This window comes from Coregonus lavaretus, assembly GCF_964263955.1.
Source record: "Coregonus lavaretus genome assembly, chromosome: 29".
Taxonomy (NCBI): Eukaryota; Metazoa; Chordata; class Actinopteri; order Salmoniformes; family Salmonidae; genus Coregonus; species Coregonus lavaretus.
The window spans coordinates 25,376,478-25,505,036 of NC_140016.1; the positions used below are offsets into that span (position 1 = coordinate 25,376,478).

The window sequence follows — 128,559 nt, forward strand, 5'->3', positions numbered from 1 at the left end:
ACTACAACTATTACTACAATACTACTACTTCTACTACTACTACTACTACTGCTGCTTCTTATAATGATAAAACCTAATAATAATAATGGTGAAGATGTGAGGAACATGGTGTCTGGGTCTCCTAGTTAGCCTGTCCCAGATATCCCTTCTCACGGTTGTGTCCCCCCGGTGACACCTGGACATGCTGTAATGACGAGAGGGCCCATGTGTTAATTAAAAACCCATCTGCATGGCCATCGATGTCTTCGCACCCCGGGACATTGGGGACGGCGAGGTGCACAGAACAACAGCCTCTTCTCTCTCAACTTCTGCTCTGCTTAGTCCTCAGAGTCTTCCACGGTTAAAGATAGCAGGCATACACCAATAAAGAGTTGTTGGAAGAACTGTAGAACACAAGCTTGTTTTCAGAAGACACACATTGATCTGACAAATGATCTGCAGTGGAAATTCTATTTCTGTATTTATCCAATGTTTAGTAGTCTGATATCATATTCTGACATCTGACCTATTCCAAAAGATAAACAGCAGAATTCTAGTTCGTGTTAAATAATGGAACACAGTGAAGCCTTAGTTAAAAACATGCAGGAAAGGGACATTACTATACATCATAATGCTGGGTTCTTGAAGGAAAGCCAAATGATCCATATTACACAGACTATTTTGAGAAGTGAATATTTCCATAACCTGCCAAAAATGTGAGCCAAAGTAATTGATGTTTCTCCATAATGGATTGCTGTTCTTTGGAAGAAGGTTGTGCTCTGCTGTAAACCATTCTCACATATTTCTGGACAAGGGCCGCTACTAGCAAGACAACCTCCTATTGTACTGGAAGATCTATGGCTCCAGGCATGAGAACACATTTGGTCCAGGTTGATTGTGAAATCACATCTAATTACGTGGAATGGCGTTGGGTAAGTGCCAAGTTAGACTCAAATGGTGGGTTTCAGTTAAAACCATCATATATTTATGCTGCCCCTGTAAATCACAAGGAATGTTCCATACTAATCCATACCGCTCACAGCTGTAGGCAAATTATTTAAGGAATACATAATCGTGTTCACCGGACGTCCTCCAATTTAAAAACACTACACTTGCTCTAGGTAGTCCCGTTCACACGGGAGCGATGCCTAGAACAGACTCAGAGATCGATTAAACAATGGTTGAGCAGGTTTCTGCAGGGTCACAAAGTTTTCTGCAGAAGTCGGCAACACTTTTCAAACAACACAATAGCGAGAAATGGAAATGAACTGACCTGCTTTGGGAAAGATGGTTCACATCTTCTGTTGTTCTTGAACCATCTGTTTCCTATTACTTTCTCTCTTCTTACCTCCTCCTCTTTAAATGACTATATTAATCGTTTTTCATATGGTTTGAATTTGAAAACCTACGAAATGACTTAGTGGTTGCCATGGCGGTGCTCTCTCCAGGGGGGGTCAGGGGTTGAACCACATGTCAGGTTTGTGTCGGCCCAGATGGAGGGCTGAAATACTTCCTCCACTTCCCCTCGCTCTCCCAGGAGTTCTGTCCCACTCCCACACTAGAGAAACAGAAGGGATAGGCCCACATGGGAAACTCTATTACAAATCTTTACATTAAGGAGTGTGTGTGTGTGTGTGTGTATGTGTGTGTGTGTGTGTGTGTGTGTGTGTGTGTGTGTAGTGAGTACTTCCAAGTAATACGTTAAACTTTAGCATAACGTTAATGTTCTGCTCCACTCCTCTAAGAGAAACCCATAGATTTTGACATGGTAATCTGCAAATGATTCGATTATGAATACGTGCCTCATATAACACATCTGGAAAGGCAGCAGTAGGCTACAGGGCTGGATGCCATGTCTGTGATGGCTCACCATTTGAGAAGTAAGCAGGCCACTCTCATAGACAAAACATGGCACGAGTTGTACTAATTTAGATGTCCATCATCCTCAATGGGGAACATGTTTACATCAGCAAGCAGATTACTTTAATATTATCTTAGTCTCTTCTGGGACTTCGACGGGGTAATCGCTGCCTCCAAATAATTTGTTTTGTAGACTGCTGCATCGTTTATATGTCATGTCCATCCATACATTTATATTTGCTGCCCAATATTCCAAACAGTTAATACTGACACAATATTAAGGCTGGAATGGTGGAAAAATGTGGACAATTGTTGTAGGCCTACACGACAATCATATTTTATTTTATCGCTGTGACGAGTACTGAGGATACGAAGAGGCAGGACGCAGACGCAGGAATCAACAAGGTAAAGGTTTACTTAACACTGAGAAAGAGAATAACAAAGAGCGAGAAAACGACACGACACTAACAATCACACACAACACAACACTGAACAGTCCAGGGCTTTATAGTGGTGGTGATGAGATGATGAGCTGCAGGTGCGCTGGAGGTGATTAGGGTGCGTTGGGTATCCATTCCTGTGTTGCCGTGGTGATGCGCTCAGACCGGTGGCTCAGTAGAGCGGTGAATCAGAACGCCGGAGGGGAGCAGCGGGAGGAGACGTGACAATCGCAGTATTGGTGGTACTGACCGTATGATTAATGAAGTGCTTATGTTTGTAAACATTTTGCTAATAAGTCATTTACAAAGAAATGACTTCAATTGCCAGACAGAAAGTTACCAGAAAACTCTTCACATAACTGTGTGCTTTGTTTTGAGGTGTTTTGAAAGGAAGCAGACTGTTTAAGTTTCATCCCAACACCTGCTAACATTTTATTTGATTTATTCCATCAAGCCACTGCCATGGGAAATTGCAAACTACAGTAAATCAAAACATAAAAAATTAAACCCCAATCCCAAATATCCTATCCATACTTGAACTGAAGTTGAAGAAGAGGCTTCAGTTGGCTCTGGTTCTTCTCTATTACGTGAGTATTCAGCCTTTGAGTGAAAGATGTGGATGATAGTCTAGGGACAGAGACACCGGGTATTAAGTCATTGGGGAGAACAGTATATATGTGTATAAAGTATACCACTTACCTGTGTACACATCCCTCTGTAGTGTGATGCCAATGATGGAAAGCCTCATTACACTTCGACCCAAACGTAGGTTGAGTCAAAGCTGGGAGGATGACGTATTTAAGATGTGGGTTGACCCCCACAGACTTGGTGATAGGTCAGATTCCTGCCTCCCTGCCAATGGAACCCTCTGGATGTTTACTGCCCCCTATTCAACCTAAACAAATCAAGCCAGATCTCACCTTGATTAGATGATTAGTAGCTTTATCTCCTGAACTTTTCCTATGCATGGTTCATGGCATTCAGCTCACACCGAGAGGAGTTTCACTTGGTGCTTGTAGCTTTTTGGCAACTCTACCTCATTCACATTATGTTTGGATCATACCAAACGGGGGGAGTGGTTGAACGGAGGCGTGATGTGTCTGCCCAGGGACCTTGCCTTCACACTCTACAGCACGGTGTTTGGTCTAGAGAGGCTCAATTCTCTGCAAACAAACAAACGCCTCCCCGGCTCTCCGTGAGCATCATAAAGCGCTTCATGGTGTTTCTGGGCAGGGATTTACCGCCAGCTCCAGCCCAGGCTCCGACGCGAGCCGGTCATTTGCATACAGGCTCTCTCCTCTTCCTTGGCCCCTGCGATGTTCAATATTTCAGACGATGCGATGGGGAATCGGGCTAATTACCGCCGAACAATCCCTGCGACGGCCTGACCTGCGCTTGTAGGAAGGGTACATTTCCATGTAGCGCCACTATGCAAATGAGAGCAGTCTCTCTTTTCCTCCATCTCTCCCTCTCTCTTTTTCTCTCTCGGCTTTATAAAACAATTATGACCCCCGGCTAATTATTAGCGAGCAGGCCCCTCGCCGGGGGACGGGCCATTGTTCTTTTTGTGGTTTTCACATTAAAGATGGATGTTGAAGGCAGAGTGTAGGAGGAGAGGAGTGAGCATGATGCTGAGAGACAGAACGGGGCCCTCTCATGTCCACAGGAGGAGAGAAAAAAACACACAACCCTCTCAATGAGGGCGAGCAAGAGGATAAGACTTAGATATACCGGAGACCTGGAGTCTTTGTCTCCCATCTTGCCTTGAGTATTCACTGCATACATTAGTATTGTCCTAGGGCATCTAGGATAAGCACAGCAGCACCGCAGCATCCTTTACAAGAGCGCATGGTTTCACCAAGGCAATTCAGGACAAGTGTCTAGCTCCAGGGCACAACAACAGTGAGACCCACCAGGGAGGTATACTTGTGAACTCGTTCACCAGCCGTCCATTTCATTAATCATATCATCACATGACTATATGTGTATCACGTGCACCGCTATTGACGCCAAAACCTAAAAAGGTTCAAAATGACCATGTTTGCTGATGTTAAAGTCCATTTACATTGGGATAACAAAGAGAGTTTACCATTAGCTTACAGCTGTGGAAAATTTAATTGAATGTGCAATGCCTATAAGGGAAATTGGGAAAAGCTTTTTTGGGAAAAAAACAAAGAGTGGGGCTGGGAACAATACGTTGGGTTTTCAAGGCAAGCCAAGGCCCCATCTGTTCCCCTGTAATGACCTTTCCTCCCATACTTTAATTAAGGGCCCCTTAATTTATCATATACGCAGACAAAAGGTGTCACTCGCAGATGCCTGGTGATGTCACCTTGTTCACGCCACACTCTGAAGAAATGAGACAACCAGGTAGACATCTAGGTGGTCAGTCCAGCAGATGCATTTACATGGGAGAAAGCAAGGGAAAAATTGAGAGAAAGCGAAAGAGAGGACCAAAGGTCAAGGTCACAGAGTCTTTCACAGGTTGAGAGAAGAGGCCGCGGAGCGTGAAGTCATAACTTATGCTGATCGGATTCCGGTCGTCTCTCTCAAGGCCGGGTCATGTGCCTCAACAGGGATCCCGAAGAGCAAATACAATCAAAATAATTGAGCCTGTGACCAAGGGTCGGCATTAGCTATGGAATGCGCCTCCCAGATTATTTACATGCTCATTAATAATAAATGGGATATATTGGCATGAAATTCAAAAGGCTTTGCGAGAGCACTCTGACACTTGAGGCGTTAACTCTGTGTTGTTAAAAAAAAACATTCAGGGAGTGAAGTCTGCACTAACGCTAAGCAACCTGGTGTGATCACAATGTCAACGCTTTTCAAGCTCTGCAGTGGTGGTTGAATATACAACCATCCATTCCTCTTTATACACTTTAAAGAAGTCTACAACAATAAAAATAAATTGTCAATATTTCAGATAAATCTATTATTTTGTCAGCAATATTAATTTAATTGTAAATACATTTTATTTGGTAATGTTTTGATGTTTAGCGTGTAGGCTACCTTACCAGTGGGCAAAGCAGGCAGAACTAGTGGAAATCTGGTTCTAATGACGTCATGGCAACCAGTATTGTCCGCTTGGTTTTGTTGAAACTGTGTCTCAAAGTCAACAAAATATTCAAGCTAAATTCAATTAGTCAACTAACTGCCATTGTCAAGAATATTCACTATAATTTCTAAAATTAACATGATTATACCAATTTGGTATGATAAAATTGATTACATTAAATACAAGTGAGAGGTGCAAATGGCTTTAATTTCTGTTCCTAACCCTCATTCTAATACAGTTGGACAAACCCATAATGCAACTCAAAATGTTGCCAGGACCTCAAGCAGAGTACATACAGTATAGATTGCTTCTTGAAACACTCGCAAACCCACCTTACGTTTCCTATGTTCAATACAGAAACACATATTAAATCAGTACCATGCTCCAGTCTGTTTAATAATCACAGAACAAAATGTAGATAGATCTGGGTTTCAGCAGAGTAAAACCTTGGGTTCTTCAGTGTGGTCTCCTTGACCTAGAGAGTACTCTGACATATCAGATACCCTCAGCTCTTGGGTTTGATAGGAGGCCTTGGTGGAATAGAGACCTTGAGTGACTGATTAATGGACTGGACGGCAGAGTGGCAGTCAGGGGGCCAGATTACAGAAACACTGTCTCTCATCTTGGGACGCCTCCTTCTGGGCTGCCACGCCGTGAACAGAAACATCCAGAAGCCTCTGTGCCAATCCCCCTCTCCCGCAATTCCCCGCTCTACCCTGGAATTCCAGACGTTGGGGAAATTAATGTTCGGATCTAGCGAGGAGGAGGGTAAGGCAAAGCGCTTGCCAAGCCATCTGAGATCGTCTCTCTTTTTTCTATTTTGTTTGCACCCGTGAAATGCTGCCGATTCCCAGCCTGGAGTTTTTCGGCTCCCCGTCAAATCCCCGCAGTCTTTATGGATTCTCCAGATCTCATTACAGTCAATGAGGCTGCAAAGACTTTTAGATCAAAGTGAAAGACTTTAGCTCTGCAGGAAGCAAGGGGGGTGAAAAAAACTGCCACAGCGAGCCAACAGCAAGTGGGAACCGTCCAGGAAACACAAGTTGGGTACAGCCGATAAATAAACAGCGGTCAACAAAGTTTGCATAAACAACACCTCGCATGCATACAAAGCATTGTGTTCGTCATAAATCCAACAGGCCTCTGTTTTAACATATTCATTACTCGACAGTAGATACTGATTTCCAGGTCTGAGGCGCTTACAGGCCATAATGTGACGAGCTGAATGTATGGAGCGGCACTCATGGGCCTGACCTTGAATAAATTGACCGGGGGAAGAGAAAGGCTTTGTGAATCTGCTAGCATCAATGCGACAGATCTGTGTGTCATAATGAAAATGAGTGGTTGCTGTTGGGCTAGTTTAGTGGAGTACTGATGAACCCTTTCAGTGATCCATCAGGCAGCATGTGTGGCATTATGCTATGCTCCACTGTAGCCCCTCACTTTGTCATTCTACCGTGGGGAATGAATGGGCTGTATCTGTCACAGAGAAATGCTAAGCAGTCGCCTTAAGGCCTATCACTGATTCTGGAATGTATTGAAACTTAGAGAAACACTAAGTTCTTTCTTAGTATGATTATTAGAAAATAATTAATTTGTACAGGTTTGGAACTATTTTCCCAATCTAACTACACAGCCACAGCTCTCTGTATGCCATTTTATTTAAACGAAGGAACTCTTCCTTAGCCTAGATGGTTTGATCTCATTCTAATTCTTTCATAGTTTAATAAATCTGGTTAGTTTGAACGTATGACTATGCTGTGAAAGCTATGCAAAGCACTTTCTGATTAAGTGTTAGGAACTAAGTGCCAGACACACTGTAAGTGCATCAAAGTGAGCCTTGCCAGACAGGTTATGTGAATGTCAAATGTTAACTATTATTCCAGATAATTATTGTTAGAATTTGACACCTGAGAGTAATAGTTTAACTTTGGTGTTTTAACTTTCTTTTCTGAGTTTGAGGCAATTTGTCATCAAATTGGGAATATCGTCTCTGTGTCTTCTCATTTCAAACCTGTCACTAAAAACCTAGAAAACGTGACACGACTGAATGAGCCAATCCTACACACTTAGAAAAAAGGTGCTCTCTAGAACCTAATAGGGTTCTTCGGCTGTCCTCATAGGAGAACCCTTTGAAGTAACCTTTTTGGTTCCAGGTAGAACCCTTTTGGGTTCCATGTAGAAACGTTTCCACAGAGGGTTCTACCTGGAACCAAAAAGGGTTCTACCTGGAACCAAAAAGGGTTCTACCTGAAACAAAAAAAAGAGTTCTCCCATGGGGACAGCCGAAGAACACTTTTGGAACCCTTTTTTCTAAGAGTGTAATGCTTCATTTCCTGTAGCTGGGAACCATCGTCCATTCACACGAACGGTAATCCCCTCTGTAACAGACAGCAGTAGAATTCACATAATTATATGTCATTAATGACATCAGCAGACTGTAACAGATGGGGGTTTTATTTGTCCATGGGAGAAACAGAAAGCCAAAGGCCTACGCCCAGATCCAATCCAAACATCGGAGTGTTGTCCAAGTTCAAGTCCATTTTAGCTGAGAGCCAATACCATAGAGAATGGAATGTTTAGTATGGTAGTAAGGTTTATAGTCATGAGCCACACGTGCAAGAAAAAGCTTATTTACATGATCAGTCAGTTGAGTGGTCATACAATATCACGTTTAAAGGGTGATCCACTTTTCACAGTCAGCTGGTGAGAAGCTGGAGGAGGCTCATGTGGGAGCCATGTTAGGACCATCTGGGGTGAGTGTTGTCCTGGGGCCATACAAGTGGTTAGAACTAACTAGGTGTGTTACATGGAATTCAGCACTATATCCAGCTCACAAGTAGGTTACTCCTACACCTAGCGACACCTTCTCCTCCTCATCCTGTTATTACAAGCCTTTTGTTTTGCTTCTGTTTTGTTGGGCCCCTGGTAGGCTTCCCCTCAGGGGCCCAATAAAAAAATAGGAAAAGATGGGGGCGGGTGGAGGGGTGGGGGGACTTCTTCAACCACCAGATCCCTCTCTTCCCCCTCTCCCTTCCATCCCTCAAATCCCTCTGCTTTCTCCCTCCCTCGATCCCTCCATCCAAACCCCCATTGCACTCAGCATCTGCTTGGAGAATGAATAAATGAGAGCCTCTCCGGCTCCACTCCCCTGACTGACAGAGGCCTGTCTTAATTGTAGCTGAAAGCTGGCTTTCTCTCTGCTAATTAGCAGATTGCGCTGTTAAATGATTTAAAAAGTCGGGGCTTATACGGGCCCTGCCTATCATCACTTATTCACGTGGAGCACGGTACTTTGTGCGAACACGGCGCCCGAGGTAAATTAATTTACTCCAATTAGCAGGCCCTGTCAGCGTGCATCACTGTCTCACTTAAGACACGCTTTTAAAAAGTAATGGACTTATTTTGTCCTCTGTTTTTGTTACATCCAATGTGCACTGGAGGGGAACAGGGCGAACACAACTGGCCACAGGAAACAGGAGGCCCCCGCTCCTTTTCTCCAGGATGCAGCGAGGGAGCACATGGGGATCCTGGCCAAGCCTTGTTCCCATGTTAAGGTGGGCGGAAGAATCTCCTCTCTCCTCTCCTCTCTTGTTGTTGTTGTCTCCACAGGAAGTCCTAGAAGAGTTCCTAACAAAGGGTGGTCCGGAAACAATGAGCAATGCATGACACTTTATGGACCCCATAAACATTCATACACGCTTGGGTTGGTATGTCACATTACGGTCTATGACTACTTGTACTTTTAGATACAAGGATACACCAACAGTGATGAACTTTGAGCATGAGCATTGTTCTTATCAATCTTCTTTAAGAATGTGTTTGATATGGCACCTCTTTGGCAGCTTACGCCTCAAACTGGGTGGGAATTCAATCCATTTAAGTGTTATGATTTTAGCTGTGTCTGCTAATGACATCTGACAGGTAAAGCCAAGTTGCACTGTGTCATTCAATCTGTATCATGAGAAAGGATGTGCTCAACCGTCCACTGGCGCTAACAGGGAAGCCAAAGCTCTGTACGACAACGAGTACCAAGTACCAGCTGACATTGTGATTCAGGAGGATTTAGACAAAGGCAGTAACACAGGACAGGTTTGCTGAATTCAGTCTAAATGATGATGTAAGACTTCCGCTCTAGCAAATTCACAAAGCTTTCCTGCAGTTTGGAGTTGTTTACGATTCCGACCCAATCTTTTTCAGGAATATTGTTTATAGGGCCTCTGGGCATTCCTTGCATGCACTGTGGCATGCTTGTCATGGGTGGAATTGTTGCTTGTTCTATTACTATCTGACAGTATTAGCATAGCATTAGGACTAGTAGTAAGAGGCCTATTCATATCAGACAGTACTATTGCCATCAGTGTCAGTATTATTTGTGCTGTTGTTAGATGTAGTAATAGTAATAATGGTCTTACATGCTACCCAGACCGCACGTCCGCGCAAGTTGATTTTGTCCCCCCACACTAGACGCGACCAGGACACACAGGTTGAAATATCAAAACAAACTCTGAACCAATTATATTAATTTCGGGACAGGTCGAAAAGCATTAAACATTTATGGCAATTTAGCTAGCTAGCTTGCTGTTGCTAGCTAATTTGTCCTGGGATATAAACATTGGGTTGTTATTTTACCTGAAATGCACAAGGTCCTCTACTCCGACAATTCATCCACAGATAAAACTGTAAAAGTTTGTTTTCTAGTAATCTCTCCTCCTTCAGGCTTCTTCTTCTTCTTTGGACTTTATATGGCAGTTGGCAACCAACTTTATGGTGCATTACCACAACCAACTGGACTGGAGCGTAGACCTCAGTTCATCTTTTAATCACCCACATGGGTAGATGCTAGTAAAAACCAATGAGGAGATGGGAGAGGCAGGACTTGCAGCGCGTTGAGCGTCACAAATAGAACTGAGTTCTATTTTAGCGCTTGGCCACGCAGACGCTCGTTGATGTGCGCAAGCAGTGTGGGTGCAATGATTGAATAACATGTATGTGTACATTTATTTTGCAACGCTCGCGCAAGCGACGCGTGCGGTGTGGTCAGCATGTAAGTGGTGGTACTTTAGCATTAGTTGCATTGATACCATTATACACTGAGTGTATAAAACATTAGGAAGACCTTCCTAATATTGAGTAGCTTGAGTAGTACCCCCTTTAACCCTCAGAACAGCCTCAATTAATTGGGGCATGGACTACAAGGTGTCGAATGCGTTCCACAAGGATCCTGGCCCATATTGACTCCAATGCTTCCCACAGTTGTGTCAAGTTGGCTGGATGTCCTTTGGGTGGTGGACCATTCTTGATACACACGAGAAACTGTTGATCATGAAAAACCAAGCAGCGTTGCAGTTCTTCACATACTCAAACCGGTGCACCTGGCACCTAATACCATACCCTGTTCAAAGGCACTTAATTATTTTGTCTTGCCCATTCACCCTCTGAATGGCACACATACACAGTCCATGTCTCAATTGTCTCAAGGCTTAAAAATCATTTTTTAACCTGACTCTTCCCCTTCATCTACTCCAGCTTTCACCTGGATTCTCCTAGTCAGTCTATGTCATGGAAAGAGCATGTCTCTAATGTTTTGTACACTCAGTGTACATCATCAATACTTTAATAATTCTCAGCGGAAAAATAAACATGTGTCTTGTACTTCACATAAAAGTGAATGACTGCCACATTTTGTAGCCATGGCTCAAATCTCACCACATAACTTTTGCAACCCTTTAGGTCCTCATAACTGTAGGTTGACCATGGTCCACCCACGGACCTCTTACAGCATCCAGCCTTGGCTTGCAGATGGGAGCGCTCTGGCTGAGGAAGGAAGCATATTTCAGTTGAGGTAAGCAGAAAAGCGTGTCAGTCTGATCTGTGATCAGGAATCAGATAGAGTACTGAGTAAATTACATCATAAGTGGCTGCAGCTGGAGGATGGCTTCAGTTACAGACAACAGAGAATTCATATATCAATAACCACGTACTCTCAGCAATGTGGGATAATGTGGAAAACAGCTTGAGTGGAGGTCAGCATCAGATATTATTTTATTGTCATTTAATCCATAATGATCTACGAGGACCCATGACACTTTTCCTGGTATTCTACCTCCATGAGAATTCCATAGGCTTATTTAGTATTCAAATGAATATCTGGATTATATTAATTTATAGTATGTTGAAATATAGTTTGTATTATCATATGAATGTCACTTAACTAGGAATTTCCTTCCTTTTTTAGCGGCTTCACAATCACCACATTAAATATCCAAGCAGTTGTCCTTATTTAACGAGATTACAAAGGGTAATAGTGTATATCAAAGGCAATCTTATCACTTCCAACATCTGCTATTTTCAGAGCTCTCCAAGGTTCTGAAAAACATGTACTCTTACCTGCAAGATCTAGGAAACTGTGACATTTTCCCACTTCTGGAAGATAAGTCCTAAAGTCTCCTCACACTGCCAAGACAATACAATAATTGATGATTTGCCATTTCTATGACAATTCCAGTTTCTAATTGGCACCTAAAAGTAGATGAGGATTGAAGAGCATGAAGAAGACTTGCTCGTGACCTAACGCCAGATGCTCAACCCTCTTTCACAAGCTCAGTCTTGGAGACTCCTTGTGACATGTGTCTTTAAGATAGTTATTATCAGCATTTTATTATCAGTTATTAACACGCTCTTATATTCATCATAGCTCCCTGTCGTAATTCTCAATCCTTTACTTGAAACGTATCGCTTGTACATGTATACTACAGGTATAAGTACATGACCTGAAAAAGATCCAGCTGGTAGAGCACGGCGCTTGTAACGCCAAGGTAGTGGGTTCGATCCCCGGGACCACCCATACACAAAAAAAAAGTATGCACGCATGACTGTAAGTCGCTTTGGATAAAAACGTCTGCTAAATGGCATATTATTATTATTATTATCAAAACATTACAACTTTTTAAAGGTGCTACAAGGAGCATTAGTGTGTGGGTATTTTAATTTCTCAAGTTTGAAATAAAAGGTCTCTCTACAAGACAGAAATAAGAGACCATAAAATGTTGCACTCTCACAAGAAAAAGTTATCTGCAAAGACTACCAAGTAAGTGGTTTGCCCATTACAATAAGTCTAAGTATCAGTCATATACTCCCCAAATGTTCAAATGTATGTTTCCAAATCGCCTTCTCTGTAAACTAGTCAGTTCTAATTACCCACGTCCCCCTGCAAAGTAGAGCATGTTGAGAGTCCCACCGTAAACCGCGTATGGTAATGTGATTTCAACACGGGTGTGCTTTATAAATTGTGTGTGGGGAGGGAAGGTTTGCGGTCGCCTCCCAGACCTTTGTGGAGGGTGCTGCTGCGGTCGAATGTAAGTTTACAGATAGGGGAGGTGGGAAGTGGGTCTTAAAGAGGTGCCCTTAGAAAACTGGTTTCCCAGCCTGGGTTAAGTGTAGGAAATGACACAAGCCGCCTCGCTTTTCCAGCAGCTCTGCCACATATGGCACCAATATGGCCTAGGAGCATTGTACTGCTGGGCACGGGTCCGAACACCAACGCCTCTGCCACCTCGCCGGTAGTCCCTGATATGGAACAGCTGAGCTGCTCTAGTTTAATAGATTCTAGATTAATGCAGCGAACGTGGGAAGCGTTAAGAATCACTGCAGACCACGCCAACCCCTAGGAGGATTCTAATGAATGCAATATGAACAGAAGACGTTATATAGCTAAATTCATTTGGACATCCGGTTCTACTCCACTCTAGCCGTGGGAGGCAGTTTGAAGTGTTCAGAAAATGAGTTTTGTCATGTGGGTCTGTTCCGGTGTGGTTACTTACCTTTTACGACTTTACATAATGTTTATTGCTTCGTTCACACTAAACCTCTGAACACAAAACTATCACAAGATCATCATTGTCAAACTGTAACATTTCATATTATTTTTGAGAATATGTTATGACAAGAGACTGCCTTGGATTACACTACTTGTCTGAGAATAGTTCCTGTACTGAGAACCAAACCATACAGACAAGATACTTGAGTCTCTCTGACCAATTATAAATGAGATGGCTCCAATATACTGATGATAAATAGCATTAAACCAGACATCCAATAGCATCTCTATGGCTGAATATTTATAAGCACCTGCCTTTCCTGGGGAACAACGTTGGGTTTAAAAATGTGAGAAAGTTGCTTCAAAGTGATGGGAAGAGGATACGATGGCATGCCAGTGTGTGTGTGTGTGTGTGTGTGGGGGGGGGGGGGGGGGGTAGGAGTAACAGGTTGTAAGAAACCTAAACTCCCCCATGCAGAACTAGAAAGCCAAGTTTTGTTTGGAGGCAATACAATGCACTTGGAAGTTCTTAGTTCAAAGCCTCCCCACAGTAATCATCAAGACGTCCTTCACCAGCCATCAATGGGACTTGTAGGGACAAGTGCAACCTATCTCTAGTTCTGGGATGATATGACTTCTGTCGAGAGGCCCATATATCAAAATGAAACATATGCGGCTCATTACCGAGTGTACAGTACATCCCAGCAAGGACAATTTTGCTTCCTCAAAACGTGTGGGAGTTTTTAATATTGTGGAGTGGAGAATGTGTCATCGTGGGACCATTTTGGCTTTTCATCAATCTGCCATTTTCCCCACACCCCCACCCTCAGTAAATGGAGATGTAAGAAGTAACATAACAAAACTCATTAGACTTTTTTTAGTTTTCAGATCAGTTCTCGTTTCATGAGGAAATCCCACTTGACAGAGGAGAACGTTTTTTCATTGCGCTGTATTATGAAAGCTTTGTGATTGTTATAAAAATCTCTTACAAGTTATTCTTATCTCAAATGTTATATCAAAGTAAGCATTTGTTCAGTTGGCAGTTACCCAGTCCAGAGCCAATTGTTTTTCGGATAGTTTTTCTGATGTTTTCACAAATCAAGTTTTTTTTAAACACTGACACACATTTTTCTACCATGATAATCAATTAATATAATATATATTATGTCAAAATAGGTCACAATATTGTAAAAATGTGAATTGATGTGGAACAAAATTTCCTAAAATGTTCCAAACATCATTCTCCCTTGGTCCATTTGAGGTTAGAGTTAGGGTCCAAGGTGGGCCTTGGAAACTTAAGGATACATTCTAATACAATTCTAATCGCGTTCTCACGTAGAAGTCCCCAGGTCACTACTTCAGTGTCAGCATAAATGTCAAAAATCCTCACCATTAACCTGACAACAATACAGGGGCATTGAGTAACGACAACAGGAAGGGATAGCTTCCCATTGACAGAACCAGGACGTAACATCAAACTTTATTCCTCTTCATATCATAAGTTTCCTATCACAATGCGGTGGAAAATAGGCCTGGAAAGAGAAGGATTATGGAGCCTTATAAAAAATGACTCCCATCTTGACAAAGGAAGATTGAGAGGGCGGGGGCTACCGAGGAGGGGCTGGGGATTTCTTCTCCCAAAAAACATCTGGAGAAGCAATCTGGTGTAAATAAGCAGGTAGCGACTCACTGCCCACCCAATAAATAACAAAGGGAAAGAATCACACACAATCTGCATTTTTTAAGGTCACTTCTACAAGATCCTGAATTAGAGCAAGAAACAACGGCTTTTTGAGACAATTGTGGTTGGCTCAACACTCTCCAGGATGTGTCCACAAATGTGGGTGCATTTTGGAATGCATTTGAATCTTATCACGCATCAGTATGTGTGTGTGTGTGTACATGTCTATAGTTGTGTGTGTGTGCGCATGTGGTTATCAAGTCAGAATTTATTTAATGTGCATTTTACATGGGTCACAACACACTTGACATCATTAAAAAACACGTCTACATAGGGGTGTGTGTATGTATGTGTAGTCTCTGTGTGTGTGTGTGTGTGTGTATGTGTAGTCTGTCTGTGTGTGTGTATGTTCCCATTTACAACAGTGTCTCCGCGTTGCACTCTCACGTCACCCCCCAATGGGTCTCCTCTCTTGGCTTGCTCACCCATGTTTCCTCTTGTCCACACCACAAAGTGGCCCATCTCCCTGGGAGGCTACAGCTGCCAACACATCTGAAAAGAGAAGGGTGCACTGGTATTGTGATAAAACAAGCCGGCTCGCTGTCACCCTCTCCAGGGACACTCAAATTCCTCTCTGAACCAGAAATATCTACTTGTGTGTGTGTTGTTTTTCCGTGCAGATAGGGGTTTAGGTAAACAGCATATTGCCTGCTTAGGTTGGCACCAACATGGTTTGTTAATTATAATTTCCATGCCAAGCATACAATCATGCAGTAATTAGAGTTGGAGCAGAGAATTGTGATATGGCGGTGAATATAACATAATTCTGGTTATCATTATTACCAATATTATCTTAATAATAATATATTACTATATTATTATTATTAGTAGAAGTAGTGGTAATATTAGTAGTTGTAATGTAGTTATAAATCGCGTAGGCCAACATACAGGAAAAATACAGATTTTCACAGGCAACGCCGTGGCACTCTTTAACCACTATTCTCAGCCCCTCCATCTTACTCACATCCAAGTTGAGCAATAATTCCCTGCTCCAGTCTTTCAGCTATACCTCAGCATCACCTCTCGTCACCTCCTCTCCCCAGCTGTGGTGAGTGTCACCAGTCACCAGGCCCCAACGGTGGAGGGGAGAGTTGGCAGATGGCACGGGCCTGGGGGGAATTCGGACAGGGCACCTCTGTGAGGTAAGGGGTTCCCAGGTGGAGCCGGCAGGGGCGTGAGGGGGGAGACCTGGCGAGCAGCGGGCTCCCCTCTACATCTATCAGGGCAGAGTGTTAATGAGAGAGGGGAAGGGAGAGAACCCAGGGAGGGGGAGGAAAGAGAACGAGACAGGGGAGGGAGGGAGGGAGGTGGCGCACATCACTAACATTGACAAATGACCGAGTTAAGTGAAGCACAGGTGAAAGAGAGAGCTGAAGAGGTGGGAGGGGAAGAGAAAAGAAGAAAGGAGGTGACCGTAGGAACGGTGATAAATAACAAACAACAGGAGAGGGGAAGTGCAAGCGGAAAGTGGTGGAGCACCAAAAATGGGTTCCTCAGGGTGCAACATAAAGGAATATGGAGATTCGGGGAGCATGTGGTTTGCGGTAAGGGAAAGTGCTCAAACTAAATTAGAAAAAAAATGGCATATGATTAGAAATTAGTGCTAAATACCGTATTCTAAGCAGGTCTTTCCCCAGGAGTGACTATACTGCCCATTTCTCCCATCATCCTTCACTCTTCCTGCCGATCTGTCTCAGTCTGGGCTCCGACCTCCCTCCGCAGAACATTAAAAATGCATAATGGGATCTCAGGGAGGTGGCCGAGGGACAGGGGACTCGCTTCATGAATAGTTGACAAAACATGCGAGGGACCTAACAGAGGTCGCCAGGAGATAGGGAAGGCCATCAATATTGTATCAGACATCCACATGTATTGTACATAGAGGGACCGTCGAAGGAGTTTGCATCCTCTTTTTTCTTCCAAATTTAGGGAAGTTGGAAAAAAGTTTGAAGTCAGTGTTTTCCTCTTTTTTGCTCATTTCCCAACTTCAACACTATTCAAAGCAGTAGTTGTACGTTATGGTCAGGAAGGATTTGAATTATGAGGGTTCCCACTAAAACAAATCAAGGCCCCAATAAGAGGAAAACACATTTAGGCTGGGTTTCTGTACAGCACTTCGATATTAGCTGATGTAAGAAGGGCTATATAAAATAAAATTGATTGATTGATTTACAACATGTAAACAATCATGGTAGAGTAGACGGTTTCTTCCATGCACTGTGTTCCATTGTTTTAAATGATTCTGTATGTAAACAGGGTAATGTAGTACTGTAGTTAGGTATGAGACTGGTTGCAAAAGCATAGTAGGTTTATTCTCAAGGGGTTATACACCCCCACTGTGCATCAAGCTATGAATAGAATATTACACTGCAAGACAGGTTTTCATATCTTAATATTGTATGCCTTTAAGGGTCTTTGTAATAGTCATTGGCACAGTAACTAAAAACACAATTAAATATTGAAAAACATGTTGATAAATGATAAAGATAAAAATAAAATAAATATGGCTTTTGTACATATAATGCATTATAAAGAATATATGTAATATGCACAGTGCCTTGAGCTAGCACAAAGAAAAATAATAATCCACTGCACTAACAAATGAGGCACATAGAGTTAAGTAAGATTAAAATCCAAACGCAATCACCTTTGGAAAGATTATTAGAGCTATTTGCATTTGTGTCTTTCCAACGGTTCTTGCATTTGGATCTTTTCTTATTCGGAAACAAATCTTTATTCCAAACTAATTTGTGCAACCAGTTAAATTATACTTTTCTCTCTATGAATCAATTTAACAGTTATTATTTGTCGCTGTGTATCATCATACAGTTGTCCTATAGTCCAAGTACTGTTCAATTATTATGATAGAAAAGGTGTGATACTCAGTAATTACAGTGGGGGAAAAAAGTATTTAGTCAGCCACCAATTGTGCAAGTTCTCCCACTTAAAAATATGAGAGAGGCCTGTAATTTTCATCAACTATGACAGACAAAATGAGAATTTTTTTTCCAGAAAATCACATTGTATTTTGCAAATTATGGTGGAAAATAAGTATTTGGTCAATAACAAAAGTTTCTCAATACTTTGTTATATACCCTTTGTTGGTAATGACACAGGTCAAACATTTTCTGTAAGTCTTCACAAGGTTTTCACACACTGTTGCTGGTATTTTGGCCCATTCCTCCATGCAGATCTCCTCTAGAGCAGTGATGTTTTGGGGCTGTCGCTGGGCAACATGGACTTTCAACTCCCTCCAAATATTTTCTATGGGGTTGAGATCTGGAGACTGGCTAGGCCACTCCAGGACCTTGAAATGCTTCTTACGAAGCCACTCCTTCGTTGCCCAGGCGGTGTGTTTGGGATCATTGTCATGCTGAAAGACCCAGCCACGTTTCATCTTCAATGCTCTTGCTGATGGAAGGAGGTTTTCACTCAAAATCTCACGATACATGGCTCCATTCATTCTTTCCTTTACACGGATCAGTCGTCCTGGTCCCTTTGCAGAAAAACAGCCCCAAAGCATGATGTTTCCACCCCCATGCTTCACAGTAGGTATGGTGTTCTTTGGATGCAACTCAGCATTCTTTGTCCTCCAAACACGACGAGTTGAGTTTTTACCAAAAAGTTCTATTTTGGTTTCATCTGACCATATGACATTCTCCCAATCCTCTTCTGGATCATCCAAATGCACTCTAGCAAACCTCAGACGGGCCTGGACATGTACTGGCTTAAGCAGGGGGACACGTATGGCACTGCAGGATTTGAGTCCCTGGCGGCGTTGTGTGTTACTGATGGTAGGCTATGTTACTTTGGTCCCAGCTCTCTGCAGGTCATTCACTAGGTCCCCCTGTGTGGTTCTGGGATTTTTGCTCACCATTCTTGTGATCATTATGACCCCACGGGGTGAGATCTTGCGTGGAGCCCCAGATCGAGGGAGATTATCAGTGGTCTTGTATGTCTTCCATTTCCTAATAATTGCTCCCACAGTTGATTTCTTCAAACCAAGCTGCTTACCTATTGCAGATTCAGTCTTCCCAGCCTGGTGCAGGTCTACAATTTTGTTTCTGGTGTCCTTTGACAGCTCTTTGGTCCTGGCCATAGTGGAGTTTGGAGTGTGACTGTTTGAGGTTGTGGACAGGTGTATTTTATACTGATAACAAGTTCAAACAGGTGCCATTAATACAGGTAACGAGTGGAGGACAGAGGAGCCTGTTAAAGAAGAAGTTACAGGTCTGTGAGAGCCAGAAATCTTGCTTGTTTGTAGGTGACCAAATACTTATTTCCACCATAATTTGCAAATAAATTCATTAAAATTCCTACAATGTGATTTTCTGGATTTTTTTTTCTCAATTTGTCTGTCATGGTTGACGTGTACCTATGATGAAAATGACAGGCCTCTCTCATCTTTTTAAGTGGGAGAACTTGCACAATTGGTGGCTGACTAAATACTTTTTTTCCCCACTGTATTTTCTCTGTTTTCTGTTTTTCATACTTTAGGCTTCAGCGTAACAATTGTACACATACACTTTATGCTGGGCTGTACAGGAATACAAGTTTTACCTGTTTCAGTTATGGGTGTAGTATTGCAGTCAATTCCCTGTCATGTTCTGCGACTTAAACTGTCCTGAAAGGAATTGAAAGACGCTCTATTTAAACCGTTCACCTGGTCCTTCTGGGTAATTGGAGTTTATTTGAGTTTCTCTCCGCTGAGAAATGGAGAGCGCTGCCAAATTGAGAGCATTTACACTAAATCCTTCCTTTCGCTGAAGGTGAAAGATACACTTGTTTCACACAAGGTGCAGTGAAACCGGAACCCTGTGGTAACATGGTCTTTACAGGGCCGCATGCGGTTGAAATCAGCACACACACACACACATACACATACACATACACATACACATACACATACACATACACATACACATACACACACACACACACACACAAATGTCCACTCATGTTCGCAGACAGACAGAGACGGACACACGTCTCTCTGGTCATTATTGTACTGACAGCAGTCGATAACCCATCTCCACTCCACTCATCCATGTTTCTCAAACGTCAATTTTATTTGTCACATGCACCGAATACAACAGTTGTAGACCTTACTGTGAAATGCTTACTTACAAGCCCTTAACCAACAATGCAGTTCTAAGAAAGAATACCAAAAGAAATTACACAAAAAATACTATATAAAATAATACTAAATAAAAGTAACAAATAATTAAAGAGCAGCAGTAAAAATAACAATAGCGAGGCTATATACAGGGGGTACCGGTACCGAGTCAATGTGCGGGGGCACCGGTTAGTCGAGGTAATTGAGGTAATATGTAGATGTAGGTAGAGTTATTAAAGTGACTATGCATAGATAATAAACAGAGAGCAGCAGCAGCATAAAAGGGGGGGCGGGGGGGGGGGGGGGGGGGGGGGTAAATAGTCTGGGTAGCCATTAGATTAGATGTTCAGGCGTCTTATGGCTTGGGGGTAGAAGCTGTTTAGAAGCCTCTTGGACCTAGACTTGGCGCTCCGGTACCGCTTGCCATGCGGTAGCAGAGAGAACAGTCTATGACTAGGGTGGCTGGAGTCTTTGACAATTTTTAGGGCCTTCCTCTGACACCGCCTGGTATAGAGGTCCTGGATGGCAGGAAGCTTGGCCCCAGTGATGTACTGGGCCATACGCACTACCCTCTGTAGTGCCTTGCGGTCGGAGGCCGAGCAGTTGCCATACCAGGCAGTGATGCAACCAGTCAGGATGCTCTCGATGGTGCAGCTGTATAACCTTTTGAGGATCTGAGGACCCATGCCAAATCTTTTCAGTCTCCTTAGGGGGAATAGGTTTTGTCGTGCCCTCTTCACGACTGTCTTGGTGTGCTTGGACCATGTTAGTGTGTTGGTGATGTGGACACCAAGGAACTTGAAGCTCGTAACCTGCTCCACTACAGCCCCGTCGATGAGAATGGGGGCGTGCTCGGTCCTCTTCTTTTTCCTGTAGTCCACAATCATCTCCTTTGTCTTGATCACGTTGAGGGAGAGGTTGTTGTCCTGGCACCACACAGCCAGGTCTCTGACCTCCTCTCTATAGGCTGTCTCGTCGTTGTTGGTGATCAGGCCTACCACTGTTGTGTCATCGGCAAACTTAATGATGGTGTTGGAGTCATGAGTGAACAGGGAGTACAGGAGGGGATTGAGCACGCACCCCTGAGGGGCCCCCGTGTTGAGGATCAGCGTGGCGGATGTGTTGTTACCTACCCTTACCACCTGGGGGCGGCCCGTCAGGAAGTCCAGGATCCAGTTGCAGAGGGAGGTGTTTAGTCCCAGGGTCCTTAGCTTAGTTTAAGCATTAACTCAGAATTCTTAAGGTTAGGCATTAACTTCGAATGGTTAAGGTAAGGGTTAATGTTTGGAATAGGCTTAAAACAAAAATATCATAAACAACTTTCTATCGCTGGATTAGAATTTGCAACCCCGCAAACCAGAGGCAGATTGCTTACCCCATCCACAATGCTCAGCGCTCACTGTTGCCCCTAGTGGCCGGTTTCCATGTAATCTCCCGACATCCTCAGACATGGATGGACGTCGAATACTGACTGGTATCACAGGTGACCTGCCTGATATTTAATCAGTGAATTCTTGAATAGTTGATTATAAACACACAGATATCAGACATAATAACAATTAATTTCCAAAATCTAAACATTTTTCCAGAAAAGTGATTCAATGGGGAAGTCAATACAAAGTCAGGAATTTGCATTGTTGAAATTGGTTGGTTAGTGGTCACACATTTGTTTTTGTCATGGTCATTTCAATCTAAAAGGCCCCATGAGCACCAACATGTGAAGTTCATAAGAGCACGTCAAATGGGTGTCAAATGAAAGCTAAGAGTGTATATTTGAGAAAAGGCATATAGTGCCTTCAGAAAGTATTCACACCCCTTTACTTTTTACACATTTTGTTGTGTACACAAAGTGGAATTAAAATGTATTTAATTGTAATTTTTGGGCAACGATCTACACAAAATACTCTGTACTGCCAAAGCGGAAGGAAAATGTTGAAAAAATATATATGAAAAATAAAACACACATATATCTTGATTAGATAAGCACTCATCCCCCTGAGACAATACATGTTAGAAACACCTTTGGCAGCGATTACAGCTGCAACTCTTTTTGGATATGTCTCTAAGAGCTTTGAACACCTGAATTGTACAACATTTGCACATTATTCTTTAAAAAATGATTCAAGATCAGTCAAGTTCGTTGTTTTTCAAGTCTTGCCATAGCTTTTCAGGCCGATTTAAGTCAAAACTGTAACTAGGCCACTCAGGAACTTTCAGTGTTGTCTTGGTAAGCAACTCCAGCATAGATTTGGCCTTGTGTTTTAGGTTATTGTCCTGCTGAAAGGAGAATTCATCTCCCAGTGTCTGTCGGAAAGAAGACTGAACCAGGATTTCCTCTAGGATTGTGCCTGTGCTTAGCTGTAATCCATTACATTTTTAAAATACTCCCTCGTCCTTTCCGATGACAAGCATACCCAGAACATGATGCAGCCACAACCATGCTTAAAAATATGAAGAGTGGTACTCAGTGATATGTTGTGTTTGATTTGCCCCAAACATCACGCTTTGTATTCAGGATTAAAAGTTAATTTCTTTGCCACATTATTTGCAGTATTACTTAAGTGCCTTGTTCCAAACAGGATGCATGTTTTAGAATATTTGTATTCTGTACAGGCTTCCTTCTTTTCACTCTGTCATTTAGGTTAGTATTGTGGAGTAACTACAATGTTCTTGATCCATCCTCAGTTTTCTCCTATCACAGCCATTAAACTCTGTAACTGTTTTAAAGTCACCATTGGCCTCATGGTGAAATCACTGGGAAGTTTCCTTCCTCTCTGGCAACTGAGTTAGGAAGGACGCCTGCATCTTTGCAGTGACTGGGTGTATTGATACACCATCCAAAGCCTAATTTATAACTTCACCATGCTCAAAGGGATATTCAAAGTCTGCTTTCTTTATTTTTACACATCTACCAATCAGTGCCCTTCTTTGCGAGGCATTGGAAAACTTCCCTGGTCTTTATTGTTGAATCTGTGCTTGAAATTCACTCCTCGATTGAGGGACCTTACAGATAATTGTATGTGAATGGTACAGAGATGGAGCAGTCATTCAAAAATAATGTTAAACACTATTACTGCACACAGAGTGAGTCCATGCAACTTATTACAGTGGCTTGCGAAAGTATTCACCCCCCTTGGCATTTTTCCTATTTTGTTGCCTTACAACCCGGAATTAAAATTGATTTTTGGGGGGTTTGTATCATTTGATTTACACAACATGCCTACCACTTTGAAAATGCAAAATATTTATTTATTGTGAAACAAACAAGAAATAAGACAAAAATAAACAGAAAACTTCAGTGTGTATAACTATTCATCCACCCAAAAGGGGGGTTTTTCATACTGGCCCCCCTTGGGAAACAAACCCACATCCCTGCCAGCCAAACCCTCCCCTACCTTTGAACGACGCTGGACCAATTGTGCGCCGAGCCTGGACTCGAACCAGGATCTCTAGGGGCACAGCAAGCACTGCGATGCAGTGCCTTAGACCACTGCGCCACTCGGGAGTCAAGTTGGATGGGTTCCGCTGGTGTACAGCAATCTTTAAGTCATACCACAGATTCTCAATTGGATTGAGGTCTGGGATTTAACTAGACATTTAAATGTTTCCCCTTAAACCACTCAAGTTGCTTTAGCAGTATGGTTAGGGTCATTGTCCTGCTGGAAGGTGAACCTCCGTCCCAGTCTCAAATCTCTGGAAGACTGAAACAGGTGATGAGAGGTGTTGGGTTTGCGCCAGACATAGTGTTTTCCTTGATGGCCAAAAAGCTCAGTTTTAGTCTCATCTGACCAGAGTACCTTCTTCCATATGTTTGGGGTGTCTCCCACATGCCTTTTAGCGAACACCAAACGTGTTTGCTTATTTTTTTCTTAAGCAATGGCTTTTTCTGGCCACTCTTCCATAAAGCTCAGCTCTGTGGAGTGTACGGCTTAAAGTGGTCCTATGGACAGATACTCCAATCTCCGCTGTGTTGCTTTGCAGCTCCTTCAGGGTTATCTTTGGTCTCTTTGTTGCATCTCTGATTAATGCCCTCCTTGCCTGGTCCGTGTGTTTTGGTGGGCGGCCCTCTCTTGGCAGATTTGTTGTGATGCCATATTCTTTCCATTTTTTAATAATGGATGTAATGGTGCTCCGTGGGATGTTCAAAGTTTCTGCATTTTTTTTTTTAAACACCACCCTGATCTGTACTTCTCCACAACTTTGTCCCTGACCTGTTTGGAGAGCTCCTTGGTCTTCATGGTGCCGCTTGCTTGGTGGTGCCCCTTGCTTAGTGGTGTTGCAGACTCTGGGGCCTTTCAGAACAATATACTGAGATCATGTGACACTTAAATAAAGTCCACCTGTGTGCAATCTAACTAATTATGTGACTTCTGAAGGTAATTGGTTGCACCAGATCTTATTTAGGGTCTTCATAGCGAAGGGGGTGAATACATATGCACGCACCACTTTTCCGTTACTTATTTTTTATAATTTTTTGAAACAAGTTATTTTTTTCATTTCACTTCACCGATTTGGACTATTCTGTGTATGTCCATTACATGAAATCCCCCAAAAAATCAATTTAAATTACAGGTTGTAATGCAACAAAATAGGAAAAATGCCAAGGGGGATGAATACTTTTGCAAGGCACTGTATGTGATTTGTTAAGCACATTTTTACTCCTGAACGTATTTAGGCGTGCAATTGCAAAGGGGTTGAATACTTATTGACTCAAGACATTTCAGATTTTAATTTTGTATTAATTTCTAAAATGTTCTACAAACAAAATTCCACTTTGACATTATGGGGTCAGTGACACAAAATCTCAATTTTAAATGTAGGCTTTGCACAACAAAATTTGGAAAAAGTAAAGGAGTGTCAATACTTGAAGACACTGTATATACATTTTACCACCATTTTCTATCCATAAAATTTAGAATAAGTAAAGGCTTTGATTTCTGATCAAACAGATGGAATAGGGGTCTTAGAAAACATCTACCAGAAAAAGTCTTAAAAGGTATTAGAAATACATAAAAACACAATAATGTTGAAGTAAAGACCCCTGCCAACTAATATCAACACTTATATTTAGTTTAGGAGAAAATGTTCTGCCTTCTGTAAGTTTAAGAAACATTGCCTTGTGCCTTGAAATTCCGTTACCAAAAACACACTTATCTTTAAGATATTTTCTCTCCCTCATGAGGAGGGAGGATAATGAAAGTTCACAGAAGTAACAATTAAAGGTAGACCTATCAATTAGTTATAATGTTTTACTGATATCAATTTTGTTTATTAATTATTAAGTGATTCAAACTCAAAATCTTTATAGTATTTTCGAAAAGTCGTTAATGGAATTGCTGCAATTGAACTGGCTAGAATGGGAAATCATTGTAGTCACAAACCACAGTTGGGTTCACAAATTTGGACAGCACAGTACAGCACAACACAGTAAAGAATAGTAAATAAAACTAGAGTTCAGTACAGCACAGTAGAGTTCAGCACAGTACACAGTAGAGCACACTAGAGTTGAGTACACTATAATGTACTGTATCACACTGTACTGTACTCTACTGTACTGTACTCTACTATTCTGTGCTTTGCTGTGCTGTGCTCTACTTTACTCTACTGAGCTCTAATGTGCAGTACTTTGATGTCCAAACTTGTGAAACATAGACATCTATGATTGGTTCAGATTTGGTCCGGTCCGGACCACCCAAATATGGTCTTGTTTGGGGGCAGAGCTCATTAAATTAATAGCCAGTGTGTAGAATAATACCCAAATATGCAAAGGAGGAAATTGCATATTTATACCTTTGTGTGCCTATTTAGGATACATCACTATGAAGAGATGACATTCATATCCATAATTATGCATTTCTATGTAGTACAGATGAGGGACCCATGATGAAATTTTGTTACCGCAATTCCGTTACCGGGTGTAAATCCACTTCACTTACTGTAGTTCAATAACCAAAATAGATTTCATAGCTGACACACCATTCTTTCTGCAGACATCTTTGAATCATAATTTGGAGCAGATATTTAACAGAGTTTTTGGAAAACATAAAGGGAGATTTTACAGAAATTCTGTTAACAAACTTTCTTCCAGTAAATGTGTTTTTGTAAAATGTTCTGTGTAAATTGTTCAAAGTAGTTATTGTGCATAGAGTTGTATGGTTTGTAAAACTTTGAAATCAATGTTTTTTGTTTGGCTCACTCAGTCTTAGTGTTCCTATGGATGTAGCAGTGGTAGGCTAATTGATAAAGCTCACTCAGTCTTAGTGTTCCTATGGATGTAACAGTGGTAGGCTATTTGATAATGCTCACTCAGTCTTAGCCTACCACTGCTACATCCATAGGAACACTAAGACTGAGTGAGTATTATCAAACAGCCTACCACTGCTACATCCATAGGAACACTAAGACTGAGTGAGCATTATCAAACAGCCTACCACTGCTACATCCATAGGAACACTAAGACTGAGTGAGCATTATCAAACAGCCTACCACTGATACATCCATAGGAACACTAAGACTGAGTGAGCATTATCAAACAGCCTACCACTGCTACATCCATAGGAACACTAAGACTGAGTGAGCATTATCAAACAGCCTACCACTGCTACATCCATAGGAACACTAAGACTGAGTGAGCATTATCAAACAGCCTACAACTGCTACATCCATAGGAACACTAAGACTGAGTGAGCATTATCAAACAGCCTACCACTGATACATCCATAGGAACACTAAGACTGAGTGAGCATTATCAAACAGCCTACCACTGCTACATCCATAGGAACACTAAGACTGAGTGAGCATTATCAAACAGCCTACCACTGCTACATCCATAGGAACACTAAGACTGAGTGAGCATTATCAAACAGCCTACCACTGCTACATCCATAGGAACACTAAGACTGAGTGAGCATTATCAAACAGCCTACCACTGATACATCCATAGGAACACTAAGACTGAGTGAGCATTATCAAACAGCCTACCACTGCTACATCCATAGGAACACTAAGACTGAGTGAGCATTATCAAACAGCCTACCACTGATACATCCATAGGAACACTAAGACTGAGTGAGCATTATCAAACAGCCTTCCACTGCTTAGATTTACAACAGCAAAACTTTTCTGCAGTGGAAAATGAAAGGAAGGAAGGTCATGTTATATTTATTTGTTAAATTTGATTATTTATCAATTTAAATAACGGTGCTACATTCAAAATAACTATTATGTTCAATCAGCCCACTTGGAGCCATAACACCGGGTGCATCCTGCCCTTTTCTGTTACACATGTACAAAACCTTGTGATCTCACGGACTGGCCTGCCTTCAGTCCGTGGTTTACATTGCCACGGTTATCCCGACAATAACACACAATGTTCCGCTATGTTTAAATACCAATGAAGTCAGGGATAAGACGCTAGACTGGTCACATAATTACATCATGGGTTTTTTTGGACACCAGGCCTATTTTTTGTTGACTAGCTTGAGAGCTGGAATAAATTTTCTTTGCGGTCTCCAGCTAGTTCCTCACTCTTCTTTGGCACTTGCGTGTGCTGAACTAAGTGTGCATGTACATTTGTGTATGTGTTTGTATGAGATAAATATGAAAATGTGTTAAAGTTGCACATTACAATAAAACATACAGTATATTTGGTCAAGTCACACAAATTCAGCAGCATTCACAATTTCTGTTATTTGATGTCTCTGGGCATGCTCTCATATCATTGCTTGAGTCCAGTGCTTCAAAGTAAAGGTAAAACAATATTACACCAGGTCTAAAAGGACACAGCAGGATGTTGGGGACGGGATCCAACTAACAGAGCTCCAAATACCTGCACGTGAGAATTCATTTTCCCAGAAGAGAGTAAGTGGGGCGGAACCTGAATGAAGTGTACACTGGAAAACCTGCAACCTGACTCATTTGAATAGCATGCATAACTTAGGGAGGACCGGAAAGTCTCTTCAAGTGTTTGCTCAAATGAACATTGTCCTAACAAAACTTCAATGCATAATGCAGAAACATCCATTTATAATTCCTTACAGGTTGACAGAGAGAAATAAAATAAAAGGAGAGCTGTGAAAGAATGTTTCATCAAGTAAGGTAAGCTTCTGCAGTACAATAGTAAGGCAGGTGTAAACAGTTGTTATCCACCAAGAAGAAATAACATAGGTTACTTCATATATGCCCATCATGTTTAAAAAAAAAAAAAAAAAATCCAATAATTATTTCCTACCTATATAATTTATCAAAACGTTAATCAATCACCTGATGACAATTATGTACAATTATTAAAATTATATTGAGATAAATTAGAGAAGACAGCTACCAAACGTTTTCTTACTTATTATGACTATAATATATTAAGTAGACAAGACAATTGAAATGTTCACAATCAACAAAAGCAAAAAAATATTATTTGGTCCCTACTTTGGCCCTCCGAATGTTCAGCTCAAAATCTGGTCACTGGCGCCATCTAGTGTGTATATCTTCCCTACCACATTTTATCCCATTTACAGAACGTCATTTTACATCAACGTCCACATGCCCTGCAATGTTAATGATACGGATGATCACAATAAACATTCCATATGGATTCCATGTAAAATGTTACAGTTAAATGACAAGTAAGACAGTAATCCTGCTTTCATTTAGCCTTTCTAGGAGCTTTTATCACCAGTTTGTGACAAATGTCCTATACTTGCTGAGCAATGCAACATTGCCTTTGATACATCTGCCATTTGTCCCAGCTCTGTTTTGATATCCCAACAAAAACATTGACAATAAATGCACACTTTATAATTTTATTAACTTAATAGGTTTTAGCAATCATTGCCATGCCAGTCCATGCATGCTCAGTCTGAGCAAGTGAAGCAATGTTCTACGTTTATCTTCTACATTCAAACTGAAAGTTATTCTGTAATACTCAACTTTGGCCACTAGATGGAAGCACTTCCCCATCAATATTTCGGACTTTAGCGTTACTCTGTTCTATTTAGTAATCACAAGCACATCAAGCAAAAGTTGGAGCAGCTTCTGCTTTTTTCTATCAAATTAAAAGCTTAATTGTATGATATGGCTGCCTCATTAGTGTAACATCATGATATTGCAAATAACTAAAAACCGTTTTAATAATATGACAATAATTGTGCAGCTTCTGCTTTTTTCTATCAAATTAAAAGCTTAATTGTATGATATAGCTGCGTCATTAGTGTAACATAATGATATTGCAAATAACTACAATCGTTTTAATAATATGACAATAATTGTGGAGCTATGGTTCAGAAAGTAGACTTGTTGGACAGACAAATTATTCAGTAGGACTGACAGACGTGGCCTACAGTTCCCTCCTTTAATAATAACTACAGCCTTGTGATGATATATTTTACATGTGTACCTTTTTAAACTGTCAAACGAGGGCTCTTATTGTGAAGCTTTTATAAATGTTCTGGACACCGAACATTTATGGGCAGCGGTCCTGTTACTTCTGCATGCGCAACGGATTGTGCTCGGGACCCTTATTATGTAAGTCTATGGGTGGACCTTCATGTGGAGTGGGGGACGTTTAAATTGTCAATATTCACCCGGAATGTCTGAAGGGACAGTTATGGCACAAGCCCTGTACTTTACCTTTGTTTTGTCGTGTTTGATATGTGGATCATATGGTCTCTTTTCATCTGGCAATGGCACAACTACAGTGAGCTCTACAACTAAACCAAATACAACCCGGAGCAATAATAGCGCCAACGCACGAGCGGTAAGGTTGACATCTACAACTACTGCAAAGGTACGGACAACTACTACTAGACCACCGAAAACGACCACCACCGCTAACTATAGTTTCAACACAGAAGACTTAAATGAGGGTATCGACAAGAAAGTGGAAAAAATAGTATGGAACAAAGAACCTGAGGATGAACCATTAGAATTAGGTGAGCAGCATTGAAATGTATTTGCTGATGTAAAATGCAGGTCAACTGCTAAGATAAATGTTAAAACAATATTATGCATTATTATTAAAGTTGTAATGTGTTATTATAGACCAAGGCTATACATTGTTGTAGATTATATATATTTATAGACATTTTTTTATTATCTCATGTGTCTTTCAAGTGTACTTTTTTTTGCAGATATCTGACATCTCACTTCTGCATCAAGTAAATGTGTAATATGTTTGGAAAAAGACACAGCCAGGGCCAGATTACAGAACGGGCACGCAGGGCACGTGCCCCAGGGTCCCGACCTTCATGGGGGTCATAAGCAACTGCAAAGTGTGTAGCATTGCTGGAAGTTTGCTTTAAAACTGCACAATTTTCTCTCATCCTCATGGCAAAATGTGAAGAATAGCATGAGATGAGCTGTAAAACAACAAATTTTTCTCTCTGTCCCATAGCAAAAAAGTGTAAAATTGCAGGAAATTAGCTTTAAAACTACAAAATTATCTCTCAGCCTCATGGCAAAATGTGTATAATAGCATTATAAAACTGCACGTTCTCTCTGCCCCATGCCAAAATGTGTTGAAATGTGGGAAGTTAGCTGTTTTCCCCCCCAAAAAAAGGTTTCCCCCAGGGCCCCAAATGCGGTAGTTCGGCCTTGGGCACAGCCTACTGGTTAATCGCTACGGGATCGGTGTCCCGTATACGGGACGGTTGAGCTAACGTGCACTAATGTGATTAGCATGACTGTTGTAAGTAACAGCAAACTTTGCAGGACATAGACATGTCTTATATGGGCAGAAAGCTTAAATTATTGTTAATCTAACTGCACTGTCCAATTTACAGTAGCTATTACAGTGAAAAAATACCATGCTATTGTTTGAGGAGAGTGCACAACAACAAAAAACGTATCACCTCTGAAGGTAAATAATGTACTTACATTCAGTAATCTTGCTCTGATTTGTCATCCTGAGGGTCCCAGAGATAAAATGTAGCATAGTTTTGTTTGATAAAATCAATTTTTATGTTCAAATGTAGGAACTGGGTTCTACAGTTTGGACCCTTGCTGTCTCTGGCTCCACACCCACCCCGCCCGGCCATCTAGATGTGTGAAAGTTAGTGTATAAGCTAATGATCCATCATGTATGACATTCCTGGGCGTGTGTAAACATACATTTTGTATTACCATATCATTTGTGTATGTTCTCTATAGTTATGTACTTGAAAATGTATCAATTGACCAATTCGGCACATTTGGGCAGACTTGATACAGAATAGTCCAGTATTGCAATGCTTCACTGGATCAATCTGAAACTTTGCACACACAGTGCTGCCATCTAGCGGCCAAAATCTAAATTGCGCCTAAACTGCAATATTATATTGTGGCCTTTCTCTTGCATTTCAAAGATGATAAAACCATTTTTTGTTTATAACGCAGATCTAATGTGTTATATTCTCCTACATTCATTTCACATTTCCACAAACTTCAAAGTGTTTCCTTTCAAATGGTATCAAGAATATGCATATCCTTGCTTCAGGTCCTGAGCTACAGGCAGGTAGATTTGGGTATGTCATTTTAGGCAAAACATTTATTTTTTAAAGGGTCCGATCCTTAAGAGGTTAAAAAGCATCTCAATTTGTATCTTTCATTTCTTACATTGAAATCATTTAGACCATGTCCATCAACAAACAACTCTGAAAACACACATTGAAAACGAATGTGATAAATAACAACTGTGGAGCGCAAGGCAGGGAAAACACGAGTAACAGGGGGTTGTTATGTCAATGCTGCATTGCTGTGGTCTTAGAAACCAAGTCCAGGGGGTTGGTTCTACATTCCCACCTCTGTATGGTGAAGTATTTAGCTTGGGGGTTATCAGGTTGTGATGGGAACCAGCTGTCTTGTAGACACAGACCATCAGAAAACCCTGGGTTAACTGGCTGAGTCAGCTATCTACATTCAGTACCAGAACACCATAGTTCTGCATAGCCTGAGAATGTGTTGTGTAGTCCTTAAGACGGACATCATACTTTCACATTTCACAATGTTCGTCTTTGTTCATGAGATGGTTTGCCTTTTGTAGCCAAGTGGTCCACCAGGAGTGTAAAGGTAGTAAAGAAGCCTAAAAAGATATGGAAGGAGGTCAAGACACCCAAAGTCCTGCCTAAGAAGCGCAAGCCCGAGGTTGTTAAAAAAAGCAAACCCAAAATCATTGGGCGCCCTTCGCTGCCAGTGAAGCCAGTGGGACGTATGTATGGGGAACCTCCCTGAGTGACATATATAGTATGAGAATGGGTGAATGCCCAATAGACAACATACTGTATAGCGCTCTTTTTCCTTACTGTGTACAACGCATGGTACATTTTCATTTCAACTTTGAAATGCATAAATGATAGACAACTGACATTGACAGCATTGCTTGTTGACACAGAGTAGCTACAGTACTAGCAGTAGCAAAACAAAACATTCCCTTGCTTAAATAGTTGTTGTGCTTTTGCAATTGTCCTCCAGCAACTGACCTAGTCTTCTGTAGTATTTCCTGCCCATCCTCTCTCTCTCTCTCTCTTGCTCTCTCTCTCTCTCTCTCTCTCTCTCTCTCTCTCTCTCTCTCTCTCTCTCTCTCTCTCTCTCTCTCTCTCTCTCTCTCTCTCTCTCTCTCTCTCTCTCTCTCTCTCTCTCTCTCTCTCTCTCTCTCTCTCTCTCTCTCTCTCTCTCTCTCTCTCTCTCTCATTACTGCTCAGTGCTCCATGGAAGCCCCTCCCTGTGGGGGAGGGGGGCTGGTGCCCCTGATCTGGTCAGAAATGTGTCGGAAAGAGAACTGGAATTACAGGGGCCAGATGGAGAAGTATAGCCTGAATAAGGAGCTGAGCTGAGTAGGAAGTGTGTGTGTTTGGGGCAGATGGACCATAAGGCCCCAAAGCAGGGGCAAGATATGAGTTTCCCCAGTTTTTCCTCAGAAAAAGGGAGTCTAATCTTTTAAATATTCATGTTGTAGGTTGGCTGATCTGCCAAACTGTTTTTCATCATGACTAATGCACTGGTGAAATGATGATGAGTAACCCCAAAGGCCACTGCATAGTTTGTTGTAATATCTCAACTGCTTTCTGAAATTTGACATTGTCTCTCTTCAAATGATGCCACTGAAGAAACTATACAAATTGTTGAGGTTGGACCTGACTTAATGCATAAAGCTTATACAATGTTTCCTATGCTCTAAATATGAGAGCTCTAAGAAATCATTGAGTCCTCACGTTTGCCAATTCTCCTAACACAAATAGTATAGGAGTAAGAACCCAATTTTCATAAAGATTACTAAAGCATTGTTGACATGAGGTTAATGTCTTTGGCATCACTTCACTAGTTCAGTAGATCAGTTGGCTACTTTACTTGGCAGACCACTGTCAACAAAGTTTTAATCGTTTTAAACCATTAGCTCTTGGAGCAGAGCAGTGCTCTCTGTCACAATGAACCAAGTGGTGAGATCCTGCAGGCCTCTAAGGCAAAAGGGTATTCGGGTTTTAAGAGAGACCACTCACAGCCCTAGCACAGGAACTAGTGTTTAGAGGGCCAGTCGACCAGGCTCAGCTCCTCAGACAATGAGCGCCTGTCTGCTCCTCACATGGAAGCGCAGGAAGTCTCTCTTTCCCTCACTCTTCCGCTCTCTTTCTTGCAAACCCTTCTGCAATCTCTCTCTTCATCGCTTTCCCTCTCGCTCTCTTTCATGCTCAAATACCTTTGAGAATTGCGCATGTATGCACCCACTGGACACTCACTGGTTGAATCAACGTTGTTTCCACGTCATTTCAATGAAATTATGTTGAACCAACTTGGAATAGACGTTGAATTGACATCTGTGCCCAGCGGGCAGTCTCTCAATCTCCCTTCGACTACCGCTCCTGTGAAGGCTTTAAATTCAACATGTCATGTTCATGGACAGCTTTCTTACACGTTAGTTCCATTCCTTCTCAATATTTGACCTGTGTGTATGTGTGACCTTGTTCTCCTCCATGTCTGTCAGAGTGCCCTCCTCTGGGGCTGGAGTCTCTGAGGTTGAAGGACACACAGCTGCGGGCCTCGTCCTACAAGCGCCGGGGACTTGGACCTCACCGTGGTCGACTCAACATCCAGGTGAGACCAAGAACTAGTCTACAGGTCTCTCACCACTGTTAGCAAACACAGCACAATCAGCACTGGCAAATGTTGCTGCCATTCTTACCATTGTATCCATGCATTATTCTGTGGTAACCACCTCTACATCTTGTGTTTAGATTTGTAAAATGCACTTTGTAAATACAATCTGTCTGCCTGGGTAGTCGGGTATTGAGGACGGGGACATCTACGATGGGGCGTGGTGTGCCCAGTATGAGGATAAGAAACAGTGGCTGGAGGTGGACGCCCGGCGACCCACACGCTTCACCGGGGTCATCCTCCAGGGACGCAGCTCAATCTGGAGGTCAGTGGAGGTCACGGTACATATTCACCAAGCCCCCATTGTGCAGTGATATAGCCATAGCAATGAATTTTATATATTGTAAATGTTGTATGGACATTGCTAAATAGTTGCCCCTGTCTTTCCTAACAGTTGGGACTTCATACTCACCTACAAGGTGCAGTTCAGTAATGATACCCTGGTCTGGCAGCCAGCTATGAATGGGACTAAAGAGGCAGTGAGTTGATTCAATACAATACATTAAAATATGATATGTAGTAACCATAATCTATTGCCTTCTTCCCATTACGTTCACTGCAAAATTCAGATATTCAATTTTGTATCTTGAATAGCTTACTATTTTATTCCTCATTACCCAATTGTCAAGTTGTGTATCATTATGTGGTCTAGTGAGGTATTAGTATCTACCATGCTCTGACATCATTGACCAATGACATTCCACTGCCTGTTGGCAAGCTGACCATGGGGCTGAAAGTTTGCCCTGGCCAAAGCTGACTCCACTGTGCCAACCTTGCTAACCCACAAGCCTTACTCTCCATGGGCACACTGTGACAGATTGCACCATCTAGTTACCAGTCTGTGGCTCTGGTTTGGCAAAAGGGTAGATTGAAAATGTGACTGGCAGAGAGACAGAAATGGCAAAATTGGAAGTTATTGTATAATATATTAAAGATGCACTCTGCAATTAGAGAAACAACAAAGAAATGTTCAGCACTTAATTGAATATGAAGTAATCTCTTCATAGAGCATGACTTACAGTGGTTTGCGAAAGTATTCACCCCCCTTGGCATTTTTCCTATTTTGTTGCCTTACAACCTGAAATTAAAATTGATTTTTTGGGGGGTTTGTATCATTTGATTTACACAACATGCCTACCACTTTGAAGATGCTAAACATTTTTTATTTCAAGTTGGATGGGTTCCGCTGGTGTACAGCAATCTTTAAGTCATACCACAGATTCTCAATTGGATTGAGGTCTGGGATTTAACTAGGCCATTCCAAGACATTTAAATGTTTCCCCTTAAACCACTCAAGTGTTGCTTTAGCAGTATGCTTAGGGTCATTGTCCTCCTGGAAGGTGAACCTCCGTCCCAGTCTCAAATCTCTGGAAGACTGAAACAGGTTTCCCTCAAGAATTTCCCTGTATTTAGCGCCATCCATCATTCCTTCAATTCTGACCAGTTTCCCAGTCCCTGCCAATGAAAAACATCCCCACAGCATGATGCTGCCACCACCATGCTTCACTGTGGGGATGGTGTTCTCTGGGTGATAAGAGGTGTTGGGTTTGCGCCAGACATAGCGTTTTCCTTGATGGCCAAATGCTCAAATTTGAGTCTCATCTGACCAGAGTACCTTCTTCCATATTTGGGGAGTCTCCCACATGCCTTTTGGCGAACACCAAATGTGTTTGCTTATTTTTTTCTTTAAGCAATGGCTTTTTTCTAGCCACTCTTCCGTAAAGCCCAGCTCTGTGGAGTGTACGGCTTAAAGTGGTCCTATGGACAGATACTCCAATCTCCGCTGTGGAGCATTGCAGCTCCTTCAGGGTTATCTTTGGTCTCTTTGTTGCCTCTCTGATTAATGCCCTCCTTGCCTGGTCCGTGAGTTTTGGTGGGCGGACCCCTCTTGGCAGGTTTGTTGTGGTGCCATATTCTTTCAATGTTTTAATAATGGATTTAATGGTGCTCCGTGGGATGTTCAAAGTTTCTGATTTTTTTTTTTATAACCCAACCCTGATCTGTACTTCTCCACAACTTGTTTGGAGAGCTCCTTGGTCTTCATGGTGCCGGTTTGCTTGGTGGTACCCCTTGCTTAGTGGTGTTGCAGACTCTGGGGCCTTTCAGAACAGGTGTATATATACTGAGATCATGTGACAGATCATGTGACACTTAGATTGCACACAGGTGGACTTTATTTAACAAATTATGTGACTTCTGAAGGTAATTGGTTGACCCAGATCTTATTTAGGGGCTTCATAGCACGCACCACTTATTTTTTTCATTTCACTTCACCAATTTGGACTATTCTGTGTATGTCCATTACATGAAATCCAAATAAAAATAAATTTCAATTACAGGTTGTAATGCAACAAAATAGGAAAAACGCCAAGGGGGAGAATACTTTTGTAAGCCACTGTCTCCACTATTGGGGTTTTCCTGTACTGTAGGTGTTTGAGGGGAACCAGGATACTGAAACTCCAGTGTTGGCCCTATTTAACGAGTCGTCAACAGTGGCACGCTACATCCGCATCAATCCACAGAGCTGGTACGAGAACGGAACTATCTGTCTGAGAGCTGAGGTTCTGGGCTGTACCCTACCAGGTTTGTCCACCACCATCATCACAACATCCTCCCAACACTAGATTAAGACACAGGAATCATAACCTCAACAATATTCAAATGTTATTGAATTTCCATTATGTTGTGTCTTTCCCCTCCTGTAGATCCCAACAACATCTATGCTTGGCAGCAGACGGAGCAAGGCACCCAAGACAAGCTGGACTTTAGACACCACAACTACAAGGAGATGAGGAAAGTAAGGCCTGATGTGGAGACTTTCAGCACTCACCCATAGGCCACTGGTGTAGTTTGAGGGTTCTTTAGAATTATGGTGGTGCAGATTTGATAATGAACTGACCACATTCACAGCCATACATCAACTCAACTACTTCCTGTTCTCTTCCAACAATTAACAAATATCTGATCAATAAGAATATAGCAGCGACTCTCAACTGGTGGTGGGGGAGGGGGGGGGGGGTCGTGGGAGGTTTCAAATGGGTTGCGGGTGTCTGAGAGAATTATCATTATAATTCCAAACAACTGATTCACCATATTTTAAACCTACACAACAGTGACTTAGAAAATAATAAAATGTCTAATTAAAAAAAATCCTAAACTGGCTAAGATTTTGTGATGTTGAGCATAGCAGCAGGGACATGGCATGCAACAGTTAGCAAGAAACTCCCTCCCTTCACTTCAATCTACTCTCTGTGGCGCGTGACTGAATCTGTCCTGGAAGCAGAGGGTTTCTGGTTAGAGCTCCCTCCCTCACTCTCACCGAAAAACAAATATTTGTAGTATTTTTTTTCTTCTTCTTCTCCTTACTACACTGCCACTACCACTCAGTAAAGAGCTTGAGGTAAGACTGACAGTTACGATGTAACATTGGGCTTGTGTCCACACACACACACACACCGCACTCTCCCCATGTACTCGCAAACTAAACCAGGACTATGTATCCAGTTAACTAAACCAGGACTATGTATCCAGTTAACTAAACCAGGACTATGTATCCAGTTAACTAAACCAGAACTATGTATCCAGTTAACTAAACCAGGACTATGTATCCAGTTAACTAAACCAGGACTATGTATCCAGTTAACTAAACCAGGACTATGTATCCAGTTAACTAAACCAGAACTATGTATCCAGTTAACTAAACCAGGACTATGTATCCAGTTAACTAAACCAGAACTATGTATCCAGTTAACTAAACCAGGACTATGTATCCAGTTAACTAAACCAGGACTATGTATCCAGTTAACTAAACCAGGACTATGTATCCAGTTAACTAAACCAGGACTATGTATCCAGTTGTACGGTAGACAAACTGTACTGTACATACTGAAGCTTCCTTCTCAGTCACACTTAACCATCATAAGGCAGTGTAACGCAATCCATTCCTGGTGGACCTCCTGGAAGCAAATACATTTGCATAACACTGGGGGTCCCACAGGAATTCAAGTCTTTTGCCGATCAGAGAACACCATAATGCTCAGTACCATTTAACTCTGTCCCTCCTCAGCTCATGAAGTCAGTGACCGAGGCCTGCCCTGACATCACACATATCTACAGCATCGGGAAGAGTCACATGGGCCTCAAGATGTACGTCATGGAGATCTCCGACAACCCTGGAAAGCATGAGCTGGGTGAGTAGATGTAGGCCTATTACAGCTTATGAAGTTTCAGCATAAGGCAATACTACATAACTTACAGCCTGGCCTCATAGACTAGACGTAACAAAGTAAATGTAAATCCGGGACACTCAAATTAGTATGATATGTTACGTTTGGTATGGTTACTTAAGGAGAAAAAAACTAAATTTAGAGTGTGCAAAGCTGTCATCAAGGCAAAGGGTGGCTATTTGAAGAATCTCAAATATAAAATATATTTGGATTTGTTTAAAACTTTTTGGGTTACGACATGATTCCATATGTGTTATTTCATAGTTTGGATGTCTTCACTATTATTCTACAATGTAGAAAATAGTCTAAATAAAGAAAAACCCTGGAATGAGTAGGTGTGTCCAAACTTTTGACTGGTACTTTATAGTGTATCATACGAATTGTAATTCGTAACATATCATACGAAATGGATGATGGACATCCACAAATGAATACATACCATACCAAACGTAACATATCATACTAATTGGAGTGTCCTGGATTTACATTTACTATGGTAAGTCCAGGTTGGAACTTATCTGCAGTACCACTGCTATAGTACTTTGTACAGTATGCTCTCAGAGACTGGACTCAACCCTTGTTCACTCTGACATGTCCAAAGTGTTTGCTTTGGGCTCACTGACCACGCTCGGCGCCCATTGAGCCGGTCTACCAGCTCTGGCAACCACTAATACCCCTTGCCGCCAGAACTCATAATGGGAGAGGGAATCCGGAATGCCATAGACAGAGAACTGGTTAGCCTGTGCACTGGAATGTAAGGAGAAACACTATCAAACAGGGGGTGACTAGTCTTCAAATGTCAATGCAAATGTTGGCCTGTTTCGTAAGAGAATAAAAAGCTTTGAATGGTTTTTGTCTGTCAACTTGACCTAATTTTGTTGTTAACCTCCAATTCCCTTGGCAGAGGTTAAGCCAGACTAGCTTAATGTTCCACTGGCAAAATCCTTGGCAGAGGTTAAGCCAGACTCTAGTTTAATGTTCCACTGGCAAAGTCCTTGGCCTTTTCATCTCATGTGCCAGTATTTACAATGTGAACTCACAGTCAGTGGGTTCATGGTGATAGAAATGTGGGGGGGATATTTTCCTATTTTATCTAACCCCAAATGTTTTGCTGTGACACAAGGCTTTAGGTATGCTGCACTGTTACTGTAAAAACTGACCATATAATCAGTTTCATGGCTGTGAAAAACACAGGCAAGATAACAGAAAGGAGAGGACAGAAATGTAAATAGTTTATGTGAGGGTGTCTGAGGTTGTTGTTGTCCAAAGGATGTCCTGTCTGTGATTTACATGCTTTGTAACGATCAGGACCTGTGCCATTCAGACTCTCTGGACAGGTGTTTTCTATCAACAATGCATTGATTCTAGGGGCCTTATTTCAACCAAAACCAGTAACCAGAATTCCAGGATTCCATATCCATTCTTGCTGTGTTATGAGAACACTGTTTTGAACCAACGTGGAATAGACGTTGAATTGACGTCTGTGCCCAATGGGAAGCATATTTTTTGTCTTACAGTATCTCAGAGATCAAGTTAGTTATGATGACTTCATAGGTCATCTAAGAACAACATTCAAATTGTTCATTATTTTCTTATTTAAAGCTATCTAACTATGCCCAGATTGCTGCTTTGAATGGGTGGTGTGTGTGTGGTGTGAATTAGAGAGGGGAGGTTAAAAACATTTCAGGAACGTTGCACTCGGAACCTACAGAAGCCCCTTGAGCATATGAACATACGTGGCTTGTGCTCCTCCAAAGCCGAGAGTAATCTTGCAGCCAAATAATTATTTGTTTGAATAAATGATTAAGTCTGGACCAGGTCGTTAAGTTAGATTCAGTCCAATCACACCAGTGTTGTGTTATGTTCGCCAAGTAAAAGCCACAGTTTTAAATGCTGTTGATTGAATTTATACTCAGCCATATCTCTTTGGCCCCGCCCCTGGAACGTTGTTACTTGACTCAAGGGACGTGGCTCAAGGGAAGTGGTCAAAAACCACAAAGCTATCAAGGGGGGATGTGCTGGATTTCAGAACCGTCTGCCAGTGGATTATATAAGGGCGGCATATTAGTAGCTTCTAACCTAATGGTCAATTTTGTACTGTATATAAACCCTGAATTGCTGATGCTATGTTTTGGCCATTGAGAGTTTTTGAAGCCGCCGGTCGGCCATATTGGCACTACCCCGTAGGAGCAGTCCTCCATAGGAATGAATGGAATTCTACAGTATTTCTAATAAAGGACAAAATTACATGTATTTAGGTATTTTTGTTGTTGTAGTGGGGACAGAAACCTTAGTAATCTCAAAAAAGTATTATGTTTAGCTCACATAATATAATTTAAAAGTATGGATTAAGGTGTCTGTAATATAATAAATGTGGCAAAAACGAATGTAGACATTAATAAATGCATTTGTATAGCTTCCAAAATATTTTTTACAACAGTAGGGGAGTGCCAAGATGGAGGCAAGGAGGCTTCAACACAGCACCCCCTATTAGTCATCTAGTGCATATACAAATCATTGGTCACAACTACTTTTGGAGGCACTGCTATGCTGTGTTTACACATGTGCTTTGTCTCCCTCTGCAGGCGAGCCAGAGTTCCGCTATGTGGCTGGAATGCATGGTAATGAAGCCCTGGGCCGGGAGCTGCTGCTCAACCTGATGCAGTATATCTGTCAGGAGTACAAACTGGGCAACCAGCGCATCGTCCGGCTGGTCAAGGAGACACGCATCCACCTGCTGCCATCCATGAACCCTGATGGTTATGAAATGGCCTTCAAGAAGGTCTCAGAAAACATGTTATAACATGTTTTGTTGTAATATAATATATTATAGTGTTATAACTGAGATTATCTTTTAATGCTCAAATTAAATGGTCAAATGTTCTTTAACCATTCAAAGAGGCCCATGTTAACCTCTGACCCTCCACTCTCCTCCCATCCCAGGGTTCCGAGTTGGCGGGGTGGGCCCTCGGTCGCTATAGCTACCAGGGCATCGACATGAACCACAACTTTGCTGACCTGAACAAGGTCATGTGGGATGCTATTGAATTTGACTACCAAAATAACGATAAGTCCAAACTCATAAACCACTACATCCCTATACCAGAGTACTACACCTCAGAGGACGCCTTTGTAAGTTGACATTTAGAATGCACATGCACAAATCAAATCACCAAATAGTATCCACACTCTGGAATTGTGTTAGAGAATTAGGGAAACCAAAAATGGGAACATTTTCTTAAATCTCCAATTATAGCGCTTGATGGTTTTTGCGACTGCACTTATAATATATAATATGCCATTTTGCAGACGCTTTTATCCAAAGCGACTTCCAGTCGTGCGTGCATACATTTTTGTGTATGGGTGGTCCCGGGGATCGAACCCACTACCTTGGCGTTACAAGCGCCGTGCTCTACCAGCTGAGCTACAGACTTGAAGAAACTTTCAAAGTTATTGAAATGTTCGGTATTGACTGACCTTCATGTCTTAAAGTAATGATGGACTGTCGTTTCTCTTTGCTTATTTGAGCTGTTCTTGCCATAATATGGACTTGATCTTTTACCAAATAGGTATACCCCCCCTCCCCCACACCTTGTCACAACACAACTGATTGGCTCAAACGCATTAAGAAGGAAAGAAATTCCACAAATTAACTTTTAAGAAGGCACACCTGTTAATTGAAATGCATTCCAGGTGACTACCTCATGAAGCTGGTTGAGAGAATGCCAAGAGTGTGCAAAGCTGTCATCAAGGCAAAGGGTGGCTATTTGAAGAATCTCAAATATAACATATATTTTGATTTGTTTAACACTTTTTTGGTTACTACATGATTCCATGTGTGTTATTTCATAGTTTTAATGTCTTCACTATTATTCTACAATGTAAAATATTGTAAAAATAAAGAAAAACCCTTGAATGAGTAGGTGTGTCCAAACTTTTGACTGGTAGTGTATATAGTACTCTAAATACGCCAATTCAAGTTTAGTTCAAAAGTTTCTGAACCCTCATTGGTTTGAATGGTATTCTTTTGAACTAAACTTGAATTGGCGTATTTAGAGTACTATATAGGTAAAGAACATTGAACAGAACAAGGCTATGTCAATAACTCAATTTTGACAAAAATGCAGATACTGTATAACCTTATAGTCCCAAGCTCTCGATTTGTCATGTAGCAATATCCTTGAGAATATATGTCAAAACTATCACACATAGAATATAAACCATTTTAATTGTTGTACTTCACTATACTGTTTGAATGCAATATTCCTGTGGCATTGACCTATTCTCATATCCTATATGCCAGGTGGCCTTAGAGACGCGTGCTGTCATTAACTGGATGCAGAACATCCCGTTCGTACTAAGTGCCAACCTCCACGGGGGTGAACTGGTGGTCACCTACCCTTTCGACAGGACGGAAGACTGGGCACCTCGCGATGACACCCCTACACCGGACAATAGTTTCTTCCGCTGGCTGGCCACCGTCTATGCCAGCACCAACCAGGTTATGTCGAATCCCGACCGCCGGCCTTGTCACAATGAAAACTTCCAACGCTACAACAACATCATCAACGGAGCAAACTGGCACACGGTCCCAGGAAGTGAGAATTCAACCGCTTTTATGGTCATGCATTTTGTGATCTTGTTTATCTCATCATTGTCTTTGTTAAAGTACCTTTTTTTAAGATTTACATTCTTGATTATTTGCCTTAAACCTCTATCTGTTTTCCAGGCATGAATGATTTCAGCTATCTACACACCAACTGCTTCGATGTGACAGTGGAGCTGTCCTGTGATAAGTTCCCCCATGCCAGTGAGCTGGCCATCGAGTGGGAGAACAACAAAGAGTCTTTACTGATCTACATGGAGCAGGTCCGTCCATCAATAGTGTCTGGTGCAGTTTAAACACAACATGATGGTGTTGTTGATCTCTATATTTTCCCTTTCTATTGAAGGTCCATAGAGGACTCAAGGGTGTGATCAGAGACAAAGACACAGAGGCTGGCATTGCAGATGCCATAATCAAAGTGGATGACATCGACCACCATATTAGATCAGGTGGGCTGTCTCCCTCCTCACATGCAAATGTTTTCACGTCAGTAAATGATACAAGAAGAAAACCTCAAAATGATACCGTCAAATTGCCCCTAGAGGGCACTGCAGGAATATGTTATCAAAGGAGTAGGCCAAAGAAGCCAACAACTAACCAGTAGCCATTTTGTGTCCTGCTTCTACTGCAGTTGCTGACGGGGACTACTGGCGCCTGCTGAACCCGGGCGAGTATGAGGTCACGGTGAGCGCCGAGGGCTACAACCCTTCCACACGTACGTGCCGTGTGATGTACGAGCATTACCCCACCATCTGTGACTTCCGCCTCACCAAGACCTCCAAACAGAGGCTGAAGGAGATCCTGGCCAAGGGAGGCAAGCTCCCCAAAGACCTGCAGCTGAGGCTGCGACAGCTGCGTCTGAGAAAACTGAGGGCCAGCACCAAGGCCATCAACGGTCGACGTGCGGCTGCTAGCAGGAAGGCACGGGGGTCGTGATGTTGATCAGGCATTCGGTGAACCAATCACAACACACTTTGTCTGGAGGGTTGTTGTATTTCATTGGCTCTTGTGAGGGAACTTCCTGGTTTAAGTCAGTTTGGAAGTCTTTACACCATGTGGGCAGTTCTGTAGGGCTAGCCTACTGAGATGCAAAAAAAATAACAATGTAAATGTAAAATGCATTGTACTTACGGTATGGTTTAGTGATTTATTTCTGAAGAAAGGGACATATCGTATTTAGATATTTGAATCAGATTGGAGAAAATAATTGCAAACATGTATAACAGGAACAATATTATTTTCACTTGAAGAACTGTTAGTTACAACAACAAATTAAGTGGCATGATGCTGTTCAAATCCACCGTTGGGTAGATATACCACTATTCAAGTAAAATTCCTGCCACAAATTACAGACCAAACTCATGAGACTAAAATGACTAATGTATCATATCATAGAGACAAGAGCTCTACTGTTACAGTCTGGGACTGATAAGAGTTCTACATGAGATATTTTAAATCTATTCAAATGAAATTATATGACTTCTAATATTTGTCTTTCTTTGGTTCATTTTTGTACTACCAAAATGAAATGCTGGCATTTGGATGTCCTTGCAAGCCAAGAGACAACGTTATAAATGGATCCCAAATAAAGCTTTACTTACAACACCAATAGTTCAAACCCATGTCTTATCTTCTATGGAGTTGCAAATCCTGTTGCCGCCGCCATCCTGCATGGCGTTTGCGACTGACAAAGCGACACCACAGGGTAGTGATCAGGGGTAGGACGACACAGGCGAGTGCCACGGAAACGCCCACCCACATCACCACCGACAGCTGCCCGCTTCTCCGCCAACGAGGCATGACAAGCACCAGACACTCACCATCTAGACAGCATGAACTCAACCAACACAGCCTAGCCCCCAAAACAACATCAGCACTCAAGCACTCAAAAGCATCAAACTCTTCAAAATAATGTGACAAATGTATCAAACACTTCAAATTAGCTTACAGTTTATCCAGGCTCTGTCGCAGCCGGCCGCGACCGGGAGACTCATGGGCGGCGCACAATTGGCCCAGCGTCGTCCAGGGTAGGGGAGGGAATGGCCGGCAGGGATGTAGCTCAGTTGATAGAGCATGGCGTTTGCAACGCCAGGGTTGTGGGTTCGATTCCCACGGGGGGCCAGTATAAAAAAAAATATGTATTCACTAACTGTAAGTCGCTCTGGATAAGAGCGTCTGCTAAATGACTAAAATGTCAATGTAAATGTTAAAAACATGAACATTTCCAAGGGGGGCAAAGGAAAGTCTCTGACACAGATACAGTATCTGGGAATATATTTTCTCCCCCTTTAGAAGTGCTACAGTGTTCTCATCACCTTTTTCTGGTGGATTCCCTTGAGTAGAGCGAATGTGCTGAGGTGGTTGCAGGAGCACACAGTGTGAGTAGAGTTTGACATCACTGAGGTGCAACCTTTCCCAGACCACACCCCCGGTCCATTCTAATCCGACCAATAAAACACAGCTGGGGTCCACATAACTTGACTGTGATACAGTGGATATGGGTTGGGGTCAATTCCATTTTCACTCAGTCAAATGTTTTCACTTCAGGACAAATATATCAACGCAAAACCTGTTTTACGGACAATCAGAGACCCTTCTAAAGAGATACCAGTGTTACCTGCAGGTGATTGAAGGTGATATTGACAGGTTGGGGCAGGTTTGTTGTGTTGGAGTTTCGAACAGACACCGTCACAGCACTGGTCATGAGCTGCTGGCTCTGATGAGAAGAGCTGTCCTTCAGAGTATCCAGATTCTTATAACTGAACAGAATGACAAACGCAAACCCTGTACACAAAACAAACAACAAAAAATACACTGCTACTACGGTGACCATTGGACTGGAGGCCCAGTTGAAGAACATCAGTGGCATTAACCAGTAACTAGAGAAGAGAGATAACCGATTACAGAGAGGAGGTGTGTGTTTGTGTGTGTGGACAACAGATATTTTAGGTTTAGGGGTTCGGCTTAGGGGTTAGGGTTAAAATAAGGGTTAGGTTTAGGTTTAAGGTTAGGTTTAGGGAAAATAGGATTTTGTGTGTGTGTCTTACTGTCAAAAGCACATCTCCAATCAATGGCTTTCCAGACGATACAGAGTTACTCAACAGCAAACAGTTGTCTCTCACCAGAGACAAGAGACTGTCAAAGGATGGTAGTCTGGAAGGGAGAGGGGGCCCTGCAGCAGGGGGGGAAATGCATTCAAAATGTAAAAAATCAAGGAAAAATACACTTTTCTACATTCTTAGTGTAATAATTCAAAACCAAAGCTTTACCTGTCCAGGCTGTGTTTCATGTTGGTCACAATTAAACTCTAAAGTAAAAGTAAAAACATGAGCACAGTTTAACTCAATACCCTTCTACAGTACAGTGTCCAGACCCGTGCATGAGAAAAGGAACCACTGGGCACTGTCGTAGTAAATATAAAATGTTATAGCTTGGTCTGACTAAAATCTTGTGCATGACCCATTTTAATGTTAGGAGCTTGTTTTCAATCAATGCTGTTCCTATGCAAGAACAATGGACAGAGGACCAATATCTTGTCAAGGACAACACCCACGCCACAGGCCACAATCTGGTTGCTCCCCACGAGTCTTTCCCATGAGACATACACATTCACACACACATCTCCATGCATACGCACACTCATTTTCATGCCTCACGAGTTCTTGCTCTGAGGACGCACACACACAAAAATGCATACGCACACACACACAACTGCACTTCTTTCTACTGGTCGGGTGCCAAGGGCAGAGGACTCTGCCGTGCACCAATGGGGCTTCTGCTCTGGACAGAGCAGACCCGCCTCCTACGCCTCGGGAACCAATCAAGGGACTAGAAGAAAGACCCTTTCTTTATGTTGCATTGTATAAAGTAATGCTGAAAACTCTGTTTTTGATCCCTTTTCAACTGTCTCCATAAGAGGCAACTGAATGGGTCCATGCATGTAGCTTGAGCAGATACCAGCTATCTCTGTGTTTAATAAACTGCCTTTTGCTTAAACATATTCCTCTCCGTCTAGCGTCGTTGGTTTTGTACTTCCTCTCCTGTATGGTTTCACCAACAAAATGGTAGCAGAGGATGGTTTAAATTCGATCTAAAAGTTGGTGCGAGAGGAAAAGGCAAATCATCGATCTAAAAACAGACGGAAGAGTGACCTGAAAATCCAGGAGACATCAACTATTCGTCTTGGCTCAGGAAACTGATCAGAGCGCGCTCTTCTAAAAAGGTAAGCAGAGCCTGTTAAAACAAAATCTTGCATATTGTATTGTAGACCAATACCAAATTATGATCAGTAGTACTGAGCGTGAGTATGAATACTTGTTAAATAATTTCCATCCTAAATGAATTAAGGCATACATGAGATATCTCGTACTGTGATTTATATTAATTAATCTATGTGAAGGCATAGTGGAAATCATAGTATAGATCTATGTGGAATTTAAATCTATGTGAAGGCATAGTGGAATCATAGTATAGATCTATGTGGAATTTGCTGTGTTTTATATTTTAACGTGTCTGTGTTATATCTTAAACGTGTAATGGATGATGGGAAGTTATAGTGAGACTTATGAGACCGAACACCAATCTGTGGAATTGAGTGAATTTGACCTAGGGTTTCAGGAACCGGGGACTGGGGAGACTGATATTGAAGTTGTGCAATGATTCTAGAACAAGCGTGAGATAACTAAAGCGTGGTGTGTGCTGTGTGTAGAAATTACTGCATTGGTATATGTGACTGGAATTCTGACTTTTATGATAATGATTGCACTACACATAATATAAAAACAATCAGCCTCTTTATATACGAGGGTGTCGTACATGAGATAAGTCTGTAATTGATACCGATAATACATCCTTGGAAATAAAACACCAGGGACGGGTTAAGTGTATAAAGATAGAGAAATGGCAGGGCCAAACCCAACCATACCCAAATTTAATGAATACTTAGAACAACGAATGACAGGGAGAGTAATGCCAGAGTCCACCAAGGGAGGGAGGTCATGTGCCCGCCCTTGATAGAAACAGATAGAAATGACTGATTATGTGAAGAAATTGACAGAATTTTCTGCAGCACTCTCTTCTCAGGTGCGGAAGGCCCAAGAGGGGGAGCTGTCGGGAAACACGCCACCACTGAAGGTAAAAGTGGGAGACTGGGTGAGGGTGAAAGTCCACAAAAGAAAGTGGCTGGAACCCAGGTGGACTGGACCGTACGAAGTGAAGGAGGTTACTTCACACTCAGTCCAGGTCAGAGGTAAATCAGGAGCACCCTGGCACCATCTAACACATTGCACTCCAGCCCCCACTCCTTCCAGACTATTGTCTGAAGTAAGAGCTGATTTGAGCAGCGAGAACCAATCCTGACAACACAATGAAGAAACCCTTATGGGAACAACAATCTCACTCAGGGTGAAGAAGAACTTTTTCCCCCTGGGAGAGATTGGGAGTGTCTGAATGTTTGTATGTATGTTTTCTGATAGGAATTGGACTCCTGCTGGGCACTCCTTATGAGGTGTTGTTGTGTGAAGCTATTTTGAATTACTTGTTAAATTGACTTGTAATATAGAAGAGGTGGCTAAGGGATTTTTAACAGTACCAACCGGGGGGCAAATCCTCACAAGAGGTCCCAGAATTTACTGGGGACGAGAAATGCTTGATGTAATTAAAATGGAATCCAGAGATAGAAGAAATCTCCATTATATAACCAGGTGGAGGGAGAGGTATGGTTTTGAGGGACGTCTGGACGCAGATAAACTCGAATCCATGCTTAAACAGATACATAAGGTGTGTAAAGGAGAAATAAGCAGTGAGAGAGAGAGAGAGTAGGAGGGGGCCAGTACCCACTGATAGCCTTACCTAATCTATTGGCGGGGAATGAAAGGGGCCCCAGCAACCTTAGATGTATACAGTAATAATAATAATATGCCATTTAGCAGACAGGCCATGAACACAGAGGACGTGGCTTTAATTGGGGATTTCAAATAGAAAACAACACACCTAGTATGATGTTAATAAAGTCTTGTTGTTTCAATTTTGGAGGGTTTTCAGCAGGTCAAGGGTTATAGGTCTTAGAGGAGCACACAGTGAATTTTATGGAGTTTTTTAGGTTTTGGCTGAGTTTGGGGTATATATGATTTCTTATGAGAATGAATGTCATGAGGACTTAATGAACACTTGGGATAACTAACATTTATGAAATATTTAGAATAATGGTAATGTTTAGTATACTATGGGATTAAACAGTTCGTTAAATGATTTCAATGGCCTCTGAACTCTGTTTTAAAATTCTGGTGTTATTTTAATCATCCACACTAGTAAATTCTAAAGGCATGAGAGGAGGACTTTAAGATAGTTTATTTTACTAAGTTGAGGGTAATTTATAGTACTGTGAAAATTGTGAAGAAGATTATAATTTGGTAATAATATATTTGATTTGAACCATAAAATAACAGAAGAGTGGTCCTTCGAGCCGGATGGCAATTGGATAATGAAATACCAATATTAACTAAAGTGATTGTTTAGGTAGGTGGTAATATTGACACATGGCCAAATCATGTGTCAAAAAGGGGGATGGTTGGATTAAATATTAAATATATACGAAGGAGAGGACAAAATACTTAAAAAAAAACAAAAAAAAAACATGTATGATAGTTTATTAACCACACCTGTATGTCAGAGGTTTTGTGCCCCACAGGTGAACTAAAGGAGAAGGTGACCCACTCTATCTAACCAGGAGACTGAATCAGGCCTGGCGGGAAGGGCCCTACCAAGTACTGCCTTTGCCAGCAGAATAGCTGAGAGATCCATCTGGGTGCATGTCACACACTGTAAAAAGGCAAAACCAGCTACACCTGACGAACAAACACAGAGTTAGGAGAAAGATCCGATTACCACTAGGGCTCGGGGGTTGGCTCCTTAACGAAGATTCCCTTACCCTGTCTGATCATCCCTGTGTGAGTTCGATAGAAGGTAAAGCAATGGGTTGGCCTCTGGCATCTGACATGTTCTCAGGGCAAATGTGGGGATTCACAGGTCTCCCGATGGTAGGTAGCTGTCTGATTGTGGGGGCCATATTCCTAACACACACGGACCCTCCTGTTTCAGCCAGAAGTGGTAGTTAACCTAACACAAGTTGAAAAGGCATAGGAGACAGCTAGACGTAGGGAAAGGGGAAATTCTAGAGTAAACCTCTCTGAGGGAGGTAGTGAGACCGGGGCTGTGGTAAAGATAGTGCAAAACTATAGACCTGGAGGAAGTAGTACAGGTGGAAACGGGGTATAGAAATCTTAACCTGTGGTTGGAATGGATTCAGTATACGGCAAAAACTATGTCTAAAGAGGACTGTTTTGCCTGTGGGACAGCCAAACCAAGGTTAACAACTACTCAGTTCCCCTTGACAGGCTTTGACTCTCTGTCAGGTTTATCCTCCATGCAAGCCACCCTGGGAATGTGGTGAAAGAGTCTTATGGTAACTTGCACTATCTGTTTCCCCCGATAACAAAGTCATCCCGACCTGGGTTGCCTCCGTTTGAAGTCTCAGGGGATTCTTATTATTGTTTTTCTAGGACTAGTAAGGATAGGATACAGGGTAGGGCATCTTAGCTCCTGCTCCCACACAGAGAATGTCACACCTAAAGAGACCATGACTAATCTCTCCTCTTTGTTGCAGCCAGAGGATTATAGGAGCCAAAACCAGGCCCGTGCTGACATCTGATGGTTGTGTGGTGATAACTGATTGTGAACTCACCTACATACGCAAACAATCAAACGTGTCAGAGACTGGTGAGTTGTCACATAGAAAGTAGGACCTCCTCCCGGGATCCTTTGATGAAAGGATATATATTGATGGGATCCACAATCAGATCACAGCTGGGTTTGAATCAAGTATTTTCTGGTGGTCAACAATTAATAAAAATGTAGATTGGATAAATTATATTTAATATAACCAGCAAAATATTTATAAACCACACTCGTGATGCAATAAAGGGATTAGCTGAGCAGACAGCGGCAACTAGCTTAATGACATGGCAGAATAGAATAGCTTTAGATATGCTTTTGGCTGAGCGGGACGGGGTTTGTGTTCTGTTTGGATATATGTGCTGTACTTTCATCTCCAACAATATAGCACCGGACGGGCCCGTGACCAAAGCGCTTGAGTGACCATCACCACGCTGGCGAACGAACTGGTTGAGAACTCTGGTATTGATAGCTCCATAAACGGTTGGTTTGATAACATATTTGGTAAATGGAAAACTATTGTTGTGACTATTCTGGGTGAAGTTATAGCTTCTATGGGTATACTTGTTCTTTGTGGATGTTGTCTTATTTCCTGGCTGAGTGACTGGTTTGGTGAGTACTCTTCTATGGTGGTTACTGGATTTCTGACCCTAGTAATTGTGTTTTTGCTGTTAATGTGTTGTGTTGCTTGCATCGTCCCCTGTCTCAGGAGGTCAGTGGTAGGAGTGGTGCAGGCGTCAGGTATGATGCTGTTGTTACCGGCCCAGGATGATGCAGGTGACTCTGCTACTGACTCTGAGACCAAGCTGGATGATCCATGTTTTGCCTAGTAAAATACATACACGCATTTATTTTCAGTTCTTGCTCATTTATTACCTTATGTTTTTACTAACCACTGTGATTGTTTATTCTTCCTGATGTGAAGGTAAAGGATTCCTGGGTGGCTGGTAGCCAACTCAGTACATGTTAGGTGTAGGGGAGGAATAGAGGGTTAAAATTATTATTTTTATTTTTTATTAACATTAAATGTTGTGATTTAATTTCCATATCCTGTTATTCTTAAGGGTGATTATACTCTGTTTAGAGTGACACCATACAATTATTGGGTTTTATTTTTAATTGGATCTGTATGTGATGAATAGCTTGGAAGGAATGCATTAAGGAGGAGCACTGTACTGATATGGATTGTTTCACATAACAGGCTGATAAGAACACTCTCTCTTTGTTGTCTGTGAAACTGTCCTTGAACATGGGTACATGGAGTACAGTGGAATGGTGTCTTTTGGGTGCTGACTGTTGTACCATTAATAAAGACGTCGATAGAATTAACTACATACATTAATGTCCAGAAATTAGAAAACTGGACTCAACAAGGTTTTGAGGCTGTTCATGGACAACTAGCTGCAACTTCATTAATGGCTTTTCAGAATAGAATTGCTGTTGATATGTTACTTGCTGAAAGAGGGGGTGTGTGTGCTATGTTCGGGGAACAATGTTGTACTTTTATTCCTAATAATACTGCTGCAGATGGAAGTTTGACAATTGCTCTGGAAGGGTTACGAACTCTTAATGGCAAAATGAAGAGCCACTCAGGGGTGGATACTTCAATGTGGGACTCTTGGATGGATGCGTTTGGTAAATATAAAACGCTTGTTTCTTCTATACTTGTATCCATCTCTGTTTTTGCTGCAATTCTAGTGCTTTGTGGATGCTGTTGCATTCCATGCATACGGACGCTGACAACCAGGATTATAACCACCGCTATTGATCCAAATCCTGCAGATAACGGTCAGATGTTTCCTTTGCTTGCTATTGACGATGCTGACCTAGGATATCTGGATGATGAATAGCATTTAAGCTTTTTGTCACGTCTCTTGTGAGACGTGAAGAGGGGGAAAGTAAAACTTTATCTTCTGATAAAGTTTTCCCTATTTTGCCAATTGCACTATTAGCTTGTGTCACGTCTCTTGTGAGACGTGAAGAGGGGGAATCCAAACTTTATCTTCTGATAAAGTTTTCCCTATTTTGCCAATTGTACTATTAGCTTGTGTCACGTCTCTTGTGAGACGTGAAGAGGGGGAATCAAAACTTTATCTTTTGATAAAGTTTTCCCTATTTTGCCAATTACACTGTTAGCTTGTGTCACGTCTCAAGTTTTCCTTCTTTACTGTTACTTGGTCACGTCTCTGGGGAGACGTGAAGAGGGGGATTTGTCGTAGTAAATATAAAATGTTATAGCTTGGTCTGACTAAAATCTTGTGCATGACCCATTTTAATGTTAGGAGCTTGTTTTCAATCAATGCTGTTCCTATGCAAGAACAATGGACAGAGGACCAATATCTTGTCAAGGACAACACCCACGCCACAGGCCACAATCTGGTTGCTCCCCACGAGTCTTTCCCATGAGACATACACATTCACACACACATCTCCATGCATACGCACACTCATTTTCATGCCTCACGAGTTCTTGCTCTGAGGACGCACACACACAAAAATGCATACGCACACACACACAACTGCACTTCTTTCTACTGGTCGGGTGCCAAGGGCAGAGGACTCTGCCGTGCACCAATGGGGCTTCTGCTCTGGACAGAGCAGACCCGCCTCCTACGCCTCGGGAACCAATCAAGGGACTAGAAGAAAGACCCTTTCTTTATGTTGCATTGTATAAAGTAATGCTGAAAACTCTGTTTTTGATCCCTTTTCAACTGTCTCCATAAGAGGCAACTGAATGGGTCCATGCATGTAGCTTGAGCAGATACCAGCTATCTCTGTGTTTAATAAACTGCCTTTTGCTTAAACATATTCCTCTCCGTCTAGCGTCGTTGGTTTTGTACTTCCTCTCCTGTATGGTTTCACCAACAGCACACACTGGTTGAATCAACGTTGTTTCCACATAATTTAAATGAAATTACGTTGAACCAACATGGAATAGACGTTGAATTGACGTCTGTTCCCAGTGGGTTCACTCGTTTGGCCAAGGATTGCACCCAAGGTCCCACTTACTAGATTTCCCCCAGGTACAATAATTGAGTATGATAACCAGCAGACATTGATCGGGAATGAGTTGCATCCCTAATATAGATTCTAGTCTAGAGGGTTTATCTCCTAGATCAGACATATGAGGAGGGAGGACACATCCAAAACACCAATATGTAGGCTATATAGCACATGAGGATGTGTGAAACGTACTCCTGACTGGTGTCCCCACTTGCGCCACCGAATATTTTTATTTAATAAAGGTTAAATAAATAAAATATCTAGCTTTTTGCGTGGCGTGACTAGCAAGACGCCTCGGGGAGGGCGGTCACGTGTGCTCGTCCCCAGGCTGTTGCGCATTTGGGAGGATGTGACTGGGAACGACGTTAGGGCCACATAAACCATCTGATTTAAAAAACGCTGATTTATGTAGAATCCATATTTTCCCATACTCTGAAACATCACTACTTCTATTTTCTCTCCCTTTCAAAATATATTTTATTGATTTTTTTTTTCTGACCTTCAGGCAAATTGGGAACTCACTGCAGCAGCATTTCCCTTCATATTCTCACTTACTCTATCATAATCGAAGAGGAAGGGGTTTGCAAGGTAAACCATTAGTGTAATCACCCAAAGACAACAATGAAAAGGGTCTCTCGGTTTTTCTTCAAGTGGTGGGACCTCTCCATAAAATCAATTATTTTCCTGATGAATGGTGTCTGGTCATTGAGCTTCATTAACACCTATTCAATAGCCAAAGTATCCTAATACATTGACGGGCAACATTATCTAGATTTGTGTTAGCTCAACAGGTAGGTCTATGAACCAATGAAAATATAAAGTTTCAAGACCTATTTGGAATGGCTTACCTTTTCTTTGCAGAGATATCACAGGGATGATAATGAGGGCAAATACATTTAGGTGTGACATAACTATTGGAAACATGTTGGAAAATTAAGAAACACACGTGAATAAATGGTGGAAGATTTTTGATTCATATCACTCATACGCACTGTTCCTTCATGATCAATTGCAGGTTTCAGGGCAGACATACATTTCTCCACCAGGTGGTGCTAATATCCTGGCCTCACTGACAGGCGTATTAACGCTTTTGCAGACGTCATATTTCCTCGACACGTTTGGCAGCTGGAGGTGAAATCATAAATTAATATTAGATTTAGCGTGCGGCATTGTAATGTACAGGTTTGGGACATAAGTTTAAATATTAGTTTCTGCAAGTGGAACGAAGGTGAGAATGTATTATTCTGTCCGAACTGCATGCGATAACTAGCAAATTGCATGTCATGGACTAGCCGATCATGACTCAGTTCCATTACACGAGAGTAATTGTTAAGAGCCCCGACTCTCGGTCCGAACATTTAACACGCAACACTTGCGTTGCTGTTTTGGAAGCATAAGGAACTTATGTTTAATATCAGCAAGAAAGCATTTTCAAAAAACGAAATATTAAATTGATACACACCTTTATAGGGTTATGGTTCCCACATGGCCATATATTGATTAAGACCGTTAAAAGTGTGTATATTATTTTGATATGAAAGTAAAGGGCTTTATGTCGCAATTGAGAATCGATTCACGTTTAGATGGAGTATTTGGCTGCCAGAGCTAGTCTTCCTCTGAAAATAACCTTGGACATAAGGAGTAATGGCTCCTTAAGAGTACATATTTATTTATTTGCAACCTTTATTTAACTAGGCAAGTCAGTTAAGAACAAATTCTTATTTACAATGAAGGCATACCCCGGCCAAACCCGGACGACGCTGGGCCAATTGTGCGCCGCCCTATGGGACTCCCAATCACGGCCGGATGTGATACAGCCTGGAATCGAACCAGGGTCTGTAGTGACGCCTTTATCACAGAGATGCAGTGCCTTAGACCACTGTGCCACTTAGTGTTAGTCACTGACTAACAACTAGTAAACATTAGCTAGCTCATGTGCAGTACTAACTCCATAATGGACTAAAAGAGGCTAACTTTACTCCTTATAGTCCAATGACCTTACATGTTCTGTTTAAAGGTGAATTGGCTCTGGAAGCCAAAACAGCCAAATACTCCATCTAAACGTAAATGGATTATCAATTCCGGTACTGTTCTACAAACATACATCCCTTTCATATCACATCCAAAATAATTTCACAAATGCAAAATACACATACTGTACACCGTTAAACAGTTGCAGCCAAAAGTATTTTTCAGTGACAACACGTTTGTGGCGTCTCTCTTCTGTTTACATACAGCAGATAGCTAATTAGCACAGGTAGTCGTCTATTTAAGCAATAAGGCACGAGGGTGTGTGGTATATGGCCAATGTACCACGGCTAAGGGCTGTTCTTAGACACGACGCATTGAGGTGCCTTATTGTTATTATAAACTGGTTACCAACATAATTTAGAGCAGTAAAAATAAATGTTTTGTCATACCGGTGGTATACAGTCTATCGTAAACCTAAATGAAAACAAAAATGCTCATTTTTGGTCTTAAGGTTAGCAGTGTGGTTAGGTTTAAAATGGTAGAAATAGGCGGCATTTCTGACTGTGGCTGTGGTAACTAGTGACAACTAGGTACGACTCAGATATAAAGTGGGTTTTCTCCGTTTTTTAAATCGTAATTATATCAGAACACTCGTAATGACCTAATCATTACGAAACAATCAAATATGCCACACGTAGCAAATAAGCCATTACATTTTTTGTTAACCAAATTCGACACTCTTATTGACCTCCATACCAAAACTCCTAGTTTGGTGAGCGATTTTTTTTTTTAAACACCACCTGCTGGAGAAGACAGATTTTGGCCGCAGTTATCCCTCTCGCTTCTTCCTGGTTAACCTAACGTAGCAGGCATAAAAATGCTGAGCGGAATTCCCACATCCGTTTTTCAGCGGAAAAGGAAGCTAGGTTGAATTAGCTGTATCCCTGAAAACCGGTTGCATCCGGTCGTTGGCAACTCCGCTAAGGGTTGTTTTCCATAAACACGCTGTAACATAGAGATATGGCCGTGTGGGAATTCACTAACCCTATAAAAGTGTGTATCAATGTAACCGTTTTTCCTTTTTTATCAAGGGCTAGTGCAGTACATTATGTACTAGCTACAAAGACAGGTTTTTAGTTGTAAGATAACCTTGCTGCTTGCTTGCAACAGCTTTCTTGAGTCGTTCCTATTCCCCTAAAGTAATGGAAAAACTTGCTGCAAAGCGAAAAAGTTCCAATGTCCATTGACCTTGTTGCCTGTGTAGCTAGATAGCTAGGTGGCGTGTATGTCTCCCTTACAGAAGGGCCAGTCATTGCTGCTAGCTAAGCTAAATCAAAATGTGCCAATGGTGATTGGTTGGTTTACATACTACTGTGCAACTTATTTTGCCCATGCCTACTTCTTTTAAATGGTCCTCTCCTCTACAGATTTGTGTCAATGCTGTGTCAGAAGATGACCGTGCACGTGAGACCTGGCTCACTGCGGACATTACATCAAATCACCTACCTGTCATCCAGACCTCCCATTCGAAGCATCTCCCACGCTCCCTTTGCCTGTGACCACCACACAACACACCGCAGCCACGTCCCTCTTCGGGTGGCCACATTACCATGCCTCCGTCCTAGTCTGCCTCTCAAATCAAATGTATGCTTTCAGCCCTGTAGACCAGCATCTACAACCAGCGGTACAGGCTGGTATGAGAGCCTAGCAGACTCTACTCCTGTCCATCTGACTGAGCAGCTACTGATATCTGTCCATCAGACCACGGGTCTACCATGGTGGGCCAGTATCGTGTGCACCACTGTGGCCCTGAGGACAGTTGTCACACTGCCACTGGGAGCTTATCAGGCGGTCATCATAGCAAAGGTCTGTGTTGCATCAAGAACCAAGCATTATATTGTACAGTGTTTTTTGTTGTTGTTGCCCACACTAGTCCCAACGGGGGCAGAGTTGAGATTGAGAAGCCCTGGGGTGCATCTCCATAGTCTAAAGTCAAGTATAATAATATATTATAATAATCCATTTAGCAGACACTTTTATCCAAAGCGACTTACAGTCATGTGTGCATACATTTTTACGTATGGGTGGTCCCGGGGATCGAACCCACTACCCTGGCGTTACAAGCGCCATGCTCTACCAATTGAGCTACAGAGGACCACATCAAGTGGCATCCTTCCTCATCATATTTCCTTCAGCTGCACAGATGTGCAAGAACTGGCAAGTTGAAAGCACATTTCCAGGAAGCGTCGACCATTGGTTTCACCTATTTTGTAAATACGGATGGGTGCAGGTGAAGGAAAAGAGATGAGAGGAGGAAGCTACGTTAGACTATTGAGATGCACCGCTGGTGTAATCTATCATTTGCTTAACAATTTGAAATGTAAATGTACAGAAACATGATTTGAAGTTCTCATCCATATTGCTGTGTGAAACAAGTGGATCATGATATAGTCACAATGGGGAGATTTTCTCTACTGCTCATTCACTATTCCACTTGAAACTTCCTCGTCTCCCATCCTTGTCTGTTACTGAAGCATCCCAGGAAGATTAAAGATGTTTACACACATTCTGGGGAACTATGACAGGCAATGTAAAGTCAGCCAATGCTTCTCTGTGACTGTGCAAACATTGCTGAGCACTTGGCCTTTATTAAGCATTCTTTCCCACTCCGTCCTCCTCAGCTGTGGGTTGTTTATTTTTCCAGTTTTTTCCCCCCAGTGTCGTCGTCTTCCTACTTTTCTTCCCCTCCCCAGTGCTGCTCTCCCACTGTGTGAGAACAAGGGTCAGCATATCGCTCCCCCTCCCACAGGCCTCACACAGACAGCCGTAGCAGCAATCTACTCAAGCCTATGAATGTCCTCCATGATGAGTCATCATGAGAAAAACTGCTTTTTGACTTTGATATTTGGCTGTAATACATCAAGGTCCCTGACTCTTAGAGGACTTTGAGAACTAGATTTTTAAAAAGGAGCAGTCGGGTTGAATGTTTTGTTGTCATAACTCAGAGAGTGCTCTTTCGTGACCAGGCTCCCTGGCTAGCCTGATTCCCTCTACGACCCATGTCCAGTTTTGGGTTACTAATGTGGGCTGTGTAATTTAGAACTTTTGGCTGCATTTCAGGGGGAGTCCATGTTGAATCAAAGTTAACCCCCATGCTCCTCTTTGCCTCCAGCTAGGTTGAAGCCCTGCAAGTGGAGATAGCGGAGCTTGCTAAGAGGCTGCGCTACGAGATCTCGGTGCGGGCCAAAGAGAAGGGCTGGACGGAAAAACACTGCCGGTGAATAAATTATCTTTGACCTGGGCTCCTGGAGGGCTGCTTCTGGGAGCTTGGCGCCAACTCTGAAACCACAGCCTATAAATATTAACCAAAACACAACACACTTCCATGCCGTTTGAGATTTTCTTCAAAGAAAAGTGCTCTCTTGCTCTTATCTGTCAATGTAATGGTGTATGACAGTTAACTTTTTAGATCTGGTTAGTTATGGAATACAATTTAACTTCTATGGGGAAGTTCCATGTTGTTTAACTGATACATGACACTGTATCAGGTTTCCAATGTCAGCTATGATGTTTTAAAAGAAGTAACTTAAAAAATTGAACTTCCTTAATTGCCTGGCATTTGGATTCCTTTGTGTCACATTAGATACCAATTCAAGAAGAACCTGAAGAGGATAGTGTCTGAGCTGTACGTGAGGGATAACTGCCACCCCTTCAAGGCAAGCCTGCTGATATGGGTGCAGCTGCCCATGTGGGTATGCCTCTCCCTGGCCCTGCGCAACCTGAGCCTGGGGGTGTCTGATGCTGCCACCGGTAAACCTCCACACTCACTCAATTAATCAATACATTCACAATCAAGTCTGTTGTATCTTCTACAAGCTACATAATCACATATTATTATTTTTTCAGCGTTGCAGACAGAGCTGGCAGTAGGGGGCACTCTATGGTTCTCCGACCTGACATTGCCTGACTCTACCTGGATCATGCCTGTCTCTCTGGGCCTCATCAACCTGCTCATCACAGAGGTGAGGCCCTGGTCGAACTAACATACCCGGCTTGAGCAACACCTCCATTAGACACACAATATGGAAACCTTTTAGATGAGAGCTTTGATCCACCTAGTATTCAGACCCTGTGGCTGCTGTTTTTACAAGAGGACACTCCTCACCTAACATGCTTTCAGATAGACCTGTGTTCAACTCACAATAGATTTCAGGTGGTGGAGTGTCAGGTTTTGGTGTAATGAAATACTCCAACGTAGGCTAGGACAGAACATACTATCGTAGATTATCTACTGGGAGACGGAAAAGATAGCGATATGAGAGTTGCTGGCTTGGTTCGGACTAGTTTTGTGATAGTCACATCTGTTTTTGATTTAAATGGATACTTCAAGATTTTGGCAATGAAGCCCTTTATCTACTTCCCGAGTGAGATGAACTCGTGGATACCATTTTTATGTCTCTGTGTGCAGTTTGAAGGAAGTTGCTAACTAGCGTTAGCGCAATGACGAAGTCTATGGTAACTGCTAGCATGCTAGTCGATACCATAGACTTCCAGTCATTGCGCTAACACTAGTTAGCATTGGCTCGCGAAACTACCTAACTTCCTTCATACTGGATGCAGAGACATAAAAATGGTCCCCATGAGTTCATCTGACTATGGGGAAGTAGACCTGTTCATTGGCAAAATCCCAAAGTATCCCTTTAAGCATTTCACTGTTAGTCTACAACTGTTGTTTACAAAGCATGTGACAAATATTTGATTTGATTTGAGTTTGGTCATTCTGCATCCCTCGCTGACCCATGAATAGATATTAAAAACCAGAATGCATTTCCCAGTAGCAATGAGAATGTCGATCTTCCCCACAAACGTTTCCCTTAAGTCTAGTTTATTTGTGTTGTCAGGTATTTGCTCTGCGGAGGATAGAAGCATCCAAGTTCCAGAAGTATGTGACCAACTTTATCAGAGGGATCTCTCTGTTGATGATCCCCATAGCTGCCACCGTGCCCTCCGTAAGTGTGTGTGTGTCTGCATGCTTGTATGTGTCAGCACACGCAACCACAAACAAGGAACCATTTATCCTTCAACAACATGTCATCACAAAAGCTGTCAAACATGCCACATCACTTTCCCCCTGTAAATTAAGACAGCTAGCACATTTCTCTAGCCATGCCTATGGCAACACACTCCCACTAGCGCTGAAACAAAAGACCTCAGCCACACGTTCGTCTCCTTCTTGCCCAGACAGGCATAACCCACATTGCCCCGTGCACCTATCCACCCATCGCATTACGTAAGGGATGGATGAGACGAACACTTTGTTTAGAAACCCACCTAAATGGTGATAGATGAAAAAACACTGAGGATGTTTTCTCCCCGACTTCGGTGATAGTTCCACCAAGTCCACAGACCCATGCACAGGATGTCTGGCTTATCTGGGACACTGTGCGAAAGATACACACACACACACACACAGTCGGAGACATACACACACATAGTATACACTTTACAGTTGGGCAGATGTTGCGACAGACAAACCCTGTTTGTACCTGAAGAGCCCCATCCGGCTTTGAAAGCCCTCTCTTGCTCCTATAGCTCCCTCTTTCCCAGGTACACTGATGCAGCCTCCCAATCTAGCCCCCCTCAATCTGATTCGATAATCTGGAGTGTAATTTTGTTGTGTCTCCATTCGAGCACCATCATAGTTGCATAAGAAGCTACCGAAGAGGAACCCAAAACACACTGTTCCATGTGAGAGTAGGCCTTGTGAAATGATGCAAGGGAGACTGAAACAATCTGAGGCTACTCACAACCTTTGGTTTAGTTAGATATATTTTAGCAGGTGACGTTTCGTATGCTTTTTCAGATATAATTATGAAGGGCTACCCGTACGCACCTAATTTTCGAAAGCTATTTAATATTACGGCTATGCATGCATGGTATTCAACTTTGCTTATTTGCTTATGCTGAATGCCGAAGATTGATACGCTCTCCATCTCCCTTCCTCTTTCTTCCCCAGTCCATGGCTCTGTACTGGCTAAGCTCCAGTTGTGTGGGACTGGGCCACAACCTGCTCCTGCGCTCACCTCGCTTCCGAAGGCTGTGCTGCATCCCCCCCACGCGCTCTGACTCGGACACGCCTTACAGGGACATCGCTTCCTCCTTCGTCTCCAAATACATCAAGTGAAATAGGTTTTCTAGCTAATAGTAGAGAAAGAGACTGTCGCACTCATTCAGTCAATCTTCACGATGAGTTGAAGAATCACGTGTGTTAGCACTGGGTTGGAACAAACACCTGCACTGTACACCCTGTATCTCTCCAGGACCAGGGTTGGTGACCACTGAACTAAGATCTAGAGTGCACCACGTTGGGGTGATGGTCCATCAGAGAGAATCAGACCTTGTGGACATGGAGTATCCAACACGTCCATATCTGACAAACCAAGTCAGTATCAAAATATCTATGTGACTGGTATATACTGTAGCATGTACAGTACCAGTCAAAGGTTTGGACACACCTACTCATTCCAGGGTTTTTCTTTATTTTTACTATTTTCCAGCTTCATGAGGTAAGCATTTAAATTAACAGGTGTGCCTTGTTAAAAGTTAATTGGTGGAATTTCTTTCCTTAATGCGTTTGAGCCAATCAGTTGTTTTGTGACAAGGTAGTGGTGGTATACAGAAGATAGCCCTATTTGGTAAAAGACCAAGTCCATATTATGGCAAGAACAGCTCAAATAAGCAAAGAGAAACGACAGTCCATCATTACTTTAAGACAGGAAGGTCAGTCAATCTGGAACATTTCAATAACTTTTAAAGTTTCTTAAAGTGCAGTCGCAAAAACCATCAAGCGCTATGATGAAACTGGCTCTCATGAGGACTGCCACAGGAAAGGAAGACCCAGAGTCACCTCGGCTGCAGAGGATAAGTTCAATAGAGTTAACTGCACCTCAGATTGCAGCCCAAATAAATGCTTCACAGTTCAAGTAACAGACACATCTCAACATCAACTGTTCAGAGGAGACTGCGTGAATCAGGCCTTCATGGTCGAATAGCTGCAAAGAAACCACTACTAAAGGGCACCAATAAGAAGAGACTTGCTTGGGCCAAGAAACACGAGCAATGGACATTAGACCGGTGGAAATCTGTCCTTTGGTCTGATGAGTCCAAATGTGAGATTTTTGGATCCAACCACCGTGTCTTTGTGAGACACAGAGTAGATGAACGGATGATCTCCGCATGTGTGGTTCCCACCGTGAAGCATGGAGGAGGAGGTGTGATGGTGCTTTGCTGGTGAAACTGCCAGTGATTTATTTAGAATTCAAGCCACACTTAACCAGCATGGCTACCACAGCATTCTGCAGTGATACGCCATCCCATCTGGTTTGCGCTTAGTGGGACTATCATTTGTTTTTCAACAGGACAATGACCCAACACACCTCCAGGCTGTGTAAGGGCTATTTGACCAAGGAGAGTGATGGAGTGCTTCATCAGATGACCTGGCCTCCACAATCACCCGACCTCAACCCAATTGAGATGGTTTGGGATTAGTTGGACCGCAGAGTGAAGGAAAAGCAGCCAACAAGTGCTCAGCATATGTGGGAACTCCTTCAAGACTGTTGGAAAAGCATTCCAGGTGAAGCTGGTTGAGAGAATGCCAAGAGTGTGCAAAGCTGTCATCAAGGCAAAGGGTGGCTACTTTGAAGAATCTGACATCTAAAATATATTTTGATTTGTTTAACACTTTTTTGGTTACTACATAATTCCATGTGTTATATCATAGTTTTGATGTCTTCACTATTATTCTACAATGTAGAAAATATTAAAAATAAAGAAAAACCCTTGAATGAGTAGGTGTCCAAACTTCTGACTGGTACTGTACATGCAGGTTTACTTTGAAAGGTAACCACTCCCTGTTCTACCCAGGATAACTTGGTGTTGTGATTGAAGACTAACTGGCAATGTAACTCTGTAACTGGCAAATGACATGCAATAAATGTATTTAAGATAATGACCACAGTCATGGATGATCAATGGATACTACATTTGTACTTTGAACTTTCAGCATAAATTGCATGAAAGGTTTGTTATTTATTTTATTTGAATCTCATTGTGATCCAGAAATTGTTGATTACATTCGATGTGCTCACAAAGTTGAAGTAATTTAGTTGAAGTTACTTAAGTAAAATAAAAAAAATATTTTGTATTAACTGGTATTTTTGGTTAATTGCAAAGTAAAGGTATAATGACCATAACTTCGATGTAGAAATGGAAATCAAAGATTTTAGGGGCGTGGTTGAGCTTCAACAAAATCGCTGATAACTGTACAGTGCTTCACACTGTGATTCGGTCACTGTAAACACATACAGAACCGCAACTGTAAACTCAGCAAGCAAGATGTTGGTGTTTTTCGCGGTGGTCTTATCGTTGTCACTTGCGTCCGCATTTGCGGACCGAGTGCCGCGCAGTTGTGGCGCTTGCGAACCCAGCCTGTGCGACCCTCTTCCAGAGGAGGGCTGCAAGTCTGGCACGATTTTCGACTCCTGCGGTTGTTGTTCACTTTGCGCGGCTGGAGAGGGGGAGCCATGCAGGGGGCGCGGAACCACAGCCAAGCGTTGCGCCTCTGGGCTGGAGTGCGTAAAGAGCGACAAGAACAAGAAGACAAAGCTCGGCGTTTGCGCCTGCAAGACCAACTACGAAATGTGTGGCTCTGATGGAGTGACCTATAAAACTGGCTGCGACTTGAAAGTTGCCAGCCTGAAATCGGTGAGCGAGGAGAAGCCAGAAATCAAAGTCCTGAATAAAGGAAAATGCGCAACAGGTGAGAATGGGGGGACGGTAGATAACAGTAAACTTATTATTATTATAAAGAGCGCAGTAGTAGGCTAGTGGAAATTGAATTCTCGCTATTTTGGAAACATTAATATTTTATATTTTGTGTATTATGCTACAATAATTCGCATCCATCATGTCAAATACATTCTGGCCTTCTAGCCAATAGTTCACCAAGGGGCCTCATATTGACTCATATTATCCCCTCTTCTTTATAAATAATTGAGTTGTTAAAATAAAAAACGTTTAAGATGTCTTGAGTAGGCTAATTAATTAACCATTACAATGTACAGTAAATTATGTTAATGTAAAATCACTGCTGGTATTTCATCTATTGTCAATGTTTGCCTTGCATGAACTGATTCTATATGGTATTGATTTGACTTTTGTCCAATGCACTATCAACTTACATTGTTATTGTACATCACTGCCACAATGCACTGATTTGTCTTGGGATAGACATGAGTGCTCTCTAGTTACTGGATAGAAGAACTGGCTGAGAAATATGGAAAATCTGGGCACTGTCCACTGGGTGTGGACAAGGTTAACATCATCCTCTACCTCTATAACCCTTCCAAAACAACCAGAGTTAACTAAAGCCAGCCACTGAACAAGCTGAAAGCCATTGTCTCCACTCTGGGGTGGCACCCTCCATAGCCCTGAACAGACATGTCTGACATTTCACCATCCAAGGGAGGGATTTTACATTTTGTAAAGGAGGATGACTGTCGATCAAAAAGCAGTGCCTCGCCTACATACACACAGACAGGCCCTGTTGGTTTACAGCAAAGCCAGTTGACTTCAGTGTTTAGTTCAGTGAACCTTCACATGATTAATTATAACTGCATGCTGGTTCTGGATTAGGCAGGCGAAAGGGTTCGGGATGTGGAAAAAAACACACTGGCTGGCAAAAAAAAGTCATGCCACGCAAAAAGCCCCAGACTAATTTGCCAGTATCCAACAGGGTGAGGTTGGAGAGCAACTTTAGATGTGCCCTGCAGGCTCTCAGAGAGGTCAAAGATAGCACAACATTTACATTTCAGGCATTTAGCAGACGCTCTTATCCAGAGCGACTTACAGTTAGTGCATACATTATTTTTTTTATCATACTGGCCCCCCGTGGGAATAGAACCCACAACCCTGGCGTTGCAAACGCCATGCTCTACCAACTGAGCTACATCCTGGGCCAATTGTGCGCCGCCCCATGGGTCTCCCGGTCGCGGCCGGCTACGACAGAGCCTGGATTCGAACCAGGATCTCTAGTGGCACAGCCACTAGTGCCTTAGACCACTGCGCCACTCGGGAACGTTAGGTTCAAGTTCAAGGCCAACATTCCTCTCTCTACTCCATGTTGTTCTTGTTTTCTCAGAGTCCATTGGCTAGGCCTAGGGTTTCAGGGGAGGATTTTGTTGACCATACTTAATTGGTAACAGTAAATTTCACCAGAACTCAAAACAACAGGGGCCTCTAACTACTGTATATGAGACAGTGTTTATTTATTATAGTCATGATCATATGATATCCATTCCTTGGGTTGGAGTATAGAGCATTGAAAATACTACCTAGTCAATCTTCCATAGCCCTGTGGCATCATAATATTTTTCTAAAGAGGCCTTTACTTTGCAACACCTGTCATCCAAAGCCTAGTCGTCATAACTAAAATAACATTTCAGAAAAGCTACATTTCTGTCGACATTGTGGACCACATACAAAGTATTATGTGCCAGAAGTGTGAAGTGATGTAAATACACACATTATTTTCTTGACCCATAAAAACAACAGAAAATTATGTTTGAGCTAAGCACATTACTAGAAGTTTTGTTTATCAGATTAAATAATAAAGTTTGAATTTGTGCAACTCCGCATGAAGCCTGTTCCAATGTTTCAAAGGTAATGACAGTAATGTTCAGTGTTCATATTGAGAAACCTAACAGAGCTACTGTTTAACTAATTCTGACTGGCATGAGAAAACTAAAGCGAGAAAGTATGCTTAATATTTCACTAAATTACTCACTAACAGAATTAATTCTAAACTCCTTGATGTTGTCCATGTTACATCAACTCCATCACTTATTGTCCTGACCTTAAAAAAAGGCACATTCATTCCTTTCTGGATGGCTAAAGGGACTAGAGATGCTATCTGTTCATTTATAACACGCTCACTCATTTATATAATACGTTTATCACATATCAATCAGAACATCTCGCTACCATATTACTGCTTTGACATTTCCGACCTGTACCAGCTAGTCCCAGTGGATTACAGCAGAGCTATCTCTGATTCCGCCCGAGTTAAAGATAAGCGTTACAGGTTGATTTGAAGGAGATAATAAATCCACTCAATCATCTCATTTTTTTTCTATGTTTTCTTCTCCTCCACAGCACCTGTCATTGTGACGGCCCCTGGTGAGGTCTACAATGTCACAGGCTCCCAGGTGTACCTGAGCTGCGAGGCCATTGGAATCCCCACCCCCGTGATCACCTGGAAGAAGGTACCAGAAGGTTCAATAGAGGTCACTAGGACTTGTTCAATTCAAATCTGTATCCACACTTTTCTGAGGTGTGGTACAAAAAAATACAAATTGCTCCATGCTTTGAGAAAGCATTTCTATATGGGTATATTTTGTTTCAGAAACACTCACATATGTAGTTTAGTATGATGGTTCAAATAACTTTACATATGGTAGGTCGTTAATGTATTTTGCTATGTCTAGTTATTCATACGTCCCCTTCCACTGATTGCTGATTTGGGCTCTATATTTGAGGACACAATGGATGAAAGAGATGTGAAAATAGAGGATATGAAGCATGCTATTGTTAACCACAATAGCACAGGACATGAGGGGTTAGAGGGGAAATCCTTAATTATTATCTGATCTTTACAGTCAAGGCTTTACTTATACCCACGGTCAGCAGCTAACATTCTTAACATTCCTCAAGAAAAAAAGTAGAGGCATGAAATTCCCATTGGTTCCACAGAGACAAAAAATACTAAAGTAAATGAGGATCATTCAGAATGAGGCTGAGAAAATAAGTAGGGAAGGGAGGGGAGACAAACGGCCATGGAAAGCCAGGATGCATGAAGTCAATGTGGAGAACACAACTCATCATTCCTGGACAGACAAGGAAGTTAACCTACTGTTTGCTTACTCTCAAAATAGAGCAAGAGACCACTCTGAATAGGATTTAATATGAAAACAGATATTTAATCAAGATGAGCATCTGGAAGTTTGGTGGGTAAACCAAAACAAGTCTCCCTGCACTGAGAGAGAGAGAGAGAGAGAGAGAGAGAGAGAGATTGAATTTATATACGTTTTGATGTTGTAAGCATTGTTTTATTGATTCGATTAGCCCAAACTTCCACACTCTCAGCTAAACAGAATGTTGCTTTGTTCGAACAGTGCCCATAGATCTGACTTATTTACACTGAACAAAAATATAAACGCAACATGTAAAGTGTTGGTCCCATGTTTCATAAGCTGAAATAAAATATCCCAGAAATGTTCCATATGTACAAAAAGCTTATGTCTGTAAAAAAATGTTTTACATCCCTGTTAGTGAGCATTTATCCTTTGCCAAGATAATCCATCCACTTGACAGGTGTGGCATATCAAGAAGCTGATTTAACAGCATGATCATTACACAGGTGCACCTTGTGCTGGGGACAATACAAGGCCACTCTAAAATGTGCAGTTTTGTCACACAACACAATGCCACAGTCTCAAGTTTTGAGGGAGCATGCAATTGGCATGCTGACTGCAGGAATGTCCACCAGAACTGTTGCCAGATAATTTAATGTTCATTTCTCTACTATAAGCCACCTCCAACGTTGTTTTAGAGAATTTGGCAGTACGTCCAACCGGCCTCACAAATGGAGTAGGAAACAGGGACACTGGACTGATGAGTGAGAGACAGAGAGAGAGAGTGAAGAGAAGAGGGTGACCAACATCTTCTACACACCAAAACAGGCCAAACTCACATGCAGCTGGTTATCACACTTCATCCAGTGAGCTAGAAGTTACAATACAACACAAGATGGATGGTTTGGACCCAATAGGTCATGTCATGTGTTTAAGGTTGCAAAGCTACCAGTAATTGACCAAAGTTACCGGAATCTTCAGTAATTTTGGTAATTAACAGAAAATCTATGGCAATCTATCGTAACTTTGGTAATTTATACTTGAATGACTTGTACAAAATGTATTTAAAAAATGTGTCCATATTGTCCATGAGTTTCTACTAGATAGACCATGTGGTTCAAGAGAAAATAGCCTAATTAATGAAAAAAGCATCTAATCAACAATTAACTCTGCAACTCTTCCAACAATTGACTTTTCTTCACAACTGCCACTAGTTTGGCGCAAAAACATTGACAAAAAATACATATTGACATAGTAAAATAAATAAAAGTCTCAAAAATATATATAAAGGATATTTCATGCTGAAACCCTCATTAAACACCAATGGTACTCACTAAATTGATGGTTTATATTTAGGAAAATGTTTTACAGCTTTGTCAATGTATTTTGTATTTTATTTTCATCTTATTTAATTAGTTAATATATTTTACATGTGATAAGGCCACACAGAGGGTCAGAGATAATTACAGACGCCTATGATAATCTGAAGTAACCAAAAGGGCCACTAGATGTCTTGTGATAGATTACATAAAATCCATGAAAGATACCAAAATTCTGGTGGTTTACTGGTAAACTTCGAAAGTTTCAAGTAATAAACCCTGCCTTTGCAACTCTACATGTGTTACATCCGTCTTTCCGTTTCAATACTTCCTTATGTCTCTCTGTTGTCTCTTTCTTATGTCCTACTGATTTCCCAGATGAGCCTTTCTTTTCTTTGCTTATATCATGTGTTTTTATAGCTGTAGATGTCGGTGTCTGAGCTTAGGTCATATAAAGAGAACGTGATCTTAGATTACATGAAATAACATTTGATTTAGCCGGTTGTCTCTTGAGCTGAAGCGTTGAATGTTTTCAGTTTCACAGTTGCACAGTTGCACACCCACACACCATGCTTTTAATTCGATTAGTTAGTTATTAAGTGAATGGTTGTTTTCCCAGGTCACCAGTGGAAAACAGAGAATGGAGCTGCTTCCAGGAGACAGAGACAACCTGGCCATTCAGACCCGTGGAGGACCTGAGAAACATGAGGTCACTGGCTGGGTCCTGGTGAGTCCAACCAGTCCACACACACACACACATTAACACACATACTGTTATTATTATAATTATTATAATTATTATTATTTTTTGGGGGGGGGTAGATCAGCTTTAATATTGCAGCTAGATTGTGGCTTCTGTCAGTGTAATTGTCTGCATCATTTCCAATCCCCCATATGTATATATATTTGTTTTTGTAACCCTGCCACCCCTCCCCTAATTGGAGTAAACTAATGGAAAACAATACTTAGGCTTCCACTTCCAGCTTATCCATACTAAATACATTTCACGGACAGTATATTTTACATTAGTTATCTTTTGTTTGGTTTTAGTCCCAGCCTTCAGCTACCCTCAACCCCTCCCATCTATCTCTGAAGACCATCCAGTTTTTATTTCTAGCTGCCATATCTTTTTCTACTGTGCTGTGATGTTCCACAAAAGTTCTGAACCTTTCTATTCTCATAGTTTCTACAGATTGTAAATTAAAGATAAACACTTTTGCTAAGAGTATTATAATATTATTGATCAATTGACTATGACTTTTCAAATAACCCAGCAGTGCCATTTCCAAGTAAATGTTGCAATCTTTCAGCCATTCCTGAACCTGCGACCAAAAACGAGCTACATACAGTGGTGAAAAAAAGTATTTAGTCAGCCACCAATTGTGCAAGTTCTCCCACTTAAAAAGATGAGAGAGGCCTGTAATTTTCATCATAGGTACACGTCAACTACAGTGGGGGAAAAAAGTATTTAGTCAGCCACCAATTGTGCAAGTTCTCCCACTTAAAAAGATGAGAGAGGCCTGTAATTTTCATCATAGGTACACGTCAACTATGACAGACAAATTGAGATAATTCTTTCCAGAAAATCACATTGTAGGATTTTTAATGAAATTTTTTGCAAATTATGGTGGAAAATAAGTATTTGGTCAATAACAAAAGTTTCTCAATACTTTGTTATATACCCTTTGTTGGCAGTGACACAGGTCAAACGTTTTCTGTAAGTCTTCACAAGGTTTTCACACACTGTTGCTGGTATTTTGGCCCATTCCTCCATGCAGATCTCCTCTAGAGCAGTGATGTTTTGGGGCTGTCGCTGGGCAACACGGACTTTCAACTCCCTCCAAAGATTTTCTATGGGGTTGAGATCTGGAGACTGGCTAGGCCACTCCAGGACCTTGAAATGCTTCTTACGAAGCCACTCCTTCGTTGCCCGGGCGGTGTGTTTGGGATCATTGTCATGCTGAAAGACCCAGCCACGTTTCATCTTCAATGCCCTTGCTGATGGAAGGAGGTTTTCACTCAAAATCTCACGATACATGGCCCCATTCATTCTTTCCTTTACACGGATCAGTCGTCCTGGTCCCTTTGCAGAAAAACAGCACCAAAGCATGATGTTTCCACCCCCATGCTTCACAGTAGGTATGGTGTTCTTTGGATGCAACTCAGCATTCTTTGTCCTCCAAACAAGACAAGTTGAGTTTTTACCAAAAAGTTCTATTTTGGTTTCATCTGACCATATGACATTCTCCCAATCCTCTTCTGGATCATCCAAATGCACTCTAGCAAACTTCAGACGGGCCTGGACATGTACTGGCTTAAGCATGGGGACACGTCTCGCACTGCAGGATTTGAGTCCCTGGCGGCGTAGTGTGTTACTGATGGTAGGCTTTGTTACTTTGGTCCCAGCTCTCTGCAGGTCATTCACTAGGTCCCCCCGTGTGGTTCTGGGATTTTTGCTCACCGTTCTTGTGATCATTTTGACCCCACGGGGTGAGATCTTGCGTGGAGCCCCAGATCGAGGGAGATTATCAGTCGTCTTGTATGTCTTCCATTTCCTAATAATTGCTCCCACAGTTGATTTATTCAAACCAAGCTGCTTACCTATTGCAGATTCAGTCTTCCCAGCCTGGTGCAGGTCTACAATTATGTTTCTGGTGTCCTTTGACAGCTCTTTGGTCTTGGCCATAGTGGAGTTTGGAGTGTGACTGTTTGAGGTTGTGGACAGGTGTATTTTATACTGATAACAAGTTCAAACAGGTGCCATTAATACAGGTAACGAGTGGAGGACAGAGGAGCCTCTTAAAGAAGAAGTTACAGGTCTGTGAGAGCCAGAAATCTTGCTTGTTTGTAGGTGACCAAATACTTATTTCCACCATAATTTGCTAATAAATTCATAAAAAATCCTACAATGTGATTTTCTGGATTTTTTTCCCTCAATTTTCTGTCATAGTTGACGTGTACCTATGATGAAAATTACAGGCCTCTCTCATCTTTTTAAGTGGGAGAACTTGCACAATTGGTGGCTGACTAAATACTTTTTTTCCCCCCACTGTATGGGCAGTCCCAAAACAAGTGATCTAATGATTCTGTCTCTTCGCAGCAAAATCTGCAGAGCTGGGATGGTTGTATCCCTCATATATAACATTCTATTGGTTGCAAGAATTTTGTATTATAATTTAAATTGAAAAACTCTAGTTTGTTCTGAATACGGCATCGTTTTGTATATCAGTTCATAAACCATGTGCCATGCAATTGGTACATCGAAAATCTCCTTCCAACTATTTTCCAACCTGTATGGCGCAGCTGTAAATGTTTTGGTCCTTAAATGAAACTGGTATACTTTATTTATCACCATTTTCTTTAGCCAATTTTGGTCTTTAATGAAGGGCTGACAGACAAGTTCCTTACCTTCTCCCCTTTCCAGTTGCCTCCTCTATTTTTGCGGAAATGCTGCAATCAGTTGGTTGTAATTTTGGATAGAGCAGACATTTCCATATATTTTTGTTAACTGCATGTGTGACATAACTCCACCAGTTCTATTTATGATATAATTTACAAAGATCATACTGTTTTTCTTTTTTTCCCAAAAAAATAATGTTTTTTTAAATCAGTTAGTATATTTGAGTTTAACCATAATATCTGTTCTAATATTTGTTCTGTCTTTCATGGTGAATTAAACTGAAATTGCAACCAGCTGTCTATTGCTTGTTTTAAAAATAGTGATATTTTGGAGATTATTTCATTTTCAAATAACCAAAAGTGAGAGGTTGTAATCTGAATGAAGGGAAAAAGGCCATTCTTGAGCTATTCTCACTAATCTACTAGAGAACCATTTCAGATTCAACTATACTTTTTTTTATGATTGAAGCCTTTAGTGAGAGGTCCAATGTTTTAATATTTAATAATTTCTGCCCTCCGAATTCATATTAATTATATAAATAGGCCCATTTAATTTTGTCTGGCTTGCCGTTCTAAATAAAGTGGAATATTTTTTGCTCATATAATTTAAAAAAACAAGTCGTTAGGTGTAGGCAGGGCCATAAGTATATAGGTAAACTGGGATATGACTAAATCATTAATCAGGGTGATCTTTCCAGAAATAGACAGGTGTTGCCCTTTCCATGGTAGCAAAATCGTATCTAATTTGGCTAACTTTCTATTAAAATGTATTGTAGTGAGATCATTTCTTTCTTTCGGGATATGAATACCGAGTATATCTATAATAATAAATAGATATGGCCATAATAAATAGATATGCTGATAGTGGACAACCTTGTTTTACTCCTCTTGACAATTTAATACTTTCTGAGAAGTAGCCATTATTTACAATTTTACACCTGGGGTTACTATACATAACATTAACCCATTGAATAAGAGATTCTCCTAAATTAAAATAGTCCAGGCATTTATATATAAATTCCAGTCGTACTTTATCAAAGGCCTTTTGAAGGTCAGCTATGAATACCAGGCCTGGTGTTCCAGATTTTTCATAGTGTTCTCTAGTCTTTCCAGTATTTGTCTTATATTATCTCCAATGTATCATCCATGAAAAAAACCTGTCTGATTAGGATGAATAATATCCATTTAAATTCTATGCATTTTGCTAAGATTTTGGCATCACAACACTGAAGTGTAAGGGGTCTCCAGTTCTTTTTAGATAGACTGGATCTTTATATTTACCATCTGGGTCCTGTTTCAGTAATAGTGAAATCAGACCTTGACTTGAAACACTGTTAGTACAAAGGATTTTAGCTGTCATACAGACTTGTGGGTTGTCCCACAGAAACAAATCAGTCAAATACCTCAAGGCCCACACACAGAGGTAGTAAAGGTAGAAATGAAGCATAGGATGGAAGAGTTATGTATTAGATAGCTGACATTCTATTACTTTATTTATGAATATTATTATCTGAGGCACATTCCAAAGTTATCTATGAACGCTACTCATTGACTTATTCTTTTCAGAGCCTCTACATAACAGAGAGTGTAATACACATGCAACTCCTTCCTCCATGTCTGAGTAAATGAACATAAAACATTGGTGGGCCCTGTTCAGTGGTTAGCTCTATCTATCTCTCTCCCTCCCCCTCTTTATCTCTCAGTATTCTTCTCCCCTGCTATCAAACATCACATTCATTCAATTTCAGAATATCTATCATCCACCATATTTTCTTCTCATTGGCCACCTTCCATGGTATGTTTGTACTTGTGATAAGTATTTAAAAACCTACACAGGTGCAAGCCGGCACTGGACAGCAGTCAGACAGCCGTAAACAATCCAGAACGCTTCTTTCTACTTGAAATGGCACCCTTGCTCTGTCGAAATGAGCTGAGCTTGGCTAGGATGGAGAGTTTGAGGCTGTGTTTGTGTCGCCTTGAGTGTTCTAATAAAATCAGATAAGGCGATAACAGCCACCACCATGCTTTTCAGATCTCGCCGCTCACCAAGAAAGAGGCTGGCTCATATGAGTGCCACGCTGTCAACGCCAAAGGAGAGGCCTCAGCGGTGGGCACCATTCACGTGGTGGAGTCCATCGATGACATCCCTGTCAAGAAAGGTACCCAAGCGCATCCTTTTCTATTTCACTGCTATTTCTACTCTGTTTCATGTTAAATCTAGACCCACACAATATGGCACCAAAGGGCAATATCTACCACATACAAAGAGCAAATGTAGGTATTCAAAGGGCAAATCAAAGGGTGTGTATGTACAGTATGTGTGAGTTCTTTGGAATTCAGGCCCTCTAGCCTGTGGTTCCCATCCTGTCCTGACATGTTTAGGAATGCATGCTTGGCTTGGCTTGGTCCACATCACTTGGCTGCTCTCGACAGGGCTTGATGGTTGCCTTCGACAAGGCAGCGTGTGTTACTGGGTGTGTAACTGGTGCAAGCGTTGACAGATGCAATCATTGCACTGCCTATAAAGCTGCGCTCTAAAAAGGAATCAGGGATAGATATGTGATACAAATCTGATGGAAACCGATCAAAGTATTCAGGTCTCCCCCAGAGTCATATATAAGACTATGGTCTCCCCTATCATTGGTCATAAATAGGACCAGTTAAGGACCCTTACCCTAGAAATTCACTTGCCTCTGTAATAAATTCACTTATCCAATCTGTCATTGTGGTCTTGCCTGTGTGTCTCTTCCAGTGACCAAGGATGATGAGCTGTAAGGCGTCTCAGCACAGTAGAGCCTCAGTGGCAGCTCCTGACAGGATCAGGAGAGGAGGGAGCAGCCCCGACCATCCCACCAGTAGACCTGTACAATGACTAAGAAAGAGGACCAATGGCCACCATTAGCATCCCAGAGATCCATCAGATTTATATTTGATAACGTTGCCATTTTGTCAATATTTTTTTGTATATTTTAGTAGCCACTCTTATCCAGAGCAACTTTCAGTAGTGAGCGCATACAGTTTTTAAAAAATCATACTGGTCCCCTATTGGATCAAACCCACAACCCTGGCTTAGTAAGTGCCATGCTCTACCAACTGAGCCACACAGGACCTGTAACAAGTCCCATTTTTCATAGTCATATTCAGTACACTGTATTGTAGATATAGCCATCCACAAGATGCAGCTAGGCCTCTAGACACACACGTCATTCAGCACTAGGTACACAGTGTACAAAACATTAGGAACACCTTCCTAATATTGAGTTGTATCCCCTTTTGCCCTCAGAACAGCCTCAATTCGTCAGGGCATGGACTCTACAAGGTGTCGAATGCATTCCACAGGGATTCTGGCCCATGTTGACGCCAATGCTTCCCAAAGTTGTGTCAAGTTTGCTGGATGACCTTTGGGTGGTGGACCATTCTTGATACACATGGAAAACTGTTGAGCGTGAAAAACCCAGCGGCGTTGCAGTTCTTGACGCACTCAAACCAGTGCGCCTGGCACCTACAACCATACCCCGTTCAAAGGCACTTAAATATTTTGTCTTGCCCTTTCACCTTGTGAATAGGGAGGCAGGTAGCTTAGTGGGTAAGAGCGTTGTGCCAGTAACCGAAAGGTCGCTGGTTCTAATCCCCGAGCCCACTAGGTGAAAAATCTGTCGATTTGCCCTTGAGCAAGGCACTTAACCCTAATTGCTCCTGTAAGTCGCTCTGGATAAGAGCGTCTGCTAAATGACCAATTATTATAATTATACATACGCAATCCAAGTCTCAAGGCTTAAAAATCCTTCTTTAACCGGTCTCCACCCCTTCATCTACACTGATTGAAGTGGAATTAACAAGTGACTTCGATAAGGGATCATAGCTTTCACCTGGATTCACCTGGTCAGTCTGTCATGGAAAGAGCAGGTGTTCCTAATGTTTTGTACACTGTGTATGTGCACACAAATTACACGTATATGCTTCACTCCTCTTCTTTTGACGTAGTTGACTGTTTTAGTGAATTATTCCTTCCCTTTACATTTTCATTCTAGCAAAAATAATACATTGCAAGACCATCACTATTTGGCCAAGCAGGGCAAGATTAACGAACGGGCACGTGCCCCCCGACCTATTATTTTTTATTAGCATATGATAGCAAAATGTGTAGAATTGCATGAAATTAGCTTTAAAACTGCAACATTTTGTCTCAGCCTCATGGCAAAATGTGAATAAAAGCACAAGCTATAAAACAAAAAGATTCCCTTCCCTATGGCAAAAAGTGTAGAATAGCATTAGAAAATTGCAAATGTTTCTCTCTGCACAATTGCAAAATGTGTTGAAATGCAGGAAGTTAGCAGATTTCCAAAAGAATGGAGGTCGGTGCCCGGGGGCCACAAATGTGGTAGTCTGGCCCTGTGGGCAAGGCAGAAACAGACACCCAGGCAAATAAATTACCTCCTGAAAAGTACACAAATCATTCTTTCCCTTGACAAGCCATAAAGACATGCCTTTGCAAAAGCCATTGTGTGGAGTGAGTGATCGGGAATGACAGGCAGGCAAAACAAACTCATAACACTCTTGCACTCATATAATCCCAGTACAGTACTCGCATACTATGGGTTTAGCTACCAAACGCATACTATGGGTTTAGCTACCAAACCAAACAGTGGCAGATGTCTGGGGATGTACTGTAGGGCATATTGAGCAACCAACAAGTATGAAATGGCGTAGAAAAAGTAGGATTTATGTTGGAATGTAGAGATTCACTTTCGGTGCTAAAAGTCTGCAACTCCAATGAAGAGGCCAGTGGACATTGCTTTTACCAAATGTTTCTAGTTTTTCAGACTTAAGCTCTATGTATGTATTTGCTGTATTCACTTTGTTGTATGGTATACTAACACTGGATGTTATTACTACGTGACACGTGCTGTACATCACTAATAAATAAAATTATTGACTTCAAGTTGTGGCTATTTCGATATTATATGATCAAGATTTCTGCACAGAACATTGAAGTGTGACACTATGAAAAAATACATCTCCGTTTTCCAGTCACAGAGCTAGCTAGCTACAAAACACTGAATGAAGAAATACAGTGTGACAAACACATTAAAAAACATTTATTCTAGTTTTACAAAAATAAAGACGATGTTCCTTCTTTTACAAAACGGTGATATCACAACAAATATACTTTTGCGAGACAAAAAAGTGAGCCTGACCATTAGCATAAAAAAAAGTTGACCGTTTCATTTCGTTTTACATCAGTCTCCTGATGCTCCATCTCTCCCACTGTAGAGATAAGTGATGTCCTCGACATTCCTTCCACACATAATGTAATTCCTGTTGACTCGACAGGGCTTTGGTAGGGCTCCTAACTGGTCATCATGCGAGGGGCGATACTCATGGACATGAGCTCCTGGAAGAGCAGTTTGCAGGCGTACGGCATTCTGACCAGGGAGATCTGACAAGAAAAAGTGGAAAAGGTACAAATATCTTAATCGATAAATCTTCATCAACAAAACTAAGGCTATAGAGGCCCAGAGTCAAAAATGTTTTAGGCACATTTCACTCTACTGTATTGACATCATGGTTACAGTAATAAATGTAGAATGGATATAAACAACATGTGAATAGGCCGACTGATAAAGAAATGTGTGAGTAAGATATGACTAAAATGTCACACCCTCAGTTAAACTAATAATGTATGACTATTAGTAGACTAGAGCTTAGAGAGTTAATCAAATGTGTTTATATAAGATGCATCTTTGCCCAGCAACAGAGTATTTGTGTCTTGTAATTAGGCAAGCAGAAGTGCAAAACGATTGAAACCAATAACAGGAGACCGGTTCCAAAAACAGATGTCCCCACACAGGGAGGGGGAGTGAAAAGGGCTAGCAGAATATTGTGAGAACAGGGATAACTATGTATGGGAATAGAGAAAAAAATGCAGCCTGCCCGAGCAAGGAGTAGACTATGATAAGAACATATGTGTGTGTGTGTGTGTGTGTGTATGTGTGACCTGATGGTCAGGAGAGCAGAGGATAACCACATGAGCTAAACCCAGGTGAGTTTACAAGATGTGTACAGAGGAAAAATACAGCCCGCCTAAAGCGGGGTGGGATTTTTCCTCTGGCGTGTGTGTATAAAAATATTGTACGTCCATTTTGTGGCAGAGCGCTCTCATGAATAAAGGCTGACCATTGCAGAAAAGGGGTCTTTGTTTAATTTATTTAAAAACTAGAGATTTACACCTCTGGGAATTATTCAAAGATTTAAGAAGTAGTTGACTTCAACCATTGAGATAACAAAATTCTTGTGACACCGACCTAAGCATAAACATGCATAACAGGGAGACTGGTGGTGGTGTTGGTCCGTACCTGTGTTTTGTTGCGACAGCCCCTGCACTCGTAGGTGTGTGTGCGGGTATTGGCGATGGCCATGAGGCCACATAGGTTGCAGACGTGGACCTGGTAGGGGTCGGACGCCTCGAACAGCCTCTCACGCAGGAACTGAGCCGCGCCGTGGGCTATCTGACAATCACGCTCCATCTCCCCAAAACGAAGACCTCCGTCACTGGGTGCCAAATGAGAGCATGGTTAGTAAAGCGGGCCAAATCAGGGCCTGTATTAACAAAGATTCTGATCTAGGATTGCATTTATTATAATCTAAAATACCTAACTGATCATAGATAAGCGCATACTTAAAGTTGGTTTATGGATACCCGCTCAGAAATGCATAACCAGTACACTCACATAGTGCCATAAAGGGAAAAAGTAATACGTTAAATAATTCTTAATGTTCTTACCGTGATCTGCCTTCCATGGGCTGTCTGTTGAGGATCTGGACTGGGCCTCGGGCCCGAGAGTGGATCTTGTCATCCACCATGTGCTTCAGGCGTTGGTAGTATGTGGGCCCGAGGAAGATCTGAGAGGTAATCTTACGGCCGGTGAAACCGTTGTACAACACCTAGAAGGGAAAGATGAGGCCAGTTAATTGTACTCTATAGACAGACTAGTGTGAAATAGCTCAGTCTGAAATAGCTACTATTGAAGTAGGTGTGAATGGTGAAGGGGGCTGATGTCCTGACCTCGTTGCCTCTCAGGTGATAGCCGTATTCAGACAGCAGGTTGGAGACTTTCTGCACATTGACCGCATCGTTGAAAGGCGTGGCGTCACCAATCTCCCCTTTGTTAGCTGAAACCTACAAAAGTGAAAGGAGGGCGGGAGGGTGAAAACATTGCTACAAGAAAACTGCCATACACAACACTTGATTTACATGATAAATGTCTAACAAATAAATGCTCTGCTTGTTTTTTATTTAACAAATTCTCACTTACCTTTAAATTAGTAAAATATCTAATCTAGATGACAGACAATCCTATTGGTTTAACATGATCAGTTTACTGTCACCTCTTAAGAGGTCTCATAAAAAGGAGTAAAAGTTGAAGTGGGTGGAAGAGTCATTAGACAGGCTACAGTACCTTGCCCTGCAGGCACTCGATCAAATGGCCGACTGTCATACGAGAGGGGATGGCGTGTGGGTTGATGATGATGTCTGGGGTAATTCCCTCGCAAGTGAAGGGCATGTCCTGCGGAAAGCATCGGAAACGATGGACATAGTTCACTTACAAAGACTTCTGTGTGAGGGTTCCAATTTTCTGAACCAGTTCTTCTAAGGCATATCCTCTTACAGGAATGTGGCACATTCTACAGAGACGTTCATGTTATATTTAAATCCGTGTTATAGTACATTCTCCTTCTGGGACGTTGCTTACTTAGCATTTCCTGTGAAGAGGCCTTTGGTTGTATTTATGTTTAGGTTCAGTCTAAACACAATACGTCTCTAGACCATTGACTAGACACCATGATAAACATTGCCTGGCTCAATGATACTGTGTAGTCTAGTTAAGAGTGAGTAGTTCTATAGACGAGGCATGAGGAACATATGTCTAATACTTCACCTCCTGTCTGTACTGAATACCACAGGTACCCTTCTGCCCGTGTCGACTGGCAAACTTGTCACCGATCTGGGGGATACGAACAGAGCGAACCTGCAACAAAAAACAAATGGAGTTTGAGTTAAGTCATGCCACAAGTAGGCCGATGAGTGTAAAGTGTAAGGAGGCTTCATAACCTTATAGCCCAAGGTTAGAGGGTGCAATATTCCATGTTTCATTTAGTCAATCTGTCAACTCTCATTCAGCTTGTTTGTCTTGTTGCTTCTATGGAAGCAATGCTGCTTGTAACTCAAGGATAATTCAAACCTGCCTCTACTGTGGATGTCATTCCTGCCTACCCTAAACTTGACAATTGAGAGAGAAGTAGAGCTCTCAACAGGGGTAATTTGTTTCCATTTGTTTGTTTTACATTTTTACAGCCTACTAGTGTGTTGTCAACTTGTCACAATATGCCTACTGGGGAAATCTAGAGGACTCTGGACAAACCCTGATCTTGCAGAACTTGTAGCCCTCCTGGTTGAGGGTGACCATGACTTGGTCCACGATACCCGTCTCGCTGGTGCGGAGGAAGGTGCTGCAGTCCCTCTTGGTGTATCGGCGGTTGGTGCTGTCCAGCTCGTCGTCGATCTCCGGCAGGGTCACCGTCTTGCCAATGATGACGTCCTCGCCCGAGACACGCACGCCGGGAGCTATCAAGCCGTCGTCATCCAGCTTGTCGTAAATGGCATGCCTCATGCCTGGGGGAGGGGAGGAGCATTGGGTTGTTCAATGAGCAATTCTCTTTGTATGAATGCCAATTTAAGAGACGTTGCTGATGGAAAATGTATGAGATGATGGAAATAGTAGGCTCAAATTTTATGGCCGACTCCTTTACATTTCTAGATGCCAAGGACGTACCCGAACAAGTTTCGCGTGTAGGTTTTTCAAAGATTTCCTCCTGATCGAAGCCTTTCTTTGACTCCTGTTCTTTGTAGGAGCGGTAGAACACAGACCTGAAATAAAAACACTTATTTACACCATCGTCTTAAGTCATTTTCACAGCAAATTTCAGTCTTCAAATCACAGCACAAACCTGAAGAATCCACGGTCCACCGCAGAGCGGTTCATGATGACAGAGTCCTCCTGGTTGTAGCCAGTGTACGCCGCAATAGCCACAATCGAGTTGATACCTAAACCAGGCACAAATGGAGGATTTCAACGAGCCAGAAATAGAACCCTTTAGATCAGAGTTAAAGAGTGTTATTGGCTGCCAATTCTGCAGTCCTCCAGTTCTCACCTGCAGGGAGCTCTCTGAAACGCAGGTACTCCATAGAGCGGGTGGTGACTAAGGGTTTTTGGGGGTAGTAGAGCACGTGGGCCAGGGTGTCCATACGCACGTGGAAGTTGGTAATGTACACACCCATGGCTTGTTTACCCATAGCAGACTGGTATGTGTTTCTGGGCGACTACACGGGAAAAGGTGGGGAGAAATGTATTCATTGATTTACAGTTCAAATATAGATATATAAATGAGCAATCCCAAGGCTGATAAAAAAATCTTAATTTAGGATGTTTTATAGCCACGTCTTAGCATAGGTATTAACGGTCTCTTGCCATTGCACCTATTCAAATCAGCCCAATAAGAAAACATATTTTAGGAGCATGATATTTTTTAGCTGTACCTGGTTGTGATCGGGGAAGGGGATGATGGATGCACAGACTCCCAGGATCATGGAGGGGTGGATCTCACAGTGGCTGTATGTAGAACAGTAGGCCACGCCCTTCTCCTGGAGGTCGTCAGGGGTCATGGCCAGCATCACAGTCTCCTCCTCCAGGGTGTCGATGTACTCCACCACGCCGCTGGCCACCAGGTCCTGCCAACTGTAGTTGTTGTACTCCCTCTCCTTCAGCTGGTCAATGTGTCTCCTCTTCAGCAGCAGCTTCTGTTTCTCTACGATCAGCAGAGGACGACAGATCCTCCCTGCGTCTGTGTAGATGCGGATCTCCCTCTCTCGGATGTCTCTGATCATGGACACCTAGAAACGGGTAAAAATGTATGACAACATAGAACATCTGAAAAGGGGATATTGGGTTTTTATGTGTAGGTTAATTGAATTGAATAATAATAATAAAATTATGAAAATGTCAGAAAAGTGGAAATTCCTGAAAAATCATATCCCTTACCTCAGACACAATGATGTCCATCTGCCTCCTCAGTTTCCTCAGTGTGTTCATCAGCTGCTCTGGGTCCTTGTGTATGCCCACCCAACAGCCATTGACAAAGATCTTTGTGGCACTGTTAAGGTAGAATTAATGAAGGAAAACGTCAATTAAAATGCAGATAAAATGGGTTGACAAACTTTTCAGAGACATGAAAGACAGAATGTTTTTGATATTTTCTGGATTAATAAAGAGCAGTGCGCTGCCATCTGCTGGACTCACTCCGCGATGGCTGCCGGTGAGATCTCCTCCAGGTTCTCCATGCTCCACTCCTCCAAGAACTCCAGGATGGGAGAGGGCTGGGAGCCCACAGAGATGTAGGCCATGAGGGCCAGGTTCTTCACTAGGCCTACAGCATGACCCTGGGAAATAGACAGGGAGGGGACATAAAATGGGAGACAAAATAAACGGGGACAACACTTTCAATGTCAATTTTAAGTGCGAGCTTAGCTCCTTGCGGGTAACAATACAATTTGTCATCATACAACAACTTCCCCCTTGATAATGAACATAAATGTGATTTGGAGTGGTATTGGGTGTACCTCTGGAGTCTCAGCAGGACACACCATGCCCCACAGCGTGTTGTGAAGCTGCCTGGGCTTGGCCAGCTTGCCATCCCTACCGATGGGGGAGTTCACACGACGAAGGTGAGAGAGGGTGGAGGCGAAGGTTAAGCGGTTCAACACCTACAAACAGACGAGGTATGTTCTCGTTTTTAATGGCGATAAACAATCATCTTGTAGCAGCATAATGGCAAACTAAGCCTAAACTATATAGGGATGTGTACGAGATGTCTTCTGCCCTGTGTTACCTGGGACACTCCAGCTCTGGCCTGATGGGCCTTCTTGACGTCACCCCAGTTCCCCGTGGCCAGAGAGTACTTCAGGCCGTCGGAGATGATTCGTGTCTTGATGGCCAACTCCAGGTTGAAGTCTTTCCCTCTGTCAATAAACTTCTGGGCGTAGATGCGGATCTCTTTCAGTAGGTTCTTAAACATTCTAAATGCATCCAAACAAATGAAAATGAGCTTGATTAAAGTTCCAGCCTTGGTATCCCATTGACTTCATACATATTCACCAAATGCTCCGTTTGAATAGGAATGCGGTTAGCACAAAGTAGCACTACATCTGTGAATTAAAGCTTTCTAGATTATTTTATAGATGGTGTTCCTTTAGGACTTACCCACGGAACAGGAAAGCCAACAGTGGCCCAGCCAGGTCCAGTCTCTTGTTGCCGTAGTGATCCCGGTCATCCAGCTCTCTTCTGCCCAGGGCCGCTAATAGGAGTCTGTGGACCATGTACCTGCAAACAGACACCGATACACAACTCTGAGTTACATCAATACATCAAACAACAACATATTGCATAAAGACCAATCAGTAACATCATGCATTCATAACCATAGAATTACATATAGAATCTCCAACAGAGACCTGGTGAGTTATAAGATCTCTATGGCAGTGGTTTCAACCTGTGGTCAGCAAAGTTTGTAATAAAAAAAAATATATATATATATATATATATATATATATATATATATATATATATATATATATATGGCATTATTAATGATGTTATATACAATTTTACATTACTTTTCACAATGCAAATTGTTTAACAGACATCCATCTGTAATAATAGGCATTTAATATGTTCCATTCACTGATAAAATTACTCTAAATGTGACCGCTAAGGGGGAGGTGGGGGGGGGGCTGGTCCAACTCAAGGTGTCGTAAAAACATTTAAAAAATGCACCCCCTCCCCAACTTTAAAAAATATTTTCACGTGACACTCCCCTTGTACTATAAAATAAATGTAACACCTTCCCCCTCATAGAGCTAACTCAAAATAATGTTTAAGACCATAAATACCAATAACTGTAGCAACCCTGTGTCTATAAACGTGGATATCAACTTTGCCACTTCAGCATGCTTTTGTGGCAGTTAGATGCCATGCAGGGCTGCTGGCCAGAAGGTTTGCCGACCACCACAGATGAGCTCACTCTCCCTGCCTGTTTCATTGATGGTTTTGCGACTGCACTTGAAGAAACTTTCAAAGATCTTGACATTTTCCGGATTGACTGACCTTCATGTCTTAAAGTAATGATGGACTGTCGTTTCTCTTTACTTATTTGAGCTGTTCTTGCCATAATATGGACTTGGTCTTTTACCAAATAGGGCTATCTTCTGTATACAACCCATACCTTGTCACAACACAACTGATTGGCTCAAACGCATTAAGAAGGAAAGAAATTCCACAAATTAACTTTTAACAAGGCACACCTGTTAATTGAAATGCATTCCAGGTGACTACCTCATGAAGCTGGTGGAGAGAATGCCAAGAGTGTGCAAAGCTGTCATCAAGGCAAAGGGTGGCTATTTGAAGAATCTCAAATATAAAACATATTTTGATTTGTTTAACACTTTTTTGGTTACTACATGATTTCATGTGTTATGTCATAGTTTTGATGTCTTCACAATTATTCTACAATGTAAAAATTTGTAAAAATAAAGAAAAACCCTTGAATGAGTAGGTGTGTCCAAACTTTTGACTGGTACTGTATATATACAGTTGAAGTCGGAAGTTTACATACACCTTAGCCAAATACATCTAAACTCAGTTTTTCACAATTCCTGACATTTAATCCTAGTAGAAATTACATGTCTTAGGTCAGTTACGATCACCACTTTATTTTAAGAATGTGAAATGTCAGAATAATAGTAGAGAGAATGATTTATTTCAGCTTTTATTTTTTTCATCACATTCCCAGTGGGTCAGAAGTTTACATACACTCAATTAGTATTTGGTAGCATTGCCTTTAAATTGTTTAACTTGGGTCAAACGTTTCGGGTAGCCTTCCACAAGCTTCCCACAATAAGTTGGGTGCATTTTGGCCCATTCCTCCTGACAGAGCTGGTGTAACTGAGTCAGGTTTGTAGGCCTCCTTGCTTGCACACGCTTCTTCAGTTCTGCCCACACATTTTCTATAGGATTGAGGTCAGGGCTTTGTGATGGCCACTCCAATACCTTGACTTTGTTGTCCTTAAGCCATTTTGCCACAACTTTAGAAGTATGCTTGGGGTCATTGGCCATTTGGAAGACCCATTTGCGACCAAACTTCCTGACTGATGTCTTGAGATGTTGCTTCAATATAGCCACATAATTTTCCTTCCTCATGATGCCATCTATTTTGTGAAGTGCACCAGTCCCTCCTGCAGCAAAGCACCCCCACAGCATGATGCTGCCACCCCCATGCTTCACGGTTAGGATGGTGTTCTTCGGCTTGCAAGCTCCCCCCTTTTCCTCCAAACATAACGATGGTCATTATGGCCAAACAGTTCTATATTTGTTTCATCAGACCAGAGGACATTTCTCCAAAAAGTACGATCTTTGTCCCCATGTGCAGTTGCAAACCGTAGTCTGGCTTTTTTATGGCGGTTTTGGAGCAGTGGCTTCTTCCTTGCTGAGTGGCCTTTCAGGTTATGTCGATATAGGACTAGTTTTACTGTGGATATAGATAATTTTGTACCCGTTTCCTCCAGCATCTTCACAAGGTCCTTTGCTGTTGTTCTGGGATTGATTTGCACTTTTCGCACCAAAGTACGTTCATCTCTAGGAGGAAGAACGCGTCTCCTTCCTGAGCGGTATGACGGCTGCGTGGTTCCATGGTGTTTATACTTGCCTACTATTGTTTGTACAGATGAACGTGGTACCTTCAGGCGTTTGGAAATTGCTCCCAAGGATGAACCAGACTTGTGGAGGTCTACAATGTATTTTCTGAGGTCTTGGCTGATTTCCCTATGATGTCATGCGAAGAGGCACTGAGTTTGAAGGTATGCCTTGAAATACATCCCCAGGTACACCTACAATTGACTCAAATTATGTCAATTAGCCTATCAGAAGCTTCTAAAGCTATGACATCATTTACTGGAATTTTCCAAGCTGTTTAAAGGCACAGTCAATTTAGTGTATGTAAACTTCTGACCCACTGGAGTTGTGATACAGTGAATTATAAGTGAAATAATCTGTCTGTAAACAATTGTTGGAAAAAGCACACAGCCAAGACAACGCAGGAGTGGCTTCGGGACAAGTTTTTGAATGTCATTGAGTGGCCCTGCCAGAGCAGCTATGTTCCCCACCCAACCTGGCAGAGCTTGAGAGGATCTGCAGAGAAGAATGGTAGAAACTCCAAATACAGGTGTGCCAAGCTTGTAGCGTCATACCCAAGAAGACTTGAGGCTGTAATCACTGCCAAAGGTGCTTCAACAAAGTAGTGAGTAAAGGGTCTGAATACTTATGTAAATGTAATATTTCATTTTTTTGTTGTTGATACATTTGTAAAAATGTATAAAAACCTGTTTTTGCTTTGTCATTATGGGTAGTGTGTGTAGATTGATGAGGGGGGGAAAAACAATAATCAATTTTAGAATAAGGCTTTAACTTAATAATGTGGAAAAAGTCAAGGGGTCTGAATACTTTCCGAATGCACTGTATGTCCTAGCCTAATTATTTCAGGTAATAATTTCTGGTAATAAATTATATTATTAGCCTTATATTTAGCTAATGAATGATGGGCTATAAATTAGCTTCTAACTTATAGCCTCTGTCTCTTGCGCAACACGCACCATGCGCTCTGCTTGGCCTCTCTCTTTAAAAAAACGCTACTTAGCTCTTGGAGTCCCAGGAAAAGCTGGAAGAATTTATTTTTAGCGTTTCTTATACTAATAGACTATTGGAAGAGGGATTCAAGTTCTTGCTTGCTGAATGTTAAATACAGCAGCCAATAGAACTCATGGCCACGGCCGGGAAGTTTGAAAGAGAGAATGCGGGATGGTGGTAGGCTATAGCAGTTATTTGTTCAGAAGCCTAACCATTCAATCTTCATGAAGAGAAAGCCATCTGCATCTTATTCTAGTCTTATATTATTCAAGCATGTCATTACAATGATGAAGATCAGGACAACGAAACATTGCATTTAACTGTTGAAAGCGAGGAAGGAATGAAGCAACAATAGAGAAATGGAAGGTAGGCTAATACGCACATTGCACAACAGTAGGGGAAATATTATGTAAGGTATGCATGCATCAGCCTACTAATTATACAAATCTAATAGGGCCTATTATATTTCAAAATTAAAATTGAATTCGCTAGCCTATAATTGTAACTTTGTAGGCTGCATGTCCTGCACCAGCCACAAGTCCATATAAAACAGTATAATGGAATACAATAATACATTCCACACTTAAAAAGAGTAGTTTATTAGGAGCTTGTTTCATTTACTTACCCAAGAGAGCGTAACTACATTTATGGGCTTTTATGTGTTTCTGTCGTGGGTAATGTGCGGTAGCCTATCATAGGCTATGTATTGGTAAAATAAAAATAAATAAATAAATGATATCGGCACAATCATTTGGGCTTTTTTGGGCTTGAGCTCATAACTATTCTTTAATGTATGGCTCATCAGGCTCAGGTAGCATCAGACTTGAATTTTCATGCCGGTTGGGGAGAAAAGTGAATATTCTGGGGTTGGAACATTAGTAAAATACAGGGGACACATTCAACCCTAATCTGTAGCTTATTCTTTAGATGTTTGGGGCTGCTGGTGAACCATGATGTGCAGGCATAATCAAAGTAACACTGGACTAGCCCACTTGTCACAGTCTTTAGGGTGTCTGTAGCTAGGTTTCCATCCAACTGGCGACAGATTTTCATGCGAACATTCTAAAATCTGCATATAAACAATGAGCATTTCGGGATTTCCTTCATGAAAATTTGGCGCCGGACAGCATGACTGGGAAGTTTTAAGTCCCAAAATTGCATACTGCCTGAATAGGGAGTTGCACAGTAGGCCAAACCGTGCCAACATTTTTCTCATCTTCCACTACAATATTAAAACATTAAATTCCCCTTGTAGGCTTTTCACTATAGGCATACTCTTTTTCCTCTAACTTTAGTTTTACGTCAATAAAACATTATTCCATCTTCACAATCAACAGTGGCCTAGGCCAAGGCTCCTCCCTCTCGCTCGCTTCTAAGCAGCAGGCTCACCTGCTTGTAAGGCATAAGAGAATGGTGCTGAAGCGCACATTCGGGGTGTAGGCTATGATAGACAGTCTCTCCTGGACAATTTGACTTGCTACAATTTTATTTATTGGCTATTCATTTTTTTTTATTGTCCAAAGGCCGCAATTAGCCTACCGACTAAGGGAAACCCTTGTGCATTTTCCCATCAGAGTTGCGTTTCCATCTAATTGCAGATAAAAGTCTGTAAATACGTAGTGCACATAAAAATTACTTTTGGAGGTTAAATTCCCATGTACCGAATAAAAAAATACAAGTTAAATGATTTCCATGGCATTTTCAACTCTAGGCCTACTGATGGTTTCGTCACAAAAAATGTTGAGTAGGTATAGCAGTGTGCCCACTCTGGTATTGGCATGTGCAATCTAGCCAACAGCTGGCAGATACAGTGCAGTTATAGCCTACTACATGATGAGATTATTATGGACATAAATGCGAGATTATTTATATTTGTCAAATGGCAGCCAAGCGTCGATCAAGTCACCAGAATAAGACATTCCATATTTATTGAAAGGAGAATCAACCTCATCACTGTGCACATTCACCAGCCTGTGAAGTTTATCATAACTTCTTTCATCTGTAGCCTAATAAACTGCATGCCCTATGATGTCATGACATTTGTTATCCAACATGTAGGCTACTTTACTGCATAAAAAGGTTGGAGGGAAACCTGGTTAATGTCAAGCCATTTTGAGGATGCTGGAATTATATTTTGGATGAATCTGCACATGACTACAGGAGACTTTTGAAGTAGCCTAATCAGATTAAAACATTGTGACTGGTTGTGTTTATGACACATATAAAAAGGTAACACATTTTAGAAGTTAAATGATAAATATTTAGGCTATATTGAAGCATTAGGTTCTAGGTGCGTGAGGAATAGCCACTAGGATTGGAGAGGAGGCAGAGCATGTGTTAAGCTTTCCTGAATAACTAGGCCTGCCTGGAGCATATGTGGACACATTATTATAGGACGACTTGGGAGAATGACAGCGCATTCAATATCAGAAGTAAAAATACAGCAAATACACTGCGCTTTCATGCGCAATGATGCACCTGGCCTGTCCGCTGCCTATCAGCTATTCTTATTTGTTGTTGTGGATTCATATTTAACATTGATGCAGCTTTGAATGCTTTTATATGTGGTATAATTAACCAATAAGGCCCGGCGCAACGCTTAGCCGTGGTATATTGGCCATATATCACAAACCCCTGAGGTGCCTTTTGCTATTATAAACTGGTTACCAGCATAATTAGAGCAGTAAAAATAAATGTTTTTTCATACCCATGGTATACGGTCTGATATACCACGTCTTTCAGCCAATCAGCATTCAGGGCTCGAACCACCCAGTTTATAATTGCTAGTTAGCCTTTTGCCGATCTGGACAAATGATCCACCTACCACTAATGCCACTATAAATGGTGGATAGAGGGCAGTATAGACCGTTAGACTGGTAGACTATATTGACCTGTGGTACAGTACAAGTTAGCACATGGAAAAGCGTAGGTCATAAGGGAAGTACCAAAACACCTCCCCAAAGCAACAAAAAAAAGTTAGACAAGCCTCCCCCCAGTAAATTGGCCCTAAGTTTTGGAAAACAATTCTGCCATTCCGCGAATGATTGTCCTCAAGAGCTTATTGCAGTGATTTGGTGGTCCTCGGTAAGGAAAAGACTAGGAACTCCTGCTCTATGGTCATTACATTAATATAACATTATAAATACTCACCCTAAGAAATAGGCCTTCTTGGTCTCACAGAAGTCACTGACGCCGACGTGGGGCAGCACCTCCTTCTGCAGCACCTCCTTGGCGTACTTGATCCTCCTCTCCTTGGTGACACCGGGCTTGGCACCACGAGAGCCGATGAAGTTCAGCGCCACGTTCTGTTCCTGGATCACAAAGGCCTCGTCCAGGGATGGCTTGACCTGGTGGAGCACAGCACGTCAGATAGGAAGTGTGTGTGTGTTTAGTGTTTCCTGTATCTAGAACATCCTAAGAGATTTACCATCTCCATCATCTCAGGGTCGTCAAAGTCGTAGATGATGTGCTCCAGGATGTCTCTGTCGGACACAAAGCCCAGGGCTCGGAACACTATGATGATGGGCACCTCCTGTCTGATGTAGGGCAGAGTGGACACGATCCTCTGACCAATGGCACTTTTCTTCACCCCCTGAGAGAAAAAGAAACAAAACAAATGTTGACATGTAAATATATGGGATGGTAGCAAATTTGCAAAACAAGTTTTGGACAAGGTATATTTGTGTTCAAGGTTGTTTGTTTCTCACCTGTCCTCCCCTGGCCATCATGCTGACCCAGATGGAGCTGGTGGGGCGCGAAGAGTTCTCCAGGCAGGAGCGGCATTCCCCTGTGTACGCATACTTTGAGTCCTTCTTAGCGAAGACGTACACTGTGTTCGTGGCCATCTTCTCCTGGGCGATCAGGACCTGCAAACCAAACAAGGCAATTGTTATCAATAGCTCAATTGCAAAAGCTTGTGTTACTGCTCATTCATTGAAACCAGGGTTGGCCAGGTTCCTTTCTAAATGTAATCCGTTACAGTTACTAGTTACCTGTCCAAGATTGTAATCAGTAACGTAACTTTTGGATTACCCAAACTCAGTAACTTAATCTGATTACTTTCAGTTACTTTTAGATGACTTCCCCCTTAAGAGGAAGACAAAAATGAATATTACCAATTGAACGACATCTATTGCAGGATAAATCAATGTTAGAGTTTACATAGCTGGCCAAAAATAGGATGTTGCATTTTCCTTTATGGGATGGTTATGTAGGCTTCTTCTAACCCATTGTTTGCTACTACAGATAATAATACGAATAGGCTATATCTTTACATTAAAAACCAAAGTCTGGGGGCCTCCCGAGTGGTGCAGCGGTCTAAGGCACTGCATCAATCCCGGGCTGTATCACAACCAGCCGTGATTGGGAGTCCCATAGAGTGGCGCACAATTGGCCCAGCGTCGTCTGGGTTAGGGGAGGATTTGGCCGGGGGGAGCTTTACTTGGCTCATCGCGCTCTAGCAACCCCTTATGGCGGGCCGGGGGCCTGCAGGCTGACCTCGGTCATCAGGTGAACGGTGTTTCCTCCGACACATTGGTGCGGCTGGCTTCCGGGTTAAACGGGCGGGTGTTAAGAAGCGCGGTGTGGCTGGTCATGTTTCGGAGGACGCATGCTTCGACCTTCGCCTCCCGAGCCTGTTGGGGAGTTGCAGTGATGAGACAAGATCGAAATTTGGGACCCATTGATCTTCAAGAATAGGATTTGGAAATATAGATTAGGCAAATTGTTTAACCTGAGCATAACCCCAAAACTAAGGACTTATTAGCCTACTCTACAACTGATTTTGTTGTTAATCGCCGTAGGCTACACCACTGCTGTCGTCCTTACCTCCAAGCGTTTATTCAAAATGGATAATCTTTGGATTGCCGACAGCAGTAGCACCATTTGAAGACATACAGTGCCTTCAGAAAGTATTCATACCCCTCAACTTATTCCACATTGTTGTGCCTTAATTCAACATGGATTAAATAGATCTCTCACCCATCTACACACCATAATGACAATGTGAAAACATGTTGTTTTTAGAAATCTTTGCACAATTATTGAAAATGAAATACAGAAATATCTAATTTACGTTAGAATCACCTTTGGCAGCGATTACAGCTGTGAGTCTTTCTGGGTAAGTCTCTAAGAGCTTTGCACACCTGGATTGTACAAGATTTGCACATTATAATTATTTTAATTCTTCAAGCTCTGTCAAGTTGGTTGTTGATCATTGCTAGACAGCCATTTTCAAGTCTTGCCATAGATTTTCAAGCCAGTTTAAGTCCAAACTATAACTAGGCCACTCAAGACCATTCAAAGTAATCTTGGTAAGCAATTCCAGAGTATATTTGGCCTAGTATATTGGTTATTGTCCTGCTGAAGGGTGAATTTGTCTCCCAGTGTCTGTTGGAAAGCAGACAACCAGAATTTGCCTGTGCTTAGCTCTATTCCGTATTTATTTTTTTACTCCCTAGTCATTGCCGATTACAAGCATACCCCAGTCATTGCCGATTACAAGCATACCCTAGTCATTGCCGATTACCAACATACCCCAGTCATTGCCGATTACCAACATACCCCAGTCAATGCCGATTACAAACATACCCCATGACAAGCATACCCTTGCCGATGACAAGCAACATGATGCAGCCACCACCATATTTGAAAATATGAAGAGTGGTACTCCGTGATGTGTTGTGTTGTATTTGCCCCAAACATAACACGTTGTATTCAGGATATAAGGTTAATTTCTTTCCCATTTTTTTTGCAGATTTACTTTAGTGCCTTATTGCAAACAGGAAGCATGTTTTGGAATATTTGTATTTTGTACAGACTTCCTTCTTTTCACTCTGTCAATTAGGTTAGTATTGTAGAGTAACTATAATGTTGTTGTTCCATCCTCACTTTTCCCCTATTACAGCCATTAAACTCTAACTGTTTTAAAGTCACCATTGGCCTCATGGTGAAATCCCTGAGCAGTTTCCTTCCTCTCCAGCAATTGTGTTAAAAGGGACTCCTGTATCTTTGCAGTGACTGGTTGTATTGATACACCTTCCAAAGCATAATAAATAACTTCACCATACTCAAAGGGATATTGAATGTCTGCTTTCTTTTTTATCTACCAATAGGTGCCATTCTTAGCGAGGCATTGGAAAACCTTCCTGGTCTTTGTGTTTGAAATTCACTGCTCGACTTACAGATAATTGTATGTGTGGGGTACAGAGATGAAGTAAATCATGTTAAACACTACTATTGCACACAGAGTGTGTCCATGCAACTTATGCACATGTTTTGTCCTGAACTTATTTAGGCTAGCCATAACAAAGGGGTTGAATACTTATTGACTCAAGACATTTCAGCTTCATTTTTAATTAATTTGTAAACATTTCTAAAATCATAATTCCACTTTGACATTATGGGGTATTGTGTGTAGGCCAGTGACACAAAATTTCAATTTAATCAATTTTAAATTCAGGCTGTAACACAACAAAATGTGGAAAAAGTCAAGGGGCATGAATACTTTCTGAAGGCACTGTAGCTTGGATTGTAGCTTACAAAAGCCTATTCTTGCTCTTTTCCTGCGATCCTTCAAAACGCAGTTGGTGTGTCATCATAGACTTGTGGTCAGACTCGCTCAGGCGGAACAAACCTAAACTTGCACCTTTTTTCAATGCTGATTTGAATGGCATTGATAAAACATGAAGGTGTCAAACATTTTTTACGCAAACATCCTTTCTGAATTACTAAATGTAATCCTAGACGGAATCTAGTTATTTTTTTAAGTATCTGTCATCTGATTACAATATTTTTGCTGGTAACATAACAGATTACAGTTCAAGTTTTTTCGCAATAGGTTACTCCCCAACCCTGATTGAAACAGAATCAAGACCAGATATCTGCCCTGAAGTCCACCCTCCACTTTCTCTCTCCTTTTACCTTCTCTGACCCGTTGATGATGAAGTAGCCCCCGGGGTCCAGCGGGCACTCGTTGAGCTCACACAGATCACGGTCTGTCAGGCCGCTGAGCAGGCAGTAGGTGGAGCGCAGCATGATCGGGATCTTGCCGATGAAGGTCTTCTGGTGCTGGGTCTGCAGCTGGTCCTCACCCTCCTTGATGATGGTCTTGGTGATGTCCACGTACAGGGGAGCAGAGTACCTGTATAATACAGATGTGGGCCTAGTTGGCACTGGCAGCACTGAAGGTTGCAAATGATGTGCAAGGGAGAATTATCATGATAAAAGTATGGCTCCAAATGAGCAAACTTACGTAAGGTTCCGGAGTCTGGCCTCGTTGGGCATCATAGGCGAGGGGGCTCCATCTCTTTCCCAGTGAGTGGGTTTGGAAAGGTAGATCTGCTCAAACTTCAGCAAGTAGCGTGGCTGTAGAGCAACATAAAGGGAGCGTTAACAGGGCAATAGTAAGTGCCCTCGTAGAGAGAGGCCCTACATGGAGCTGAATATCTGAAAGTGCCCGTCTGTCACTCACCGGATCCTCCACCTCTCCAGAGGTGTGCTGGGCCTCAGCCTGCAGGTCGATGGGCGGGGCATCCTCCACGATCCTCTGCACGGACATCTGGATGAACTCGTCAAAGGAGTCCAGCTGCTGTCGCACCAGGCCCTTCTCATCAAAGTAGGAACTGTAAGGCGCATCAGAGAGGATAGTGTTATTTGAACATAAGCAAGCTGCATAGTGTATGTTACATGAGGATAAAAAAAATAGGAGAGATAGGTAAGAAGAGCATAATTTTACCTGATAACAATCCAGCAAGCTTCCTGCCATAAATCGGGGGTGATTTCATCCTCATCCTCATCGTATTGGATATCTGCAAGAGATCACAGAAAATACATCAACAAAGTGAATGCAGACGCAGTGATATAACATTAGCCAAGGCCCCAGCTAGTTCATGGAGTTTACTACATTCAACAACTGATTGACACAAAGAAAGGTATTTTAGCTCTGCAGATCTCAAAGATAGCTAACTTAGTTTTTTTCAACATGGCATGATGTGATGTTCATATAGGTAGGCCTAGTTGAAAGTGTGATATAGTTAGGTGTTTAGTCTGGTGAAACCATTTTTGGTATGTAACGTTAACTAGCCAATTAGTTAACCTTGCAAGCTACATAGCGCTAGTATGCTTGCTAGCTACTGTACCTATCTATTATTGGTGATGCGCATATTAGCCTATATGCTAACTAGCTTGCTAGCAGCAAGCTAGCAAATGGCTGAAATAACAACAAACCTTCATCTTGGTCATACATGGTTACTGCTTACTCCCTCTCGTGTTCGCCTAAATAAGCAGAACCCGACTTTTAAATCATCAACAGTGTCTGATTCAACGCTGTCTAACGTTGCACACTTTGCTAAATTAACACAAAAAGATATCGATGGTCAAGCCTAAACGTCACTTCCTATACCAACTTTATTATTTTAATGTGCAAGAAATTAATCTTAACTAAATATGTTTACTACTCTGCTCTAATATTAACTATTATAATCAATGTTTTTCTAACAAACAATATGTTTTATTATATTAGATATCGAATCTTAATAGTTGTAAATGTAAATAAATGGCATTTCCGGAGACGTAAGTTCCTGTCAGGATATGAATGGTTTCTAGCCGCAGCAACTCACATGCGTTTTTATTCAAGGTTATGTAATCACACTGTGATTTCTAATGTATGATTCAATTGTATTCGTTTGTAAAGATGTATAAATTGTTGCAAGTCCCGTTACGTGAACTTGTTACTTGTAAATGTTCTCGACATCTATCAGTTCCATGTCTATCTGTAAAGCATAGGATCTCATCACCTCCTCTACCAAGGCAGTATACTTCTGCACTTTCTTTTGTATTGAATAACACATGGATGACCAGGTTTTACAGCACTGCAAGAGGAGCAAGCGGTGAAACTCAAGAGCTGGGTAAAAATGTCAAAATTCAGGGGACATACACCTCCATAGAGCCAGAAAAAGAGGAGGAATTTGTTTTCCTGGACTACATTGAACCAGAAGATAGTCACATTGACCAACTTCATGGTCAGCTCCATGTGAACTCTGTCTCCATGATTTCCAAAGAAGACAAGAGGTTGCCACCGAGGTCAGGCTCCGAGAAGCAGCAGAGGACTCTGGAGCAACAGCTGCAGTCATTGAAAGATGGGACCGTCAACAAAGTGGAGACTGCGAGCCTTGATTCTCTCATCGAGTTTCATGATGTAGGGTTCCCTCTCGAGGAAACAAGCAAGAAGAAGAAAAAGAAACTTAAAGGACAGCAGAAAATCTATGGTACACCAGATATGGAGGAACCTGTCAGTGACACCTGTTGCAACGGATGTGGCGCAGTCATGCACTGCACTGCCCCTGATGTGGCAGGCTATCTTCCAAGTGAAAAGTATAAACTTTTGCTAGAGGAAGACGAATTGAAAAAGGCAATTTGTCAACGTTGCTACTTGCTCACACACCACCAAAAGGCATTGACTATCAAGATGTCCAAGGAGGAATATCGGGATATAGTCCGCAGGGTCAAATCAGAGAAAGCATTGGTACTGTTGATCGTGGATCTCCTGGACATCCCAGACTCCATAGTACCAGACTTGCTAGAGCTTGTTGGAGAAAACAAACACATAGTGGTTCTGGGTAATAAAGTGGACTTGCTCCCTGGAGACTCTGAAAACTACTTGCAAAGGATTAAACGTCAGCTTTCCATGTACTGTGCTGATGTAGGCATTTCCAGTGATAATATCAAAGATACCCACCTCATCAGTGCCAAAACGGGATACGGAATAGAAAATCTCATCTCAAGTCTTCAGAGATCGTGGAAGTACAAGGGAGACGTGTATCTGGTAGGAACAGCCAACGCAGGGAAATCCACACTGTTCAACAGTCTACTGGAGTCAGACTACTGCAAATCCAGGGCCTCAGATGTGATCCACAAAGCCACCATATCTCCATGGCCTGGTAAGAAAGAGCTCTGCCAAGCCTGGAACCCACAGTTTCACTATAAGATACATTACAAACACTCAAACAAGGCTGTGAACAAAAGGCTTCTTGTTGAATAGGTTATTTTGTTAATTTCATGACCTTGTAATAGCACACAGACAGTCTGACTGTTGTAGAGCTTATTTATGGAACTCTCTTCTTTCTATGCTGCTGTAAATCAGAAGTCTTGAATAAGCTTTACTTTCCAACGACTTTTACAGTCACATTGATGGAAAGCTGGAACCAATAACACCTACAGTGAGTATACCAAACATTAGGATTACCTTCCTAATATTGAGTTGCACCCCAGAACAGCCTCAATTCGTCGCGGCATGGACTCCACAAAGTGTTGAAAGCATTCCACAAGGATGCTGGCCCATGTTGACTCCAATGCTTCCCACAGTTGTGTCAAGTTATCTGGATGTCCTTTGGGTGGTGGACCATTCTTGATACACACGCGAAACTGTTGAGCATGAAAAACCCAGTAGTGGTGCCGTTCTTGACACAAACCGGTGCGCCTTGCACCTACTACTATACCCCATTCAAAGGCGCTTAAATATTTTGTCTTGCCCATTCACCCTCTAAATGGCACACATACACAATCCATGTCTCAATTGTCTTCTTTAACCTGTCTCCTCCCCTTCATCTACACTGACTGAAGTGGATTTAACAAGTGATCTCAATAATGCATCATAGCTTTCACCTGGATTCACCTGGTCAGTCTGTCATGGAAAGAGCAGGTGTTCCTAATGTTTTGTACACTCAGTATATGTCTGTTTGTATAGGCTCAAGTCTCTAAAATGTTGAAAACAAATTCTTAAATTGTCTTTGAAATTGAATATGATCCACAGGTACAACGCTGAACCTGCTGAAGTTTCCCATCATCAACCCCACCCCGTATCGCATGTTCAGGCGGTCCGAGAGGCTCCAGAGTGCCTCCAAGCAGACCGAGAGTGATCTTTCTCCACAGGAGCTCAAGAGACTAGAGCAGTTCAGCAAGCAGGGCTACCTAGTGGGTAAGAGATTGATGTTGGCTGTTGGGGACATGACTGGTGGTAACCCCACAGGATAGCCTAAATACCAAGGGTTGAAATGGACAACCCATACAGCTCAACCCTTGGCCTTCTGTGTTTTCAATGGCTTGCATTGTTGCTTTTAGATTTGTACTCTTAATGTAGGCTAATTATTAAAAATCTTATTTTGGTTTAGGTCGCATTGGGAGGACGTTCCGGACCAACGTAGAATCCAACAGAGGCCTGATAGAGTTTGATCCTGATAGTTTGGCCTATGGAGAGGATGTGATTGACAAGGAGGAGGAGAGAGACCGTACTCTTTCCAACCCTTCTACGGAAGTGGACTTGACGCTCAACGAACTGAAAGACGCCCACTGGCTCTATGACACCCCTGGCATCATGAAAGAGCATGACGTGAGCTACTTCCTATTCGCTCTTGGCTCCACTGTTACTCTACACCAGGCTAAAACTCTGCCCATATTCTATTGTTATTTCATAGATTGTAATGCAACTCATTACAATCCTGGAATCTGTCCAAAATAGCAACCTATTGGTCAAAGGTAGTGCACTATATAATCAAATCAAATCAAATTTTATTGGTCACATGCGCCGAATACAACAGGTGCAGACATTACAGTGAAATGCTTACTTACAGCCCTTAACCAACAGTGCATTTATTTTAAACAAAAAAAGTAAGAATAAAACAACAACAAAAAAAGTGTTGAGAAAAAAAGAGCAGAAGTAAAATAAAGTGACAGTAGGGAGGCTATATATACAGGGGGGTACCGTTGCAGAGTCAATGTGCGGGGGCACCGGCTAGTTGAGGTAATATGTACATGTGGGTAGAGTTAAAGTGACTATGCATAAATACTTAACAGAGTAGCAGCAGCGTAAAAAGGATGGGGTGGGGGGGCAGTGCAAATAGTCCGGGTAGCCATGATTAGCTGTTCAGGAGTCTTATGGCTTGGGGGTAGAAGCTGTTGAGAAGTCTTTTGGACCTAGACTTGGCACTCCGGTACCGCTTGCCGTGCGGTAGCAGAGAGAACAGTCTATGACTAGGGTGGCTGGAGTCTTTGACAATTTTGAGGGCCTTCCTCTGACACCGCCTGGTATAGAGGTCCTGGATGGCAGGAAGCTTTGCCCCAGTGATGTAATGGGCCGTACGCACTACCCTCTGTAGTGCCTTGCGGTCAGAGGCCAAGCAGTTGCCATACCAGGCGGTGATGCAACCAGTCAGGATGCTCTCAATGGTGCAGCTGTAGAATTTTTTGAGGATCTGAGGACCCATGCCAAATCTTTTTAGTCTCCTGAGGGGGAATAGGCTTTGTCGTGCCCTCTTCACGACTGTCTTGGTGTGTTTGGACCATGATAGTTCGTTGGTGATGTGGACACCAAGGAACTTGAAGCTCTCAACCTGTTCCACTACAGCCCCGTCGATGAGAATGGGGGCGTGCTCAGTCCTCTTTTTTTTCCTGTAGTCCACAATCATCTCCTTTGTCTTGGTCACGTTGAGGGAGAGGTTGTTGTCCTGGCACCACACGGCCAGATCTCTGACCTCCTCCCTATAGGCTGTCTTGTCGGTGATCAGGCCTACCACTGTTGTGTCGTCGGCAAACTTAATGATGGTGTTGGAGTCGTGCCTGGCCATGCAGTCATGGGTGAACAGAGAGTACAGGAGGGGACTGAGCACGCACCCCTGAGGGGCCCCCGTGTTGAGGATCAGTGTGGCAGATGTGTTGTTACCTACCCTTACCACCTGGGGGCGGCCCGTCAGGAAGTCCAGGATCCAGTTGCAGAGGGAGGTGTTTAGTCCCAGGATCCTCCAGGGAATAGGGTGCCATTTCAGACACACCCCTGCATCCTCCTAATTGAATCGGCATGTATGCGTGATGTAACTGTTTACCAGCACTAGGAGAGCACACTTGAGACTAATTAATACCCTTTGACTAAGTTTCCCTTCTGATGCAAGAGGGTTGGCAGATAAAAATAGTTCCTTAGCTTATCCCCTGGGGAGAAGGAGTCCCTTGTTATTCCTCTCCTATAACTACATGACGTTTGGAAGTATCATTTACACAAGTGGGATGCCACGATACATTTACGCACAGTGCAATAGAACAGACTAATGCATCAACCATCTTGCGTGTCACTGCAGTAGATTCATGATTATTTTATTGTACCACTCTCATAAAGGTTTTCTTACAAGACAAGCACCAACTAGTGTTGAACAGAACAATGCCATCCATTCAGCTCACCCCCAACCCCCACTCTCTCTCCGCTCTCTCATGCTTGTTAGGTCCTCAATCTGTTGACAGAGCAGGAGGTCAAGTTGGTGGTGCCCACACAAGCCATCGTGCCCAGGACGTTTGTGTTGAAACCTGGAATGTCGCTATTCCTGGGAGCTCTAGGACGAATTGATTACCTTCAGGTGAATGCCTTCTTTCATTATTGCTTATGAGATCTCACCATGCTAAACTGTGACATCAAAACAGTGGCGCACACTTTTGTCTTTGTCTTTATGAGACATATTATTCATTTCCCAGGGCGAGAAGTCCTGCTGGTTTTCAGTCATTGCTTCCAACCGGGTCCCGATTCACATCACCAGTCTGGACAAGGCTGATAGCATTTATCAGAAGCATGCTGGTCAAATCCTGCTGGGGGTAAGTTGATGCTGCTTACTCTACCCAGTTAAGGACGTAAAATCTCTTTCTCAAATGGTACTACAAACATGTTTACAAATAATGTTATCAACATGTAAGAACTCGCTGTGAATAGGTACCAATGGGTGGAGAAGAACGCATGAAGGAATTCCCCCCTTTTATCTCCCAAGAGTTTGAGCTGAAGGGACAGGGTTATCACAAAGCCAGTGCTGATATCAAGATGTCCTCTGCAGGTAATACACACATCATTACAAATTGATCAACCAGCCCACCCAGACATTTCAGGGTTGGTGTTTTTCAAAAAAAAGCCTGGTGCTACTGATTAATTTATTATATCCTTAGGATGGGTGGCAGTGACAGGAGTCGAGGGGAACAGTCTCCTGCTGCGTGCCCACGCTCCAGAGGGTGCAGGGCTCTCCCTGAGGAGTCCACCTCTACTCCCCAACATCGTTAACCTGAAGGGAGAGCGCATCAAGAAGTCTGTTGCTTATAAGACCAGGAAACCGCAGGCCCTGGTGGACACCAGCCTGTCCTACAAAGGAGCAAAGAGGCTCAAGGTGAAGAAGGAAAAATGAAGTGCATACCAACATCTCTATGGGGCAACGAGGGTTTTCATGGCAGAGGCTTTTTGTACTGGATATTTAATTGTGATGATACAGCACTTTCAGTTATGGATTCTTTTCAGCTCTGGGTTTTGTAAAATTGTCTGTAAATGTAACGATTATAAATACCCTACATACAAACAGCTGTCTTTGTTTATCGATGTGTAGACTTGTGCTTCAGTTTACATTGCTTTCTTTCCATTTAGACAGCAGGAAGGGAACCCTTTAGTGAACCAATTTTTTTTTTTTAAAGTATTTTGAAATGTAATATACTTTTAAACGTATCAGTAACTGCAGACAATGTAAGAAATGGAAAGGAATCACGCACCAACAATACCTCTCGATTCTAGGCTAACTTTTATTTAGAAGTGTAGAGCAGAAAATGGTACAGGATGTTGGTTTTAAACTGCACAAAAAGGTTTTAAACAGCCAATTGTTTTCACAAAGTCTTGGGGACAATGGCCAATAACTCCCCACTTTGGTGAAGGCATTAGAAGTTTGTTGGCAATTATTGAATTGAAAAAAAAAAAAAAGCGTACATTTCTTCACTAACTGCAAACAGCAAATGACGGGTATAGGCTAAAACTTCAATTAATAGCCAGGGTGTTATTTTTTTTAAATCACTGAACACAACCGCCACTTATTAGAGCCAGGTCCTCTGTAGCTCAATTGGTAGAGCATGGCGCTTGTAACGCCAGGGTAGTGGGTTCGATCCCCGGGACCACCCATACGTAAAAATATATGCGCACATGACTGTAAGTCGCTTTGGATAAAAGCGTCTGCTATATGGCATATTATTATTGTTATTATTATTCTATTTCCCTAATGCACACAGCTTTTGCTCAATAAAATGTTGAAAAGACAACAACACTGTTTATTGTGACCAGTATAAACATAATAACAAATCCATTGCAGATCAGACTTCCAAAGACTAGGCTGCCTATCATACACCCCTGATTTTGTGCTTCAGCACCATGAATTTGATAGTGTTTTATTTTTGGTGGCACCATGGCTAGCAACGATGACAGAATTCAAAAATATGTTTAAATGCACATGACTGGGAATATCAGAGCTGTGTCCATGGTAACCTCGTAAATATTAAAAGGGACAGGTGGCTATTTGAGACTGCGTTTAATAGAAGTTTTACGGTACATATGATTACACAATATGTGAATGCAAAATTGTTAAAGAATGAACAACTTTTCCTATCGACTAAAAAGCACAATACAGGAAGTGAACAAAGAAAATAGATAATTTACAAAGAGATAAGAGGTGTACATTTACAGTGATACAGAATCTAACCGTCTAGATAAGAGTGCATCGGCTAAATTCGACCAGTTTTCCAAGGAACCCTGATACTATTCTATGCCTTCCAATAGTCATGAAACTCAAAACATAAGTCTTTATATTTCTATACTTTCTCACTTTGGCATCATACCCAAAATACAATATTGCACTGAATTCACTAAAAGAGTACACATGGCATTTTTATTAGCTCAGTCTACCAATCACCTCAATAGAACAGAAAACTAGATGCATATGAAAGAAGTATATCACTGATGGCCCAAACAGGCTAAGCTTTGGAGGCACAATTCTGTACAACAGATGAGTGGTGTGATAAAAACTGCAGAAATAAAGTTGATGGGTTTGATCTGCAGAGTAATTAAAGAGTTACAACTAAACCTCAAGGAATGGTTCTAAAGATAGACATGATGTAACAACAATATAATTGAAATCCAACCTCTTAGTGTAAGAAAATGTGACTCAATTATCAAACCTACACTGTTAATATGCTAAAAACATCCAAACAAAACCATAAAATAATGATTGTCGAAGGCACTTAAAAGTAATTTTAAAAAATGTAGATCTACCGTTATCTTTACAGGATCAACTGTAAAAAATATATATAAAAATCTTTGGACATTTTCTGAAATCAAACACAAAACTGATAATGGCAAAGTTTCAGATGTGCGCACAAACATCCATTTCACAACTTGTTTTCAATGTTAGCGGTCCATTTTCTATCAGTGATAGCAACATAGTATCCTTTTCATCCTGATCTTATGTTCTATAGGCCTTCAAATGTCAAGGGCCAGTAACACTAGGAACACCCTACCTCCCACATTACAGTTGTGCATTTGTTAATGAGTAGTACGACTTTTGTCTTTGTATGACTAAATGTACTTGGATATACAAAAAGTGACAACATAATTCAAACATTAACGCAAGAAACAATTCTATACATCCTTCGCCACGATTGTGCCGGATGAACCCAAAGAAACCTCGCCCCATTTCATATTTCAGCAATTTGACTGTAAGAGTCATGAGTCATGGCAATTTACACCTATAACGTTTTTGTAATGAAGAGATTATGGTTAGTCCATTGTACAGATTGATAATAGATGTATACAATGTTTTTTTAAATCTATTGATGTTATCAATAAAATAAAGAAATCAAAGTAGTTGTCAAGTGCTCCCTAAATGGTGGACTTTGAACATGCAGCCCTCTTCCTCATTTAGGAGACAGGCCGCTTCACTAGAGTGGATTTGCACAATCGGAGTGAGAGCGCCATTATTCTCTGGGTTATTTGGCATGGACCACCTGGGTCCTTCTAATCTCGTCTCCCTGGGGTTTCTTTGGTTCTTCATTGAAAAAGTGTAACACTTCCTTTCATAATTTATTTACAATTGTTGTTCTTCATCAGGGCTGATGGATTTTTAAAAAAGGGTACAACTCATCTCTTGGTGGGTTCTTCTATAGAAAACTCAACCGGTTTGTGAACCACAGGGCAAGGTGTAGCGATTTCTTCAATATCAACCACTATGCAAAATGCAGGTACCTGCCAAAATAAAGGAAACACTTGAGTAAATGAGGGATACAAAGTATATTGAAAGCAGGTGCTTCCACACAGGTGTGATTTCTGCGTTACTTAAGCAATTCACATGCCATCATGTTTATGGTCATGTATAAAAATGCCCAGTTGCACATTATTTTGGCTACCATGGCAAGAAGAAGAGATCTCAGTGACTTTGAAAGAGGGGTCTCAAAAGGAGCATAGGGGGTTTAAGGTGTTTTTGTCTCTGTCACCAGATCTCAACCCAATTGAACACTTATGGGAGATTCTGGAGCGGCACCTGAGACAGCATTTTTCACCACCATCAAGAAAACACCAAATGATGGAATTTCTCGTGGAAGAATGGTGTCGCATCCCTCCAATAGAGTTCCAGGCACTTGTAGAAGGCGCATTGAAGCTGTTATGGCAGCTTGTGGTGGCCCAACGCCTTTATTTTGGCAGTTACCTGTATATACAACGCTATTACAGAATGGTTAGCTTTTAGTTAGTTGCATAACCATATGAGATTTACAAGCAAAAAAAATTATAGCCCATATTTTCTTTGATGGATGTCTCAGCCAAATGCCAAACCATGAACATTAGTTTTGGACCTCACATGGTATCAACTCACATATCCTCTATGATTTATGTTTGAAAACAAGAACTGTAGAATTAATAGTCAAACGGTCTGGGAACCAATATGTGAAAGCCCAGACACCAATAATCAAATTAACTAGTCTGCCTAAAGCTGGTATTACAAAGACTGTCAGATCGTTTTAGGAATACCATAGAATATTCAATGAATATTTGATACAGCAGTAACAGTGAGCACTAATGCAAGGTAACTGAATATGTACTGTTAATATGTTTACACAGACACAACTATACATATGTTTTATAACAGGGGGAAAGGGTCAAGCAAAATACACCGCTGGAATCAAAGCTCCCTGCTCTGCAGACATTCACTGGTCCGGCTTGGATGCATTGTCAAAGATAGTATACATTCACCAGGTGCCGATTCAGGTGCCGACGGAACTCCGCCTCCAAGGGGAAGGTACGGTCACAGAAGACACACATGTGACTCTTGAGTTCAGTTGGAGTCGGAATCTCTTCTGTGGGAGTTTCAGGGTCATTGGCCAGTTTACCGGCGGCAGCCGCCAGCCCGTTGAGCCCTGAATCGTCGCTGCCCTCCGAGGCGCTGTCACTGATCTCACTTCCTCCGTCATGGCTGTGGATGCCCTCGTCCTCCTCGGTTTCAGAAGGCTTTCCTCTTGGCCTAGGGAGCTCCAGGGAGGGTGTTGTTGGTGTTGATGGTTGTCCCTGTGCCAGTCTGAAATCAGGAGCGACGTCACTTTCTATGTGAGATGGGGACTCGTCGGTGCTGCTGAAGCCTTCAGGAGTTTCCTCTGCTTTCTCGGCGACCTTAGCCTGCTCAGCTCGTGGGGTTGTGTCCTTGGTTGGGGATACATTTTGCAGTTCAAGGTTGTTTTCTCCATTATTGGGCCGTTCTTCAGCCGGGCTCTGCCCTGTAGATGTATCCAGAGCGGGGACAGTCTCCTCCTGGTCAGATTCCTGCTGCTCTTCCTGTACAACTGTTGGCTGAAGCTCTGTGGCAGGACACATGTTGCTTTCAGGGGGGCTAATGGGGTTTTCAATGATGGAAAACTCCTTGTTCTCACTGGAAGCCTCAGTCTCTCCAGGGCTTGCTTCTTTCTTGTTGCTCTTTTCGGTCTCTTTCAGCTTTTTCACTACAGGCAAGTACATAATCTGGTTTGCTGGGTCCTTCTGCTCGGACGCTGGGCAATACTCAGTAGTTTTGCTTCGGGGGGTACTGGCTTTTGACTGTGACTTGTCAGCAGGCTTGATTTTTAACCGTTTGGCCTTAATGTTGGTGCAGGACTCAGGAGATTCCTTCATTGATAAGTCCAAGGCCTCTGTAGCTTTTCTCTTCACTGGCTTCGTCTTGCTGTTATATCCTTGTTTTTGCACTGGTGCTCCCTGACTTTGAGGAGCTTTTTGAACAGTCTTTTCAACCACTTTCTCAATTTTTTTAGAAGTTGTATTCTGAGATTTTATTGCGTTTTTGTTCTCTTTTCCTTCTTTCTCATTCTTCAGTTTCTCCAGCTGCTCTTTTTTCTCCCTCTCCAGCCTCTTGTTATCCTCCTTCACCTTCTCCATATTCTCCCTCTCCAGCCTCTTGTTATCCTCCTTCACCTTCTCCATATTCTTCCTCTCCAGCCTCTTGTTATCCTCCTTCACCTTCTCCATATTCTCCCTCTCCAGCCTCTTGTTATCCTCCTTCACCTTCTCCATATTCTCCCTCTCCAGCCTCTTGTTATCCTCCTTCACCTTCTCCATATTCTTCCTCTCCAGCCTCTTGTTATCCTCCTTCACCTTCTCCATATTCTCCCTCTCCAGCCTCTTGTTATCCTCCTTCACCTTCTCCATATTCTTCCTCTCCAGCCTCTTGTTATCCTCCTTCACCTTCTCCATTTTCTCCCTCTCCAGCCTCTTGTTATCCTCCTTCACCTTCTCCATATTCTCCCTCTCCAGCGTCTCTTTCTCTAACCTGTCCTTGACTGATTTCGCTTTCTCAACATTGTCCTCTTCCTTTTGAACTTTTTCCACGGTTTCCTTTATTTCGGACTTATCCTGAACACTTGTTTTCCCTGTCATCTGTTTTTTGGGACTTCTCTTAACTTTATTACCTGCTATTTCAACCGCAGCTGCTGTCTCCTTCCCGCTCTCCTTCAGGGTAACATTCTGCTTTGTATTCTCACTGCCCATCTCTGTACTCTTGCGTTTCAGTGTTACCTTTTTCTCTGCCTTCTCCTTTGCCTTTTTAGGTGTCTCTTTGACAGGGGAGACGTCACATTTCTTGGGGGTCTTGTCCGTTGCCATGCTTTCTACTGCTTGAACACGGCTAGGTTTGCTGCTCTTCTTGGTCTCTTTGACAGGAGAGTTGTCACATTTCTTGGGGGTCTTGTACATTGATACACTTTCTGCAGCTTGTACAGGGCTAGGAATGCTTCTCTTGGTCGAGAGATTGATAGGGCTTGATTGTTTATCAGCTCCAGAGATCTCTGGTCCCTCCTCGGCATCATCATCAATTGCTGACAGCTCAAACTTTGCTATTCCATTCACCATGGTGTACTCATCAGTGAATTCATCAGAATCTGGTTTCTTGACACGCAGCTTGACCTTTGACACATCCATTGCGATCTGTGGGCAGCCAGGGTGTCTAGACTTGATGTGATATTGTAGGTTACACTTCTTGGAAGCGGCATACTTGCAGACAGGGCAAAGGAACTGACGCGGGTTGAGGTGGAGCTCCACATGCTTTTTGTAGTTGCTGCGGTCAGCCGTCTTGTATGGGCAGTGGGGGCAGCACAGGGGCTTGGGTCCATTGTGAACCTGTCTGGAATGGCGTGTCACCTCATGCTGATTGGCAGCCAGGTAGTTGCAGCGGTCACATTTGAAAGGCCTTTCACCTGCCAAGAAAAGCAATGTGGAAAATGGTCAGTTTAGAGACATTTTAACTGCTGTTAACATCAATGGGAACACTGGCACACATTTCATGCAGGGAAGACGGACCACAATACGGAGACAAGCAACAATTACAGGTCGAACACTTAGCATCTCACAGCACGTATCGCAAACCACTTTACCGTTCTTATCCAAAACCATCTGCTCCAGCGAATGCAACAAAGGAGAAAAAGTTGACTATGAGAGGAAACCAAAACAGAGACCTATATCTATGCACAATCAATCATATTTGTCTAATTACTGTCTCATACTAGAAAGATGTCATGTAGCCTGTGTTAGACACTCACCTGAGTGTGTTCTCATATGCCTGGTAAGATGGGTCTTCTGGGAGCTTGAGTACTCACAGTATGGACATCGAAAGGGACGCTCCCCTAGAATAGCAAAAACAGAGTTAGCTATACTGTTAAAAAAAACTCATACTTTCACCATTAAGTGCATACTTGGAGTGAAAAGGTTATATTTGACATACCTGTGTGAGTGCGGATATGCTGCACATAGTTGTTCTTACGGTCCGAGAAATAGCAGCACTGGTTGCAGGTGAAGAGCTTACTGGGGAAATGGTTCCTGAGGTGCTTTTTCCAGTGGTACTGGCTGACGGTGGTATATGTGCAGATGGTGCATTTGTAGACCCTCTGGTCGTCGCCCTCCTTCTCGTGGTGCTTGAGGTGAGCCATGTAATGGTCGTAGCGGTTGGTGTTGTAGCCGCAGCGCTCACAGCGGATCAGCCCTTTGTTGTTGGCCCCGCCATCGCCGCTCTCCGCCTCTTGATCTGGTCCCGCCAACGTCTCTTTTGCCCGTGCCTTGTCCCCCACCATGCGTTTCACCACGATCATCCTATTGGCGCTGTGGATTTTGATGTGGGTTACAAACTCCTCCTCGCACTGGGCCTGGTAGTTGCAGGGTTTACAGAAGAAGGGTTTCTTCTTCTTAGCTGACTCCATGATCATGCCCAGAGATGTAGAAGGGGTGGAAGGGCTAGAAGGGCGCTGGTCAGAGGGTTTGGACAGGTCAATCCCTTCTTCCTCCACGTCAATCTCCTCAACCTGGGTAAGGGCAGCCCGTGGAGACTCTGGGTAGTCTACAATACACATCTCTCTCTCATGGCTATCGTAACTGTATCTGATGATGTTCTCGTCTTCACTATCGGAGTAGCTGCCGACGGTTTGAAGCTCCATCATCTCCTTCCCTTCTGCTTGGTTTTCACAGGCTACGTTGGCGAGCATGACCAGCTGCGGGGCCGGCAGCTCGTTGTGTGGAAGCTCAGCCAACCCCTGGGCATCCTCCACCATGGGCATGCCAACTGAGGTGGAGAACATGACCAATCCCATTGGATACACCGTCTGAGAAGCCATGCTGGGGGGGAGGAGAGCAGAACCAGAGGTCATAATATAATAATATAATATAATATGCTATTTAGCAGACGCTTTTATCCAAAGCGACTTACAGTCATGCGTGCATACATTTTTGTGTATGGGTGGTCCCGGGGATCGAACCCACTACCTTGGCGTTACAAGCGCCATGCTCTACCAGCTGAGCTACAGAGGACCACAAGCAACTTAAATTAAAATATGTTTTCATTTTCAGAACTACAAAGTTAGTAGTAGTAGTAGTAGTAGTCAAAGAGAGTTTGAGTTTTAACAGGCCTTCAAAAGACCAGACAACTCAAGTTACATACACTTGGTCCCAACTCATTCAAATTATATGGCTTGCAAGTTGTCCAAGCAACTACCAACCATGTCACTGTTCCTTCTCTGAATCAGTTATTTGGTATTTATATCATGGTCGGAGAGCGCAGGATGTTTTTATGATAATCCAGGAATGGTGCATCCAAGAAAGAAATCACAACTGTCATCAATACAAGTGTCAAACTAGATAAGGAAAGTATGCTAAACCAACACAATTTCAGTACACTTTCATCACTTCATTGATTCCTTATGTCTTCATGCGGTCTGCTGTGCATATCAATGCGATGTACCAGTATGTGACTATATAACAGATGAAAATGTAGTATGTATTCTTCATTCGTAAGAAAGGATATTTATCCAGACTATTTCATACTTAAAATGCAATAAAGTAAAAGTTATTTTCCATAAATAAATATACAAATTTAACACAAAACTACCAAGAATATCCCACCACTTAAAAATGTATGTTTCATAACTTCATTGTGGGCATACTTCATGTATTTTTATTTAACACGGCGCTTTGGGAAAATCCATAGACTCCTAGGCCTGTGTTTGCGTGCACAGAAATGTGTGTTCGGCCATTTTGAAACAGCACCACCAACTTGGTCGACAGCGCCCAACAACTACAGTAGCCTGTCCTACATTCTAACTAGTATGAAGAGAAAATAAGAAGTGGAAATAGAAAAATACAATTGTGCACTGGGTTGTATGATCTCCATGCAAAACAAAATATATAGACCTAAATGGTAATAATTACTAAATACTTCAACAAATCGAAATAATACGTGTTTACATATCTTCACTTTCTAAGCGCAAAACTGTGTAGAGTATACATACTTTGTAACATGCTGGTATCAAAATAATCAAAAAATAATCAAAAAAGAATACAATATGACTAAAAATACTATTTCTGAGTTATAGCCTATGCACTAGACCTAGAACTAGACCTCAACAATAAAAGTGGAAAGTTGCAGTATTGGTTAGGGTATGGAGAAGAATAATATTATTTCATATCGTTAACAAATGGATAGATTGTAGCTAAAAACAAACTTTTACCAACAATAGTATTCCACATATCGCTATGTAAGCTTGCTACGACAGAGGCAGAGAATGTCGCTGTCCAGCAAGGCCCTCAAAACGACTCGGAAAACTAGTTTTGCGGAAACGCAAACTCCGAACAAAACAAAGTTAACTTGTAGAATCTTTAACAATTTAGAAATAATGTTTATGTTATTAGTTTTATTTAAATATATATATATCATAAATAAAGTTAGGCGTGTAAACACTTCGAAAGTTTAGAACAGCGTGTGTTAGCCATGGTCCTGATCTCCGTGCTGAAATCAGCCCTGGACAGCGCCTCTCCCTTTCAGCAACCCCCACACTGCCTCCATTTTCAAAACTGTTCGTCAAAGTTAGTTTGTTTCACAAATTCAAAACAATAGACAATATGTTAATTAATTAGTTACATACAACTTACCGTATATATGTATCCACTCCTTGTCGGTATTCGGTCAATATTATCGAAGTACTAGCACACAAACTGTTCAAGGAAGAAGTTTCCGCACATTCCTACACATCACCCTGGCTCCGTCTGTTCGCAGGGAAGGCTGGCTGACGTCAGCTCAAACACGCTTGGTGTTTCTTGGTGCTTTCACGACACCTGGGAACTTCGGGAAAACACGAGGTCAAATCATGACTTCAGTGATTTTCAGGTCGGAAAGTCGGAGCTCTAGAAAGAGGCCGGAGTCCCTTACTTGGAATTCCGAGTTGGATGACCGTTCAAAATAATTTTTCCCAATCGGAGCTCGTTTTTTTCCTAGTTCCCTGTTGTCTTGAACGTACTGAAGTCGCAAGTCGGAGATTTCCGAGTTCCCAGTTGTTTTGAACAAGGCATCCGCCCAGGGGTCTTCGTTCCAAATCACAATGTCCAATTCGTCAAACGAAGCAGTCTTGTTGTATGTTCTTCTAATAAATATGTTTATTATGTGAGTTATTTTCATTTTGAAAAGTTTTTGGCAAAAAATGTATTCCTCTTATGAAAAAATAGTATTATTACACTGGGGGGGGGACTATTTGTACAGTGTATACTGCTATATGAATCCCAATAATACAAACATGTAACATTATAATTAAATATAAAGAACATTTAACAAGTCAAAGTACAAGGGTCTCATGATTTAATTCACCATACCTGGGTTGGCTGGCCTGGTTATTTCCCCAAAACAGTCCTGAAACATTGTTTACATTAGGTGTAATATATACATACAGAATGTGTAGTTATTTGATCAGTGTCTTGCCAAGAAAAAAGTAAGGATCTTAATTTTCATATTTCAGTGTTTTATTACCAGGTATACTGGGGATAGCCCACACTGACCATGTGGAAAGAGCTGTTGCATAAATCTGGCAATGCAGGTTTGATTGAATTCTTTCCATACCAATATGATATAATACCTGGATGGGATGACCCATCCTTCTGTGTGACCTCTGTATTGGGGAATGTGTCAGAGGATCTACCAAGCTAAATGCAAAAGAAAAAGTATAACATGAGAACAACCCACACAGACTGCATTCTCAAGTCCACAGTGTACTGCTGCACAAAAACTAACTTTGGTCTATTGGAGCCAAAGCCTTTTGGACCATGCCGGGAAGCAGGCTCTAGTCTAGGCGTACACATGCCCTCACTTTTGAAATTGGGTCTTTGCAACTGTATAGTCATGGGTCTGTTGAAAATAGAGACATCTTTTTGTCTTGATGAAAGTGTTATTAGCAACTCAAGGTCTCCAGGTCATGAATTACACCAGAAGCATATGTAGTTGCCTTGGGGGAGTGAGCCTGTAAAAATAAATTTATTGACACAAACCATTTGGTCATGAATGAATTATTCATTCATCAGATAAAAAGCACAAATGTTTTCTAACACAAAATTCAAGAGAAATGTAATTATCATGTACATAATTTATCACAAACCAATGGACAGATTTTTGGATTGTCACGATCGTCGAAGGAGGACCAAGGCGCAGCGTTGAATGCGAACATATTTTATTGATTAGACTGATAACACGAACAAAACGATGACGTGACGTCCTTGGTTACAAACACACCAACACGGAACAAGATCCCACAACCACTGTGGGAAAACAGGCTGTCTAAATATGGTTCCCAATCAGAGACAACCAGCAACAGCTGACACTCGTTGCCTCTGATTGAGAACCATTCAGGCCAACATAGAAATACAAAACTAGAACTAGAAACGAAAAACAAATGAAAACTCACACCCTGGCTCAACATACTAGAGTCCCCAGAGCCAGGGCGTGACAGTACCCCCCCCCAAAAGCGCGGACTCCGGCCGCGCCAACCAAACACCACAGGGGAGGGACCGGGTGGGCACTCCGCCTTGGCGGCGGATCCGGCTCCGGGCCTGATCCCCACTCCCTCTCCAACGCCCCAAAGTACCCCTGGTCCGGTCTGGCCCCGCTGGCCGGAGCTGGCCTGCCCACTGGTGGATTGCTCTAGCTCCGGCGTGAAGCAGCTGACCGGTGCCGAACCAGGCACCGGTGGAACAGGCACGGGCCGTGCCGGACTGACGACGCACACCACTGGCCTGGTGTGGGGAGCAGGAACGGGCCGGACCGGGCTGGCGACGCTCACCATAGGCTTGATGCGGGGAGCAGGAGCGGGCCGGACCGGGCTGGCGACGCGCACCATTGGCTTGGTGCGGGGAGCAGGAGCGGGCCGGACCGGACTGGCGACGCGCACCATTGGCTTGGTGCGGGGAGCAGGAGCGGGCCGGACCGGACTGGCGACGCGCACCATTGGCCTGGTGCGGGGAGCAGGAACGGGCCGGGCCGGGCTGGCGACGCGCACCATAGGCTTGGTGCGGGGAGCAGGAACAGGCCGGGCCGGGCTGGCGACGCGCACCATTGGCTTGGTGCGGGGAGCAGGAACAGGCCGGCGACGCGCACCATAGGCTTGGTGCGGGGAGCAGGAACAGGCCGGGCCGGGCTGGCGACGCGCACCATTGGCTTGGTGCGGGGAGCAGGAACAGGCCGGGCCGGGCTGGCGACGCGCACCATTGGCTTGGTGCGGGGAGCAGGAACAGGCCGGGCCGGGCTGGCGACGCGCACCATTGGCTTGGTGCGGGGAGCAGGAACAGGCCGGACCGTACTGGGGACACACACCACTGGCCCTACGCAGGGATCAGGAACGGGCCGGACCGGACTGGTAACACACCCCAGTACCTCTCGCCGTGCCTCTACACTTTCCCTCTCCTCTGTGACCAGTGGCCCCCTTAACCTGGCGGCCTCCTCTGCAAACCCGCTGGACCGCTCCATCGCGGCCTCCTGCTGCCCCGTCGTGAGTCCCCCCTAAAAAATTTCTGGGCTTCTCTCCTACCCGTGGACCAGGTCTCCATATCTCTCGCCAGCCTTTCGCCCTTCTGCTTCCAAGTCAAGCCCCTCTCTTCCTCACACGGCTTGACCCAGTCGAGGAGGCGAAGGAGATCCGCTAGAGATCTCCCTGGCGATGGCTCCTGGACACGCTGCTTGGTCCAGTCTTGGTGGGATCTTCTGTCACGATCGTCGAAGGAGGACCAAGGCGCAGCGTTGAATGCGAACATATTTTATTGATTAGACTGATAACACGAACAAAACAACAAAACGATGACGTGACATCCTTGGTTACAAACACACCAACACGGAACAAGATCCCACAACCACTGTGGGAAAACAGGCTGTCTAAATATGGTTCCCAATCAGAGACAACCAGCAACAGCTGACACTCGTTGCCTCTGATTGAGAACCATTCAGGCCAACATAGAAATACAACAACTAGAAACGAAAAACAAATGAAAACTCACACCCTGGCTCAACATACTAGAGTCCCCAGAGCCAGGGCGTGACATGGATTGAGTTAGAATACTTTAAGTTATAGGAGAAAACACATTTAATGTTTATTTGGAAGATTCTGATATTTTGTTTTACTTTCACCCAACTGATATGAACCCCGATAAAATTGTCATAGTTAATTTTCTTATTTTCTTGAAAGATTCTTTATTCATAAGATTAAGTGGGCAGAGAACAAACCCCTCTAATTTATTTAAGATAGAACTGAAACATTATGTTGAAATCAAATCAAATTATCAACGAACCTACCAGATACAACCCTAAATCTGTAAACATGGGCACCCTCATAGATATCATCCTGACAAATTTACCCTCTAAATACACCTCCGCTGTCTTCAACCAGGATCTCAGCGATCACTGCCTTATTGCCTGCGTCCGTAATGGGTCCACGGTCAAACGACCACCCCTTATCACTGTCAAACGCTCCCTAAAACACTTTAACGAGCAGGCCTTTCTAATTGACCTGGCCCGGGTATCCTGGATGGATATTGACCTCATTCCGTCAGTAGAGGATGCCTGGTTGTTCTTTAAAAGTGCTTTCCTCTCAATCTTAAATAAGCATGCCCCATAAAAAAAAATCAGAACTAAGAACAGATATAGCCCCTGGTTCTCCTCAGACTTGACTGCTCCTGTGGCGTACTGCATTAGCATCGAACAGCCCCCACGATATGCAACTTTTCAGGGAAGTCAGGAACCAATATACACAATCAGTTAGGAAAGCAAAGGCTAGCTTTTTCAAACAGAAATGTGCATCTTGTAGCACTAACTCCAAAAAGTTTTGGGACACTATAAAGTCCATGGAGAATAAGAGCACCTCCTCCCAACTGCCCACTGCAATGAGGCTAGGAAACACTGTCACCACCGATAAATCTACAATAATCCAGAATTTCAACAAGCATTTAGCTACGGCTGGCCATGCTTTCCACCTGGCTACCACTACCCCGGCCACCAGCTCTGCAACAACCACCGCATTCTTATTGGCAGACTAAATAGCCTTGGTTTCTCAAATGACTGCCTCGCCTGGTTCACCAACTACTTCTCAGATAGAGTTCAATGTGTCAAATCGGAGGGCCTGTTGTCTGGACCTCTGGCAGTCTCTATGGGGGTGCCACAGGGTTCAATCTCGGGCCGACTCTTATGGTAATATTTTATGTGTCATTAAGGCAAATGTTGGGAAATTTCAAAAGTAAAATATAGTAAACATGATTGACATTCTATAATCCAGATGTATGTTTAAATAAGCAGAATAGCCAATACAGTGTGTAGCCATGCCTTAATGTATGTATGTGTATTGTTTTTGAGAAAGGGTCTGCCACCAATATAATGAGATAAGAGGAAGAGGTCATATGGAAAAGTTCACATAGCCTTTTTGGAGAAAAACAACATGTGACATCTAGACGTTGAAAGATAAGGGTGGCGTGGCCATGAAAGAAGTTAATCAATTACCCTAAGGGTAGTAACTGTATATGCTATGTAAAGGATGACTATGCACTTGTATTTGTATAAAAGGAGATATTTGAGCCAAGGAGAGCCAGTTGCTTCATGGAGCAAACTCTGGCTTTGTTGCGCAATAAAGTCTAATTCTTGAATTCACAGGCTCCTGTGTCTTGAGAGATATTTCGTTTTGAGTTGATTATCTCTTAGTCAAATGTTTCTACAACATAATTGGCGAGCTTGCCAGGAGTTTAAAAATAGGGATCAGAGACGGTGTACATCTGCGGTTGTGAAACGGCTTGGACGGACCATACAAACAAAAGCGGCCGCTTTTAAGAGGTAAGCCAAGTTCTTACTCATATAGTATAACGTTTGTGTGGTTCGATCTGGGGCTCGGCAACATCTGCAGAAAAACCTAGTAGGTCTCTCTAAAAATAAGAACCAGAAAATTAGACACTGGGAGCTTTTGAATTTAAAATACATGCTAAATTATAAAAAAGCCTCGAGGGTTGCAATAAGTAGAAAATAGTATAAATAGGTTTGCCTGGGTTGGGGTGGTTCAGTCATTGTGGTTGAGTGGGGTGGGTTATCTGTCTCGGTTGAGTTGATCATTTGGTCAGTATGAATGCATCTGTTTGACTAAACCGACGGTTTGACGCGTCCTATACTTGTCAATGACACTCGGTTGTTCGTCTGAACCGTTTTCTTTTCAAAACATCTGATTCAATTGTTCATCCTGCTACAAATTCTGTTTAATCCATTGAGATTTGATAGATTGTGGTCAGGTTGGATGATTAATCTGTCTCATTCGGGTTGCTGAGTTGGACAGTCTGATTGATCTGTTTGATTCGACTGCTCAACTCGTGCGTTCAATCGTCGGGGTCACTCGGTTGCTCATCTGATGCGTCTGTTCGATTCGGTCGATTCATTTGATTCATTTTGCTGATCGCTCTGTCTGGGGCATTTCAACACGGGTGGTTGTACGGCTGGTTGAGCGATCAGACAATAACAGATTAAGTCCTGCAGATACCGCTTTAGACGTTAATCGTCTTGAGGACTGCATAGGTAGGCAGAAATCCTGGGTAATACCGCTTCTTTTTCTGTGTTGAGGAAGTGTAACAGAAAAATTAGGGCAGAATTGACAGGTCGCTTAGAAAAGCGTAGTAGTGAAGTCCAGGTATGTAATACTTAGGGGGCTATAAATAGAAATCTTGTGGATACCGCTTTGGGGCTATGATTAGCATTCCATTGGCCTGAACAGACAAGATTACTTACGGATACCGCTCTGATGATAAATTCTTTGTTAGAGGTCTGTACGGGTAAGTAGTGAATCATCCTGTGTTGTGATGATGTCAATATTATGTAGGGTCTATCAGGAAAAAAAGTTAGGTCATCCTGAGTAGGTGAACAGGTTAAATAGTCACAGGGGCTTAAACTTTTTGATAAAGTGTTAACCAAGACTAGGTCTGCTCATCTTATGTGAGTGAGTGGTTTACTTTGGTGGCTGTGAGTCATTCAACTGTCTGATTCATTTTGGCACAGGTGGCTGCTCATCTATATGAATGAGAATAATAAGAAAATCCTGCAGATAACAGCTCATTTTCTGTGTTGAGGAGAGAAGCTGTGTTTGAGGTCGTGTGAAAATCTCTGTGTTGGGTGGAGAAAGGTTTGCGCACCTTTCCTGGACCGCTACTTGAGTGTGGCCTGGTAGGAAGGACGCACCCGGTCTCACACCGAGAGTGAAAGAGTGAAAGAGTGAGAGTGAAAGCGAGTGTGAAAATCTCTGTGTTGGGTGGAGAAAGGTTTGCGCACCTTTCCTGGACCGCTACTTGAGTGTGGCCTGGTAGGAAGGACGCACCCGGTCTCACACCGAGAGTGAAAGAGTGAAAGAGTGAGAGTGAAAGCGAGTGTGAAAATCTCTGTGTTGGGTGGAGAAAGGTTTGCGCACCTTTCCTGGACCGCTACTTGAGTGTGGCCTGGTAGGAAGGACGCACCCGGTCTCACACCGAGAGTGAAAGAGTGAGAGGGTGAGAGTGAAAGCGAGTGTGAAAATCTCTGTACTAGGAAGGGAAAGATTTATGAGGTGTCCACACAAAGGAAAAGTGGACATCAGGTTAGGTCGTTTTATTATTGCATAAAGAATATAGCTGAGTGATTTAAAGCTAAGGAAAAACACTAGGAAGAGAAAGATTTATGAGGTGTCCACACAAAGGAAAAGTGGACATCAGGTTAGGTCATTTTATTATTGCATAAAGAATATAGCTGAGTGATTTAAAGCTAAGGAAGAACACTAGGAAGGGAAGGATTTATGAGTTGTCCACACAAAGGAAAAGTGGACATCAGGTTAAGTCATTTTATTATTACATTAAGAATATAGCTGAGTGATTTAAAGCTAAGGAAAAAGCACTAGGAAGAGAAAGATTTATGAGGTGTCCACACAAAAGTGGACATCAGGAAATATTATTATGATATAAGGAGACTGTCAAATGCCCATGAATAATAAATAAGTTCCAACCAAACAATAATCAAAGAAGCACAAATAGTCTAACAATAAAAACAATACTAATATAAGAATAAATAAATAGGAGGAATACTAAAATAGATTAAAAAGGAAGTTAAAAAATATAGGCCATAAATATGAATAGAACGGCGGTAGAGATACTGAGTGCCAGGTATCCCTTGGGCAAGGAAGAAATAGCGAAAACATCTGAAAAATGGGAGAAACGCACCAGGAAAATGGGCACTAAGTGGCCAGAAGGAGGAACATTTGATGTCTCGGTGTGTGAGGAAATGGAAACACTGATAAAGAACCATAAAACAAAAGACACAGGAAAGAAGAGAAGCGTCAAAAAAGAAAGAGAAAAAGAAGTACTCAACATGTTCAAACTGGAAGGAGAAGGATTGCTAAGGAACATGCGAGAAGCCAGAAACATGTTGAAAAAAGATGATGAGAAAACAAACAAAAAGAAAGCAGATTGGTCTCTGGGACCCCCACCATATGTTGGTGGACAATATCCCCAGGTGTCCGGAGTAGTATCGATAAAAGGAGAAATAGAAATGGAAGAAGAAAGACCTTTGTTTGCATCCTCCCAAAGGATGGAAAAAGACTCAAAGGAAACAGAAGGAATCAAGCGAAGGGCAGAAATCAAGCCAAATAGATTGGACTGCTATGGAGAACTGAGGGAAGCATTGGGAAGAATGAAAATGACGAAGAGAGATGATGGAGAACTCTCAGATGAAGAAATGGCAGAAATTGAAGCAACAAACGAACAAATAGAGAGAGAAATGGACAGGATGAGACGATTGTTGAGAGAAAAAGAAAAAAAAAAAAGGGAGCAAAGTGAGGTAAGACAGCATACAGGCAGAGAGCTAGAGGAGGAGGGAGCAGCAGCTGACATGTGGGGAGATTGCAATCAAGGCGTAAGAGAAGAAAGATTGCGCAATAGGAGAACATTGAGAAGGCCTGAAAAATATAAGGGACAATATCCAATTCTGATAAAAGGTAGCCAGGCTCACTATGCTCCGTGGGGATCACAGGACCTGGAAGGATTGGTTGCCCGTCTGCCAGATTTGCATAATGGGGCGGGAAAATGGATTAGGATTTTTGAGGAACAGACCATGGGGAAACTGCTGGCTGTGGGGGATCTGAAGGCACTGTTGGCGAGGGTGGTTGGAAAGGCAAAGATGGAGGATATACTGGGGAACAGTGACCTGAGTAGAGAAGTGAGTGACCCACAAGGAGATGGGATGGACTTTGATTCACACCGCCCCGAAGTCTGGCAAGCACTAAGACTGGAATACCCGGCGAGAATTGACCCCAAGTCACTGAAAGGGGGGACACTGGGAGAAACTGAGAATCCAGCTGCCTATCTACATGAACAGATGAAACGATGGAGACTGGAAACGGAACGAGACCCAGAAGGGGACCCACTGATGACAACTCTATTCCGAAACTCCATAATAGAGGCAATGCCCCAATCTGTAAGAAGCAGGCTGGAGGATGTGGTGGGACTAACCTCAAAGACACACAAAGAATTCTGTGACCATGTGATACATGCAGTAGAAAAACACAGAAAGGATGAACAGAGACTTATGGAGCAGGGGAGAGACATTCAGAGGAAACTGACTCAACTCCAATTGGAAGAACTGACAAACAGAGGGAAGAAGAAAATCCAGGCCCCAGTAGCAGCACCTGCGAATGAAACAGGAATGATGGCTGCAGTTACTCCAGGAGGGCCATATCTGCCTCCCGCGCCACAGGCCCAAGTACAACCCACAGTACCAGTAGTGAATGTGTATGCACAACAACCCCGGCAATGGAATAATAACAATAAACAACAAAAATTTCAGCAAAATAATCAAAAAGGAGGAAATCAGGGCCCACAAGGGCAACCTGGAATTTGCTGGGGATGCCAGCAGCAAGGGCATATCAGACAAAACTGCCCCACAAAACCCTGGCAACAACAGGGGAACAAAAACCAAAATAATTGGAAGCAACCTGACGGCTGGCAACAAAATCAGCAACAAATCCAAGGTCCTGTGAATCCATGGGCTGGGCCTAATCAGGGGTACTAGGGGTGCCCAGAGAATCCTACCGGGGAGGGTCAGTTTACAGTACTAACTACACAAGCTGATCAAGAACCTATGCTGCAGGTTCAAATAGAGAACAGAGGCACACCAATGATGGTCGATACTGGAGCCACTTATACTTGTGTAAGTCCAAATTATGCCTCTCACCTCCCCATGTCTGGCAAATATGCCAAAACTATAGGATTCTCGGGACAAACGCAGTTAATTCCAATGACAGCTCCAGTTCGCCTGACAGCGGATGACAAATCCGCAACCCTCCCTATACTTGTATCAGAACACACCCCTGTCAATCTATTGGGAAGAGATGCCCTATGCAAAATGGGTATACAAATTCGATGTTCCTCTGAAGGAGTAATTATAGAAAGGGCAGGGTTGAACTTACAAATGGTAATGAAACAGGATACAGCCAATGTCTATTGGTTAGGGGATATTGAGACAGAAGTAGATAGAGTAGTAAAGAAATGGGGTAGGTTTATTCAGGCTCAGATACCAGAAGCGGAAAGAGGAAAGTCAGAATTTCACTGCACCATGCAATATGATCCCTATCGTGATGATCTTTTAGAGCAACTGTGGTTGTTAAATACAAATGGGAAATCAGTACCTATAATGTCTCAGTACATAATTATAGGAAATCAAGGAGCAGCAATGGAGGTGACGGACATGGATGGCTCAGACTTTGTGGCAAAATGGTATAATGTTTCTAAAGCTGTCCCACACATTACCTTGCTGGTGAACAAGGGAATGGAGGCTAAGGATTTGGGCACCATGATGATGCGAGCAAAAACAATTCAATGGAACAAAACAGAAAATCCACTGATTTATCACTCGGAAGATAAAGCCTTAATCAAGATACACCATACTACAATAATGACTGGGGACCCCAGGGCAGTGGAAGTTACATCCCAACAGCTAACACAGCTAGGGGTGGTGACAGAATTGGAGGACAAGCTAAAACAGGAAATGGAGAAAAACATACCTCAGGAGGTATGGTCACAACATGATACAGATGTTGGATTGGTAAAATCAGCAAGTCCTGTGTTTGTCAAAACAAAGCCACATGTTAAGCCCCCTTGGAGGGCGCAATACCATATGAAACCTGAAGCAGAAGAGGGCATCAGTGACACAATTGAAGGACTGATAAAAGCAGGAGTACTAATAGAAACACAAAGTTGTTGTAATACACCTTTGTTGCCGGTCCTTAAAGCAGATGGGAAAACGTGGAGGCTGGTACATGATTTAAGGGCCATAAATGAAATAGTACAAGATTGGCCTGCTGATGTTCCAAACCCTCATACGCTACTCACCAATGTTCCCCCAGAAGCAAAGTACTTCACAGTGATTGACTTATGTGGAGCATTTTTTAGTGTGCCCCTGGCAGAAGAATGCAGACACTTGTTTGCATTTACCTACAAGGGTAAACAACTTACGTATACTAGAACTCCACAGGGATTTAAGCATTCGCCTCATTTGTTCAATCGGGTGTTAAGAGTAGATCTAGAAGATCTAATACTTGAAGGAACATTGATCCAGTACGTGGATGACCTGTTGATCTGCGCTACCTCCTTAGAACAATGCCATGCTGATTCTATAAAGGTTTTAAAGCGACTGGCAGAAGGAGGACACAAGGTGTCAAAAAAGAAACTTCAGTATTGCCAATCCCAAGTTGAATATCTAGGAAGAACAATTGCACATGGAACAAAGGCAATAGCACCAGGACAATTGGAAGGAATCAGCAAGGCACCACTACCTCAAACAGTTGCTCAGATGATGACGTTCTTAGGGATGACTGGATTCAGCTCAGACTGGATAGAGGAGTATGCAGTTAAAACTGCTCCTCTACGAGAAATCATGAAAGAATCAGGACAACTAGACCTTAGAGCAAGCCTGGAATGGAACATTGACGCATTGACTGCGTTCGAAACAATAAAGAAGGAAATACAGTCAGCTCCGGCTCTAGCAGCCCCAGATTACACAAAACCATTCTTGTTGTATGTGGCAAATAGATGTGATAGGTATGCAACAGCGGTACTTATGCAAGAGACATGCAGTGGAAGACGAAAACAACCTATTGCGTATTATAGTTCTAAACTAGATTCTGTTGCCCAGGGATATCCACCCTGTTATCAAGGTCTAGCGGCATTACAATATGCATATGACAAAGCGTCCACAATTACTATGGGATACCCGGTAATAATATATACACACCATAAAATAGTGGAACTAATAGAACAAGGGAAGTTTGTCCTTACCAATGCTAGAACTTTGGAATACTTGACTCTATTGACCTATCCAGATGTTTCCATTAAACGATGCAGTACAGTAAACCCAGCTGAAAGAATCCCCTTAGAGTTTGAGGGGCAAGCACATGACTGTGTGGCAGATTCATTGACATTTACTCGACTAAGGCCAGACTTAGAGTCAACCCCGTTGTCCAGCCTGGGGGAAGAGTGCATAGAAGAGTATTTTGTTGATGGATCCTGTTATAAAGATCATGTGGGAAATCATGCAGGCTATGCAGTAGTGCAAAAACAAGGAGAAAGTTTCAAAGAGGTGATAGCAGAGTGCTGTCCACAGCCATGCTCAGCCCAGTTGGCTGAACTAAAAGCACTCACTGCAGCTTGCATCCTAGGGAAACGAAAAACTGTTAATATCTATACTGATTCAGCATATGCACATGGGGTGTGTCATCTATTTGGGGCAGTCTGGAAGCAGCGAGGGTTCAAGAAAAGCGATGGTACACCCATACAACACCACGAGCAGATTGTGGAATTAATGATGGCGTTAATGTATCCCACTAAATTGGCGATAGTGAAATGTCAGGCGCATAGAAAAGGAAAAGGATTTATAACTAAAGGAAACAATGCAGCTGATGAAGCTGCAAGAAAGGCATCTAGATGCACCGTCCCAGTGTTAACAGCACCAATGGTCATTATTGAATCCATGCCACAGCCAGACGATATAATAAGGATGCAGGAAAGAGCAGGACCTTATGAACAGACTATGTGGCACAAAAGAGGGGCCACCAAAGATGTGAAGGGATTATGGAGGTCACATGAAGGTACCATAGTAGCACCCATTGTGTTGCTCAACTTACTGATAACTGATGCGCATGGTTTTGACCATTGCGCAAGGGGGGAAATAGTAAGGAAAATAAAAAAACAAGGATACTGGTCTCCATACCTACAGGCAACAATAGATGAGGCATTAGCAAGATGTGAGGTGTGTGCACAAAACAATGTAAGGAAAGGGATAACAACACCTATAGGGCACATACCGGTTCCTGAAGGGCCATTTCGACATTTAGTCATGGACTATGTAGATATGATAAAAAAGGTGAATGGCAAAAGGTACATGCTAGTGATCATAGATAGATTCAGTAGATGGGTAGAAGCGGTACCCTCAGCAGATCTAGGATCAGGAACAGTAATCAAATTTCTAACCAGAGAAGTAATACCCAGATTCGGAATACCAACGGAAATCAGTTCGGACAATGGATCAGCGTTTATTCAGAAAACAGTGAAGCAAGTATTACAGCAGCTAAGGATTAAGCAAAGATTAGGGTGTGTGTATCATCCGCAATCTCAGGGGATGGTTGAGAGAATTAATGGCACCCTCAAGGCTAAACTGAATAAAATCTGTGCTAGTGCAAAACTCAATTGGGTGGATGCACTACCACTAGCATTGATGAGTTATCGCATGCAAACTAACAGAAATACGCATCTAACCCCGCATGAAATGCTTACGGGTCGACCCATGCCAGTGCCAGGTCTAAGAGGGCCCTACAAAGGACCCTCATTGGAACAATTAGAGATGGAACTTAAAGCATATGTAAGACAACTAACTGCTATACATAAAGTTATCTATCTCCAGGAAAAAGGGCGAGAACCGGAACCTGGACCAGAGGAGCCAGGACCGGTGATTCCAGGAGATCAAGTCTACATCCGAGTGTTTCGTAGGAAGTGGAACGAGCCCAGGAGAGAAGGACCATATACGGTGATCCGAGCGACGCCCACAGCAGTACAGGTGGAAGGAAGTACGACGTGGTACCATCTAAACCACTGCACCAGGGTCCCGAAGAGAACCAGTCTGCCATCGGCGAGCCATGGGGAAGAGGAGGATGTCGAGGCACCAGATGGAGTCCAAGAAGAAGAAGCATGCACGAGTCCAAGTGCCAACGTTGAAGGAGAACAGGCACTCCCACCTGAAAATCCGGAGAGTCTGGAGGTGGGGCCTGATGATGTGGGGAATACTGCTGATAGGATGCCTGCCATGGCAGATCCCCCAAACACAAGCAGACACCCAGGGAGTGGAGGGACAACAGGAGAAGGAGGAAGAAGCAATCTTTCTACCATTAAAGGAAGAGACTTCTCTGCTGTTGAGGAAAGAGACTTTCCCACAATTGACTTCTCTGCCCTCACATGATCTCCGACAATTTAAGAACTGTGGAATTGCTCTAACGGTAATAGCAGTTAACCTAGGAGAGATGGTGGTGGGTCTGCCTACTACTATACAATATTCTAGAGATAGTCTTACTGAGCCAGGAAGAATTGCTGTTGTAAACAAAGAACAAGTGTCGTATACAGGATGGCCTAGATTGGGGAAATGTCAGATTGAGGGATATGTAATGTTTAGAATAAAATGTCTAAAAAATCATTGTGTAGAAGTTGAGCCAAAAGTAAATAGACATGGAAAAATAATGGATATAAAACAAGCTAGGCATCTCATGATTCCATCAGTGCTTAAGAAATTGGCCCCTAAAGTTAGATTGAAGAATAGAATAAAAAAACATGTACCATTGGGGATAGCTCGAACTAGTATTTCTATTCCAGCGCAAGTACTGACAGTTGAAGAAACTCAAAGATCCTTTTCAATACGTAGGATAAAACCTCTGCCGGAGGAATCACTTTGTGGGTGGGCAAAACATCATACAAGAGGAGAAGCAATCTGGGATGAATATGGCTGTCAAATAGAAGTTAACAAAGGAGACATTAGTTGGGAAATTACCTTTAAGGAATTGACTCAAGAAAATAATGCAAAGTACATATTGGAAATAGATAGTGTTAAAGGGTTAGAAGGAAATAGTATAACAACAATGGACATTGATCCTATTTCCAAACACCAATCTAGACAGGAGGAAGAACCTGAAATAGTTAAGGTAACTATGACCACTACCCAAGGACCACTAAGTACTATAGCAGTTGAACTAACAAAGACAGGATTAGAAAAGATAGATACAAATGGGTTTTTTCAAAATGTATGGGATTCTTTAACAAACTGGGGAAGTCAGGAAAATAGACAATCTATCTCAGTCCCAACAGTAATACCGAAAGTAATAATAGCATCACAAAAAATAGAAAGGCTATGGGAGGGAGCAATGCAGAATGATTGGTACAAATGGGCACAATATTCAGCTAAAATAATTAATAGAAAAACAAATTGTTTGGTATGTGCTCCTTCTCCATTAAAAGAATTGATAGTAATACCAAGTCCACACAGTTACAAGGACTGTGCTAACTTCCAACGAAGCTACTGTCATCTTAAAAGAGGAGAAAGGCCCTACTGTCCTGCAGAATGTTTATCATTTTTGGGAAATCCCTATCATTACAGATTCTATAATCAAACAGGATGGGGAGAGTGGTGTAAAAAATTAGATATCAGAATAGAGCCCAGAAAAATGGAAGCACCGGAAAAATACCGTATAGACTATAATCTAAATTATGAATGCTACAATAAAACAGATGGGGAGCACGATTTGGGAAAATTTAAGGGAAAGTGTGAGACCACATGGCACCTAAATAATGATACGTCCTGGAATGCAGATACCCCCTACAGAGCAGTTTATCAGGCAGCAGGATCAAGTACTGGGGTAATAGCTACAAATGGAGGGCCGGGTGATCCTGGGGAATGTGAGAAGCAAACACTGGCAATGCCATTGATTTCTCCTTATGAGGATCAATCGGTGGCAGTGGCAGATTTCTTTTGGGTATGTGGAGGACAAAGGATTAGAGCTACTTTGCTTAAAGGATGGAAGGGAGTATGTGCTAGAGTACAAATGCTTCAGGAGGTGGTTATATCAGAGTGGGAGGTAGACCAATCAACAAATAGGGATGCACAGAATAATAATAAAAGGGTAAAAAGATCATATGAACATGACCCCAGTGTATATTTGGATGCAATAGGTCAACCCAGAGGAATTCCAAATGAATATAAGGCAAGAGATGAAATTAAAGCAGGATTTGAATCAATATTTGTCTGGATTACAACCAACAAAAACCTAGAATGGATCAATTATATTTATTATAATCAACAAAGGTTTATTAATTACACAGACTCTGCATTATCAGCTTTAGGAGAGCAAGTACAGGCTACCAGTAGAATGGCATGGCAGAATAGGCAGGCTCTAAACTGGCTATTAGCGGAAAAAGGTGGAGTTTGTGTTATGTTTGGAGATGAATGTTGTACTTTTATCCCCAATAATACTGCCCCGGATGGTTCTTTCACTGAAGCAATGACTAAACTCAAGGGACTACGAAAAGAGGTTAAGGATAATGCTGGGTATGATGTTCATGTTTGGGACTGGATGGAATTAACTTTGGGAAAATGGGGTGCAATGTTTACAAAAATGGCAATAATGATAGGAATATCACTTGTAGTAATGGGAGTAGTGTTTTGTTGTATACTACCTCTGTTAAAATCACTTTTGATTCAAACCACAGTAAAACAAATGACTGTACAGACAATTGTTACTAGTTCAGCCAAAGAAATACACCCAGTTCAGGGAGCTCCAGGACAGTATGTTAATAAATATGGGAAATCTTGTAATGTTAAAGGAGGACCAATGGACTGTCCTTTTGGGAATCCTGAATGTCTGTATGGAGTTGTTCCTGGGGGTGGATGGGCCTGCCATGGTTACAAAGCCCAACAGGAAAATGAGGAGGTTAATATAGACGAAAACCTTGCAGACTTATATCCAATACCTGACTGGGCTATGGGTCCTCATCAGGATGGGTCAAGTAATGAGGAAGATAGATTGGTTTAAATATATGCTTGTAAAATGAAACCACATATGGCAAGGCTAAGACTAAGTAAATTTGCATGCTTACATTCATTTTAAAATTAATCTTTGTATTATTTGGGACATTGTTGGAATGTCCCAAAGGGGGGAATTATATGGTAATATTTTATGTGTCATTAAGGCAAATGTTGGGAAATTTCAAAAGTAAAATATAGTAAACATGATTGACATTCTATAATCCAGATGTATGTTTAAATAAGCAGAATAGCCAATACAGTGTGTAGCCATGCCTTAATGTATGTATGTGTATTGTTTTTGAGAAAGGGTCTGCCACCAATATAATGAGATAAGAGGAAGAGGTCATATGGAAAAGTTCACATAGCCTTTTTGGAGAAAAACAACATGTGACATCTAGACGTTGAAAGATAAGGGTGGCGTGGCCATGAAAGAAGTTAATCAATTACCCTAAGGGTAGTAACTGTATATGCTATGTAAAGGATGACTATGCACTTGTATTTGTATAAAAGGAGATATTTGAGCCAAGGAGAGCCAGTTGCTTCATGGAGCAAACTCTGGCTTTGTTGCGCAATAAAGTCTAATTCTTGAATTCACAGGCTCCTGTGTCTTGAGAGATATTTCGTTTTGAGTTGATTATCTCTTAGTCAAATGTTTCTACAACACTCTATTCTCTGTGTATATCAATGATGTCGCTCTTGCTGCTGGTGACGCTCGGATCCACCTCTATGCGGACGACACCATTTTGTATACATCTGGCCCTTCATTGGACACTGTGTTAACAAACCTCCAAACGAGCTTCAACGCCATACAACACTCCTTCCGTAGCCTCCAACTGCTCTTAAACACTAGTAAAACTAAATGCACCCGCCCACCCGACTAGAATCACTACTCTCGGCGGGTCTGACCTAGAGTACAGTGGGGAAAAAAAGTATTTAGTCAGCCACCAATTGTGCAAGTTCTCCCACTTAAAAAGATGAGAGAGGCCTGTAATTTTCATCATAGGTACACGTCAACTATGACAGACAAATTGAGAAGAAAAAAAATCCAGAAAATCACATTGTAGGATTATCAATGAATTTATTTGCAAATGATGGTGGAAAATAAGTATTTGGTCACCTACAAGCAAGCAAGATTTCTGGCTCTCACAGACCT

At 42.3% G+C, this 128,559-nt stretch overlaps 6 protein-coding genes across 6 annotated transcripts; 4 read left to right on the forward strand and 2 right to left on the reverse strand.

The window, feature by feature from the left end:
• Positions 1-29,524: 29,524 nt before the first annotated feature.
• cpxm1b (carboxypeptidase X (M14 family), member 1b) lies at positions 29,525-44,575 on the forward strand. The gene is made up of 13 exons (XM_084147414.1): positions 29,525-29,942; positions 33,965-34,074; positions 34,260-34,399; positions 34,529-34,613; positions 36,564-36,717; positions 36,840-36,931; positions 38,201-38,324; positions 40,946-41,142; positions 41,304-41,492; positions 42,664-42,958; positions 43,090-43,229; positions 43,313-43,415; positions 43,598-44,575. Exons 1-13 carry the CDS (start codon positions 29,558-29,560, stop codon positions 43,900-43,902), a joined length of 2,319 nt encoding a protein of 772 aa, XP_084003540.1. The 5' UTR covers positions 29,525-29,557; the 3' UTR covers positions 43,903-44,575.
• Positions 44,576-54,794: 10,219 nt separating this feature from the next.
• LOC311104820 (cytochrome c oxidase assembly protein COX18, mitochondrial-like) lies at positions 54,795-63,687 on the forward strand. Its single transcript, XM_084146747.1, has 7 exons — positions 54,795-54,928; positions 57,099-57,537; positions 58,848-58,948; positions 59,315-59,481; positions 59,578-59,693; positions 60,573-60,680; positions 61,688-63,687. The coding sequence occupies exons 2-7, from the start codon at positions 57,109-57,111 to the stop codon at positions 61,853-61,855; spliced, it is 1,089 nt and encodes a 362-aa protein (XP_084002873.1). The 5' UTR covers positions 54,795-54,928; positions 57,099-57,108; the 3' UTR covers positions 61,856-63,687.
• Positions 63,688-64,010: 323 nt separating this feature from the next.
• Positions 64,011-77,300, forward strand: LOC311104865 (insulin-like growth factor-binding protein 7). The gene is made up of 5 exons (XM_084146825.1): positions 64,011-64,489; positions 66,883-66,992; positions 69,579-69,686; positions 74,391-74,517; positions 75,111-77,300. The coding sequence occupies exons 1-5, from the start codon at positions 64,066-64,068 to the stop codon at positions 75,131-75,133; spliced, it is 792 nt and encodes a 263-aa protein (XP_084002951.1). The 5' UTR covers positions 64,011-64,065; the 3' UTR covers positions 75,134-77,300.
• A 136-nt stretch (positions 77,301-77,436) lies between these two features.
• Positions 77,437-95,526, reverse strand: LOC311104859 (DNA-directed RNA polymerase II subunit RPB2-like). Its single transcript, XM_084146805.1, has 24 exons — positions 95,380-95,526; positions 94,889-94,961; positions 94,625-94,775; positions 94,406-94,518; positions 94,075-94,294; positions 90,861-91,019; positions 90,581-90,745; positions 90,304-90,500; positions 83,677-83,796; positions 83,306-83,492; positions 83,037-83,180; positions 82,717-82,856; positions 82,459-82,570; positions 81,957-82,310; positions 81,572-81,740; positions 81,368-81,464; positions 81,193-81,287; positions 80,782-81,032; positions 80,299-80,388; positions 79,819-79,926; positions 79,425-79,538; positions 79,143-79,303; positions 78,715-78,910; positions 77,437-77,798 (listed from the first exon to the last, which is right to left on the reverse strand). Exons 1-24 carry the CDS (start codon positions 95,396-95,398, stop codon positions 77,709-77,711), a joined length of 3,525 nt encoding a protein of 1,174 aa, XP_084002931.1. The 5' UTR covers positions 95,399-95,526; the 3' UTR covers positions 77,437-77,708.
• Positions 95,527-95,731: 205 nt separating this feature from the next.
• Positions 95,732-101,901, forward strand: LOC311104862 (nitric oxide-associated protein 1-like). Its single transcript, XM_084146808.1, has 7 exons — positions 95,732-97,091; positions 97,964-98,128; positions 98,322-98,539; positions 100,419-100,550; positions 100,666-100,782; positions 100,898-101,015; positions 101,125-101,901. The coding sequence occupies exons 1-7, from the start codon at positions 95,819-95,821 to the stop codon at positions 101,355-101,357; spliced, it is 2,256 nt and encodes a 751-aa protein (XP_084002934.1). The 5' UTR covers positions 95,732-95,818; the 3' UTR covers positions 101,358-101,901.
• Positions 101,902-102,845: 944 nt separating this feature from the next.
• On the reverse strand, positions 102,846-111,052 carry LOC311104860 (uncharacterized protein). The gene is made up of 4 exons (XM_084146806.1): positions 110,927-111,052; positions 108,234-109,117; positions 108,052-108,135; positions 102,846-107,709 (listed from the first exon to the last, which is right to left on the reverse strand). The coding sequence occupies exons 2-4, from the start codon at positions 109,114-109,116 to the stop codon at positions 105,206-105,208; spliced, it is 3,471 nt and encodes a 1,156-aa protein (XP_084002932.1). The 5' UTR covers position 109,117; positions 110,927-111,052; the 3' UTR covers positions 102,846-105,205.
• Between the last annotated feature and the right edge of the window lie 17,507 nt (positions 111,053-128,559).

Bases quoted from the DNA above. Each gene is read 5' to 3' on its own strand.
- cpxm1b (XM_084147414.1), top strand. From the start codon at position 29,558: ATGTGGAGTGGGGGACGTTTAAATTGTCAATATTCACCCGGAATGTCT. The intron at 34,614-36,563 runs GTGAGTTGATTC...CCTGTACTGTAG, and splicing joins TGAATGGGACTAAAGAGGCA to GTGTTTGAGGGGAACCAGGA. The intron at 42,959-43,089 runs GTGAGAATTCAA...TCTGTTTTCCAG, and splicing joins CTGGCACACGGTCCCAGGAA to GCATGAATGATTTCAGCTAT.
- LOC311104820 (XM_084146747.1), top strand. From the start codon at position 57,109: ATGCTGTGTCAGAAGATGACCGTGCACGTGAGACCTGGCTCACTGCGG. The intron at 58,949-59,314 runs GTGAATAAATTA...GTGTCACATTAG, and splicing joins TGGACGGAAAAACACTGCCG to ATACCAATTCAAGAAGAACC. The intron at 59,694-60,572 runs GTGAGGCCCTGG...TTGTGTTGTCAG, and splicing joins TCAACCTGCTCATCACAGAG to GTATTTGCTCTGCGGAGGAT.
- LOC311104865 (XM_084146825.1), top strand. From the start codon at position 64,066: ATGTTGGTGTTTTTCGCGGTGGTCTTATCGTTGTCACTTGCGTCCGCA. The intron at 64,490-66,882 runs GTGAGAATGGGG...TCTCCTCCACAG, and splicing joins TAAAGGAAAATGCGCAACAG to CACCTGTCATTGTGACGGCC. The intron at 74,518-75,110 runs GTACCCAAGCGC...TGTCTCTTCCAG, and splicing joins TGACATCCCTGTCAAGAAAG to TGACCAAGGATGATGAGCTG.
- LOC311104859 (XM_084146805.1), bottom strand. The intron at 81,033-81,192 runs GTACGTCCTTGG...CCCCTCCCCCAG, and splicing joins TACACGCGAAACTTGTTCGG to GCATGAGGCATGCCATTTAC. The intron at 79,304-79,424 runs GTCAGGACATCA...TTTCCCTTCTAG, and splicing joins ATCACCTGAGAGGCAACGAG to GTGTTGTACAACGGTTTCAC.
- LOC311104862 (XM_084146808.1), top strand. From the start codon at position 95,819: ATGATTCAATTGTATTCGTTTGTAAAGATGTATAAATTGTTGCAAGTC. The intron at 97,092-97,963 runs GTAAGAAAGAGC...TATGATCCACAG, and splicing joins CACCATATCTCCATGGCCTG to GTACAACGCTGAACCTGCTG. The intron at 100,551-100,665 runs GTGAATGCCTTC...TTCATTTCCCAG, and splicing joins GACGAATTGATTACCTTCAG to GGCGAGAAGTCCTGCTGGTT.
- LOC311104860 (XM_084146806.1), bottom strand. From the start codon at position 109,116: ATGGCTTCTCAGACGGTGTATCCAATGGGATTGGTCATGTTCTCCACC. The intron at 108,136-108,233 runs GTATGTCAAATA...TTGCTATTCTAG, and splicing joins GCATATCCGCACTCACACAG to GGGAGCGTCCCTTTCGATGT. The intron at 107,710-108,051 runs GTGAGTGTCTAA...TTTTCTTGGCAG, and splicing joins GCATATGAGAACACACTCAG to GTGAAAGGCCTTTCAAATGT.